The sequence below is a fragment of the Manis pentadactyla genome, chromosome 11 (assembly GCF_030020395.1).
Source record: "Manis pentadactyla isolate mManPen7 chromosome 11, mManPen7.hap1, whole genome shotgun sequence".
In the NCBI taxonomy this organism is placed as follows: Eukaryota; Metazoa; Chordata; class Mammalia; order Pholidota; family Manidae; genus Manis; species Manis pentadactyla.
This window is the reverse complement of record NC_080029.1, coordinates 28943199-29065611: the sequence shown is the minus strand read 5'-3', so window position 1 is coordinate 29065611 and position 122413 is coordinate 28943199. Positions and strand designations below refer to the sequence as shown.

General features: G+C 42.3%; 2 protein-coding genes across 6 annotated transcripts; one reads left to right on the top strand and one right to left on the bottom strand.

Moving 5' to 3' along the window:
* Positions 1–30349: 30349 nt before the first annotated feature.
* On the top strand, positions 30350–60338 carry DCAF4 (DDB1 and CUL4 associated factor 4). Of its 3 annotated transcripts, XM_036913296.2 has the most exons (14): positions 30350–30461; positions 37494–37587; positions 39742–39842; positions 40259–40413; positions 41154–41236; positions 42428–42530; positions 44422–44565; positions 45483–45532; positions 55135–55214; positions 56519–56617; positions 56744–56841; positions 57622–57795; positions 58134–58248; positions 59787–60338. In XM_036913296.2, the coding sequence occupies exons 2-14, from the start codon at positions 37502–37504 to the stop codon at positions 59978–59980; spliced, it is 1482 nt and encodes a 493-aa protein (XP_036769191.2). In that variant the 5' UTR covers positions 30350–30461; positions 37494–37501; the 3' UTR covers positions 59981–60338. The 3 variants fall into 3 exon arrangements, with proteins under 3 accessions (XP_036769191.2, XP_057344323.1, XP_036769194.2); XM_057488340.1 differs by lacking the exons at positions 30350–30461; positions 37494–37587; positions 39742–39842 and having other exon boundaries at positions 40193–40413; positions 56522–56617; XM_036913299.2 differs by lacking the exons at positions 30350–30461; positions 37494–37587; positions 39742–39842; positions 42428–42530 and adding an exon at positions 42122–42382 and having other exon boundaries at positions 40256–40413.
* A 6068-nt stretch (positions 60339–66406) lies between these two features.
* On the bottom strand, positions 66407–121922 carry ZFYVE1 (zinc finger FYVE-type containing 1). 3 transcript variants are annotated; one of them, XM_036913288.2, is made up of 12 exons: positions 121702–121919; positions 119428–120361; positions 103043–103547; positions 99111–99325; positions 76398–76504; positions 74002–74110; positions 73284–73381; positions 73077–73194; positions 71147–71317; positions 70260–70440; positions 69594–69739; positions 66407–68099 (listed from the first exon to the last, which is right to left on the bottom strand). In XM_036913288.2, the coding sequence occupies exons 2-12, from the start codon at positions 119938–119940 to the stop codon at positions 67830–67832; spliced, it is 2433 nt and encodes an 810-aa protein (XP_036769183.2). In that variant the 5' UTR covers positions 119941–120361; positions 121702–121919; the 3' UTR covers positions 66407–67829. The 3 variants fall into 3 exon arrangements, with proteins under 3 accessions (XP_036769183.2, XP_036769184.1, XP_057344321.1); XM_036913289.2 differs by having other exon boundaries at positions 69626–69739; positions 121702–121915; XM_057488338.1 differs by lacking the exons at positions 66407–68099; positions 69594–69739 and having other exon boundaries at positions 71068–71317; positions 121702–121922.
* Positions 121923–122413: the final 491 nt, after the last annotated feature.

The following is a 122413-nucleotide window of genomic DNA, read 5'->3' as shown; positions in this document are numbered from 1 at the left end:
GCCAAATAGCCAGTTCTTCAAAGCTGTGCCCTCTCACTTCCTTTCCCTGTGCTCCTCTCCAGGCAATGAATAAAATTTTTAAAAATAATAATAAAGGCCCAGAACTTTCAGAGTTCAAATCCATACACCATTACAGTTACACATAAACAAAACAAGGCTGAATCAGTATGTTTGTAAGACTTGAAATTTTTAACCCCTTCTTTCTGCCTAATTCATAGCAGAGTCAAGTTCTGGAGATCGCTTGGTAACTTCTTTGCACGGCATCTGAAAAAAATTATCCCCTTTTCTAAAATTAAAGTTTGAAAAAAATCCCTTCCTTATTAACATGTCAAGGATATGATTAAAAAGCTAGTACTTTGCCCTGGATGAGCTTGACAACATTAAAAAGCAAGTGCTGTACTGACATACAAGAAGTCTGATGAGTTTGCAGTGTCAGTCAGAACTTATCAGTCTATTCCACCAACCTCTTAGATATCAAAACCACAGCAGTCCAGATTGGAAGACAACAGCATATTTTAATTTGTGCATCTTGATAAAGGAAGCAGAAAATGTAGAGCGTGCCCTGAACAAGGCTTACAATTTAATAGGAGAGGGAACATAAATTTATAATACATATTAAAGGAAAAAAATATGTACTCTAAACATGTATATTCATTCATTGTGTTAAGAACCAGATGCAGAAACCAGCATAAATCTTAACTACCTGGCTTATTTGAAAACTGGCAGACTTGGTATGTCTTAATTTTGAGAAACTTTAATCTAGAATTTAAACATTAAGTCACATTTTACAATGACTAAATTGAAAAAAAATGAATTAAAGACAAGATTTTTTTTTTAAGTAGAGTAGGCTTGTTTTTTATAATCTAATGGACTGTTTTTTAAACTGTCAGTGCAGGTACAACTTTCATTTGAAAGAATTGTTGTGAATTCACCTTTATAAATTCTAAGACATATAAGACTTATTACTGTTTTAACTTTGGTTTTTATATCACAGATCAAGATTCTTTGTACAGTAAGGCCAATTTGCAGATGCCCTGATCCATCTGCAAGGAGGCCAGATTTTTCCAATAGGTCTTAAAATTTACTGATCCCACCCCACAAAAAGACACATATTTTTTGCCAGAATGCTCAAAAGCGACAAGTCAACATGCTTAAAGGAGACAGGAACCTTGAGCAGTTTCAGAGAATATTAAATTTTACATTGATTTTGCAAAGTGCTATATATGGTTAGAAGTGTGGGCTCTGGAATCCACCTGCCTGAGTTCACTTCTTACCTGCTTGGGTTATCTTGGGCAAGTTTAATTAACAACTTGAATGTCTAAGCTTCCTTATCTGAAAAATTGCAGTAATAATTGAACCTACTTCATGTGGCTTTTTCCAAGATTGAATGAGGTAACACATGTCTAGTGTCAACACGTAACAAGCTCTCAATACAAATTGACTATTATTTTTATGTAGATATGTAATTCTTTCCTAATGGCAAAAGGAATGTAGGAGATCTGAGTAAAAGGACACAACAAAAAGTGAAATTATCCATCAAGCTCAGTTTTTTTTTAACTCAACCCAAGACAAATGAGCAAAGAACAAGTTTGATGAGAACAAAATAATAAATAGGACTGTCTCAGTTAGGGAATCATATAGCCACTTAAACCCCCAAAATGTCCTCTTGCTGATAGTGATACCAAGATGCTTTTAAAATCCCATCTTTAAAGCTCTATACATATTTATGTATTTGAATATACTCCATCCCTCCCCATTTCTATCATCTTAATTTAGCTGGTTAGGTAGCTTAATTTGTAGGGCAGATTGATCCCAGAATAACCACTTCCCCACCCCACGTGGAGAATCTAGGGCTGTGATGTTCGACATAGGAACCATGAGTCACATGTGGCTGTCAAGCACTTAAATGTGGCTAGTCCAAATCAAGATGTGCTGGCTGTGTTAAGTACATGCCAGATTGCATAGAGTTAGTACAAAAAAAAGAACAAGAAATATTTCATTAATGATTTTCGTATCGATTACATGTCAAAATAACAATATTTTGAATTTGCTGGTTTAAATAAAAAATGCTATTAAAGCTAATTTCATTTGTTTCTTTTTACTTTTTTTAATGTGGCTACCAAGAAATTTAAAACTACTCATGTGGCTGGTGTTGGATTTCTATTGTATAGTGTTGCTCTAGACAGTGTGTGTGACCAGGAAAAGAAGGGTATAAAGCCTTTCTCAATCATGTTAATTCATCCTGTGTAGTCTTCTCAAATTCAACCTTGATATCTGTTAGCCAAACTCCCTGGCCCAGTCCAAGTATGTGTTCAATGCCACACATCTGAAGGAATATTTGGGGTACAACCAAGGACCCAAGGACTTGAATCATATGAAGCACCCAAATCTCTTTCCTCTTTAAAAGCTTGAAGGCTGTTTCAGCAGACAATGAGTCAAAGCTGTGAGGAGATGTCCATCCAGAAGCAGCAAAGAATGGGATTTCTATAGCAGGTGTTAACCTTTCCAGCTGCCTGTTTAAAGGCACATCAAAATAGGAGAAATAAGGAAGGAGAAGCAGGACTCACAAATAGCCAAAGAACTCATTTGAAAGAGGAAGTGTGGCACAAAAGCCATTCAAAATAAATGCAGTTGCTAGAGGGCTTGGGGAGGTAAATAAGTTTTAGGTCCTGCGGGTATTTAAAATACAAGAACAAGCTCACCCTTAATCCCTCTCTTCATCCATAGAATACTCAGTTACAGCCTTGGCAGCTGGTTGGCCGTGCTGGTTCCCTGAGATCCAGAACCAGCTCTGGAATGTTCTAGGCACTGAGTTGAAGAAGGGCCATTAAAACTGCAATCTGGTTTTCTTTCTTCTTGGATCTGTGGGTGGAGGGGTTCTTACTCTGTCCCCTTCACAATGCCTCAAAGCACAGAAGAAAAAAAATCAAGTTCCAGGTATGTGAGACGCTCTAGGGCCATCCCTCTGATACCTCTTATTTTAGGGTAAAGCCAAATGGAAACCAATGCTTGCTGCTTCCCACTAACTAGTTTATACATTCATTCAGCCATTAGAGGCTTTCCATGAGGTAGGCATTGTGCTAGGCACAGGTGGTAAAATAAAAATAAACCAAACATTGAAACAACCCTCAAAACACAATTCCCATCCATCTGGAGAGAGGATAAAGATAGCAGGCCCAACCCTACAAGTAGCATAATCATTTGATGTGACCTAAAAGGGAAAAATGGCCTGCCCAGCCAGTTTCTTCTCTTCCCAGCATGCCCATAATCCCAATAGATGCATCCTTCGGTATTTATTGAGTGCATTCACTTTTTTGGATTTTCAAGGATTATGGTATTGAAATTTTCACAAGTTAGTATAAAACAAGGGAGAAGTAATATATGTCAAAGGATCTTAGGGGAGGTATGGAAGCGAGTACCTCTACCGTTGGAGGAGGGAAAGGCTTCATAGAGAAGGTCACACTTAATTGGGATCCTAGTTGGGTAGATTTCTGAAATGAGCCAAGGGGTGAAAGGCCTTCCAGACTCAAAATATAACCTAAGAACAGCTAACTCATAGGACAAATATTTGTAGATTCCCCACTGTGTACCACCATACCTCCTCTCCACTGGGCCTTGAGGTACAGAGAGACCTAAGGCTGTCCTCACCTTTACAGGACTCCCATGTGAAAGGTGAGGCAGGGGGAAGTAGGCAGTGGCCATGCGGGGAGGACCAGGTGGTGCTGGGGGACTGGATGAGGTGTACCAACCAGACAGGAAGGTCAGGCTTGTCTTCTTAAAGGAGGTAACCAGGGTGAGTCACATTACGTGGAGGAGGAAAGATTCCCTGCAGAGGTGGCAGCATACACAAAAGCCTTTGGGGAAGTGAGAGGGGGCATCAAGACTTCAGAAAATTCCTTTGGTAGGAAGGTAGCTACAGGATGAGTGAGACAGAAAGGACTGGAGGGGCGAGGAGGAGGTGCCACGGCTGAGGTGTGGGGTCTAACCTGGAAGGCAATCAGGCAACCTGGGAAGAGTTCAAGCTAGGGGTGAAAATGAAGAGGCTGCTCTTTTAGATAGCTCATTTCACCATTTTGGAGGCCTGGGAACCTCCTGGGAGGCTGTGGCATGGGGTGAAGATAAGGGGCAGAATCAGCAATTTTTAAGGAAATAGGACCTGCTGGACTGGCAGACTTGCAGTGGGCTTGAGGGAGGTGGGGAGGCCCAGGATGATATCTGGTTTCTGGCTTCTGGGAATGCACATCAGTCAGCTCCACCTGACTGGAGAAACATGAAGTCAAGGCCAAGCCTGAAAGCTGGAGGCCAGTGAAGCAGGGGTATGTTCTGTCCTGGGGGAGGGGCTTGCCTTACTAGAATGCCCAACTCCCACCCTGATGTTGGTATAAACCCCTTCCCCTCGGGGAATAGTGACCTAGGCTGAGATTCTCCTAAGCCCACCTTCTCTGGCTTTGCTTTCTCTATGGGCTCCACCTTATGTCAAGGGCCTCTTCCAAATCCTTTCCCGCTAATCCCCACCCTTTCTCTCAGGGCATTCTCTGGATCGGCTTAAAGGAGTCTCCCTCCTGGGTAGGTGCATCTTAAGAGGAGATTCTAGGTCATCACAAAACCTTCACAAGGAAGGAATAAAGATTTCATGAGACACATGGACACATGGTACACACACACACACACACACACACACACACACACACACACACACACAGAACCATGCATGCAGAAGCAGTGGCTTGATTAGAATCTCAGGCCCCAAGGGAAGGCAGCCAATCAGTATTTTTATACAGGAGCTTTCTCCACTCAGATCACACGGAGTAATCACAGCCTGCTCTGAGGACTGGCCCAGGCACTCTTTTTCCCTCACTAATGTCTGACAGTCACAGGTGGGCTTCAGCAATTCGTCCTGAGACAGCCACTGGTTCTAGAGCTTTTGCCGCGTCTATTATTCTAGGCTCACCAACTCCTCTCTCTTATATCCTCCTCTAACTGCCAAGTTGGCATTTTCCAGTCCTCCATCAGCCCACCCACATGGACCCCATATCTGAAGTCCTGGCAGCTCTTGCATCCTAAATCAAAGCAAACGGCAAGGTCCTCCTGCAGAGAGGGACAGAACGGAGGGAGCAGGAGAAACACTTTTGCCCTGACCACCATGGGGAGTGATTAGATCCATGCTGGACCAAGACATGCATTGACCAGTTTCCCTCAAGACTGTGTCTATGCATGAAGAAAGAAATTCACCACCTCAGCCACTTCCTGGGTAAAGAAACTTCTCTTCATCAGCAAAAGAAGCACACAAAGAGGGCTTTCTGTGGGGTATTGCTTTAAGTATGGTGACGCTCTGAGGCACTTGTTTCCCTCACTCACATCATGTATATGACCTCAGGCTTCTACTCTGTCATTAGGCAGGACTCACCCAGGAAAAGTCTGAAAGCCAAACACAGGAGAGCATATTAAGTCTGGTTGTTCTGCAGATACTTACACCACTACATAAAAATAGGTGTCCACAAGCAAGAGAGATGGACAGAAGCCACAGGACCTAAAATGTCCCACAGTCTGGCAAAGAGGGGGACAGAGGCCTGCTGAGTTGTAGCACATGGTTCCTATTCCCTGACAGCTCTAGGTGATGAACTCCAGCATGCAGAACTGCAAAAGGACCTCATCTCCAGGTTTACTCCCTCAAGAGGAAAAAGTAAGGAGGTGAGGAAATGTAATGTTCCCAAAGTCCACCAAGGGCCTAGGGCATTTTAAATGCCCCTGAGCCAAGAGGGCCAGCCAGTCTGAGGGCAACTTCTCCAGTGCAACCTTGGCTTCTGGGACAGAGGCACCACCTGGGGGAGGCAAGAATCCCAAAGAAAATAATGATAGAGGAATTGGGCAAGATAATAAAAGTGGAAATACCAGGAGAAGAGACAAAATGGAAGCAACTGGTAAAGAGGAAAAGCAAAAATCCAGTGAAATGGGATTATTAAAGTCTAGGCAAGCAATGAAATTTATTTTGGTACCTGGATTCCAAAAGTCACCATATGTTCTCTGTTCTCACTAATCAATTTATTTTATCAATGCACAACAGACAAAAATTTGAATAGTTGCCATATTATAATAGTTGGGACTTAATGATGATTCTGAAAACTAGGCTATTTTCTAGTTATGAGTGGTCTCATTAACAACCACTCTACAAGCCATCATGTTTCTAGAAAGGCTTTTTATAAAGCTGATATTAAATACTGTAATCTTAACCATTTTGTAGCTTGAATGTAAACCTCTGTGGATCAAGTGGTTCTTAAATTAGTCACTTGCTACCTTTGGCTTTCACAGAGTTTTATCCACAGCTATTTGAAAATACTTGTATCTTAGTGTGTCTGATTTTCTGTGTCCCTACCCCACAAGATGTGGAAGGTAAGGGTGGCACCTTTAAACCTCCAGAGTCTGGCCCAAGGCCTAGCAGATGGCTACTAATTGGTAGTTGAATGAATAAAAGCATAAATATATCTAGTGATATAAATCCCACCCAATAAAAAAAAAATCTGTACTTCACATCCACTAGGATGGCTAGAACCAAAAAGTCAAATGACGAGGAAGTGGAGAAATCAAAACCCTCATACACTGTTGGTGGAATTGTGAAATTGTCTAGCTACTTTGGAAACAGTCCAACAGTTCCACAAACAATTACATGTAATTACCATATGACCAAGCAATTCTGCTCCTGGGTATATATCTAAGAGAAAAACATATGGCAACACAGACACTTGTACATGAATGTTCATAGCCACATTATTCGTAATAGCCAAAAAAGTGGAATCACTCAAATGTCCATGAACAGATGAATGGACAAACAAAAGGTGGTAATGCCATACAATAGAATATTATGCAGCCATTAAAAAGAATGAAATACTGATATGCACCACAACATAAATGAACCTTGAGAACATTGTGCTAAGTGAAAGAAGCCAGGCACAAAAGACCTTATACTCTATGATTCTGTTCAAATGACAGTCCAAAATAGGGAAATCCATAGAGCAGAAAAAAATATAGTGATTACCCAAGGCTGGGGGACAGGTGTAGGGGGAAAGGAGGGTGATAGCTAAAGGTACAGGATTTCTTCCTGAGATAGTGAAAATGTTCTAAAATTGATTGTGGTGATGGTTGCACATATTTATGAATATATGAAAACCCATTCAATTGTACACTTTAAATGGGTGAATTGTACAGTGTGTGAATTATATCTCAATAAAACTTAAAAAAATCTCTACTCATAAATAACAAACCCCCCTAACCCAGACATTTCTATGGCTATTTTCTCCCTTCAAATTGCATTAGACATGCAGAAAATGTAGACAATTGAAGGGAATTCAATTTCCAAGTTGGTAATTCTGTATTCATGTTAGCCTCTTGCTTCATACCAAGTAACACAGAGAGATTCCTTGCCCTGAAAAGCTTAAAATACAGAAGATGTAACTATGACCAAACAAATGAGCTCATTAAGAGAGAGATTCTAAAAGCCTTTAGGCTTCTAGGAAATCTTTCTATAAAGTCAAATATAAGTATTTTAATCTTGCATATTAGCCATCCTGGGTGACAGCTAAAGTGCAAACACAGAATGCGAGGGCAGAACCAAGAAAGAGTTTTAATTAATGACCAAAGCTATTCCTATCTCAAGGATGGCTTCTTTTTCATTGTGAACTATAATGGGGCTAGAAGAGGCAATTTTATCAGAATTGAGGTCCATTTTCTTTTTCATATTGTCTTTAGCTGGTTTTTATCATGGGTTGTGAATTTTTGGTTAAACCTTCATATGGTAAAACCAAGGAACATGGCAAAGAATGATACAACTGATGAAAATACTGAGGAGTAGGAAAGTCTGAGTAAGAAGGACAATACAGAAGAAAGCATAGTCAGAAAATCTTAGAACTAAATCCTGGCTAGACTATTTACAAGGTACACAACTCCTGGTGGGTGACCTAATCCTGAGCCACAGTTTATTCATCTGTGATATGGGAAGTTGATATCAGCTTCTAAGTGTTGTTTGATGGAATACCTGTGATAGAGTTAAGTGACATAAAGGAAAAGCAACTGACACATGCGAAGCACTTGAGAAATACTCCTCCCTTCTCCTTAGAAGATGAAAGACCGTGTGCTCGTCAGTGCTTATGAGGTAAAAAACAGGAAAAATACAGAAGGTGAGGAATGGGGTTGTCCGCGGTCAATAGAATGTGGGCTACCAAATAAGCGGAAGATGGGTAAAATGGAAGGCAAGACTTAACCTATGCTCGAGGGAAAAGGGCATTCAAGGAAACAGCAAAATGAAAGCCAAATTGGCCTGTTGGTAAATGCGCTGAGTTTATAAAGGAGTCCATCCTTTCAAGATTTTCCTTTTGAGATGTCATGGAATTAGATGTGGGGGTGGTGGATGACATTAGGAAGGATATCATGAAATGTAATATCCAAGATGCACAGTTGCTAGCAAGTTACGCTGTTAGCAGGGGTATTTCAAAAGCCTCGATTTTAAGGCGGAAGAGCCTTAATTGAAACCAACATCTAGTTATGTTACAATGTCTCCTCTTTTATTACCCCATTAGGAGGAGGAAGGAGTTGTGCGATTGTTCTTCATTGAAAGAGTAAAAAACCAAAGTTTTGAAACTGCACAAATTCCTAGTGCCCAAATTTGTTACTGGCAATTGAGCACCCTCTAGTGTTAGTTAGTGGGGAAGACACCCTTCGAAAGGTTGGGAAACCCAGCAGGGCTCCTAGAAGAAACTGCAAAACACATTTGTTTACATGGACATCTCCAAGGCAAAAACATTGAAAGAGCATCAATATAATACAAACGTGTCCTTTTTTCCAGAAGTTCTGGAACATAGTAGATATTCACAAGATATCTAATGAGTGAATAGCATTAGGGCCCTGCGAACAGTTACTGAATTCATGCCACATCAGGGGCATTGAAATACAATGAATATGTCACCTGTTAAATCGGTGCAGCAATAGAAAACTTGACTGTTCAAATTTTAGGACACTTTCTGAGTGAAACAGTTGAATAAGAACCATGGCTGGATCACCTGGTTGAAATTACGGAAACTGCTCCCCTTGTCAACCAAAATATGCATGTCATAGAAGCAAGTCATCCTTTCCTTTCTGAGCTGTGGCAAGTCCATCTGCAAAGGTGGGGGTGAGTACAGAACATGGCTCGCCTCTGAGAAAAGTTTATGTGTGATTCCACATACTGTTTTATTTATCACCCGTGCTAGGTCAGGTGGGAAAAAAACATATCAGTCCATAACCAAAGCTGTTTTGGCACAAGATCTGTTATTCATTGAGAGGGGAAGAAAAAATTAACCACAAAGACTTACCTTAAATTGCTTGCCAGTCCAGTTTATTTATTTCATTGCCAGAAACTCAGATTCAGTGGACTCAGCATAATATGGAACAAGCATCCCCTGGCTAGTACATTTTGCCCAGAAGGTTTGCAAGTCCTAAGAAGAAGAAAAAGAAAAAATAACACCAGCTCTGGCATGCAATGATCCACTTTGATTAAAGTGCCTGGATTGCTGTGAAAGCCAGCAATGCGTTTGGAACCTGCATCCTCCCCACTTTGAGACTTGGAAAGACATACCCTGTACAACTTCAGAGCAAATGTATAATGTGTACCATGCTACTTTCTTCACTTACAGAATCTATAACCATCTGCTTCTTCCCATGTAAATGTCCTGTTGTATCTGTGGCCTTTATTTATGCCCCCTGAATGGCCATTTACCTGAAATTAAACTTCCAAGCAAAATGGCCTGAGATGCCATTTTAAAGACCAGTTCTGCCCTGTCTTTTGGAAAAGCCCCAAAAGCCACACCTACTGATGGTTGATGCTTCCGATGAGTATTCATTTGGCCTAGAAGTCACAGATTTATGCCTCAGACACTCTGGAGAGAGGTGCACAAAGCACAGACTGAAAACTCAAATGATTGTTCCCAGTCTTCTTTCCAGGATCGACAGATAAAGGTAGACCAGATGCCTTAAATGGATCAAAGGCACATGATGTTGCTAGGAAAGGATTACAAATTCGTTACCCAGACAAAGTCCTTGAAGGCGAGATTGCCAAAACAGGCTGGAACTTATTCGACATTTCCATTAAGTGAGGCAGTTCAGGTGAACATTGGGAGTAAAAATCAGGCTACCACTGGCCACCACATTTAACTGGTTTCTATTTTAAGTAAGGACTATAAAGAATGAGGTCAGAGAGAGCCAGGGTCCTCTTGCATTTGCTCTGCATTCACACAATGCATTATGTGTCAAAGACCTGGTGTCATTTTGCACCAGGGTGCTTTTAAAATCTGGGAGCCCTGCAGGGGATTTCTTTTGCTGGCTCACAGCTAATGCAGAGGAATGAGGCCCTCTGCTCTCCTGCCTTCTGTTCAGGGCTCCTGACCTTCCAACACCAGGAGTGCTTTCCCAGCAAATGGGTCAAGAAGCTTATCCAGACCTCAAGGGAGGGTGAGGAGGTTCAGAGGTAGTAATGGCATTCAAAGACTGCTCTCAGAACTGCAGAGGTCGTATAGGTGGTCGGACATTATAATAGAATGAAACAAAACCAAAAGCAAAAATTTGTGAATTCATACTCATTGCATGATATTTTTAAAAGTCCCTTTTCTTAATTATTCTCTGTGTCCTATCCCAAACTCAGCATTGGTAACACCTGATTTTATGGAAAACCACATTTATTTAAAGAAATCAGAAGTATTTTTAATATCTTATTAAATCCCTAAGTCTCCTTATGAGGTGACTCGAAGTCACCATTTATTTAATTTTGCCATCAATAGAATTTAGTGCCCTCAAGTTCACCATGTTGGGTGAAGTATTATACACAAAGTAATTCAGACAGTATCTTAGAATCTTAAAACTACATCAGTACCTTTTAGTATAAGCCATTTAAAAAAAAAGTGCTTCCTTTGCAAGCAGTCAAGCCCAACCTATGAGAAGAGATTAATAACAATACTAGTAATACTACTACTATTTCTAATAGCAACACTTACATAGTGCTTCCCTGTTACAGGCACTGTCCTAAAGGATTTTATCCATATGAGCCCGTTTAAACCTCTCAACGACTCCTTAGACATACTCACAGGATCCCCATTTTACAGGCAGGAAAGATTTTCCTTGTTTCCTCAGTTTGTAAGGGATAATTAAGTAAAGGCAAACCCATTCTAACTAACAGCCTCAACATCAAAATAGTTCAATAAGCTTCCCAATCTCTGAGCCCCAGTCCAAGTAATTCTTCACTCAAGTCTAAAATACATAAGGGAATTTTACTCTCACATCTAAAATTTGCAGGGCTGGGTTTGCAATATCACATAAGGCTATTTTCATCAGCCGCCTGAAGAGCAGGAAGGGAAACTCTTTCTCAAAGGGATAAAACTGTACACCTTCAAAGCAGCGGGCAGCACGGAGCCAGTGCCCCCATCTCTGGGAGAGGCCTCCGCACCTTTTATTTACCCGTTCTTTCCCCTCTCACGGTCTTCTAACCCCCTCTAGAGGCTCCCATAAAGAAAAAACAAATACCAAAACATCAAACTTCTACTAAAAGTTTTTAAAGTTCACAAAAGGCAGCAGGTAAGTGAAAGCATTGAAAAGATGTGCTGTCACAGATACATGTGCGACTTAAACATTTTCCCAGCTGCCCCATAATGTGTGATGAAGGTGATATTTCAGAGCAATAGACATTCGCTTTGTTCATTCTTTCCCACCCCTTTCCAAGTGGAGTCCCCTTGAGCCAATTATGAATAACAATGTGTGTCTAACTGAATCATATTAGTATTTGGAGATTGGGGGTTATTTGTTTTTTGTTATTTTATTTTCAAAATGAAAATAACTTCATTTTTTTCCTGTATATAAAAATCATACATGTCCATTATGAAGAATTGGAACAATGTGTAAAGAAACAATCATGAAAATAAGTCTCAGGAATCTCAGCATCCTAACCAGGAACCCTGAGGAGAGCACCCTTCAATGCACTTATGTATACACATATGTACATTCACACGCACCTATACATAAATGGGATTATGTCATACCGGCCATTTTTATTGTGAGCAACTTTTCCCCTTTTCCTCTCTTCCCTCAACATTAATGTCCTAGAGTGTGTCCATATAGATTTCCCTTTGTTATCATACACACACATGTGTATACATCTTATATACACTCACATACGTAGGGAGGTATTTTTGTTCTGTTTTTTACAATAATGGAATCATATTATACTCATTTTGCATCTTGCCTTTCTCACTCACTGGTATCTCATGAAAATCTCTCTCAGACACCTGGTAAGGCTATAATTCATTCCATTTAATGGCCATGTAATATTCGATGGAGTAACATTTTAATTTTTCAGTCATTCCCTGATTAATGGCCATTCACCACGTTTCCAGTTCTTGGCAGCTACAAACAAAGCTGTAATAAACATTCCCCCACACATGTCCTTACAAATTAGCACTTTTATTTTTATGGAATAGATTCCTAGGAGGGGGATTCTAGGGTCAAGCGGAATATGTATTTTTAATTTTAATAGAGATTGTCAGATTGCCTTTCAAAAAGGCTAGAATGCTTTACACCTCCAATGTATAAGAGCACACTTCCCCCACATCCCTGCTGGCAACAGATATTATAGCTCTTTTTAAGTTTTTGCCAGTTTAATGGACATAAAACAATAGTTCATTATTACTTTGCATTTCTCCGAACCAGGACCACTGCATGCATTATGTGACTTATGCATAATTTGTTGGGGTTGAAATTCAGCCCACAAATGGCTTGCAAAATCAAGCATTCTGGCTATGTTCAGTGCAGGGGAAGGGCCCCCAAACTCTTCTAGTTTATAGGAAGGTGGTGCCAGTGACCCTGCCATGACCACAAGAAATTTGACCATCTTTTTATATGGCAGTAGGGTATTTGGACTTGCTCTTCTATGAATTTTCTCTTCACATCTGTTACCCATTTTTCTATTGCGTTATTTAGCATTTTCCTTGTCAATTTATGAAGGCTAAAATGTGTAAGGTTAACTTTTTAGAAGTTCACTCTTTGTCATCTGCATTACAGATATGTATCATTTGCCTATTAACTTTGTTTATGGTACCATTTATGATATACTTTTTTTTCATTTTCTAATCCGATACGTTTATCCTTTCTTTTATAACTTCTGAGCTTCCAGTCTAAATTAGAAAGATCCTTTTGAGCCTTAGAAAATACATGTAAAATATTTATGTTGTTTTTGACATTCATCTATTTTCCATCTGGAACTTAGTTGTGTATATAAAGTAAGCTAGGAGTCCAAATTTACTTCCTTCTGACAGGATAACCAGTTGAACCAACATCATTTAAAAAGTAGTTCATCTTTTATCTACTAAACTCAATTGACTCCAGTATATATTATATATCAATCTTTTATGTATACTAATGATGGATTCTCAGTTTTGTTCCACTGCCGTATCTAATGATTCCTATACAAATAACAATTCCTATACCAGTAAGTTCTGCTATTTGATATTCTTTTTTCCATGGTATCTCAGTTATACTTTGTGTAATGTGGAAGATTATTTTATTTAATTAAGGAAAACCCTATGAACCATAAGTGGAACTGCATTAAAACATATGTATTGTCCTGTGGATAACTGATATTTGAAATATTGTCTCTGTATTTCCAAGAACATGTCGTGCCTTTGCATTTACTCAGATCTTTGTGTTTTTATAATATTTTTGTAGTTTTCTTTATATATAGGTTCTATGTCTTGTTAGATTTGTATCTAAGTATTTCATTACTTTGGTTGCTATTTTAAATGCAATATTTATTCCCATTTCCACATTTAATAAAGCTTTCGATCATTATACTTATGTATAATCCATCCCCATTACCAGATTACGTTATTACTATTGTGTCTTTCTTCTGACACTAAGTCTCTCAGTTTTCCTAGGTGTGTAATCATATTACCAGGGGAAAAAAGGATAGCTTTTCTCTTGTTTTCCAATTTGCCAGTCAAATTGATAATTTTAACAGAAATTATTTTAATGTACCATGTAGGTAGGACAATATTTGCTGTTTGTTTTTGGTAAATAGCTTTCACATAAGTTATTTTAATCTATTACTACATTCTCATAGTTTTTATTAGAAGTAAGATAAATTTTATCAAATGCATTTTTAGCATCTATTGACATGAACATATGGTTATTCTCCATTATTTAAATCATGGATTTTATTGCACATTTTCCTGATATTGGATCACCTCAATAAAGGTATCCTGGTCCGGGTATGTCAGAGGGGTTTTATTGTTGTTGTTTGTTTGTTTGTTTGTTTTGTGTGTGTGTGTGTGTGTGTGTGTGTGTGTGTGTGTGTGTTTGATATACTTCTAGGCTCTTTTTGCTACACTCTATTTGCTAATATTTTACTTAGAACTTCTGTAAATATATATTCATTAGTGGGATTAGTCTTTAATTCTATTTTGGACTTCCTTTAACAGGTTCTGGTTGTAAAATGCCAGCTTTGTAAACCAAACTGGAGGACTTTCATTTTTTCCTGTAACTTAGAAAATTTTAAATAATTTTGGAATAATCCATTATTTTATTTATTTATTTTTACTATGGTATCATTGATACACACTCTTATGAAGGTTTCATGTGTAAAACAATGTGGTTACTATATTCACCCATATTATCAAGACCCCCATGCCCCATTGCAGTCACTGTCCATCAGCGTAGTAAGATGCCACAGAGTCACTACTTGTCTTTGTGCTACACTGTCTTCCCCATGACCCCCCCAACACCATGTGTGCTAATCATAATACCCCTCAATCTCCTTCTCCCTCTCTCCCCACCCACACTCACCCACCCCTCCCCTTTGGTAACCACTAGTCCCTTCTTGGAGTCCGTGAGTCTGCTATTTTGTTCCTTCAGTTTTCCTTCGTTGTTATAAACCACAAATGAGGGAAATCATTTGGTACTTGTCTTTTCAGCCTGGCTTATTTCACAGAGCATAATACCCTCTAGCTACATCCATGTTGTTGCAAATGGTAGGATTTGTTTTCTTCTCATGGCTGAATAGTATTCCATTGCATATATGTACCACATCTTCTTTGTCTATTCATCTGCTGATGGACACTTACGTTGCTTCCATATCTGGGCTATTGTAAATAGTACTGCAATAAACATAGTGTGCATATGTCTTTTTGAATCTGAGATCTTTCTTTCTTTGGGTAAATTCCTAGGAATGGAATGCCTGGGTCAAATAGGATTTCTACTTTTAGTTTTTTGAGGAATCTCCATACTGCTTTCCACAATGGTTGAACTAATTTACATTCCCACCAGCAGTGTAGGAGGGTTCCCCTTCCTCTGCATCCTTGCCAGCATTTGTTGTTCTTAGTCTTTTTGATGTTGGCCATCCTAACTGGTGTGAGGTGATATCTCATTGTGGTTTTGATTTGCATTTCCCTGATAACTAGCAACGTGGAGCATCTTTTCATGTGTCTGTTGGCCATCTGAATTTCTTCTTTGGAGAATTGTCTGTTCATATCCTCCACCCATTTTTTTTTAATAGGGTTATTTGCTTTTTGGGTGTTGAGGCATGTGAGTTCTTTACATATTTTGGGTGTTAACCCCTTGTTGGATATGTCATTTACAAATATATTCTCCCATACTGTAGGATGCCTTTTTGTTCTGCTGATGGTGTCCTTTGCTGTATAGAAGCTTTTTAGTTTGATGTAGTCGCATTTGTTCATTTCTGCTTTTCTTTCCCTTGCCCAAGGAGATGTGTTCAGGAAAAAGTTGCTAATGTTTATATTCAAGAGCTTTTTGCCTATGTTTTCTTCTAAGAGTTTTATGGTTTCATGACTTACATTCAGGTCTTTGATCCATTTTGAGTTTACTTTTGTGTATGGAGTTAGACAGTGATCCAGTTTCATTCTCTTATATGTAGCTGTCCAGTTTTGCCAACACCAGTTGTTGAAGAGGCTGTCATTTTCCCATTGTATATCCATGGCTCCTTTATCTTATATTAATTAACCATGTATGCTTGGGTTTATATCTGGTCTCTCTAGTCTGTTCCACTGGTCTGTGCGTCTGTTCTTGTGTCAGTAACAAATTGTCTTGATTATTATGGCTTGAAGTCGGGAGCATAATCCCCCCAGCTTTATTCTTCCTTCTCAGGATTACTTTGGCTATTTGGGGTCTTTTGTGGTTCCATATGAATTTTAGAACTATTTTCTCTAGTTCGTTGAAGAATGCTGTTGATATTTAGATAGGGATTGCATTGAATGTGTAGATTGCTTTAGGCAGGATGGCCATTTTAACAATATTAATTCTTCCTATCCATGAACATGGGATGTATTTCCATTTATTGGTGTCTTCTTTAATTTCTCTCATGAGTGTCTTGTAGTTTTCAGGGTATAGGTCTTTCACTTCCTTGGTTAGGTTTATTCCTAGGTATTTTATTCTTTTTGATGCAATTGTGAATGGAATTGTTTTCTTGATTTCTCTTTCTGCTAGTTCATCATTAGTATACAGGAATGCAACAGACTCCTGTGTATTAATTTTGTATCCTGCAACTTTGCTGAATCCAGTTATTAGTTCTAGTAGTGTTGGAATGGATTCTTCAGGGCTTTCTATGTACAGTACCATGTCATCTGCAAACAGTAACAGTTTAACTTCTTCCTTACCAATATTGATGCCTTTTATTTCTTTATGTTGTCTGATTGCCATGGCTAGAACCTCCAGAACAATGTTGAATAAAAGTGGGGAGAGTGGGCATCCTTGCCTTGTTCCCGATCTTAAAGAAAAAGCTTTCAGCTTCTCGCTGTTAAGTATGATGTTGGCTGTGGTTTTGTTATATATGGCCTTTTTTATGTTGAGATACTTGCCCTCTATATTCATTTTATTGAGAGTTATTATTATGAATGGATGTTGAATTTTGCTGAATGCTTTTTCTATGCATCTATGAGGTGATCATGTGGTTTTTGTCCTTTTTATTGATGTGGTGAATGATGTTGATGGATTTTTGAATATTGTACCATTCTTGCATCCCTGGAATAAATCATACTTGATCATGACAGATGATCTTTTTGATGTGTTTTTTAATTCGGTTTGCTAATATTTTGTTGAGTATTTTTGCATCTATGTTCATCGGGGATATTGGTCTGTAATTTTCTTTTTTTGTGGTGTCTTTGCCTGGTTTTGGTATTAGAGTGATGCTGGCCTCACAGAATGAGTTTGGAAGTATTTCTCCTCTTTTACTTTCTGGAAAATTTTAAGGGGGATGAGTATCAGGTCTTCACTAAATGTTTGATAAAATTCAGCAGTGAAGCCGTCTGATCCAAGGATGTGTTATTAGGTAGGTTTTTTGATTACCAATTTAATTTCATTGATGGTAATTGGTCTGTTCATATTTTCTGTTTCTTCCTGGGTCAACCTTGGAAGGTTGTATTTTTCTAGAAAGTTTTCCATTTCTTCTAGGTTATCCAGTTTGTTAGCATATAATTTTTCATAGTTTTCTCTAATAATTCTTTGTATTTCTGTGGTGTCCATAGTGATTTTTCCTTTCTCATTTCTGATTCTGTTTATGTGTGTAGACTCTCTTTTTTTTCTTGATCAGTATGGCTAGGGGTTTATCTATTTTGTTTATTTTCTTGAAGAACCAGCCCCTGCTTTCATTGGTTCTTTCTATTGTTTTATTCTTCTTGATTTTATTTATTTATTTCTAATCTTTATTATATCCCTCCTTCTACCGCTTTTGGGACTCAATTGTTCTTCTTTTTCTAGTTTCAGTAATTGTGAATTTAGACTGTTATATGGGATAGTTCTTCTTTCCTGAGGTAAACCTGTATTGCAATATACTTCCCCCTTAGCATGGCCTTCACTGTGTCCCACAGATTTTTATGGTGTTGAATTATTGTTGTCATTTTTCTCCATATATTGCTTGATCTCTGTTTTTATATTTGGTCATTGATCCATTGATTATTTAGGAGCATGTTGTTAAGCCTCCATGTGTTCATGGGCTCTTTCACTTTCTTTGCATAATTTATTTCTAGTTTCATATCTCTGTGGTCTGAGAAGGTGGTTGGTCCAATTTCAATCTTTTTGAATTTACTAAGGCTCTTTTTGTGGCCTAGTATCTGATCTATTCTTAAAAATGTTCCATGTGCACTTGAGAAGAATGTGTATCCTGCTGCTTTTGGGTGGAGTGTTCTGTAGATGTCTGTTAGGTCCATCTGTTCAAATGTGTTGTTCAGTGCCTCTGTCTCCTTACTTATTTTCTCTCTGGTTGATTTGTCCTTTGGAGTGAGTGGTGTGTTGAAGTCCCCTAAAATGAATGCATTGCATTCTATTTCCCCCTTTAATTCTGTTAATATTTATTTCACATATGTAGGTGCTCCTGTGTTGGGTGCATAGATATTTATACTGATTATATCCTCTTGTTCGACTGACCCATTCATCATTATGTAATGTCTTTCTTTGTCTCTTTTTACTCTCTTTGTTTTGAAGTCTATTTTGTCTGATACAAGTACTACAACTCCTGCTTTTTACTCCCTACTAGTTGCATGAAATATCTTTTCCCATCTCTTCACTTTTAGTCTGTGTATTTCTTTGGGTTTGAAGTGAGTCTTTTATAGGCAGCATATGGACAGGTCTTGTTTTTTTTACCCATTCAGTGACTCTATGTCTTTTGATTGGTGCATTCAGACCACTTACATTTAGGGTGATTATCAATAGGTATGTACTTATTGCCTTTGCAGACTTTAGAGAATCATCCATTCTTTAAAGGTTAGATTAAATTCAGCTTCAAATTTACCTGGCCCTCTTTTTTAATGGCAGATTTTGATTCATCTTTCTGGTTTCTTCTACAGCTAATCTATTCTGGTTTTTTCATTTCTTCTTGGGTCAAATTTGATAGTTTATATTTTGATGGGAAATATCCATTTTCTCTACAACTTCAAATATGCTGCCATAAACTTGTATGTTGCAGGCACTCAAAATTCTTTTACTCTTTTTCTGTTGTGACTAGGTTTATGTCTCCCTCCTCATTTCTAAAGTAGTCCTCATTCCTAAATTTGCTTTCTCTTTTTCCTTTCAAGTCCCTCAAGCCAAATGTATACAAGAAATGGATGTATTAATAGCCATATTCAATACTGCATTTTCCCAAAAATAAATGAGTACATATGACATGACACTTAAAGGGCAAAAAGGACATACAGTGAAAAATGATTCCTTCTACTCTTGTCCTCCAGTCACTCTACACCTGCCTAAGACACAATCACTACAGTGCCCTGTTTTTCTTGCTTCTTGAGATGAATGCTTACCTCATTAATTTTTTGATTTTCTTCATTTTTAACATATGGATTGAAACATAAATTTTTCCTCTAAAAACTTCTTTTGCTGCATTCTAGTATTTTAATATGTTGGGGTTTTAAACTATTAACTCAAATTTTTTTTTGGTATCATTAATCTACAATTACATGAAGAACATTATGTTTACTAAGCTCCCCCTTCAACAAGTCCCCCCCACATACCCGTTCACAGTCACTGTCCATCAGTGTAGTAAGATGCTGTAAAATCACTACTTGTCTTCCCTGTGTTGTACAGCCCGCCCTGTACCCCCCCTACATTATACATGATAATTATAATGCCCCCTTTCTTTTTCCCACCCGTATCCCTCCCTTCCCTTCCCACCCATCCTCCCCAGTCCCTTTTCCTTTGGTAACTGTTAGTCCATTCTTGGGTTCTCTGATTCTGCTGCTGTTTTGTTCCTCCAGTTTTTCCTTTGTTCTTATACTCCACAGATGAGTGAAATCATTTGGCATTTCTCTTTCTCCACTTGGCTTATTTCACTGAGCATAATACCCTCTAGCTCCATCCATGTTGTTGCAAATGGTAGGATTTATTTTCTTCTTCATTTTTTTTGTTTTTTTGTGGTCACCGTGACCACCCTGAAATTTTTTTTTTTTTTGAGAGGGCATCTCTCATATTTATTGATCGAATGGTTGTTAACAACAATAAAATTCTGTATAGGGGACTCAATGCACAATCATTAATCAACCCCAAGCCTAATTTTCAACAGTCTCCAATCTTCTGAAGCATAACGAACAAGTTCTTACATGGTGAACAAGTTCTTACATAGTGAATTAGTTCTTACATGGTGAACAGTTCAAGGGCAGTCATATCACAGAAACTTTCAGTTTTGATCACGCATCATGAACTATAAACAATCAAGTCAGATATGATTATTTGTTTGATTTTTATACTTGATTTGTATGTGAATCCCACATTTCTCCCTTATTATTATTATTATTTTAAATAAAAAGCTGAAGTGGTAGGTAGATGCAAGATAAAGGTAGAAAACATAATTTAGTGCTGTAAGAGGACAAATGTAGATGATCAGGTCTGTGCCTATAGACTAAGTATTAATCCAAGCTAGACAAAGGCAACAAAACATCCACGGATGCAGAAGATTTCTCTCAAAACAGGGGGGGTGAGGTTCTAAGCCTCACCTCTGTTGATCCCCAATTTCTCACCTGATGGCCCCCCTGCAACTGTGTCTGTCTTAGGTTGTTCCTCCCTTGAGGAATCTTACCCATCTCTGGCTAACCAGCCGTCTTCCGGGGCCATACAGGGAAATGTAAAGTTGGTAAGTGAGAGAGAAGCAATATTGTTTGAAAAGGTTAGCTTTTTACTTCTTTGCAGATTTATGCCCTGTGGCTTCTATGCCCAGCATTTGTCTTGAGGTATCTTTACCACTTGGAAGAATTATGATACTCGGTAATTTTCAATATGAGGCATGAATTCTACTAAAGGGTTGTAATTAGGAAGGAAGAAGAAAAGCTATGGAAGTAGCAGATGGAAGAAAACATGGGAAGATTGATTATTTCTTTGACATATCTTCTTGTAGAGTAACATAAGCATGTATAGGTTTTAAACTACTAATTAAATTGCATACACACATTAATGTAATAGGAATACAGCTACATAACAAAAGCAGACCTACAATTACCAGCCATATCCAGTGAAACCAAGAAAACCAGTTAGGTACCCTAGGCATTTGTGAAAACTTATCAATGATATGATGGATACTGTCTAACTGAATTTGAATAGTTTGAGAAAAATCAGACAAATTAAAACAACACATTCCTGGGAACTGTTCACATCCCATATGTTCTTTTAACAGTAGATAGTCTATTGTCGCATGATTTTGGAGCACTGCAACTTGCACTTCTCCTAATTCTTGGTTGAGTTCCGACAGTATAGATGCAGTCAAATTTGTTGTTTTACTGTATGCACAGGCCAGCTTAGATATCTCCTTCTTCATTCCAATGGCAAGTCCAGGAACCAGTGGGATGAATGCAGCTACAACTGCAACAGCACCAGGATCTTTGTTGAAGTTTTTTGATGATCATCTTCTAGAATGACTCTTCCAGAGGATGTTGATGTTGGAAGTTCTTCTTCATATCGTATCTTAATTCATTTTCTGGGTAGCCAAATTAGGCTTTGATTCTCTGTATAAACACAAACAAACCCTTTGCCCACACTTTGATATGACCTTTATACCATTGTGAAGAACCTATTGGAGATCACCACACAGGAACTGCTTTTTTTTTTTAAGAGAAAGGAATATTATCAGAAAAATGTACTTCCATAGCTGATCATCTGACACCCTTTAAAAGATCAAAATTAAGGATATGTAAAGCATGCATTAATCATTGATTTGCAGTTAGTTTTATCCTATCAGGGAGTAATCCCCCTTTTCTTTCTCTTTTTTTTTCATCACTTAATCTATAATTACATGAAGAATATTATGTTTACTAGGCTCTCCCCTATACCAAGTGCCCCCCACAAACCCCATTACAGTCACTGTCCATCAGCATAGCAAAATGTTGTAGAATCACTACTTGTCTTCTCTGTGTTGCACAGCCCACCCCTTTCTCCCACCCCCCACATTATGCATGCTAATCATAATACCCCCTTTCTTCTCCCCCCCCTTACCCCTCCCTACCCACCCATGCTCCCCAGTCCCTTTCCCTTTGGTACCTGTTAGTACATTCTTGGGTTCTGTGATTCTGCTGCTGTTTTGTTCCTTCAGTTTTTCCTTTGTTCTTATACTCCACAGATGAGTGAAGTCATTTGGTATTTCTTTTTCTCCGCTTGGCTTATTTCACTGAGCATAATACCCTCTAGCTCCATCCATGTTGTTGCAAATGGTAGGATTTGTTTTCTTCTTATGGCTGAATAATATTCCATTGTGTATATGTACCACATCTTCTTTATCCATTTCATCTACTGATGGACATTTAGGTTGCTTCCATTTCTTGGCTATTGTAAATAGTGCTGCAATAAACATAGGGGTGCATGTGTCTTTTTCAAACTGGGCTGCTGCATTCTTAGGGTAAATTCCTAGAAGTGGAATTCCTGGGTCAAATGGTATTTCTATTTTAAGCATTTTGAGGAACCTCCATACTGCTTTCTACAGTGGTTGAACTAATTTACATTCCCACCAATAGTGTAGGAGGGTTCCCCTTTCTCCACAATCTTGCCAGCATTTGTTGTTGTTTTTAACTCAATTTTTTAAAAAATCTAAAGTCCACTGTAATTTTTTTCCTTAACATCAGTTATTTATAAATGTATTTCTTCACTTAAGTCATAGATATATTATTTTTGTCAATTGTTTACTCCCTCCTTCCTGTAATAAGTTATTACATGCACATAGACTTTAGATTTGACCATGTGGCTTCCTTGGGCCAATTGACTATTGAGTAGATGTACAGATAGTTCCTGACTTAGAATGGTTCAACTCACAATTTTTTGACTTTATGATGGTGTAAAAGTGATGTACATTCAGTAGAAACCACACTTAGAATTTTGAATTTGGTTCTTTTTCTGGACTAACAATATGCCGCATGACACTCTTGGTGACACTGCTCCAAGACGGTGAGCCACATCTTCCAGTCAGACAACAAATACATTTACATACATGCATACATACAACAAATACATACATAAGGATCAACAATAAATACATTTACAACCATTCTGTACCCCTACAACCATCTGCTTTTCACTTTCAGTAGTGTTCAATATATTACATGAGATATTAATCACTTTATTATAAAATGGGCTTTGTGTTAGATGATCTTGCCTAACTGTAGTCCAATGTAAGTGTTCTGAGTACACTTAAGGTAGCCTGTGATGTTCAGGAGCTTAGATGTATTAAATATATTTTCAACTTACATTATTTTCAATTTACAGTAGGCTTATCAGGACCTAACCCCACTGCAAGTTGAGGAGGACAGGCATGCTATATTGGAGCAGAGCTTTAAATCTGATTGTGCGATTTGCCTAGGCCTTTTGCAAGTCAGGGCCTTTTGCACTGTTGCAAGAAAGGCATGCCCACAGAGGTTGGCAGAAGCCTCTTTTCCTTAGATTTTTTAAAGTTACATCTAATCATTTCTAAAACATTTTTAGGCTTTTTATATTTTATTCTACTACTCATCAGAGTGAGCATGAGGTCGCAGAGATTTGTGTCAAGAAGAACAATCAGATGTGCAGAGAGTAGCAGAGATCCCTTAGCTTTCAAGAGGCAGAGGAAAAACCACTGGGATTTTTGACTGGATTCCAATTCCTAATTCCAGTGCCTCTTCTTCATAGATACCATGACTTACCCCAGAATACTTCCACAAAATTCTACTTTGGCTTGTGCTAACCTGACTGGGTTTTCTGGGGCTTTTCACAAAAAGGTGTGTCTAGGACATTCACGTATCTGCAAATCTCAGTCCATCTAGCCAAACACGTTCTTACCTGAAACCAGCACCTAAAAATGGATGATCCAGCCTGCCTTAAACAAATTCTGACAAAACCCTATTTCTGTAGGAATCTTGTGTTCTTATAAATTCAGTATATTCTCTGCCAATCAACTGGCTGTGCACACAATCTCAGTGTGCTTGCAGCTGGTTTAAAGAACCAATGGATTTTGTCACAACATATATTCTGTACATATGTTGCACCACAATGGACCCTACTCATTCTAAAGATGTCCTCAATGGCTCAGCCAATCCAAAGCCCATACCAGGCATACTTACTGAGCATACTGGAGTACAGGCTTCCCCCAGGGAGTGCCTTCCCTGGCAAGGAAACCAATTTAATTGGGTATTGCTCAAATTGCTACCCCCTTAGGAAGTATGCATTCAATTGCATTACCGTGTTACCCTAACTTACTCAAAATTTTGGAAACCTGAAAAGTGATTCTAAATCATAGACCCCAAATTCTCTTCCTTACCCATTTTTACTCCTCTTGTAATTTATGTCCTGACTTCACAAGTCTAAGATTGATTGCTCTGGCTGCCTGCACTGCATGATCTGCCAGGGTCTGGGAGCCCCAGCTGTGCTTACTCTGCCCCTAACACCTCCCCTGGCAATAAACAGAACTCTATCAGGGCTTCCCTAATGGCTCCTGAAACAGTGGGCCATGCTATAGCTCATTAATAGTGGCACTATTTCACCATGGGAGTAGTAGGAACAAATGTTTATTTGGTTCCAGAAAATGAGTCAACCCCACCATTAGACACTGTCCACAGAGGTGCAGTGAAAAAAAGCCATTTATAGAAAGAGAAGCTTATTTTGTTGAAAGCCCCACTGGAAGATGAAATGATTAAAGCTTTGGCAGCAGAAGCCCACTATGGCTGACACTTGGCCTCTTTTGAAGGAGCTGCCTCTTCAGAAGAGAGGTAGGAAATCACATCTATGCCTTGGAATGGGAAGACACACACCTGGAAAACCTCCGTCCGCAGTTCTCCTTTACCTTCCCAGCTCTTCCTCAAGGGGGTGCAGCTAAGCTGCTAGGATTGTCACCACGTGGAAGAAGAAGAATGCAACATTTTGGGTTCAGGTTCACTGAGTTCTCAAGTGCTCACTGTGAGTCATCCACTATTCGAAGTGCCTTACATGATCCAAGTGCATTTAACCCTCACACTGAGGTGGATACCCCTAGTATCCTCATTTTTTTAGTTGGAGAAACTGAGGCTCAGAGAGGCCAAGTAACATGCCCAAGGTCTCACAGCTAAAGTGTGAAGGAACAGGAATCTGAACATAAGCCAACTGGCTCCATAGCACACAGTCTGAACCTCTAGTCTGTATTTCAAGTGATGGCTAACAATAATTGCAACATTTATAAAATAACTTCCTTTCAATATATGAAACACCCTAAAATATGTTGTCTTATTTATCCATAGTGTAATACTTTCCTAATCTAAAAAGGTGGGGTCACCACAGTTGCTCAAACTACCCTTTCTAATGCTTAACAGAGGACTAGGTAGTCAAATCTAGGACAACACAAGATAGAAATTAATTTTGTGAAAATAGGTAGCTTTCAGTGTGGATTCCTCTGAGAGATGGCAGGTTTTGGTGGGGGAACACAATTAGGGGCTGAGATGGTTCCTCCCTTTAGCCTTCTTGGGTTATCTGATTGTCTACATACATGATCTCAGAAATAACAGGAAGCTTAGTCTAGTCCGTTATGTCCTCTCCTGGTGTCAGGAACAACATGCCCACCAGGTTTTCAAAAAGCCTCCCCAGGCATAAGCACACACAGGTTTCTTGATGAAGTCAGTTCTGCTTCAAGTCCTGTAGCTTTCTAAGGCTAAAATGAAACCAAATTCTTCCCTACTCCCTTCCTCATGTCCCCGAAAGGCAATCTTCCTATCAGTGTTAAACAGAAATTCATATGCAGAAGAAACCAGGGATGCAGTAAGATTTGGAACAATTACATGCCTCAGTTTTTTCCCCCTGCTCTTATTCTGCAAGACTTCTTTTCCTTCTCTCAATCTACAGTTTCCTACGTCTATAAAGATGTTGACACTGATAAAGTCAGTCACGGAAAACACTGGACATCCTTTTAATGTTTTTCCATGTTGCCGAGGAAATAAATGGTGCTCATGGGAACTGTAACAAACTGCTCTTCCTGCAAGCCCCTTTCTCATTCTCCAATCTAGACCATCCTTGGAAGACCCCAGGCTTGCAAATGCTCAACAGTAGGCAGGGAGAGTTTAAAAAAATTATTTGAAAATACCTCCAAATGGAAACACAATTCTTGGCACCAAGTTGGCAAAGTTATAAAAGAATGTGGAAAAGTAGCCTCCTGCAATGGCCTATTTGTCCAAGAAGGGCTCCATTGACTCCACTGGTTCCTAGGGGGACAGGTTGTGGAGAAATGCATGGCTGAGGACAAAGCCTGATGAAGGAAATTTGGTCTGTATCGTAAAGAAACCAAAACTGGCATTACCTGGATAAGCTGGATGCCTTAGGGGATAGAGTCACAACAGCATGCAAACCACCCCCTTTACTGCACAACTCAAACTACTCAACCCTCAGGCCAGGGCCAGGACAAGAAGGGCATCCATTCTGAACTCAGTTCCAGAAAGACAAACCTGGCTAATGTTTTCTTTTTTTTCAACTGGTCATACTGACTTTTTGAAAACATATTGTATAAGAATAAGTATTGACATGAAAAAAATTGCTACCAATAGTTGTTGAAACAAGTTATTTCCTCAAAGAGCCTTAAAATATAATCCAACTCAGATGGTTCAAGAGATTCTAATGAAGAAATTATTAACAAAGGTGTAAGCAAGGTGAAGGGAAACAAGACCACTGGGGCATCCATATGCTAGCAACAGCAGGAAGCTATTGCCACCAGGGGACTTGAAACGGAATTTCTGGAGCCCAGTAAGAGCTGGAGCCCAAGGAAGGGCCAGTACCAGAAAGTACATCCCAAAGCAGGCAGGGATTTCTCTCTCCTCTCACCCACCTATCTCCTACTGGTAGAACTCAATTGGAAAGCAGGCAGCAGAGGAGTCAATATAATGCATTTTGTAGACATGCACATAGCGGGGCAAAGGAGGAGGAGGGCAGAGCATAAAGAGAATAATGCACACATCACCAACCCACAGGAACGGCCCAGTTGCTTCTTATTACATTGCCCTATTTTACTTTTTCATTGTACTTATCATTATCTGAAGTTTTTTACATCTTTGTTGTCCCTCCCTACCATTAGCGAATTAGCTCCTTGAAAGCAAGGATTTTGTCTGTCTAAAACTATATCCCCATCTGGAGTGTTAGAGCCCAAGAGGCGCGAGGAAGGCATTATCTTTGGTGAGGGGGTGGAGAATATGGCCCAGCACAGGTTCTCAGAGCCAGTAAGGGATTAGGAGGGTATCTGCATCGTAGAAGGGGTGGTGACAGAGACTCCTGTATGCATGGACACACAAAGGGATTGACCAAATAAGTAAATAAAGATAATGGGGACTTCTTTGTTGGAGAAGGGAGACCCAAATATGGAAAGGGAGAAAACCTGAATGAGCCCTGTGGTGACGGACTGCAATTAGATGTACTGGTGTGAACTCTTGATTTTCAAGGTAGATAGATAGATAGATATATGTACAAATTTTGAGGTAATTGTCTCTTTTTGTTTCTGTGTTGTATGTGGGAGTGTGTGGGTGTACTGTTCTTGCTTTTTTCACCTAGAATCTATCTTAGACCTAATTTTGTATCAGTACAAAGAGCCTCCTTGTTTTTTTTTTCAGCGCACAGTATTCCATTGAATGACTATACCATCATTTTTTTTTAACTAGTCTACTAATGGTCATTAAGACAGCTTCCAAACTTTCAGTTACACAGTGCTCCTTGTATCTAATTCTTTTGTACATAAACAAATATATTTTTAGGATTAATTCCTAGCAGTGTAATTGCTATGTCAAAGATATGTGCATTTTTTTTTTTTTGTAGATAATTATTTTTTATTGAAGGGTAGTTGACACACAGTATTACATTACATTAGTTTCAGGTGTACAACATAGTGATTCAATATTTATATACATGACAATTCTAGGTACCAGCTATCACCATACCAAGCTGTTACAATATCTTGACTATATTCATTACATCCTGGTTACTTATTATTTTACCATTGGAAGGGTGTACTTTTTTTTTTTTTTTCTGAGGGCATCTCTCATATGTATTGATCAAATGGTTAACAACAATAAAATTCTGTATAGGGGAGTCAATGCTCAATGCACAATCATTAATCCAGATATGTGCATTTTTAATTTTGATAAATATTGATATATTGCCAAATTGTCTCCCTTACAGATTGTATGAGAGCCTCACTTCTGGATTTGGCCTATCTGGTTATGAAAAAGGACATGTCAAAGGAATTTTAAATTAAATTTTCCTTATATTGAGTGAGATTGAACTTCCTTTCATTGTTTACATCCTTTTCTGCATGGTTGGTATAGCTACTGCTGATTTTTCTATTGAATTTCTTTGTAGGAATACTTTATATATTGGAACAATAAGCCTTTCTCTGTGATATGAGTTGTAGATATTTTGTACCAAATTGGAGTATGTTTTTCAACTTTCATTATGACAGTTTTTGCCATGAGGGCACAAACTCTGGATTGTAATTGCCTGGATTTGAATCCTGCATCTGCCACTCAGCAGCTATGTGACCTTTAGCAAGTTACTTAACCTCTCTGTGACTCAATTCATCAGTAAAGTGATGATAATACCTACCTCACAGGGTTGTTGTAATTAAAAGAATGAATATATGAAAACGGCTTAGAAAATATGTGACACATGGCAAGGGCTACAAAAAATATCGTTTATTTTTTGATGTGGTCAAATTAAATGCTGATGCCATTTCAAAGAAAACTTTTATTTGCCTTGGCTTTAAATTCTGGAAATGAAATGAAGAATGAATTACATTTTTGATGGTAAGACAAACTGAGACAGGGACCATGGGTGTAGCCAGAGTAGGGTGAGGGCCTCGGGGGAAAAGCAGGGCGGAATATTTACAGTCAGAGCAATATAACAATGGGCAAAGAAGTCCCCATTGAAACTCTGTTAAGCATTATGCAAAGTCAAAGTCACACTAATTCTCTAGGGAAAGATACCTAAGAATACAGACATCTTCAGTGAGATCAGTTAAAGGTCAAAAGGCCAGGAGCAACGTGGCCTGGACTGCAAGGGTATCAGCATAACCCGTGACCCCGCTGTCAGCCCTGGCAATCAGACTATGACCCAGCCCACCTTGAGGACAGGGCAGGTGATGCAAGTCCACACCCCTAAGTTTTTTTCATGTTCTCGAAAAATCCTCAACTGCCTATAAAACCCCCGAGACAACGCACCACTATGGACTCTCTTGTTCCCTCCTGGCGTGAGCTGGGAGCTCTGTCCTTTCACTTTATCTCTAAATATAAGCCTCTCCTTGCTCTCCTACCTTGACTGTTTGTGAAGCTCATTCTTTGGCTTTGTGAACAAGAACCCCGGCATCAAAACCACCTAGATACCAAGCCAGCCTCACAACAGAGGATGCTCAATCCCTGGTAGTACAGACCAAGCAGTGAAGTGCTTTACAGTCATCACACTTATCTCCGCACAACCTTCTTCAGTAGGTATCATGATCCTGATTTTACCTATGAGGAAACTGCCCTTCAGAGATGCCCAGATTTGTCCTAGGCCAAGCTTCCTTTGTGCAGTGATTAGCAAATATTCCTTAATCTTTTCTCTCTGTGCCTGTTGCAGGCCAACACGATGTATCCTGTACCTACCCCACTGTTCCCTCAGTGGATATTCAGTGGAGCCCACTGGCCGTTCGCCATTCATTCAGCAAGCCTCAAGCCAACTCCTTCCAACTTCCTGCAGTGCCATGTAGCCAAAAAACATTATGTAAATATTGGTTGTATGAACAAACTTTGTCCTGGAGAACATCAGCACATTAAATCAACCTTCCTTGTTCCAACATAAGTAAAAAGGCAGAGAAAAGATACAAACTCGCCCTAGGTCACACAGCCAACAACTAGACCTAGAACCAAGCGCTCCTGACTGCAGTTCAGCGCCCGCTCCTCTGCACCTTGGAGCCACGGGTCCTTAGCCTCAGCTACCCAAGGTCACTGCCAGAGACATCACCGCCTGTTCCCTTCTTTCGCTCATCTCAGTGTCTTCCTTTGCCAAACTTTCTTCCTCTTCAAGTCCGTTTTGTAGACAGTGGCCCCGAGCGGCGAAAGGACGTCTCGGGGCTGGGTCAGTACAGCAGGTACCCGGTGCTGTGGGGTACCTAGGCTGCGGAAGGAGTCGCCTGGGATATGCCGGGGACCCAACGCAGGCACTTCCCGGGCCCGGCCGGCCGCGACACTCTGCAGGCACCCGGCCTCTCCACCGGGACTGGGCGGAGCCCAACTCCCCAATCCCCACCCTCTCCCTAAGAGCCACCCTATTGGCTTAATCAATCCGAAGCCGCGTCCAATGAGAAGGGAGGGGCGGCCGCCGTGCCCTATCCGCTGCGTCAACACAAGAACGACGCAATTAAGTGGCGGACGCCGCGCCTCGGTGTGTCCGGGTGTTTCCGCGCTTCACTCCCTGTACTGCGGAACCTGGGCCCAACGGAGAGCCGGAGAGGACCCTCTAATCTAGTAAGGCTGTGCCAACTGGGTTGACCGTTGGCGTGGGGCCCGAGGCCGCTGCTGCTCCCGCAGGGCTCGAGCTGGGGGCGGGGCGGGGAAGAGCCGAGCACATGGAGCCCCGGCAGGCTGGTGGCCTGGGGGGCTGGGCCGGCGAGCCCCGGGTGTGCCGGATTCATGGGCGCGCGAGGCCCGGCTTATCTTGCCGGCCACGTTCTGCAGCCGTAAATGCGGGGATGGGCCCCCCCCCCGGGATTGGGCCCCCCCCCCCCACGTGTCGCCGATCAGTGTCAGACCCGGAGGAGCGTTTTTCTAAACCCTGATGCTGAAGGTGCCACGCAACACCTGCTAGTGGCTGGACTGCGGGCCTTTGGCTGCGGTTTTCCGAAAGTAAAGGTTGCGGTTTATTTTTTTCAAATAGGTCAGCATAACAGCTAACGCGTATTGAGTGCTTATTGACTTCCAGGCAGTATGCTAACTGCTCTACAACCATTAACTAATTTTTTCCGTGCCAGCCCTGTGAGCTAGGTAGACCCAAAAAGGCCTAGTGCGCTTGCCACTTGCCCAAGGTAACATCTGATGTAATAAGGAACCCTGGGATGAACCCAAGCTTACTGAGCTGTGTTAGCGGGAAAGCCACCACCACCGTTCCCACACTAGTGCTTTGCAAGGTCCTGGAAAACTCGTCGTCTGCCCCATCCCCCAATCACCTCAAACTGTGATATGCCTTTCCCCTTAGTAGGCAGTCTGCAGACATCGTCTTGTGAATCAAACATCAAGAAGGAAAGAAAACCAAAGCCACAACTTTGTGGAGGAAACAAAAATTCTAAAGCCTCAAACTTACAGTTTTAAGCAGCAATGTTGACGTTATGTCCTGTGGGTAACCACACCTGGGGCCAGACCAGCAGGAGTGGAATTCCTTTTCACCAGTCTTGTGTCTTTCTGGAAAAGATATTTATCCCTCTAAGTCTCAGTTTCCTCATTTGTAAAATAGAGTTAAAAAATACCAGCTCAGGGTGAGCCCACAAGTTCCTTGTAGAAGCCATCTTGTATTCGGCTATACAAATCGTTGGCATTTTTAGCATTTTCCATATTAGGGCCCCATAGGCTCTATAATCTTTGATTCCCTTGTTGGAGAGTCAGACTGTTTCTCACTTTTAAGTGTATCGTTTTAAGGAGTACAGTTCAGTGGCTTTTGTAGTGTGTTCAAAAGGTTATGCGACCATCACCACTTACTCCAGAATATTATCACCCCAAAAAGAAACTGTGACCCCAGTGCATCCAAATGCCTAATAGAGCAGCATTGTTGGGCTCCAGCCCAGGACCCCAGAATATGTGCTTAGGTAGAATGTTGAGTCCCACTTGCCCGGGCATCCCAAACTGGGGGCTGGGGACTGGCGAAGTGGAACCTGTGCCCCCAGCACAGACCTGCAGGACTCTGAGCCTGCCTCCCTAGGCTGGAGAAAGGAGAGCCCCGAGGTATACGGGGTGGAGGTGTGCAGGCTCCCACCCCTCCATCCCACTACCCACCCTGGCAGCACTACCCAGTGAGCAGGAGCCAGGAGGGAGGCTGTCCCCACCCTACCAGCCTCCAAGCCCCGAGCCAGGTCTTTACCCTACCTACACCAGCGGGATTTTGCGACCAGGCCCGGAATGGCATCTCTGGGAGGGGAAGGGCCAGTTTTCCGGAAACTGCGGAATGCTCAAACCACGAAATGCATTCTGGAGAGCTGTGCCGCTTCTGTGCGGAAAACCACCAGACTGGGAAGCGACCCAGGAGTAGGCCTCTACTGAGAACCCAGATTTGAAAGCGAGCCTGAAAAACTGCTCAGGAGTTTGCCAACCTTCAGTATTATCAACAACTGAAGTTGAAAGACTTGGAGGTGAAGGAGTTGAACCTTTGAAAATTTGTGGAACCATTGTAAAAATGAAATGGTATGGCCTCACAGAAACATTAACAGCAAGGAGTGGAGAAGCTGAGCCGGTTATCTGAATTAGAGAAGACAAGTCAGCAAACCCTCGTTGGACATGTTATTTTATAGGTCGAACCCAGAACTACAGTGGACACTACTGAGACAGCTCTCATCTGGAGGAACTGTTGGCAGTTTTGAATATAAAGACTATATGTTGGCATAAAGAATATAAAGCCTGTATTTTTAGAATTTATCCCTACTGAAATGCTATTTCATAGCAAAGCCTTACAGATGTAGCAAAATATACAAAAGATTGATGAGAAAGGAGATTTAAAGGTTTTCAGAAGCTCCAGGTGTCCACCAGCTTATTCATTTCATTTAGGTATTGTAAGAGCAAATTCACAGTTGCCTTTTTAGAGACTGTTGCCAACGAAATGTCTATCTGGAACAAGACAGATGTCCACTTGTCTGGCCAAGAAAGGATCAACAGGCGGATGATTTAGATGTTAGAGAAGAAAACTAATTTTCCTAAATACCCTTCCTATTTCCATTTTCATCTTAAAATGGCTCAGAATCCAGGATTACAGAATTGTAAAACCTTATATTGGCTTGCTGTGTTAAACCTCAAAGAGAAATGCTACTACTGCAAATGGGTAGGGAAGGAATTAGAGGAAATTTATGCTGATCCAAAGTGAAGGTTTTAAAATACATTACACACCCACTCATTTCAGCCTCCTTCCTAGTGATATGTGATTTTCTGTATGATTATCCCCCCCTTTTTTTTAAATGATTATGGATTTCAAAGTATCACATATTATTGCACCATACCTGGTTGGAAGTGCTGTAGTAAGTAGATAACAAAAACCAAAAGATCTGCCAATTCCACTTAGCTTCAGAAAAGGATTCTATCTAGTGTTTTTGACTAAATACAAATTCTTTTCCATTGAACTTTAAGAAGTCGTTTTTTTTAACTTCTACTGAATCGAATCATTTGATCTGTAAATTTACCTTTCAACAAACATGTAATCAATCAAACAGACTAAAGGAAATATGACAACAATATATCAGTGTTTTACAAATGCACAAAGCATAAACTTTAAGTAAAAGTCACATTCAACTTGATGGTTTTAAAACAAACTGCCGTCATACCAAGGTAGTATATATGGTACTGCAGCTATTGGAAAGCTAGTAATTTGGTGGAGTGTTCCCTAGAAAAGCATAGAGAGGTATGCATGGAACATCATAAATCATTTAAAAATTCTATGAAAAACCAGGCTACCAGCTAGATAATGAAAGGCTGTAACAGTCACTCATTCCTGAAAATATGAAGCAGTTTAATCAGAGCCTTTATCAACTCATTTGGGGTAATTGGAAAAAGCAGTTACTCATAACTGAAAAACAGACTTTAAAGAAGCTTTTATTTAAAAAACAAAAAGAACTTTTGTACCATTAGTCACTCCCTATTTTCTACTTACTCCTCCCCTATCCCCAGCCTTCTCCCCCAACCTCCCACCATTTGCCTGTTCTGGAGATTACATATACTTTATGTGACCGTTGTGTCTGGCTTCTTTCACTTAGCATAATGTTTTCAAGGTTCATCTGCTATGTGGCATGTATCAGTACTTTTTGTTTTAATGGCTAAATAACATTCTGTTGTATAGATGTGCCACATTTGTTTATCCATTCATCAGTTGGTGGAAATTTGGGTTGGTTCCACTTTTGGGAAATTAGGAATAATGCTGTGAACATTACTGTCTAAATTTTTGTATGGCCATGTTTTGATTTCTGCTGGGTGTTGCTAGGTCATGGTGACTCTATGTTGAACCTTTTGAGGTGCTGCCAAACTCTTTTCCAAAGTGGCTATAGCATTTTATGTTCCTACCAGCAGTGTATGAGAGTTCCAGTTTCTCCACATCTTCACCAATATGTACTCTGTTTTTTTTTTGTTTGTCTGTTTTTTTTATATAGCTATCCCAGAAGGTATGAAGTGGTAACTTACTGTGCTTTTGTTTTGCATCTGCTTAAGATGACTAATGATGTTGAGCATCTTTTCATGTTTTAAGTGGCCATTTGTACATCTTTGAAGATAAGTATTCAAGTTTCCCGCTTATTTTTTTATCAAGTTGTTTTTCTTGTTGAGTTGTTTTTCTTGTTGAGTTGTTTATATATCCTGGATATTAAATCCTTATTCTCAAATACATGATTTAAAAATATTTTCTCCCAAGAAGATGTGGCACATATACATAATAGAATATTATTCAGCCATTAAAAAAAATGAAACCTTGCAATCTGCAACAACATGGATGGACTTAGCGGGTGTTAAGCTCAGTGAAATACGCTAGGTAGAGAAAGACAAATACTATATGTTTTCACTTATTCATGGAATAGAAAAACAAAGCAAAATGAACAAAATATTAGTGGACTAACACACTGAGAAGTGACTGGTGGTTACCATGGGGGAGGGGTTGGGAGTGCATGGGTGGGGAGGGTGAGGGGGATAAAGGAGCAAAAATACTCTCAATCATAATAGAAGTTCGTCATGGGGATAGTAGCACAGCATGGAGAATACAGCCAATGATTCTGTAACATCTTCCTGTGTTGACAGATAGTAACTGCACTAGTGGGGGTGAGGAATTAATAGTATGGGTAACTGTTGAACCACTGTTGTATACTTGAAACCAATATAAGATTGTATATCAATGATACTTCAATAAGAAAATTTCTTCCATTCTGTGTTGTCTTTTCACTTTCTTAATTGTGTCCTTTGATACACAAAAGTTTTTAATTTTGATGAAGTCCAGTTTATTTTTTCTTGTGCTTTGGGAGCTATAACTAAGAAACAAGATTGTGATGATTTTCACCTTTGTTCTAAGAGTTTTATAGTTTCAAGTCTTGGATCCATTTGAGTTAACTTTTATATATGATGTGAAATAGGAATCCAAATTCATTCTTTTATAAGTGAATATCCAGTTGTCCCAGAAGTTGAAAAGACTGTTCTTTCCCCCATTGAATGGTCTTGGCACCTTTGTCAAAAATCAGTTGGCCATAGATACACGGGTTTATTTCTGGACTCTCAATTCCACTTCACTGATTTATATTTCTGTCCTTGTGTCAGTACCACAATGTCTTGAACACTGGGTCTTTGCAGTAAGTTTTGAAATTGGGACATGTGAGTCCTCCATCTTTGCTCTTTTCAAGATTGTTTTGACTATTCCGGGTCCCTTGGATACCCATATGAATTTAGGACCACCTTGTCCATCTCTCCAAAAATATTTGGAATTTTGATAGGGACTGTATTAAATCTCTGGATCAATTTGGACACCATCTTAAAGTTTTCCAGTCCATGATATGGGTGTGTTTGCATTTATTTATGTCCTCTAATTTCTTTAAGCAGTGTTTTATAGTTTCAGTGTATAAGTTACACAAGTATTTTAATTTATTCCTACATATTTTTTTGATGCTACTGTAAACAGAATTGTTTGATTTCATTCTCAGATTGTTCATTGCTAGTGTGTAGAAATACAACAGATCTTTATATGTTAATCTTGTGTCTTACAACCTTGTTTAACTCATTTATTAGTTCTAGTAGTTTTTTTGTGGATTCTTAAGGATTTTCTATAGATAGGATCATGTCTTTAGGATTTTCTATATATAGTATTTACCCCAGAAATATAAGATTGTTTCAGAATAAGCTACAATTCCTTTACTGTTTGAATTCCTTTTATTTCTTTTTCTTGCCTAATTGCCCTTGGCTAGAATTTCCAGTACAGTGTTGAATAGAAGTGAGAACAGACATCCTTGTTTTGTTTTTTTTCCTGATCTTTGGGGAAAAAAACTGACAGTCTTTCACCATTAAGTGTGATGTTAGCCGTGGATTTTTAGTAGATGCCCTTTATCAAGTTCAGGAAGTTACCTTTTATTTTTTTTATCATCAAAGGGTATTGGATTTTCTCCAATGCTTTTTCTGAATCTATTGAATAGATAACCATGTGTAGTTTTTCCTCCCATTTATTCTATTAATATGTGTATTACACCGATTTTTTGTATGTTGAACCAACCTTATATTTCTGGGGTAAATATCCTAGTTGGTCATGTTGTATAAGCCCTTTTTATGCTTCTGGATTTGGTTTTCCATCATTTTGCTGAGGCTTTGTGTCTATGTTCCTAAGGTATATTGATCTATGGTTTTTTTGTGATTGCCTGGTTTTGATAACGGTAATACTAGCCTCATGAAATGAGTTATACAGTTGTGGTAAATATCTTGCATATAATTTTTACAATCTTTTGGATTATTTTTTTTAGGACCAGTTCCCAGAGAAAGACATGTACATTTGTAAGTTACTTGATAAGTATTGCCCATTTTCCAAAAAGTCATCAAAATTCAGTCTTTTTGAGAACTCCTAATGTGATTCCCATGTTAAAACTAGTGTTGTTTTGATGATTAAGTGATAGAGTCAGGTTATTCAAGATAAGACTTTTTCAAGTCACTCAAAATATTATGGCAATATCAGTGTCACTAAGAAGTGTTTTTATGTCCTTATTTCAAAAATTGCATATGCACATCCATCCCTTTAAAACTAGTGTTTTCAGGAAACAAACACTTTATAAAGTACATTGAGAAGTCATACATACTGCCTGCCATTTAATTATGTCCACAATTTCCCTTACACAGTACCGACTTTGTAGGAAAAAGTGCTCACTGTCAACTATTCTCTATGAATAGGGATGTGTGTGGATTGAAAGAAAAATTACTATATGCTCTGGTGTTATCTGGTAAGGAAAAAAAAGAAACTAGAAGAATTCTCATGCAAGATGAAAACTGTCATCTTAAAGTAACTGAGAATGTCAGCCTCTCGCGTGGTGACCCAGGGAATGGGCCTTGTCAGGCCAGGTGTCAGCTGTGAGGTAAGAAGTCACTGTACCCCCCGAGAGGTAGCCACAGAAGCATTGCATTTTATCGCTGTCTCCACCTCAGGGCAGCCCCGTACAGGTGAGGCTTGGCGAGGTGGCTTGATGACAGCCCAGGCTGACTCATCCCTTTGCTAGTTCTGAGCATAAAGGAACTATGAAGAAGCAAGCAAGAGAAAAGCGCGTGCACACAAGTTTGCCTGTCATTTTTTTTCTCTTCTAGGAGCAGAAATGAATAAAAACAGCTGGCAGAATAGGAGACACAGGAGAAGGAGCCACCAGCAGAACCCTTGGTTCAGACAACACAGTTCTGAGAGGCAAGCGCTACTGCCCAAAGCCATCCTAGCATTTTTCCAGCACCCTCACGTGCGGATGAATCGCTGGGAATCTCGTCAAAATGCAGGGTCTGAGGTGGGGCCTGAGGAAAGTCTGCAGACCTAACAGGTTCCCAGGAGATGTCGCTGTTGCAGGTCAGCCTGCCTGCCACGCTTTGACTAGTGAGGAGATAGGGCCACACTATTCTTTCTTTTTAGAGTAGCAGTGACTTCTGGCCAGAACATTAGCTGTAAGCCCAGAAGTAGACATTACCTGATATAACTGCAGAGCTGTTTCTCCATTTTGTAGGCTTGTTCTGTCTTTTTTTTTTGTTTTTCAGTGAATGGAAATAGATTTCTGGGAACCTAATTGAAAGGCTAAATATGTAATGCAATATTTAATAAACACAGGAAAAGCATAAAGACAAATAAAGTGAACACTGTATACCCACAACCCAACTTAAAAAATAAAACTTAGTCAATACTTAGTTGAAGTCCCCAGAATAAACATTTTCCACACTCCACTGTTTTTCTGCATGAAGAAAATACAAACAATGTAGTCTCAGAACAACACCCTCTGGCACCCAAGGCCAGGAGAGGACACCTTTTCACAGTTCAGGGCTGACAGGACTTCTGGCCATAAGAAGTCTTTGCACAGCACTCTCCTCAGCAAAGGAGATCCATACACCAATTTTGCAACTCTCCCACACTTGAGACTTCCTTTTTAAATGAACAAATTTCAGTTATATAGTCAGAAGATGTCAAATACCAAGATGCTTCCCTAGAACAGCTTAAGCCAAACAGTAACAAAAATCATCAAAATGCAAAAAGAACAAGGGCTTTGGAATTAGGAGTTGAGGTTTCACACAGCATTTTCCTATGTGAAATTGAGCAAGTCACTTAATCACCCTGAGTCCCTCTTCTTGTACAAAGCAGAGCTATTGCTTCTCTTGTGAGGTTGGCAATAGTGTATGTAAAGCCCCTAATGGTTGCCTGGCTCTGAGTTGACCCCTCATATGTGGTGGGCCTCTTTAGGTGCTGAATAAAATCTCTTACTCTCAGCCAGTCCCAATTGTGACCCATATTGTGGAAAGATAAGACAGTGACCAGTGTTTGTATGTTATATAAGGAAAACCATGGATGCTTTTTGGGCCCTAGGACTTACCACAAGAGCACAATGTGTAGCAAAATGTGATCTGTGCAAGAGAGCCTCCAATCAGCTTTGGCAGAGTTGTGTGGAAACATGCTGGACAGCCACCTTCTGGGCTGTATGGAAAGAATGGGCAGCAGTCCTTGGGCTGGAAATGTAGACATTTGTCATGACACTGAATCCTTCTTCCTCTTGCTGCTAATGATCACAGATGACCTGCCTCAGGAAGCTGTAGGCCTTAAAAAGGAAGAATAAATAATTTTTTCTGAAACCATGCATAAGTTAGTATTTACAGACAAAAGAGAAAGTTCTTTCATTCCTTCAACCTAGTTTTGCAATTTGTATTCTTTCGTTAGGGGCAGTTATGGTTTTTAGAGCCTATTTTATCAGGATTCTAAAATAAAGTCTTTTGCTCTGTTACTATATCCTTCAGCCTGTGACTGCTACAGAAGCTGTGTAAAGCTTTGCACATCAAGCATTTAAACCATGGCTCTACCCCCATATTACTGATCATGTCCCTCCACTCCTCTCAGTATTCCTGGACCCCAGTTTGTCCAGGTGTAAGGGTAGGTAGCCAAGTAAAATTTAAACTCTTTGTCCTGCTGAATCTAATATAAAGAATGAAATTCACCTGGCCTTGTAACTGCTGTTGAGCTGACAAGTGAGTCCAGCTGGTAAAATTCTTATTGGCAAAGATTTGTGTTCTCCTTTTCATCTGGAAAATTCCAAAACACCTTACAAAATGCTTAAGTGAGCAAGTAAGAAAAGGGAATTATTGTGATACATAATCCTGTTCAGGATGAGAAACCAAAACCTTGCCCTAATGGTGTGTTCAAAGTAGGTAAATTGCTTTCAAAAGAAGGGTCAGTGCTCCCCAAGTAATCAGAAGGGTCGGAGGGTCAGGGTGAAGGCTGCAGAACTGCCTGAACTGCCCCCTGCAGGACCCCACAGTCAGAGAATGACTGGGACTCAAGCCCTTCACTGCATGTACCATGACTGTGTGTCAGCAGGTGTAACGCAGGGATACGGCAAAGCCTCCAGGATTCTGACCCTGACGGTGACGAGGCCCCATCGACCTCATCCAGTACAGATGGGAGTTCTGCGCCAGGTAAGGCAGTCTGCTGGGTACTAGGACTCCTCTGGCCCAACCCGCGGGGAAGATGAAACCTTGTCCTGCCTGGTCACCTGGTCATGTCTGTTCTGGCTGCCCTTCCTCCTCGGCCCCGTGTGCCATCACTTGCATGTGGGTCCACTCCATATGTGTCACCATGCCTGGCTTGGAGGAAAGTCTGGGAGATTGGAACATTGAAGGGAAGTGCCGGGTGTGTCAGGAGCAGCAGTGCTGACACAAACAGCCCCCCTGGCACCGAACTGGGCTCAGGGTGGAGATCAGCAATGCTGGCCCATCTGCCCCTCAGAAAAGAAGAATCTGCAAGGGGTTGGGGGACAGGCCGCTGGGTTCCTATAGGTGCATCAGTTCACAGTGTTGTAAGTTGAAGTGAATTTTGTTTCTTTTGACTCCAGATCTCCCAGGATATTACTTTGATCCTGAAAAGCAACGCTACTTCCGCTTGCTCCCTGGACATAACAACTGCAACCCCCTCACAAAGGAGAGCATCCGGCACAAGGAGATGGAGAGCAAAAGGCTACAGCTGCTGGAGGAAGACAGGCAGAAAAAGGTGGGCTCCACCCTCCTGGGGGCCACCATGTCCCCTCCACTCCTACCAGCATCCGTCCCCTACCCATGAGATGCCCCCATAACACAGGGCTTAGTGTCTTTGAGGGAGCGTGGTGCCCGATTTCCGGACAGGGACTGATGAAGAGAATAAGAATGGGCAAGAAATCTCCCACCCACCTACCCCCTTTTTTATTGGCTAAGTTTCATTAGTAGTTCACATATTTTGTCCTTCCCCAGGGCAGTCTTGGGAAGCAGCATGATACATTTTCAGTCTCCGCATATTTAAGTAAAAAACCAGAGTGTTTGGTTTGGATATAAGGTTTTCTTGTATGGGGATTAGATGCCAGGATATTTTGATGGTACTGGGGGCAGTGGAGTGAAACCCAGGTCACCAATGGAAAGTGTGAGGCAGACCTGAGGTTCAGTGCCATTCCTGCACGCACTGGTGCTGGGGATCCATCTCCCCGCTTACAGACTGATGTAGGGCCTAGGCAGAGGTGTTGAACAGACTTTCCAGCTCATACTCTCCTGTGATGGGCTTTTCCTCTTGCCAAGGAGAGGAGACTAGCACAGGAGACCATCAGATTGTTGTGTGCTAATCTCTTCCAACTTGGCACCTGTTTCTGTATTGTATCACATGCAACTAAAAACATTCTCCATTGTATTATAACATGAACTTCACTGACTCTCTTTTGTCTCTCATATTTTTTTATTTATTTACTTACTTGTTTATTTTTGTAGAAAACAGCCAGAGTGGGATTTAATACATCTTTCTTGCTACAAAAAAGCAAGCTGGGTTTTCTCAATGTCACCAGTTATTGCCGGTAAGACTGCCTCGTTGTAAGGCTTTCTTTGTAAGTGTTCTTCTCCTATTTTTTATTTCCTTGGTCCAAGAATCCAATTAAGATTATACTATTTAGCTACTCTGTGAGGAATCTTCATAGTAGGGGGCCCCAGCTCACAGCCTGCCTTTTGCTGCTAAAACCAGCCCTGAGAGAATCACTGTCCCTCTAGAGCAAGAGGAGCTATTCCTGCAGGAGGCCAAGGAGACAGGAGAGGAGATCTAGGCAGAGAAATAGAACAGAAATTTCTCAAGATGGTTCCTCTGTGTTACTCAAATCATTTTTCGTTTAATAGAAAGTCCTGAAAGTCCTGTAATGTCATTCCCATGAGATACCTGTATGGATGTATATGTACTAAACTTCATCTAAATACTTGTCGTGTCTGATATATACCAACTAAAACCCTGTGAGATACGTTGATAATTCCCCCAGTTTCCAGAAGAAGAGACTGAGGGTCATGGTGGAGTGATTGGTTTGAGGTAAAGAGGGTGGAGATCTGACTTCAACACCTGAGCCCTTAACCCTGCATTCTGCTGCCTCCTGCTGTGAGTGGGGAGGCAAAGAAACACCGTGATTTTGGCGTGGCTTATAGGGGCACAACTCTCTCATCTTGGAGCAGGGCTCCCCCTTCAGGGAAGGCCCAGCCATGCACGAGGTAGGTAGGGCATGCCTCTCCTGTATTTCCCTTCTTCTGAAAGGGAAAAGAGTTAAAGGTCTAGCTACACGGATGTGTTCTTTACCCTAAAACATGCTTTGTCCTTAGTGGGGAGGTAGCTGCGACAGGGAGAGGGAAAGGGCAGGAGGCTGGGCGGCTCCGTACTTGGTTTACTCACTGTGCAATCTTTGGCATGTTGTTTTATTCTTCAGTCTCTTCATCTCAAGAGAAAGAGTTGTACTAGAGGATCCAAAAAGAAATTCCTGTAGTTCTTACTTGCTTTTAACTTGTGAATGGGCCACCCATTTTTCTGCTTTAGTTTTCTTAAGAGTTCTAAGAAAACTTAATTATTTGGGATCTTGCTCAACTCCATTGATGAGAATTAACATGGAGAAGAGAGGACTGACTAGGAGAGATGGTCTTCAGGATGGGGGACAGGGTAGAACCCCTGAATCTTCTTCATGGATATCTAGGTATGGCGTCCATGTCCTCCCTGCCCCCCTCTTTCCCCTCTGCAGTTTAGCCCATGAGCTGCGAGTGAGCTGCATGCAAAGGAAAAAGGTCCAAATTCAGAGCTCGGATCCCTCTACTTTGGCAAGTGACCGATTTAACCTTATACTGGTGAGTGGGAGGGAGCTGTCCAGGCGTCTGGCTGCTGTCCCCTGACATGTCATGGCTTAGCATTGGCTTCTGTCCAGCCCAGCTGCAGAGAAGCTGGCTGCCATGAAAGTAGATGGCATCCTCTTGGTTTTACAGCCCTAACAAGCACCTGCTGGCTACCCATTGGCAGGCACTGAGCTGGCAAGGCAGGCCTTAGTGACTGTTGTCACCCCCACTACAGCTCTGTCATTTGACATGAGAGCCTAGGCCTACCACACATTGACTGAGAACCATCACAAAGTGACTTTCTCTGGGGTGTACTGTGTACAGCTTCCTATACTGGAGCGGGATCTGGTGCCGGAAGCTCCAAGGTCCTTCAGCAGCATCAGTGTATTACTCCCCTGTTTGTTGTCCCTGACCTGAGTGGCAGGGCCCTTCAGACCTATGTCCCCAGGCCTGCACATCCAGCGCCCTGTCCTCCTGTCATGTGCAGGGAGTGCAGAGTCTCAACTTTGGGTTAGACCTGGGTTGGAAGCGAACACCAGAAGCCAGTGCCAACTGCTTGAGCCCAGGGCCCAGGGAAATGTTGGCAGGGGAGCAGGGAATCCCCTGCAAACAGAAGGAGCCAGACCACCCAGCTAGACTGAGAACTGGAGGCCACAGAAAGACATGGCCTGCCCACAAGCCCTGTCCTTCCTGGAGGCTGAGGGAAGCCAAGGAGAGAGAAAAGGTGCTCTGGCCCATGATCTGCTGACAGCCTGGAGGCTGAGCTACAGAACTGGCCTCAGGAGACCTCCACAGGGGAGCCCTTCCATGTAAGGGGCATTGGGGGGCCAGGACCCATTCTCTCCTGTGGCTTCCCTGCTTATTTGGCTATGTGTTCAGGGGTACAGTCGACCTGAACCAGAAAGATTACTTCCTGTTGTGGGTTCCCCTCTGGAGCCCCTTACCTGGGGTTCTTAGTAAACGGAACAATACACGCACTGCTCACTATACCTGAGGCCCCCAGTCCTTGGACTTTGTCTCACATGACCCGTCTGCTGGCCCTTGGGAGGTCTTCCCCACCCCCCATAGCTACAGATGACTGGCTGGCTGCTATGACCAGAGGGTTGGGAAGGGCAGTTTGCCTCCCAGGGATCAGTTTTTTGGATCTGATGCTAGTCACTGCTAATGCCTTTCAGGAACATAACTGTGCTTCCTGAGAAGTTTGCAAAATGAGTGCAGTTTTACCACCATCCAAACGTGTGTGTATTAGTATTATAAATATATATAAAACACATAGAGTTTTTTGCTTTGAAATACTTATTAACCACAATTTTTTAATGACAAAGAACTTTAAAAGAATATCTCACATCCCAATGCAGTCTTTTCTATTAAAATTTTTTTTAATGCAATGGTTTATTTTTACTTGGTGGTAAAAGAAAAAAAATAGTGCCTGTCTAACAAGAATCCAGTTTGTATCCTCTTTTCACTCCTTGACAGATAAAACTAGCATTTTCCACATCACTGCTTGGCCTTCACGCTGGCCACATGCTCTTCCGCCATGTTGCTCATCTGAACAGTTAGTTCCTCTGGGTGGGCACTGGGGGTCATCCAGGTGCAGTTCTGAGTGGGTCACTGTGCAAACCTCAGACTTCTGGCCATGCCCTCTCACTGCCCTCCTCCTGCTCCTGATCTCTGAGACCAGACACCTGCTGGCCTTGCTCAGTGATGGCTAAGCTGAGCGGGGACAAGTAAGGCCATCCCCACCCTCCCTTACAGATAGGATGTGTCCCCCAGTGCGTCAGGATAAGGCATCATCTCTCCAGATGAAAATGCATAGAGCATGAGGCGGGGAGAGAGGGCAGATGGTCTGAGCCCACAGGCTTGGCCTGGAAGGTCATCTGCAGTCAGCTTCCCCCTCCCCCCTCAGGCGGATACCAACAGCGACCGGCTCTTCACAGTGAACGATGTCAAAGGCGGAGGTTCCAAGTATGGCATCATCAACTTGTGTGGTCTGAAGATGCCCTCGCTCAAAGTGTATATGCATGAAAACCTCTACTTTACCAACCAGAAGGTACCTTGCGCTTCCCTTCAGCCTTGCCAACCCCTCTTAACCTCTGCATCCAGGGCCCTGCAGTAGTTAGCCCAGTTCAGAGGAGAGGAGAGAAGTCCGTGAAGAAGGCAGGGCTTGGGTACTTCATCTTCCCAAGAGGAAATGGAGTTTGAGATCCTGAGAACCCATAGGGGAGGAGAAGGGCCTCGTTAGTTTGTCTTAGAAGAGAAATGAAATTGGGCAGTTGGAGAAAGGCTCGAAGCACAGTGCCTCTCCGGCTGGTTGTGAAGACCTTCCCTTCCAGGAGGACTGAGTGGGTCTGAAGGAGCCCCCACCAAGGCACCGAGTGCCCAGAGGTGGACTGCAGTAGCCTGAGGGGATCCCCCAGTGCGTCAGGGTAAGGCATCAGTCACTCAGCCAGTCTGTGGCTGACACTGAGGACTACATGAGCATTAGGAGCTTGCTATCTTAAGGAGCAACCTTTAAATTATAGTGGGTATTGGCTGCATCTGTAAGAAGCTGTGACTTCTCCTCAGCTGGGACATGAGCCACAGGATGGATGCAGGTTGAAAATGGTATCTGGGTGAAGTGAGATACAGTGTGCCTTCAAAGTCAGGCTTGTCCCAGAATTGTAGAGAGTTCGTCCCTGTCCCAGAGGGCATACCAGGTGGTCACTGTGAGGTCCATACTGATGATGAGGGATCAAGGCCTGAGGGTTTCTTCCTCCCCTTCCTGTCCTCTCAAGGCTCTACATGATAGGGCAGGGAGCTTCCCTGTTCTCAGGATGCTTGGGCTAGCCCCCTTGAAAGGAGTGAGGCTTGAAAAAAGAAGTCACATGTCAGTATCCCCTCAATTTATTCCACAAGAAAGTATCTATTTCTGTCCATGACTTGGCAGTCGAACCGATTTTTCTGTCTTGCTGTGTGCTTCCTCACCAGGTGAACTCTGTGTGCTGGGCCTCACTGAATCACCTGGATTCCCACATTCTGTATCTTTTGGCAGGTGAAGAGGTGGTGGGCAGGCTGTACCCTGATGTGGACCTGGGTGTCTGCAGGGTTCATGAGATGGCATGTTAGTGGCCAGAGTCTGGGCTATTTTGGCTGCACCTCTCACCCTGTAGGGAAGGGCAGGATGTGCAGAGGAAACGAGGATTCCCAGGGAGCATGGAGAAGTAGTCAGGGTCCTGGGATGCCATTGATAACTCCATGAGCCGGACACTCTTCTGGAACTTGCTTTAGCAGAGGAACAAAGCAGAAAGGAACAGTAAAGCCTTGGGAGGGAACCCCAAGCCCTCCTTAAGTGGAGGAGGAGCTCAGAGCTGCAGGGGCCCCGGGGTGCAGTAGGCCTTGTGGGGAGAGTGAGGGCAGGTACCAGAGAAGGGGACTCCTTTGGCACCCTGGACATGGGTGTGGGGACTGCGGGCCTAGTGTCCCTGCCAGTGACTGCCTTCTCTAGCATACTCTTCATTCTAGTCTCTGCCTCCTCAGCAGTCGGGCTTTTCGCTAGGAGCACAGTAATACAGTGCCGCGGTGCTGGGATCACTGGGGACTCTTGATGCACGGGACACCTGCCCATCACACACTTCAGGGAATAATACTGTCTGGCCCAAAGCCACATGTTAGTGAGTCATTTCTATAACAAGTTCTTGAATCTGTGTGACCACTCTCTATACACCTACTTCATGAGTTGTCATGGGACTAATGTTAGTTAACACCTGTGGTGTTAGTTTAGCACAGTGCATGGCACATCGTGGGTCTTCAGCAAGGATGAATCTGAATCTGTTGTTTTAAATTTGTCCCACAGCACTCTTTCCAAGGGTTTTCAAACCTCAAGTGCATTAGAGATCTGATTATACATTGCATGTGAGACAAACACGTAACTGTGTGTGTTCTATGAACTGAAAATTTTATGTGGCTTTTGTTTGGGTGGGTTTTGTTGGGTGGTGGGACCATCTATCACTGTGATGATCTTAGCAGAGGACAGAAGAAATGAAGGAAAGAGAAGGGAACCTTGTGCTCATTCCTGATCTTAAAAGTATTGCATTTTCTTGTGTTTCTCTCTGTGGGCTACAGAGAGGATAAAAATCATATAATTGAGTTTAAAGAGTATGGTCTATCATAGCTTCATCAACCACTTGCCCTCTGGTGGTCATCAGTGGTCTTCAGGCATTTATGCACCTGCTACTTATGCTGAAGGTCATGGAATTTTCTCTTTACAGAAATGGCACCTCGTTCAGACCTGCCCTCTACCTTTTCCCCCAAAGAATGGTACAAGGTTAGACCAAATTCTTTGTATACTTACTGGGCTCTTAGTTAACCTCTGGCCTGTTAAAGGATTAAATCTATGATATTAGCCCTGTAAGTACCCCAGAAGATTGAATGTAACCTGGATTCCAGCCACAGTCACTAAAACTGCACATGTGTAAAGACTCTCCCCACATCCTTACCCTCTAAAGTCAGAAGCAAAAAAGGTTTCTTTAGGAACTAATTGAACTGCCCAGCTATGGTGTTCTGTTATAGTTTCAGTAGCCCCTAAGCTAGAGATATTTAGTATGGAGCTTACCACCCAAGGAAACATGATGTGCGCACATTACTTCCAGGTGGCCAAAAATGTTGCCTAATCAATTTGCACATACTAATATTTTCTGATGAGGTGTGTATGTGTGCATTCCACCAGCATCTACTGAGCATATACAATCCATGGGCAGCTCAGTGGGCACTCAGTCCATGCAATCATGTCCCTGGGGCAGTTGGGTGCAAGACAGATGCAGGCACTGGGGCACCTTCCCCGGGTGGGTCCTGCACGAGCTTCCACCAGAGGGAAAGGTTGGGTATCTGTGGTGTCCCCAGCTAGACAAGACTAGCCTTGCAAGACTGAATCATTGGGGCTCTGGGCTGTTTCTGAAGGATGGTGGCCCTGGCGTCTTTCCTTGTATAGCAGTGGGGATGCTAGGCTGGCAAGGATGAGGCTTCAGACAGAAGGCCCTGGCAAGACTGAGAGGGCAGTGGAGAGCATGTGGCCTGATAAGTGGGAATGGAGGAGAGGCACAAGTCTAAGAGGCTTGGCATCTAGGTCAGGGAGTCTGGCTGACAGGAGAAAGGCCAAGGGTGGAACTCCAGGAGAGGGATTGCAGAGGCCAAGGAGTTGTAGTGAGAAATTGTGCTGTGTGGCCACGGGGCAGGATAGGAAAGTGTTCCTCACATCCAGAAATGGGGAGCTCACTGGAGACCTTGGGGAGAACATTTCACTGGGAAGGTGAGTGTCAGACCTGGATTTCAGTGCATTGAAGAATGAAAGAAAAGCGAGGAAGTGGGAATAAACATAGCCTCTTAAGAAAAGTTTGGCTATGAAGGGGAAGGGAGAGGGACCAAATCAGTCAAGACTCAGTCCAACAGAAAAGTAAAGTGAGGCGTATCAAGAGCAGTTCAAAGACAAGGAGACCTGAATGGCTATAGTCAGATGAATCAGTACACTCAGTTGTAGTCTGGGAAAAGCAAATTAATAATGAGATGTCATTTTATACCTATTCAGACAAGCACAAATTTCTAAAGTCTGGTAGTGCCAAGTTTCGCAAATGGGGAAAACTGCTGGTATGAGTAAATTGATAACAACCACTTTCAGTTGAAGATATATGTACCTTATAACCCCCCAATTGCAGTCTAAGCAGTGCTTTCAAACTGCAAGTCATGACCTACTTCAGTGGGTCATTAAACCAATTTGTGAGCATTTTAAAATAAACTAGATGATACCAGAATTTCATATTTAGTGAGGGTGTTTTATGAAAATTTTGTTTAAAATATTTGTGTGTATGTAATGCATTGTAATAGAAAAAGGAACTCTTACCATGGGTTTAAGAAACACTGCCTAAAGCCTCCCACACATGGAGTGGGAGACAGGAAGACAGAAAGAGATGTTTATTCCGGTGGCAGCACACAGAAAACGTGAGAACAGCCTAGGTGCCCATCATCAGGAGGCTGTATAAGTAAATGGTGTATTCATACAAAGGTGTGCTCCACGGTGAAAGGACTGGGGCTGCTAGCATCAACAGGTGAAACAGGAGACAGGGAAGATGGAAAAGTTGTAGAAGATACTCTGTGTGGAGGGTGATGCCACTTGCATATGTTTTTTTTTAAATATATATATTTTTATTTTCATATCATTAATCTACAATTACATGAGGAACAGTATGTTTACTAGACTCCCCCTTCACCAAGTCCCCCCCATATACCCCATTACAGTCACTGTCCATCAGCATAGTAAGATGCTGTAAAATCACTACTTGTCTTCTCTGTGTTGTACAGCCCTCCCCGTGCCCCACACACACTATACATGCTGATTGTAAGGCCCCCTTTCTTCTTCCTCCACTTCTCCCTCCCTTCCCACCCATCCTCCCCAGTCCCTTTCCCTTTGGTAACTGTTAGTCCTTTCATGGATTCTGTGAGTCTGCTGCTGTTTTGTTCCTTCACTTTTTTCTTTGTTCTTAGACTCCACAGATGAGTGAAATCATTTGGTACTTGTCTTTCCCCGCCTGGCTTATTTCACTGAGCGTAATACCCTCTAGCTCCATCCATGCTGTTGCAAATGGTAGGATTTGTTTTCTTCTTATGGCTGAATAATATTCCATGGTGTATATGTACCACATCTTCTTTATCCATTCATCTACTGATGGACATTTAGGTTGCTTCCATTTCTTGGCTATTGTAAATAGTGCTGCGATAAACATAGGGGTGCATCTGTCTTTTTCAAATTGGGCTACTACATTTTTAGGATAAATTTCTAGAAGTGGGATTACTGGGTCAAATGGTATTTTTATTTTGAGCTTGTTGAGGAACCTCCATACAGCTTTCCACAATGATTGAACTAATTTACATTCCCACCAGCAGTGTAGGAGGGTTCCCCTTTCTCCAAAACCTGGCCAACATTTGTCGTCGTCTTTTGGATGGTGGCGATCCTTACTGCTGTGAGGTGATATCTCATTGTGGTTTTAGTTTGCATTTCTCTGATGACTAGTGATGTGGAGCATCTTTTCATGTGCCTGTTGGCCATCTGAATTTCTTCTTTGGAGACCTGTCTGTTCAGCTCCTCTGCCCATTTTTTAATTGGATTGTTTGCTTTTTGTTTGTTGAGGTGCGTGAGTTCTTTATATATTTTGGATGTCAACCCTTTATCAAATCTGTCATTTATGAATATATTCTTCCATACTGTAGGATGCCTTTTTGTTCTATTGATGGTATCCTTTGCTGTACAGAAGCTTTTCAGCTTGACATAGTCCCACTTGTTCATTTTTGCTTTTGTTTCCCTTGCCTGGGGAGATACATTGATGAAGAAGTCACTCATCTTTATGTCCAAGAGATTTTTGCCTATGTTTTTCTCTAAGAGTTTTATGGTTTCATGGCTTACATTCAGGTCTTTGATCCATTTCGAATTTACTTTTGTGTATGGGGTTAGACAGTGATCCAGTTTCATTCTCTTACATGTAGCTGTCCAGTTTTGCCAGCACCATCTGTTGAAGAGACTGTCATTTCCCCATTGTAGTCCATGGCTCCTTTATTGTATATTAATTGATCATATATGTTTCAGTTAATGTCTGGAGTCTCTATTCTATTCCACTGGTCTGTGGCTCTGTTCTTGTGCCAGGACCAAATTGTCTTGATTACTGTGGCTTTGTAGTAGAGCTTGAAGTTGGGGAGCGAGATCCCTCCCACTTTATTCTTCCTTCTCAAGATTGCTTTGGCTATTCAGGGTCTTTGGTGTTTCCATATGAATTTTAGAACTATTTGTCCCAGTTCATTGAATGTTTTTGGTAATTTGATAGGGATTGCATCAAATCTGTACATTGCTTTGGGCAGGATGGACATTTTGACGATATTAATTCTTCCTAGCCAAGAGCATGAGATGAGTTTACATTTGCTCATGTCCTCTTTAATTTCTCTTAAGAGTGTCTCGTAGTTTTCAGGGTATAGGTCTTTCACTTCCTTGGTTAGGTTTATTCCTAGGTATTTTATTCTTTTTGATGCATTTGTGAATGGAATTGTTTTCCTTATTTCTTTTTCTATTAGTTCATTGTTAGTGTATAGGAAAGCAACAGATTTCTGTGTGTTAATTTTGTATCCTGCAACTTTGCTGTATTTCGATATCAGTTCTAGTAGTTTTGGAGTGGAATCTTTAGGGTTTTTTATGTACAGTATCATGTCATTTGCAAATAGTGACAGTTTAACATCTTCTTTACCAATTTGGATTTGTTGTATTTCTTTGTTTTGTCTAATTGCTGTGGCTAGGACCTCCAGTACTCTGTTGAATAACAGTGAGAAGAGTGGGCATCCGTGTCTTGTTCCCAGTCTTAGAGGAAAAGCTTTCAGCATCTTGCTGTTTAGTATAATGCTGCCTGTGGGCTTATCATATATGGCCTTTATTATGTTGAGGTACTTGCACTGTATACCCATTTTGCTGAGAGTTTTTATCATGAATGGATGTTGAATTTTGTTGAATGCTTTTTCAGCATCTACGGAAATGATCATGTGGTTTTTGTCTTTCTTTTTGTTTATGTGGTGGGTGATGTTGGTGGATTTTCAAATGTTGTACCATCCTTGCATCCCTGAGATGAATCCCACTTGGTCATGGTGTATGATCCTTTTGATGTATTTTTGAATTCGGTTTGCTGATATTTTGTTGAGTATTTTTGCATCTATGTTCATCAGGGATATTGATCTGTAATTTTCTTTTTTGGTGGGGTCTTTGCCTGGTCAAGGTATTAGGTAACGTTGGCTTCATAGAATGAGTTTGGGAGTATTCCCTCCTCTTCTATTTTTTGGAAACCTTTAAGGAGAATTGGTATTATGTCTTCTCTGTATGTCTGATAAAATTCTGAGTTAAATCCATCTGGCCCAGGGGTTTTGTTCTTGGGTAGTTTTTTGATTACCGCTTCAATTTTATTGCTGGTATTTGATCTGTTTATATTTTCTGTTTCTTCCTTGGTCAGTCTTGGTAGGTTGTATTTTTCTAGGAAGTTGTCCATTTCTTCTAGGTTTTCCAGCTTGTTAGCATATACCTTTTTGTAGTATTCTCTAATAATTCTTTGTATTTCTATGGGGTCCATCGTGATTTTTCCTTCCTCACTTCTGATTCTGTTGATCTGTGTAGATTCTCTTTTTCTCTTAATAAGGCTGGCTAGAGGCTTATCTATTGTGTTCATTTTCTCAAAGAACCAGCTCTTGGTTTCATTGATTTTTTTTCTATTGTTTTATTCTTCTCAATTTTATTTATTTCTTCTCTTATCTTTATTATGTCCCTCTTTCTGCTGATTTTAGGCCTCATTTGTTCTTCTTTTTCCAATTTCGATAATTGTGACGTTAGACTATTCATTTGGGATTGTTCTTCCTTCTTTAAATATGCCTGGATTGCTATATACTTTCCTCTTAAGACTGCCTTCACTGTGTCCCACAGAAGTTGGGGCTTTGTGTTGTTGTTGTCATTTGTTTCCATATATCGCTTGATCTTTATTTTGATTTGGTCATTGATACATTGATTATTTAGGAGCATGTTGTTAAGCCTCCATGTGTTTGTGAGCCTCTTTGCTTTCTTTGTACAGTTTATTTCTAGTTTTATGCCTTTGTGGTCTGAGAAATTGGTTGGAAGAATTTCAATCTTTTGAAATTTACTGTGGCTCTTTTTGTGGCCTAGTATGTGGTCTCTTCTGGAGAATGTTCAATGTGCACTTGAGAAGAATGTGTATCCTGTTGCTTTTGGATGTAGAGTTCTATAGATGTCTATTAGGTCCATCTGTTCTCATGTGTTGTTCAGTACTTCCGTGTCCTTACTTATTTTCTGTCTGGTGGATCTGTCCTTTGGAGTGAGTGGTGTGTTGAAGTCTTCTAGAATGAATGCATTGCATTCCATTTCCTCCTTTAATTCTGTTAGTATTTGTTTCACATATGTTGGTGTTCCTGTGTTGGGTGCATATACATTTATAATGGTTATATCTTCTTGTTGGATTGACCCCTTTATCATTATATAATGTCCTTCTTTATCTCTTGTGACTTTCTTTATTTTGAAGTCTATTTTATCTGATACTAGTACTGTAACACCTGCTTTTTTCTCATTTTTGTTTGTGTGAAATGTCTTTTTCCATCCTTTGACTTAGTCTGTGCATGTCTTTGGGTTTGAGGTGAGTCTCTTGTAAGCAGCATATAGATGAGTCTTGCGTTTTTATCCATTCTATTACTCTGTGTCTTTTGATTGGTGCATTCAGTCCATTTACATTTAGGGTGATTATTGAAAGATATCTACTTATTGCCATTGCAGGCTTTACGTTTGTGTTTACCAAAGGTTCAAGGTTAGCTTCTTTACTATCTTACCGTCTAACTTGGCTCGCTTATTGAGCTATTATGAACACAGTCTGATGATTCTTTATTTGTCTCCCTTATTCCTCCTCCTCCATGCTTTATTTGTTGGGTGTTTTTTTGTTTGTGTGTGCTCTTTAGCGTTTCCTTTAACTGCTTTTGTGGGTTGTTGATTTTATTTTGCCTTTAGTTAACATTTGGTTGATCTGCTTTCTTTGCTGTGATTTTATTTTCTTTGGTGACATCTGTTTAGCCTTAGGAGTACTCCTGTCTAGAGCAGTCCCTCTAAAATACCCTGTAGAGGTGGTTTGTGTAAGGCAAATTCCCTCAACTTTTGCTCGTCTGGGAATTGTTCAATCCCTCCTTCGTATTTAAATGATAATCATGCTAGACACAGTATTCTTGGTTCAAGGCCCTTCTGTTTCATTGCATTAAATATATCATCCCATTCTCTTCTGGCCTGTAAGGTTTCTGTTGAGAATTCTGATGATAACCTGATGGGTTTCCTTTGTAGGTGACCTTTTTTCTCTCTCGGCCTGCCTTCAATACTCTTTGTCCTTGATCTTTGCTATTTTCATTATTATGTGTCTTGGTGTTGTCCTCCTTGGGTCTCTTCTGTTGGGAGTTCTGTGTGCTTCTGTGGTCTGAGAGGCTATTTCCTCCCCCAGTTTGGGGAAGTTTTCAGCAACTATTTCTTCAAAGATACTTTCTATCCCTTTTTCTCTCTCTTCTTCTTCTGCTACCCCTATAATGCGGATATTGTTCCATTTCGATTGGTCAAACAGTTCTCTTAATATTGTTTCATTCCTGGAGATCCTTTTATCTCTCTCTGCGTCAGCTTCTCTGTGTTCCTGTTCTCTGATTTCTATTCCATTAATGGCCTCTTGCATCTTATCCATTCTTCTTTTAAGTCCTTCCAGAGATTGTTTTATTTCTGTATTCTTCCTCCTTAGGTCTTGTGTAGTTCTCTGTAAGTCCATTAGCATGGTTATGACCTTTATTTTGAGTTCTTTTTCAGGAAGATTGGTTAGGTCTATCTTCTGGTTCCCTCTGAGGCGAAGATGTCTGTGTGATTCTGGTCTGAATCAAATTCTTCTGCCTTTTCATGGCGATGGGCAGATGGTGCGTGTGTCAGCTGGCAGAACAAAATCCCTTCCTGGTTGCTCCTCGCATTCCTCTCCTGGGAGTACAGTGACCCCTAGTGGCTTGTGTTGGGCCGTTGTGCACAGACGGGGTCTCTGATTCTTGCCCGGCCGCTGTGGAGCCCCGCGCAGTTGCTGTGGGTGTGGCTGGCCTCAGGCTGCTGCTCCGCTATGGCAGAGGCATCCCGGAGGGGGAACAGGCGGGAGGCTGTTTATTGCCATGAGGGGCCTCTGAGCTGCACCTCCGCCCAGGGGGTTAGGGTGCCCGGAGTTCCCTGGGACTCCCAGCTGCTGGGCTGAGTGTGCTGGGACACTTCCGTCCAGTTGTGAGGCCCCTGTCCCCTTAAGACTTTCAAAAAGCACTTGCTTTTCTTTGTCCCAGGGGCGCCAGCTGTGGGATCCGCTCGCAGATTTTACTGCCCCATTTCCCTAGTATTCAGCACCCCACGCACTGTGTGTCTGTGCTCCTGGTGCGGATGTCTAGGGCTGGGTATTTAGCAGTTCTGGGCTCCTTCTCCCTCCCCGCTCCGACTCCTCTCCTGCCGGGGAGCTGCAGTAGGGGTGGCGCTCGGGTCCCGCCGGGCCGCGGCTTGTATCTTACCTCCTTTGCAAGGCACTGGGTTCTCGCAGGTGTGGATGTAGTGTGGCTGTTGTCCTATATCTTCTGGTCTCTCTTTTAGGAATAGTTGTATTTGTTGTATTTTCAAAAATATATGTTTTTGGGAGGAGATTTCCGCTGTCCTACTCACACTGCCATCTTGGCTCCTCTCCACTTGCATATGTTTTTAAAACAGTTCTTAAATTGCTCGGGGACAAACACCATGTTGTGTAAATACATTATGGCTTAGAAGACAGACCAGTTTTAGCATAGAGAGTCTCTCTGGGTTGGGGAGAAGGGAGAATTGGACTGGGGAGGGGTCAAAGAGGGCTTTTAACTATATCTGTGACAATTTTTTTCCTTTAAAAATATCTGAAACTAAATATGGAAAAATGTAAACATGCTCAATTGACTTATGGCTGTTGTTATTATAATTTTTTGAAGAGTGCTAATGCCCATTTTCCTCCGTGAGGAGAACCGTGTACTTGACTGTCCTTAACAGCTTTTTCAGGCTGTGCCTCATGGGAATTGCAGAAACTCTAGGCTGTGCCACCCTCCTCCCAGCATCGCTGTTCATCAGTAGCCACCCAGGTATCAAGCCTGTTCCCTTTGGATAAGGCGGTGCTCTGAGGGGTTCTCTGTACTGTGTGTCCCAGGAGCTGTAGCCCACGTGTGTGTAAGCTCCGTTTCGAAGGCCGGGATAGGAATCACAGGCTGGGGGAGCCTGAGTCAGAGCTCACAGTGTGGGGACAGTCTGCAGAAGCACCTGTGGGAGGGTTCCTTAAGCCTGACCCAGGGTTTGTACTAGAAGCATGTTCATCTTTACATAACCCTCCCCTTCTTTTGGGTCACTTCAACAGCCAGAACGGCTAAAAGTGTGTGTATCCAGTGCAAGGGATCAAAATACTTGGGCTGCCTGTATAGATCATTCATGAAAGAATGACAGGTACTGTCAGAGGCCCTTACAGTGGCTGAAGGCAGTTGGACTTCTTCTTAGCAGCATCTGGGTATTAAGCTTTCAGTCTTTGGAGAATTAGGATCCCTTAGACTGGGATCAGGCCTCTTAAGTAAGAGTGTGGGCTTTAGGCAATGTGGTATGAATCCCAGGTCTGTGCCTTACCACCTTGAACAGGTTGCTTAGTCTCTGTAAAGTGAAGATTAATAGCAAAAAAAAAAGTGAAGATAATAGCTACTCCATCAGGTAACATGGAGGATTAAATGAGGTAATGCGCACCTAGCCTAGTGCCTGGCATTTCATCATACAGCAAGCTTCTGACATGGAGTATTTGCTCTATTTTACAGATGAGGAAACTGAGGCAAAGAGGTTGAGAATTTGCCTTATAAAACGAATCTATGGTTCCCTTTGGGGAGGAGTAAGGAGGCAGTAATTTGTGGGGCACATGCAGGGTGCTGAGGTATTGGAATGTCCTATTTCTTAACCTGGGTGGTGGTTACATGGCTACATTTACTTTGTGATAACTCATTAAACTATACTTAGAATTTGTGCCTTTTATGTATGTTTTATCAATAAAAAAATTTATTTAAAAAAATGTTTTGCTTGAGAGCATACATCTAATAGTGTGATCTGGGGTTGAAGCACCCTTATCTGTAACATCATACTGCCTCTCAGCTTATTAGTATTTTTAACACTACTACTGGGCAGTCAGGAAAGATTGATTTATTCACTGTCAGAATAACCACTTTCAAGCCAAGAACCACAACTGAGTGTCTCTGTTTTGCTACCACAAAACTCACCATGGAGCCAAGGTCTAGATAACCTCAGAGCCACTCTTCCTGGGGGTTTCCCAGATCGGGGGTTCAGCAGTCTGGCGGCATGGAGGGGAGAGCTCTGCCCCTGGAGTGCAGTCATGGCTTACCTTCACTGTTCCTCTCAGCAGGAGACCAGCCTGGCATGCTGTGCAGTTTCCGGATCCCTGGGGCCTGGTCCTGTGCTTGGTCCCTGAACATCCAAGCGAGTAATTGTTTTAGTACAGGTGAGCCATGGCTGCCTTCCAGGCCTCCTGAGTAAAGAATTTAACAGACTTTAAACCCCTCCCCAGAAGTCCCTCTCCCCACACTGCAAGTGGCACTTGTCTCTCCACCCTATCTCTCTCTGTCAGGCTTGTCTCGGCGGGTTCTGGTGACCAACGTGGTGACGGGACACCGGCAGTCATTTGGGACCGGCAGTGATGTCCTGGCCCAGAAGTTTGCTGTCCTGGTTGGTTGGACTGGGAAGGGTGTAGTTTGCTGGGAATGTTGCTGGGAATTTTGCTGGACTGAAATTGGATTTCCCATGTGGCATCTAGTCCTCTTCTCTTTTTGGTGGGAAAGGGCATCAGAAAGGATTAATGGGTTACTTGTGGAATATGTCTGCACTGAACAAAAGTTAGCTGATCCTGGCTAAGCTGGCTTTAAATGACCTCCTATTTAATTGAACTGTTAGCAGTACTTATGTCCCAATTCATAGATAGCACTGAATAGTTTCATACACAGCTTCCAAATCACACATTTTATAAATTTAAAAATCAAAATTCTAGTCATTACTACACTTCAAAAACTTGCCCCATAGAAAATGCCATCATTCTTTTAAAGTATGGAGGAGGGAGTGTGCCGATTGGCTTTCCACAGTGAGCGGACTTCATTATTCAGATTTTTTCAGCCATCTCCACACTCTCTGGGACCCCAGGTCTTACCTGTACCTCCTCTCTTCCACTGCATACTCAGCACCCCAGCTTTCCTGAACAGCCTTGGTGGAGTTGGTGCTGTTCCCTGGGCTTCAGAGTGAGGCTTTAGGGGCCAGTGCCGCCAGTGGGGAGCACACTGGACACATGTGGTCCAGTGCTTTTACCTTCTACCCATAAAGCACCCCTCCAACTTCACTGAGGCCCAAACCCCAACCAGTCCATCTCTCTGCACACCTTTAGGCCAGGGTCTGGTGTAGGGGAGGTGAGGCACACACCACCTTGCTGGGGGGTACCAAGCTGTCCCCTTTCCACAGTCTCCTTTGCTGTTTAACGGCTGTCGTTCCGGGGAAATCTTTGCCATTGATCTGCGCTGTCGAAATCAGGGCAAGGGCTGGAAGGCCACCCACCTGTTCCATGACTCAGCAGTGACCTCTGTGCAGATCCTCCGAGAAGAGCAGAACCTGATGGCGTCCGACATGGCGGGGACGGTAGGAGTAGCACGGACTTCCTCAGGCTGCTGGAGCTGCTGGCCCAGGGCCCTGCGGGGGAAAGGCTCTGCGTGAGCCAGTAGCAGGGGCAACGCAGCTGGGGCCCAGGCGAGGTGCACGCAGTGTGGCACAGCTGTTGCGTTGCTCACCGGAAGCCCAGTCTGCTCTGGACAGACAGAACTGCTCTTGTGCTTCTGCTGGACTCCAGGGCTCAGGACTTAGATTCAGATTTTCCTAACCTAAAGAGGTCTTTGGGGAGCACCTCACCCCTCCCTGGCCGGGATTCACCAGCATACCTGCTGGACCCTCTCTGACGGCACTTGTGTTCCCTCCCACAGATCAAGCTGTGGGACCTGCGGACCAGTAAGTGTATAAGGCAATATGAAGGTCACGTGAACGAGTATGCCCACCTGCCCCTACACGTGCACGAGGAAGAAGGAATCATGGTGGCAGGTATCAGAGGAAGGAGAGGGAAATTCCATCCCATCAAATACTCTTGGTTAGAGCTCCCAGCAACTTGAGCAGCAGAGAGAGAAATCACTCTAAAACAAAACTGAATAAAGGATTGTTGGAGTCAGGAAGGCTAGATGGGATGCAGAGTTGGACATTAATAAGCAACAGTTGAAGCATTCACCAGTCAGACAGCCCTTTGTCCCCACATTATTGGGCAAACATCTTTCAGTAACAGGCAAGTTAGGTGCAGGAAACAGCAGCCTGGAACACCTGCATGTGGGGTCTAAGTCCATTCAGTGAGACCCTTATTCCATCATCCAGCTGTCGTGTTGACAAGCTTGGGCTCCCTGTTCTTTGTGCTCACACTTCCGCCAGAGGATTCTAAGAAAATAAATTAAGGTCATGGTAAAGGAACTGATTCCTGGTCCCTTTAACACCATCCCTGTGGGTCCACAGTCCGTAGAATAGGAGCAGAGCTGTCCACACAGCCCCTTTGTAAAGGGTTACAAGTTGATCACAGATTACACTGTTCCTGGGCTGTAAAATACTCCAAAATAATGAAACTCGAGTGGTTTGACAAATGAAATAGTGAGCCCTTGACATTAAGGAATATGTTCTCAACTTCACAAGTCCCCAAATATGCTAATACTCCTACAGAAAGTACTTATTCCCCATGAAACTTTTCTGTGCCTAAGAAGCACTTTGTTAGAATTTTGTTTGCCTTATGTTATACCAGCAATTAACTCCCTAAATTTTAAGTCCATTTTCCACAAGTTTTCATCTCAGAAGAGTTTCTGTTATGTTCTGGATAGTAGAAAGATAAGCCTTGTGGAGAGACAGATGTCAGCGGGCTAGCTGCAGTAATTTGTGAACTGTACAACCTGAATTAATCCAGAGTCAAGGTAGCACCTGTGGTCAAGAGTCCCTCCGGTGGCCAAAAACACAAATGTGAAATCCATAAATGTCTAGGGCCCACCCTACTCTATCCTCTGAAGATCTCCAGGAGCATATATCTTGCATCCAGGCTACCCCAGCCAGCGGCTGTAGGTGTCACATTCCTCACAACAGTATGCCCCAAAGACTATCTGGTCTTACGACCTAAACCTTGAAACTAGAAGGCTCTGGGGAGAGTTGTCACCTGGTTGTCCCCAGGATGTAATGAAGTCAAGAGATCTTCCTGGTTACCCTTTCATAAAAAAATAATTCAGTCGCATGTCCTTTAGACCAGGTGGGCTGGGCTGCCTCTTTAACAGCCCTTGACACCAAGAGAAGAATGCCCACCCATCTGGGATGCCTGATGAGCCATCCACGGTGTCACACAGCCAGCCAGTGTGTCCTGTCACTTGTGTACCTGCAACTAGTTACGGTTCTAGAGCACCAGGGTGACCCATAATTTGATTTTCAAAAAGTACTTATTAGCAGAAATAACTTCTGTTTATGAGTTTGTGTTTTGGCTCACATGGGATCAGGAGAAGCCATGTCTACATATATACAAGTTCTCTGCGTTCTCTAACTGGCCACTTGTCTCTTGCTCCTAGTGGGCCAGGACTGCTACACGAGAATCTGGAGCCTCCGTGATGCCCAGCTGCTGAGAACCATCCCCTCCCCGCACCCCACCTCCAAGGCCGACATTCCCAGCGTGGCCTTCTCTTCTCAGCTCGGAGGCTTCCGGGGAGCGCCAGGGCTGCTCATGGCTGTTCAGCAGGACCTTTATTGTTTCTCGTACAGTTAATTCAGGGTGCAGCCTGGATGGATGTGGATTTGACTTAAGAGAGTAAAGAGTAGCCATACTTCTACCACAATGGCTATTGCCAGTGAGGGCATTTTAAATGGATGCTTGGTGTATACGGGGTCCCTTTTAGCCAGGTGCTGGGGAGATAGTGCTGTTTTATGTGGAGACGCTTCAGTAAAGTTATTTCGGTTAAGTTGTGGGCTCAGAGAGCTTAAAAGTCCTTTTCATAAAAGGTACCTATTTCCTTTTCTTGTTGAATTCCTTCGAATAATCCCTTCCCCCTAACCTTTCTTTTTTAAACAAAAAACTTTGTATAAGGGCTAAAGTTTGGCAATAAGTAAAGTTGCTTTCAGCAAAAGCCCTTTTTTGAGAAGCCTAATGATTTGACTGGATGAGCATGTTGATAGCCAGTGCCTGGGTCCCAGAAAGACAGGTGTTTATTCTTGAGGAAGCCAGCGGGAGAAGAGCAAAGGGGCAGTCCTTTCTGAGTCTACAGAGAAAGACTTAAGGCTGGAGTTTGGAATCATTAAATCAGCCTTCTCAAACTATCAGAAGCAGATCTCTAGAGCTCTCCTTTTATTATCACTTATAGGCATTGGAAGACGTACCTTTGTAGATGCTAGAGGTTTTAAACAGGACCTCGCATGCCTTTGTTGAGACACCTTCCTGAATGTTAGGTACAGCAGCTCCTGTTTCCATCATGGTGACTTAAACGTCAGATTCAAGGGCCCCATCGCAAAGAAAACTGGCTTTGAGTTTTTGTAATCTAGGAGAAGCAATTTGTGAGATGTTCATGCAAAGTGTTAAAGAGCCTGTCTTCCTACTAAACAATAAGCCAGAAGGAAGCATGGCATGGTGTGTTGCTTTTCAGTGACTTAGAAGGTCATGCTGCTTGGCTACTGAAGCAACCAGCTGCAGTAATGTCTATTCAGAGCTGCGTCTGCACCTGCAGGTCTGCTGTGGGCCCTCCTCTACCTGTTGTGCAGGACCCGAGATGCTGACCTCCAGACTGTGTCATTGGGCTCAGCCAATGGGAAGTACCAGCAGGAAAGCAGATGGCAGGGCAGTAACATGGGATTGTTGGTTCTCTGGCTCCCTTCCTGCTGGGTGTGGGGGGTTTTGGCTGTGTCTTTCCCCCACCCAAGGCCACAGCTTCTTTTGGGTTCCAATAATTTCTCTCCCTTTGTTCCTTCAGACCTACAGTTGGGAAATGCCACCTCACCGTTGCTAACCCAGGATGCTTCACCAGTTAAACGCTCTTCAGTTACCACCTTGCACATCACATGTTTCTTGCCAGAACCCTAACACAACTTAATGTGTAGAGAACCAAATCCAAAAAGAGAATGTCAGAATAACAAATACGGTATTTAAGCTTCATATTTTATGAAGAACTTCCCCCATCTTATCTGATTTTATAACAACCCACAAAGGACAGTAGTAATAATATAAAAGTTATTAGCATGATTTTACAGGTAGAGAAGCCTAGGCACAAAGACATTGACTGACTTGCCTCAGATCACAGACCTTAACCTAAGTGGAGAGCTGGGACTTGGAACCAGAAGACTTGAGATCACATTCTCTACTTGTTCATGCCCCTCCAAGCCACTGACAACCTTAACATGTATCACACCCAGGAAGGACTATGGAGAAATCAGGAAGTGACTCCATGCAAGTGTAAACACGCGGTACTAACATTTCATATTTAATCACCAGGTAAATGGATTTCTCTGGCATTCACTGGTGGATAGGGAGCTTGCTTATTACCAAAATTCTTGTGTTTAATCATTTAGATTTTGTCCCCGTCTCTGCCACCACAGCATACTGATTGCACATAGGTCCCAGAAAGTATCTGTATTATTGAAGGGTCCAAGTAGCCACTGTCACTACAGGGTCATTAGGATTAACTTTGAGGACGTGCTCCTGCCCATGCGCACACAGGCATGCCTGCTGAGGCGTGTGACCTAACATCTACCCGTACTTCCATCTCCTTGGGTTCTGAGTTACCACCGTATACAAGTTCGTTCCTTATAGGAGCTGCAATTTAGAATCACTTGTATTGCACACTGAATGCAGAGCTTTCCCACAGTTCTGTACTGACCATTTCAGTGGAGCTGAGCGCCCATGGGTGACTATTCAGTCCAACTCTCTAGTCTCTCCCCAAACAGTGGAGACAGTCTGACTACTTAAGAGAATACCAGGTGAGTGCTGACATGGTGTGGGCCCTATCCCCACATACCTTTTTAACTCCTCATTTGAAGTGTGCCATAGCACAAGTTCCTTGTTATGCAAATAATACCAAAAAAAATCATTTAAATCTCCCTTAGGCTTTTAAGGGGGGAGGAGGGGAGTCTTCAAACACTAAATTAAACTTAGCAATTTGTTCTTGGTCTGTGGTTAGCAGTCACCGTACCTACATTTGGTCTAGTTTGTATGAAAAGTGGTTAAACTTTGCTGAGAAGTTGATTAAGCATTTTGGTCTGTTTGCTTATTAACACAGTATCCCAAACATCAGTGTGTCACACAGTCTCAAAGAAAGCCTTTTTCACTTACAGGCCTATCAGCACTTGACCCTGCACCCCAGGTGACAGTAGAAGGTAGAGAATGAGCAGGCAATGGTGGCAGCAGCCCTGAGCCATGATAAATACTTTGCAAAGTGGCCCAGTGTTTGCTTGCTTATTGCCTTCTAAACAGAGAGGAAAGAATAGCACACACTGGTTACCAAAAATGCCAACAGATAAATGCCTGCCTCACATTCCATCTTGCTGTGCAGCCACCCTAGAATTCAGCTGGCCCAGTGTACTCTGGAGGGCAGTGACGGCCTCCTCTGATGCTCCAGGAGGTGTCCTTTGAGCCCAGATTAGCCCCACTTGCTGTCAGCCCAAGATCTGTCCCAGTCTAAATCTTTCCCATAACCATCTCTGAAAAGAGCTGCAGGTTAAACTCAGTCTCTTCTTCCATTTCTTTGTGTATGTTGCTGAAAACCTGTGGGCCTACTGGCAGAGTGGTCGGCCACTTCAAACCACCCACTAGGTGGCCACAGCCACAGAATGATCTTCCTAGAAGATTCTTGCACTCACTGGCTTTTTGTGCCTCAAAATAAAACGTGGCCTTTTGATATTTGATCACATGTGTCCCATCTCCACCCCCATCTGGTGCTCTCAGGACAAATGTTTCAAGTTCCTCCCCATCTGGGCTGCCTCTGCTCAAGCCATCCTCCACTCCTTTTCATCTATAAAAGTCTAAGTGTTAAGTCTCAGCTTCAGAGAAACCTCCAGGAAGCCTCAACACTCATCAACAGCAGACACTGTTAAATGAACAATTTTTGCCTGCATTATTCCCTTCAAATTCTTAGAACCCTCTGAAGTAGTTGATAGTCACTCCAATATACTAAAAAAACTGAAAAGAAAATGATTTGCCCGAGGTCTTCTGCTAAGTGGTTGGGCCAGCAGGGTCTCTTGCTCCAAGAATATTTTAGGCCCCTTGTGTTTGAAGGAACGGGATTTAATTTTCCTCTGTCAGTTTAAGATCTCATTGTCGTCTTGACAGTTTTCCCTCTTTCCTCAGGACTCCTACAGATGCCTTGTGGGCTGGTTGTCCTATCTTTGCTAGAATGTCCCTACGTGCTCCTACCACCCACCCTCTTGTACTCAAGCTTCACTTGAATAAAAGCAGCTGTTAGGAGAGGAAAAAGTACTTTCTCTGCAGAGGCCAGAATCAGCAAAAGCACGTAAATAGAAATGCTGCCAATAGCCCAGAGCAGCGAGAACTGCCAGGTAACATGGCAACCCATTTAGGCTGTTGGAGTTGCACTATCTTCCACAGTGACGGTAACTGTCTAGGAACAGAGCCAGAGCCTTAGAGAAATTCAGGCTAGAGTTAAGGATTTCAGTTTCATCAGTGTAAAGAGGCAGTTGAAATCATGGCAGCAGATGAAATCACACAGTATTAGGATCATATATGGGTGGATTCCACTGAAGACCACCAGACACAGAAGGACAGGCTGTGGTCTACAAATGGCCTTTTCAAAGATGGCTCTGTTCATGTGAGCATATCCCTGAATTACAGATCCTCCAGCCCCTAAACTCCCGTATTATATGGATGTTAGTGCTCACAGTCTGAGAGTTTCCTAGTTACAAAGGAAGAAAAAATTACACTGGTGTAATTTAAACAGAAGGTAGAACACAGATTTTATACAGTAGCATGAACTCCATTAGTGCTGTGTTATGGGCTACCATTGTAGGTTCAATTGTCTCTTCCTGATGGATGGTAGTTATGAAATTGAAAATGGAAGCGTGGTTGCAAAATTACCATTTTTTCAACAACTGGAAGCTTAGTTCCAGTGTTACAGGCTAGACCGATCCACAGTCTCTAAACCAGTTTCTGTTTTCAGTGAAAGAAGCATTACTGTCCTTTACCATGAGATCCTCTGAGGACAGTGGAAATGATCAATATATAGCTAAACCCTCCTGATACAACAGTAGCAGGTATCTTGATTTTTTTTTTTAAGTTTTAAGGAAAAGATACCTCATCTGACAACGCAAAAGAACCCTCACTGTAAGAAGGGGAAAGTAAATTTAAGGGAAGCTCTACATAGCAATGCCAATGGCAGGTGGTACAGGGCAGAATGCAGACTGATCACTGGCATCATCAGACCTGCCTGACTCAAACCCTAGCTTTGAGTCTTGTTTAACAGGCAACCTGGGCTTCTGAGCCTCTCTAAGCCAGTGTCTTCAGCTATAAAACATGAACACTACTATCTACCTTCCAGTGCAGTTATGAGAATTGTCAACCATATAAAGCTCCTAGCACAATGCCTGGTATATATCAGGTGCCTAAATATTAATTTTTTTCTAATTCCCAAATAAATCAAACCAGCAAAGTAAAACCCAAGGGATGTGTAAGGATCCCACTGGGCCCCATTGCCTAGGAGACTGCTAAATTCTCAGCCACAGCTGCAATCTTTAGTCATAGCTCTCAGAGCAATGATTAACAACCATCTCCTCCACCTATAAGCAAGTCTTTAAAGCAGAAAGTTATTAAGCCTTTATGTAGCACCCCTCTGAAGGGAGTTGGGAGGACTGACCTAAGCTATTAGATGTTGGGACAATGGGAACTCATGGCAAGAGAGACCAGGAGATCCTGGGGTAGTTTATGTTCTGTTTCTTCAGCTGCAGGGCAGGTGATTATGTGTTCAGTTTGAGAAAATTAATCAAGCTGAATTGTGTACATATGATAGCTCAGTAAGTTTTTTTAAGCCTTTGTTTTTACCTCATATTTACCTGGTTGTCACTGTCAGTCCATATTTAGTTGGGGCTGGGATTGGGTATAGAACTCCTCGTCTGTTACTTTGACACAGGTTCTGTTCCTCTGCTGTGTTGGTCTGACTAGTGTAAGGAGGGAAATTAAGCAGCATTTTCTCCATCACTCCCATGTGGTCTGGCGGACGCACATGCTCAGGGGTGCCCTCGCACAGCTGAGCCAAACATCCAGGTCTAGCGAGAGCCACCACCACACACATCCCTCCCCCACAGGCCCTCCCCACTCACCCAAAAGGTAGAGAAGGTAAGGATGAAAGGAACAGGAGCAGGGAAGAGAAAGTCGAGAAAAGCAGATGGGGCAAGGAAGGTGGTAAGGGACAGACAGGAGTGTCAGTGGCCAGGAGAGTGAGGAGACAGCGGAGGATGGCCACAGGAGCTGAACAGACGAGGCAGGGCAGGGAAGGAAGAGGGGAATGATGGATGAAAAGGTAGAAAACAAACTTCTCTCAGGGTTGCCACAGGTCACTGGTAACACCTAATCTCATCTACCGTGAGGAAGGATTCCCCGTGGACTGTGATCCCACAGCTACCAGAGTGAAACCCTGAGAACACAAGTTGGGAAGCAATCGTTACCCGTGCGCCACACAGCACCCCGCGCGTCTGCCTGCCATGGAGCCAGGCCATCCAAGCGCAGCCCATACTGGGGCTCACCCACCCCGACCAACGCCCCACCTGCAAGTCTGGTCTCACCCCCACTGTGGAAGTTTCTGAGGAGCCGAAGCAGGACAACGCGTGGGCGATGAGCTCATGTGGAGCTCCCCCACCAGTAGTAAGGGCTCTGTGACCATCAGTCATCACACCCTGAAGGATGTCCACGGTTGCTGGTCCCAGGTAGCCAACAGAGCTGGGGCATGCCATTGAACACCTGGGGCAAACAGCCAGGCATCAGGAGGTTAAAACCCACGTGATAGAGGTTTTATGGTATTTGGCTATGCTTTTTCAAGTTCACGTTAGAGTAATAAACTGAGGCACTTAAAGGAACAGTATTACCACCCTAGAAATAATCCCTTTCGCTTGGCTGCTCCTCTAAAACTCACTGCTGCTTTCCCATCACCAGAAAGAGGGAGCAGGGGTACTGATGGAGTTAAAGGAAAGAGCGCAGTCCACACAGCAGGAAGATTCTTTTATAACGGCGAATTTGATCATATGCAGTACTAGGGTGGGGCGTCAGTCCCTGGGCCACAGGAGACAAGTGAGGGAGCAGTTCTGAGGAGGACCGGTGCGTTCCAGGGCTCACGTCACACTGACCAGCCAGGAATGACTGCCACGTACCTCCCTGAAGCTCAGCCCACCGATCAGTCAAGAACTATGCCACTTCTAATTCTTCATTTTTGGCCATCAAAGATAAAATCCACCAGGATGACAAGATTTCAGCACAACAGTCTCTCTCCAGTCACGACAGATATGGGCGTCCCAGCTCTTGATGAGAAACAGTAGTTCATTTGACTTCTCTTGCAAGAACCAGAGCGATAGAATTTTTTCTTATCTATTGAAATATTTATATATGCTTAAAGAAAAGCTAACAGTCCATTCTGTGCTGCTTCCCTGGAAGATTTCTCATGATCACCCCTCCAATAGCTAGAGGGGCCATGTGTCAGGGAACAAAGAATTAAGACACTTCAAAATAAGCAGTAAGAATCCTAGTGCAACACTCTGAAACAGGTAATGGGCTTGAGGGGGCTAGAGAGAGAAGGAAGCAAGTGCTCTGTTTAGGAGTGGGACGTGGCCTTTGGGCGAGCATAGTAGGTACACAGAAGCGTCAACAAGCAGGGAACTCTGCTGGGGAAGGCCCATTTCCCTCCACACACCCCCTAGGTATGAGCCAGGGACTTCTCGTCACCTGCACTTTGACTTGTCAGGGCCGAGGACCCCACCCCTCAGCCCCACCCACTCTGGTGACCTGCATGCTGTTGGGGGGTCTCTGACTGAAACAGGCTTAGGCCCAGAGTTGGGCTCCAACTTCAGAGGGCCCAAGCAGATTCCCTTCAAACTGTCCTGAGCAGGAAGTGACTGGGCAGCTCACTCCCCCAGGCAGCTGGGAGGCATGGGAAAAGGCAAGGAAAGGAGATGCTCTGAAAGCTCAAGAGAGCAGCAGCAAAAGGTAATTAGCAACACAGTGGCTTTGGACCTGGCTTGGTTTTGTGGGGAAGACCTGCTGCCACTGTCACCATATCCCTGTACCAGGGACAGACTGTGTAAGTCTTCACAGCCAGCAGCAGCCTGAATAGACTGCACATTCCTTTCATATATATATATATATATGTATGTATGTGTGCATATATATGTATGTATTATTTTTAACTGAAATAAATGTAATGGATTCAGGTTTATTCCCCTTTGCTATAATAACTGCTCAGTCCCCTGCCCTGAGGGGTTCACGCTTTCAGGCCTGCAGCCAGGCTCACGCCAGCTGCCAGCTGCCCCACCCGCGCCACGGGAAAGTGGCCCGGGATGAGTAGAGAGGACACACACCACAATAGGTGACTGGGAGGAGAGCCTACCTCGAGACTTCTGTTTCTAACCCTGAGAACCTAAGGAACTGTGAAGGACTCGGAGAGGGAGCTGGGGTTAAAGGTCACCAGGCTTTTTATTGCAGTTAAAGCAGACTCTGACAGGATGGTCCCAGCCTCGAGAGGGGACAGCCCGGCGGTCATGGGAGCACTCGTCACAGAAGCCCTGTCCGCAGGCCCGGCAGTGGTGCTTGGAAAGCTTGATGCTGAACTCCTTCCGGCAGTTGTGGCAGTGCAGTATCTCGTGGTCAGGCACCCAGTATGCCGGCCTGGCTGCATCCTTAACCAGACCTACAGCAGGGAAGGAAGCACAGTGGGTGGGACACATGGAACTCAATACCCGAGTCCCACGGGGCAAGAAGGCATTCACTGGTTTGCAACCCAAAATTTGTCGATGCCCAGCCTCCACCTCATACCACCCAAGTTGGAATCTCGGGGGCTGGGGCCTAGGCATTGATATTTGTGTTTCTACTATTAAGCTCTCCAGGTGATCCTAAATTGCAGTGCAGCTGCATTAAGAACCAGTGGAGTAACCATAAAGAAGTCAGACTCTGGAGTCAGGACATACCTTCATTCAAGCCCCAGTCCAACTGAGCGCGAGTTAATTAGCTATAGGATTAAGAGAGGTTACTTTACTTTTCAGGGCCTTGGTTTATTTATCTTTACAAACCCACCTTCAAGAGCAGCCATGGGGATTACAAGAATAATGTGTCTAACACACTGGACTGGGCCCCAACAGCCAGGGAGTGCTCAGCAGGCGAGCAGAGTCAGCAGGCTCTCTGTGCCAAGCAAGGGCAGCCCCTGCCTCTCCCAGTTACCCCCGAGGCACATGCAACTTGAGCTTCAAGTCTGGGCAAATGCATCTCTTCCTGCATAAGTCAAAAGCTCATCATCTGCTGGTTTTGTGACCCACAATGGTTAAATCTGCTCTAATTCTCGTCGCTGCCTACCCAGTAGTCCTTGGTCTCTTCCCTGCAATGGGCTGAAATACCCCACTCCCAGCCGACCCTGCTAAGCCCTCCACACACTGGTGGGTTTCCCTTCCTCTCCCTCTTCCCACCCTGGCTATAAGTACCCCTCACATCCAGAGAGGAGTAGCTATCTTAAATCCTAAATGAGTAATAGCTTGGCTGGTATGGCAAATTAAAGACAGCCACAAAGTCTATGATACTCTGTCCCCTCCTCTTTCATCTAGGCAGGCTCTGTGACTACAGGAGACTACAGTACGAGTGCCGGCTTCCAGCCCAGGCCTTAAGAGACTGGCAGCTTTTACTTCCTATCTTTTGGAACATTCACTCTTAGAGCCCTGAGCCACCATATAAAGAGTCCAACTGCTACTGCAGAAACCACATGGAAAGGCCTGGGAAATACATAGAAAGAGAGGGGTTCGCTGAGCCCGGCCTTCCAGGTATCCCTACGAAGGCACCCAGCGTGTAGCTGAGGTTGGCGTGGCCCCTGGGGATGAGTCCAGCTGCCACAGTAGAGTATCAGGTAGTAACTCCAGGCAATGTCACTTAGAGCAGACTAATTACCCTTCCTGACTCAAAGTTGTCAGACATGAGAAAATGGTGGTGGGTTAAGCCTTTACATTTTCAGATAGTTGGTTATGCAGCAAAAGATGGTATAAGAGGATGGCCACCAGGAATTAACCCCAAACCACTAAGGTATTCTGTAGAAGCAAGCAAATCTACATTTTTAGTCAACTCCTTGCTGCCCAACTCTAGGTCAGCAAGCCTTTGACAAAATGACAGCCCAGGGTACTCCAAACCCTCTCATCCCACATACCCTACACCCAAGAGAAGCACTGCCAGGCCCACCTAGTGGTATGTCAATGGCTGTCACCACAGCTCCCAAAGTGTTCTGCACGGCCTCGCCCACCTTCCGAGCAATCAGCGTCCCAGCTTCGTCGTCTGCCTGCGCCTCAGTAACATCTACAGACAGTGAGAACGGAAAAGCCGTCACCTCTTAGTCATTTCCCAAATAGAAAACTCAGAGCAATGGCAGAGCACTTCCAGATTCTTCTCTCAGGGTGCCACTCTGCTGACCTGCAATGATCTCATCCGGGCTGTGGGTCAGGTCAACCCAGACTCTGAAACTGCACCAGTGACATCTGTTAGTCCTTTACCTCAGCTCTCTGGTGCTTTTTATAACCCTCCTTTAATGTAAGCCAGAAGGGTTCTTGTAGCATGACCAAGAACCTTGTCCAGGGAGAAGACTCAGTATAGGCTATGTCTGGTAAGCACAGAACAGGTTTAACCACTCCGCCAAGTAACTGCACCCCCACCACTCTGATAAGGAAGAGCCCAGAGGATGGCTGAATGAGACCAAGGGAGCAATTGGTTTCAGGGGAGTCATGTGATTAGGGTCAGGCTTGGAGCAATGGGTGTCTGGTCCCAGTGCCAAAGAGAAAGGTTCCCCCTCCTCCCTTGCAGCTCATGGGCCCCGCGTTACCTAAGTGGACATTGCTGGCTTCATAGCAGTTGTCACACACCCGCACAGGTGCAGGGCCCCAGCCCCGCTCGGGCACAGGCCGGGTCTTAGATGAGCAGCCATCACAGAAGCCCTCCCCGCAGGCCCGGCAGTGATGCTTGGTGTCGTTATCTTTAAAGGACGTAGCACATTTGCTGCAGCTCTGTTCCAGGCCCAAAACAGAGAGGCAGGTATCGTTAGTATGCTCAGCTAAGAGCACCAGCTAGACCCAAGGGAAAGGCCACAGAACCATCTTGGAATGACAGGACCCTGACAGTCCTAACAGACCTTCAGCCATGATGCTCAGCTGTGATTATCATTTTCTCCCAAGAAGGGCCTAGAAAGGCACCTCAAATCTATGTGGCTGATTTACAGGACTATGCTAATGCTAACCAGAAAAGCAATGAGAACTTTTTTTTTCATGGCTTCTCAGAAGAGCCTCTGGGAAGTTGTTGAGGATGGAGTCCTCTGTCACAAAGTGCTGGGGCCACAGCTGGGTGTTCCCTTGCTGTGGGTGCTGTAGATTTATATATAAAGCCAAGGATGACCCTAGATGACTTCCAAAGGCTCCTTTACTCCAGATTCTGTATCTATGACCTCAGGCACCTGTTTAATAATAATTGGCCCTTGCAGGTAAGGAAACTAAAATCCACCATGAAGAAAATACTGGCAAAATAACACAAAGGAAAACCAGAGGGCAAGGAGGACACTGGTGCCTCAGTGTATCCCACCCTCTCCAAATACTCTGAGGGCTAACCTGACTGGGAGAGAAACTCCACATCTCCCTCACCGAGCAAGCTGGGACGGGGCGAAGCGGCACAGGCAGAGTGGGCTATGCCAGGGAGGCAGGGGGTCCGGCCGCAGCATACCAGGATCTGCGAGTTGGGCCTCCAGTAGGCAGGGGCGATCTGATCCGTCAGCCAGGACGTGACCGCCTTGGTGGGCCCAAGGCTGAGCTCTGAGACCGACTGAGCCATGAAGTTCATCCCATCCAGGAGGCGCTGGGCAGCATTGTTGTTGTCCTTCAGAAATCCATCGGCCTGAAATGAAAATGCAGGCGCCCACGACACTCTGAGTGAAGGAGGTCAAACGGGAGGAGGGAGAGGGTCTCAGGTAGGCTGTTCCACTCAGAATCACAAACCCCCAGCAGAGAAGAATGAGGACACACCAAGCATCCCTCTGGCATCTGGGCAGCCACACACCCAGCCTAGCCGTTGCTGATGTGCTCTATTCAGAGTGGCCTTAAGACCCGACGCACCACTAACTGCACAATCCAGTACGTACTCTGCCCCTAAGCAGGATATCCATGATATCATTTTAAGATGACACCTCCTCCAGGAAGCCCCCCACCCAGGTTGCATTCGGAGCCCTTCCCCTCAGTCCTTTTAACGCCTGTACACCTCTAGGAATCCTACTTCCATGTATAGTGCAATACCTGCTTGTGTTTTGACTTCTTATTAGCCTGAACTCATGAAAATCAATAACCTGTCTTTTTTATCTAAGTATCTAGTTCAATTCTGGACATATAGTATTCAACAACATGTGTCGATATTAATAATGAGTAAGTGAAAAACAGATGGAGAGGAGCCTGTGTATTCCATAATCCCAAGGACTATGAGGAATGCAGCCAAAAAATTAACTACAATATTACTCTTATCTTAGAATATAAACTATATTACCATAGAAATAGCAGCTTTTATAAGAATTTTTTTTAGCAGATCTAAAACAAAAGACATTATTTATAAAGGTCTAGTGAGAAAAGTTACACTAGTTCAAGGCTACATTAACTGCTTGGGACAGGACAGTCTGAACCATCATGCCAGGGGGGTGGGCTCCGGAAATGAGACCCTACCACGGTAACAAATTTCAGTGGGGCTGGAAACTGGGAAGAAGACCAGAACAACAGGGAAACCTTTATCCTTATGGCATCAGTAGGCTCCAGGAAGGCTCAAAGGTGGAGCTGTAGGCGGGCCTGTTAGGCTGACTGGTGCCTTTAGGGATCATCAGTCCAGGGACCACCACCAAGTACAAGTCTCTTAGAGAAAATCACTTAACCATTTTCCCATAAAAGGAAGAGGTTTTCGACATGTTGTGATTTATGGGTAATCCCAAGTATAAATTGTGGTTTAATGCAGAATGAAAAAACCAAAAACCACATCACTGACTCATAAACATTTTTTCCCTAATGTACTGAATTTAAAAGTCAAATTAAAAAACAGTAAGGGTCAATAGTAATCTCACTTCTTAGAATATACTTCAAGTAAATTTCCCAAAACAAAGAAAGTCCTTTCTTACATAAAGATAGTCACTATAGCATTTTCTTTGATAATAAAAAAAATCATAAACAGCATGAATTTTCTAAAAGGGAATGGGAAAATCAAGCTGTAACATGAGAGAATACTGCACAGTGGCCACAAATGAAAATTATGAAAACTGGAAGCAATGTGGAAATAAAAAACAAAATCGTGGGATGAGGTAAAAGGTAAATGGCACATCATTTATAATTACATTTATACAAACATATATGTATATGGAAAATGAGAATATGAAAAATGAAGTTTTATTTCCTAAGGCCATATAATTATAGATCAATTATTAAAGCTGTGTTTCTAATATTTATGCAAGAAGAAATGAAAATAATTAAGAGTCTAAAACAGAAAAGGCATTCCAGATGAGACCTTCTGAAACCACCAGTATATTGAAATTCACGGTTAACCATAACTCTAAACAAGTTCCACTTTTCCACACACATGAGTAACTGAACGATACAAAAAGAAAAATAAATACAACAGCTCTTACTCCAGGCCACACATGTACAATCTCTGTCCGCACCACCGTATCCACAGGATCTTGGTTCCCAAACCAGTACTGCCGGCTCCGATAGACCACGCCACAGTTCGGACATTCGATCACATACCTACAGGGAGACAAATAGGTACTGTTACCCAGCCAGGTGCCTGGGGAGACAAACACCAAATAACCCTCAGCTACATCATTTAAACTCACCCAGACCAGGCATATTTTGCAAGACCCATCCAGGGGGAGTCAGTAGAAGCAGATGTCTTGGGCACTACGCTGACCTCCTTGCCTCTCTCGTAGCAGGCCTGCAACACGGAACACTGCCAACTCCTCTGTACACCAGACCCCATGGTCTCTTCACGTCCCTGTCCAGCCCCACTCCCCTGCAAACCCTACCAGCTGAGGGTTTACAGACCCTGGAGTTAGTACATCGGAAGTTCTTCCTCTAAACAAGCCAGTTTGTTGAATGATGGTGGACTGAGTATGTACCCATCCCAGGCCCAAAAACAGAGCTGTAAATTATACCCGTCACAAGACGGGAAATCAATCAAAACTGGACTGCTGAAGAGCACTTCTGCTCCCAGAAAGAATGAAAGCCAATGTACATGACTTTTGCATAAAGTTCAGCACAGGGGGAAATGGAAGGCAGCACAATAAGGGGTGAGGGAGGGATAGCGAGGGGAAAAAAGGAGAAAGGAAAAGAAGAAAGAAAAAAAAAAAGGAGAAAGAAAGATACAAACAAACCAAGGCATCCCAGCAACACAGACTCATGAGTTCTTCTGGTCAGAACCAGGGAGAAGGTCCAGAGACAGTCTGTTTGAGTATCTCTGGGATGCAGTGAAGGATAGCCATAGCCAGTCTTTCTAAAAGAAGCGTGGGGCCAGCACGCCAGCTGCTGGAGCAGGGAGAAGCTCAGAGGACTCACCTTGCAGGTATAAACTCGGTTGTCATACTGGTGGGAGTATCTGCAGCGGCTCTTGGCTTCATGAGGGACTCCTTCTTTCCCATGATTCATGCTGTTCTTACACCCAGCCCTGAGGGAAGCCCAAAGCTGACAGTGAGGCAGCTAAAGAGCCAATGCCACATACACAGAGAAGTCTGACCCTGAGCCAGACACAGGGTCAAAACCAGACCTTGGTTATTTACTGGGTGGGACCTAAATACTGGGCACAGAGAGGGCTGTTTGTCTCAGAAACTCACATGCCTCTCATACAGCAACCAACAGCACTGCAAAGGCACAGCAACCATCACCCTTGTATGAGGAGAAAGGGGGAAGGGGAAATCTTTCTGGAAAAACCACCTGGCCCCTCACTAGGGCTGGAGGAGCCAAAAGGCACCACCCTGACAAGACATGAAAGCTGAATGGCTCTGGGGAAGCTCAAAAACCCAAACAGCATGAAATGGAAAGTTTAACCAGTACAGGCTGCCAAGATGAAAAACAAAAATCAACCCCCAAAATTAGGCAATGCATTAAGAGGGGGTTGTACTTCAACAAGAAAACCTTTCAAATGAACAGCGAGCTTTGCCACCCCAGCAATGCAAGAACAGAGATCAGGACTTCAGAATGATAGAGGGAAAGTTCTGGAAACCTTGTTGAGGCTCAGGATGCAAAAGCAATGGTCCAACAGAGCCTAAACCCCAGGAAGGTTAAGTCACACTGGCAACTAACATCTGTCTTTCCTCTCCAAAATAATCCTTAGTCTCCCTAGCCCAGACTGTATCATCCAAGAGCCAATTACTTTTTACAAACTCAGAGCCAAGGTGTTCAGTGCCCAGCAAATGGCCTACAGGGTTTAATGCAAAAAGGCCATTTTTAACAGAAAAGGGTCAGGTGTCCTCTATGTGGGCAAATGTGGAGGACACAGGCAGTGGTCCTGATGTGAGCAAAGACAATTCAGTGGTGAAGGGGGGGAGGGGGGAGGGGTGTTTATGGGACATGGAGACTGCAATATGACCCTGGCCTCTACCAGACAAGGCACCAGACTGATTTGATAGCCATTAACTCAAATTAATCCAGTGATCCTCAAAGTGTGGTCCCCAACCAGCAACATCACCATCATCTGAGCACTTACCAGAAATACAAATTCTCAGGCCCTACATCAGACCTACTAAATCAGGGATAAGGCCCAACAATCTGTTCTAATGTGTCCTTCAGGTTTTTCTGATGCTTGCTAAAACCTGAGAATCACTGCTCTGATCCCCCTTGTCTTCTCTGAGGGTTTCAGCCCCAGATAAGTTCACGGTGGATCGGATCAGACTGAGAAATGACAACAGAACATTCTTGGGGTAAAAAGGGTTTATACCCAGCTTTATTCTCATGGCAGTAGGTTGAGCGCTAGAACCATGTCTGCATCCAGCAGTGTGCGGGTCTGTAATCCACCTCCACCTCTGCCTCCAGCCAGAGAACCGGGCAGAGCTCTTTTATAGTGACTCAGTCAATAATAGCTCATTGCCAATGGGTGTGGGAACATTAGCCTAGCAGTGGGCCAGTTAGATCATCAAATAGTTTAGGGTCAGGTGAGGATGCTGGCCATAGGAACTTCCATTTTCCCCACACCCCTGTAATGAAGTGTACACTTCATGGGCCAGCAGCACCCAGGAGCTTGTTAGAAATACAGCATCTCACCAAGATCTGTTGATTCAGAATCTACATTTTAACAAAACCCCAAGGTACTGCATAGACAGATTGAAGTTGAGCAGCACTGCCCTTACCTCAGCTCAAGCTATGCATTCAAATCATCTGAGGAGCTTTGAAATACACCAATGCCGAGGCCCCACCCCAGATCTGGTAAGTGAGAATCGTTGGACAGAGGTGAGGCCCAGGCCTCCATAATTGTGAAAGCTCCCTCGGTAATTCTAATGTGCTCTAAGCATTTGCCCTCTGAGTGAAAGGAATCGTCTAGGACTGACACTCACCACTGTGCTCTGCACACACTGGGCTGCCAAATATTGATTGAATAAGTGGGGTCACTACTATTGAAAGCTCTGGTAGAGGGATATAGGAAAATAGGCAATGGAAAGATTTCTGCAGTAAAAACTGCCCAAACCAGAAGCCAAATTCACATTTAAACAACATTGAAACCTTCAGGAGACTTCTTCAAAACCATGTGTCTTAGAGTCCCCTGCAATCTCAAAGTGTGGTCCCCCAATCACCAGGATTACCTGGGAACTTGTCAGAAATACCATCTCGGGCCCCACCCCATCCTTAAATCAGAATCTGTAATTTAGCCAGACCCCAGGTGATTTTCATGCATGCTGAAGTCTGAGAAGCACCATGCAAGTCTCTTTACCCAAGCTGGGGAGATGGCTGGCCTCACTTACCCACAGCTGAGGCACAAGGAGGAGCAGGTGAAGTACTCATCTGGAAAAAAGGAGCTGTGTGCCATCTGGTCGTCGGGGATCTCTCCACTGAAGCGGTCGCTCAGTGCCTGCCGAGAAAGGAAGGCGGCACGTGAGGGCACTTGGCAGCTGCCTTATAAGCTCCACAGCTGGAAGAGGGAACCCAAAGACTTCTGCTCCCACCCTTGACCTTCTTGGCCCCACCTGCACCGGTCCTCACCACAGGAAACCTCAGAAAGAACCAGCCCTTTTCCCAAAAGGTCAGAAATAAGCCAAGCTACTGTTCTCTCCTAATTACCTTGGAGGTTATAAACTCCTCACACATTCAGTCATTCATTCAAAACCACCACACATATTGACTAGTGCCCACTTCATCTTTGTGAAGCTGGGAACAAGAAGCTAAGACTCAAGAAGGTGGCTCGTCTTTAAGGCAAAAAGAGGCAGAGTTGAGAAGTGTGCTGGGAGCTTCATGGGCTTCTTTGCTCATTTGGAGTTTAAGAAGCCACAGAACTACCTCAATGTAAAGGAAAAGACATCAGCCAAAAAACGAAGTATTTGGCAGCCTTTCATCAACTACAGTAACCTAAAAGATGGCAAATGGCCAAAATAAATGTCAAGAGAAAAGATAAAGTATTTGCAGAAATAAACAAAATTTCATGTTGAAAGACAGCTTCTATTTCTAATCCTGTTTTCACTCACTACTTTATATTGAAAGTATTCTTCAGGCCGATTTTTTCCCTGCCAGGCCCTTAGTCATATGCAGTGGAAAAAGTTATATACAAAATGGGCTCTCCAGTCTTTAAAAACCAAATGCATGCAGTTCCAAGCTTTTAATTTTCATCTCCCATTCTGAGGCAGCCAGGCACTATTCAGGGGAAAAGAGGGAAAAGTAGCCTCAACAAAAGACAAGATGTTACTTCCTTCAGTAAAAAGACAAAAGGAATTTTAGGATGACATTGGAAAAAAGGGCAGATTAGGTTCTAAGGTTGGCAAGCTCTGAAGGGAATTTCACTCAATGAGAACTTATTTGTTAAAGTTCCTTTTCCTTTTCCAATAAAGTATTAATTCCATAAGCTGCAAACTCAAGTGTTTATCAAGGCACCTGATAGCAATGGAGTCAGGTCAGGTTGTAAGATAAAAGCAGTGGTAAGGAACATGTAAACAGAGGGTGCATGACTCCAGAGGCACATTCAGACTCAGCATGTGCAAGGATAAAGCATGCAGGTCCAATAAAACACCATCTGCCAGCGATGGCCAACCTCATGGCAACCTTTGTCTTAGACCAAAAAGAAAAGGTCTGACAAATAATGAGTAGAAGTTTGGTCCTCTTTTCATATTTTGTAAAGAGTAACTTAGGGGAAACACTGATTTTGAGAAAGAATATAAATGAATATACCTATAAATACTAATGAGAATAGGCGAGGAGAATCACTCACTAGCCTACAACATCCTGGTGAGAGGATATAAGAACCTCTCACCTCTCCAACTTCTAAATGAGACTGACCCTTCAGAGACTTTTTTGGTTTCACGTTTTCCACAAAACCCTCCCACCATGCTCTGCCTTCTCTTAATACCTATTGTACTCAACCCCTGAACGATGATGCAAAGCTGTGAGCTCGTTGTATGTATCTTACCTCCCAGACTTTATAAATCATAAAACACTGTGAAAGAAGCTTCCTACCTTTGTGTGCTTCTCTAACTCACAGGAAAGGTCCTAACAAGTACTCAGCTAGAGCCTCTGGAACGGAGCGCCCGAACACCAGCTCCCTGGCACAGACCAACCCCTGCCCTCCCCTCCTCACCTTGGCCCTGCCTCTGCACCAGGCTTCATTCCAGGCCCACAGGCCCTCTCAAATTTAAGGTTAACTGCTCCCTGATTGGCCAAGCTACTGACAACTCTTTAAGACTGTATTTCTCCAAAAAATATATGCATAACCCTCTGGGGCTAGCTGGTGAGAAAAGAGAGCATTATCTTCCTAATGCATCAATTTACTGAAAGATTAGAGGAGGAAGTTATTTCTACATAAAAAAACAAACATGGACATAGTATGAAACTAAATGGAAAATTTGCACACATAAAGCAAGAGACACTCCCCACCCCCGCAAAGCTATTTCAGCTTGTGGTTGGCAGCTTTGCACTGTGCCTCCATTTCCTAGTCTATAAAATGGGGGTGCTAGCAGTATCTTCCTCAGTAGAGGTTTTCATGGATTACACTGTGAAAAGCAAATGAAATTACCCATATAGAGCACTTGGCATATGCAGAAGGTATAGAAAACATAAGCTTCCATTATCAATATCATTTCCATTGTTTTTTTATACTGACAATTCTTTTTTCTTCCTTTGATACCCTTACTACCTAATCCAGGAAATGCAAGGGATATAAGAACCTCTCACCCTGCCATGATAGCTCACTGGTCTCCATGGCTGCTTGCATTTGTTGATGAATATTTAGCTGCAAAAAGATGCTTATGTAGCTAACGAGGTAAAAGAGGTATTTAAAAAAGAGGAGATAACGGGGAGAACAGTATAGCACAGAGAAGGCACATAGTGGATCTGTGGCATCTTGCTGCACTGATGGACAGTGACTGCATTGGGGTATGGGTGGGGACTTGATAATATGGGTAAATGTAGTAACCACATTGTTTTTTCATGTGAAACCTTCATAAGAGTGTATATTAATCATACCTTAATAAAAAATTAAAAAAAAAAAAAAGAGGAGATAACTAAGGAATGTAGAAGACACTAAAGAGGTAAATGGAAAACCAAAGAAGAGCATTTTTAGGCCCAGAGCTTTTCTTTTGAACAGGTAATTGAAAGGATAACCTGAGTACTGCTTTTCTATAGGAAAAATAGTATCAAATTTAATGAGAGTTCGACATCCAGGGCCTGCCTCCTACCTCCCTACCTTTGCGAGCTCCCTGCCAGCACCATGCTCAGGAAGGCCCGCCTCCTCTCCACCTGGGTGCACCCTAGCTGTGACTTTCCACACCCTACACCAGGAATTCACTGCTTACTCAGAGTCGACCACCAATTCAGATTTCATCATTGTCCTAGAATCAACCAACAACCCAGAGTCAGCTACTGACCTAGAGTCAGCCAATAACCTAGTCAACCACTGCCCTACATTTGGCCACTGAGGTAGTGCTGGCAGAGAACCTAGAGTCAGCCATTGCTCTAGAGCCAGCCACTGACCTAGACTTAACCAGTAACCTAGAGTCAATCACTACTCTAGCCTTGGCCACTAGCCTAGAGTCAGCCCCTGGCCGAGAGCTGTCCAATAACCTAAAGTCACCCAGTGCTCTAGAGTCAGTCATTGACCTAGAGTTGGCCAATGATGTCGAGTTGGCCACTGCCCTAGAACTCATTCGTGATGTGGAATCGACCACTGACATGTATTTGGAGAACACACAGCCTTTCAAGTTGTCTACTCATGTGGAATCAAACACTGGCAGCTTTGAGAAACAAGCTACACAAGCAATGTCACTGTTGCTTATACCAAAGAGCTCATGACTGGAGCACCAGATAAGCCCAGCCCACCCCACCCCCCACCACCAATGGGATGCAATGAGTTTGTCCCAGTGTTTGTTTAAAGTGAAGCAGACTTTCCATTAGCTGTGACCATCACTGTGCTATCTACAACTTTCTAAGAAGATTCTGTGCTCCTGAACAAGGTTGCCATTCTATTTTAGGAGACTGAATAGTTGTAAAAGGCTACTGAACATGGACATATGATGTCCCCAGCTGATTAGAGTGGCAGGAATGTACCCAGACAGAGGAGGGGACTTTCTTAACCATGACCCATTTAATATGAATTCAATAAATGTTCACTTGAATTGAAAAAAAAAATTAGACTTCAACAACTGGGTTGAATATCAAATGCCTCTCCCCAGTAAATATAAAAAATGGAGCCCAGTAATAATGACAGTATAAGGTTCTTTCTGTTCCAAACCCAAGGGCTCTCATTCACTTCTCCAAAAATTCTTCAGAAAAATGGGGGTCCTTCTAAGATCTTGAGGCTTGTCATTATAAACACTCTGAAGCCTGATTCCCATAATACATATGCCCACAGAACCTCCATTGTTGCTGTGCTAGACAAATTAACTGTTGGCTTATGTTGGACAAGGCAACAGTAAGCTCTTATGACATCAGAAAGAGAACTCATGGACAGCCTAGCCTCATCATTTCAGACTGGCCCCCATCCTCTCAAATGCTATTAACACAAGCAGCAGCTCACTGCTCTCACAAGTCACTGAAGAGCTGGCACTTAGTAATGAATCAGACCTTGACAAGCTTCAGAAGGATTTATATGATTCAGGAATATGGGAATATAACAGCAACTGTTAAAAAAATTGACATTAATGTGTTTTAGATACAAGAGTAAGGAAAATCTGTCCTCCTTCCTCTACAGCCTGATTGTTCCTTTCCAGTGTAGACACTACCACCTACTCTATATACTTTATCTTTCAAAAATTCCAAACCTCACATCATTCCAGGGTTTCTTGGGCTCTCCTCCTCGCTGAGCTCACAAAGCTGTGAGAGACAGGCAGGGAGGAACCACTCCTGAGAAAGCCTGGGAAAGCATTTGAGGCAAGTCTGGAAGGTTGCCTGGAGACCAAATGATCTTGAACTTTAGTTGCCTTGGCAACAGTATGGCTTTTTCTGTTGAACCTGTATGGTTAGCCCCAGTCATCAAGCACCAGGGGTGAATATTCTGATTCAAAATGGAGATGCTTATGTAATCATTGATGCCACCCCCAACAAAATATAATAACTTTGTAAACACTTAATAGATGCTTCTTGTTGGGATAGAATTGCAAAGTCAGAGTTCTATATTTAGAGCTCAGAGGCTAAAAAAGGTTTTATATGAACTCAACTCTAAAACAGTTCTCTCCATTATTCAGAAGAGACAATAATTAATTTAATTAATAATTAATGTAAACACAGACAATAATTCAATATTCAATTCCCTTACTTGGTAGGGATGCACATGACATAGGTAGGTGAGTATCTCTTTAAACAGATTTACCTGTTCAATAAAGGTATGCCCTGCTGGTAGATATCTGAGCTGTTGCTATCATGGAACCTGAACAGGGAAGCACTGGTCAAGAAGTGGGAAATAATCAAGCTAGAAAAAAGGAACTAGGCCCTGGACCACGAAGAATGGCAGGCAGAGTGCTCAGGTCACAGGATAAACAGGGAACATATGGACAAGCCCCTAGACACAGAGTGACTGCAGATCTCTTACACACAAACACACACACACATACACTTTCTACAGACTCTTCCACATTTCTCATTATTCATATTTCCTGTTCAATAATGAACATGAAAAGCAGCACTTGGCTCCCTTTGGGTCCAACAGTGCTACATCAATAAAAAGAACCTCATAAATAAGATGCAGCAAATAACTTTTTAAAAGTATGTAATGGTATTTTAAAAATAAGGTATGTATTATATACTAATATAGAAAGATAACCAAGATGCATAATTACATGAAAAAAGCCAAGCTGTAAAGTATAGCGAATGCTATGATCCCATTTATGATAGAAAAAAGATGTGTGTGTGTGTGTGTGTGTGTACATATGCTTAGACAGCACTGAAAATAAATTTCTAGACACATACACAAGAAACTTACTAAAAATGTTTATCTAAAGAATATGAAGAAATTATGGTGAAGGAGAAAAGGATTTCATTCTCTATGCTCCTATTTAGGAGAAAAAATATATACATTATACACATATACTTATATATGCACTTATGTAGCACTGAAAGTTTCTAGAAGCACATATAGAAAGTATTAACTATTATCATGGAGTGAGGGGAAGAGGAAAAAAGGGGACTTGACTCATGCCTTACAGGGTTCTGTACTATTTGGCTTACCAAGAACACACTGCTTTTATAATTTTTAAAATGATTTTTTTCTAACTAAAATAACCAAACACTCAAATTCAGCTTAAGGGAATGCCTGTTCACAAGGCAACTGGCAATATGTATCAGGAACCTTTAAAGATGGACACACCCTCTGACCTTCTTAGAAGTGGAGTAACTGTTGACAAGGAATATAGTATAGGGTTAAAAGTACAGACTTGGGAGGCAGATTATCTGGTTCAATTTCTCCATCACTTACTAGATGTGTTATCTCAGGCAAATTAATTAATCTCTCTGTTCCTCTGTATTGAGTTGGTATCACCTTTAAATAAAATACTTCATGTGCAATGCAGAGCAAAGTACATGGCATATATAAAGTAAGCACTCCATAAAGGCTGGCCAGTAGTAGGAGTGGAAGTTGTAATGCATCCAAAGGAAATAGGCCAAATGTGGACAACAGTTTTAAATACACAGAAAACATAATAAGGAAAATTGGAAACCACTATTAAAATAAGAGCAGAATTCCTAAATGTAAAAAATGACCCATCCACATAAATGAAAAGCATGCAGCTATTTAAAAAACATGCTTTCATAGAGTATTTCATAGAGTATTTCATGGCATGGAAAAAATGCGAGGCTTCAGTGTTCCATGAAAAGAGCAAAATATATATAACTGCATGTGCATACATCATGACCCAATTCTCTTTAAAACAAGTAGCAAAGAATCATATAATACTGCAGTTTATTTATCTGTTTTTTTGCTCTTATAAAAAATGTTGCTATTAACATCCTCACATGGGTCTCTTGTGTTCCTATGGAAGTTTCTTTTAAGGCAAATTCCTAGAAATATTATGGCTAAAATATGTATTATGCATATCTTCACCTATACTAGGTATTTCCAAACTGCCTTTCAAAGTGGTTATACTAATTTTGACTTTAACTGGCAGTTTCTAAGAGTTTACATTGCTTCATATCCTTTTGACATTTCATTGCCAGGCTTTTCAATGTTTGTCCTTGAGTGGTTGTGGTTTTCATTTTCATTTCTTTAATTACTAGTGAGTTGAGGTTTCTTTATTTGTGCATCACAGTTTTGATGGCCTCTTACGTGATTTGTTTCCACTTTCTCAAAAGGTTTATGTATTTTTTTCTGACAATATTATTCCTGTATAGTTTATCTAAAATAAAGAGGAAATCAAGTAGAAAAAAAAAGTCAGATAAATCATATTAGAACATATCCCTAGCCTTCTCAAAGTGTTTGCTTAGTGAGGCAGTAAGAAACTGGACAAGGTAAAGAATACTAGAAAGAGAAAAACTGAAAACCAGGAGGGCAAGTGAGGTATTTTGGCACTGATAACTTAATCTATTTATGCCCATCCTCACTCTTTTGTTCCCAAAAAGATTCAAGACTACTTGTAAAAATAAAGAACATAAAACAAAATAAAGAGAAGTATAGACAGCCATTATATTATACACTGCTATGAATTATAAAGACTTCCCTCTATTGGGTCAATTTGCCTAATTCAGACCTTAAAGGTGGCTTTCTAGAATTACAATGATAATCAGAGAATTAACTTTAAAGAAATCAGGTAAAGACAAAACAACTCAAAAAGACAAAAACTCTTCTTTCAAAGATCTGAGTAAGTTACAAGAACACAAGTGTCTTGGTAGAGCCCCAAACACATCCTATCAGTTAACTCCTTGCCTGGGACAGAAGCAGCAGGTCCCACAGCTCAGCTCAGCACAAACCTGACTTCAGAGTAGAAAATACAGGGTGGGTCCAGGCAAAACTCTGAGGACTCCAGTTAGCAAGAATCATCAGAACTCCAGCAGACCACGCTCATCTGAATCACAGAAACCTCAAGAATCATATCACCTCAGAAGAACACAGTGTGACTATTTTTCTCAAAAGTGCCTAATAAACTGGCTTCAAGTAGGACACCCAAGACTCCTGGGGGCAAAGTCCCTGAGCACTAATTACTGCTAGCAGCACTCAGTGTCCATGATGGCTTATTTAATAGTAAGCTGGGTTAGCTTTGAGGAAAACCTAGGGAACTCTATAACCCAGCCAATGGTTTAGTTGTCAAAATTCATGTCAATCAGATTTACAGCTCTTTGTGTAACGCTGTATGAACCCAGCCTCTTTGGAGAACGCTTGCTTACTTGGGTGTAAACTTCCACGGTGACTACCCTTGAACCATTACAAAGACATTAGCCAGCACATCTAAGCACACTTTAGCCTCACATTCTAATTAGAAGTAATGTATTTCATGAAGTATTCAAACATAATCATTTTTCTTCTTGCTATTATCCACAATGGTTAACACTTGCTGAACATTTACTATATACTTTGTCTCTTAAAATATGTTGTTCTCATTTAATCCACTTCAATTTCTTTTTTTATTTTTTATTTTTGCTATCATTAATCTACAATTACATGAAGAACACTATGTTTACCAGGCTCCCCCTCCTCACCAAGTCCGCCCCCGACACCCCACTACAGTCACCGTCCATCAGCGTAGCAAGATGCTGTATAATCACCACCTGTCAGTCTTCTCTGTGTTGTACAGCCCTCACCGTACACCCCCACAACACTATACATGCTAATCGTGCCCCCTTTCTTTTTCCCCGCCCTTATCCCTCCCTTCCCACCCATCATCCCCAGTCCCTTTCCCTTCAGTAACCATTAGTCCATTCTTGGGTTCTGTGATTCTGCTGCTGTTTTGTTCCTTCAGTTTTCTTTGTTCTTATATTCCACATATGAGTGAAATCATTTGGTACTTGTCTTTCTCCACCTGGCTTATTTCACTGAGCATAATACCCTCTAGCTCCATCCATGTTGTTGCAAATGGTAGGATTTGTTTTCTTCTTATGGCTGAATAATATTCCATTGTGTATATGTACCACATCTTCTTTATCCATTCATCTACTGATGGACACTTAGGTTGCTTCCATTTCTTGGCTATTGTAAATAGTGCTGCGATAAACATAGGGGTGCATCTGTCTTTTTCAAACTGGGCTGCTGCATTCTTAGGGTAAATTCCTAGAAGTGGAATTCCTGGGACAAATGGTATTTCTATTTTGAGCATTTTGAGGAACCTCCATACTGCTTTCCACAATGGTTGAACTAATTTGCATTTCCACCAGCAGTGTAGGAGGGTTTGCCTTTCTCCACAACCTCGCCAACATTTGTTGTTGTTTGTCTTTTGGATGGTAGCCATCCTTACTGGTGTGAGGTGATATCTCATTGTGGTTTTAATTTGCATTTCTCTGCTGACAAGTGATGTTTTCAAGGAGCATCTTTTCATGTGTCTGTTGGCCATCTGAATTTCTTCTTTAGAGAACTGTCTATTCAGCTACTCTGCCCATTTTTAAATTGGATTATTTGCTTTTTGTTTGTTGAGGTGTGTGAGCTCTTTATATATCTTGGATGTCAACCCTTTATCAGATCTGTCATTTATGAATATATTCTCCCATACTGTGGGATACCTTTTTGTTCTATTGACGGTGTCCTTTGCTGTACAGAAGCTTTTCAGCTTGATATAGTCCCACTTGTTCATTTTTGCTTTTGTTTCCCTTGCCTGGGGAGATATGTTCAAGAAGAGGTCACTCATGTTTATGTCTAAGAGATATTTGCCTATGTTTTTTTCTAAGAGTTTTATGGTTTCATGACTTACGTTCAAGACTTTGATCCATTTCGAATTTACTTTTGTGTATGGGGTTAGACAGTGACCCAGTTTCATTCTCTTCCATCCACTTCAATTTCATTAGGAACATTCTACTTTTACCCTTATTTTACAGATGAGGAAAAGTTTGAAGACGTACTCTAAGGGCAAAGAGTGTTGTCTGTCCTGTTCTCCACTGAATTTCCAGCCCCCCAAACTCTACCCAGCACACAGATGTGCTCATTTATTTGTTGACTGAACAAACAAATAAACTAATTTCCCAAGACCAAGCAGCTGGTGAGTGGCAGAACTGGGATTCCAACATAATTCTGTCTGACTTGACTGGGCCAAAGAAGTGCTTTCTTTGCCCAGTGCATGACAGGACATCAAAATTTCACTGAGACTATCTCACCAATTATAAAATAGCAAGTTTCAATCATCAGTAATACTTTAAGTCAATTTTCAAATATCCCATTCTGTTCCCTCCACTGAACTTTCCAGTGATTTCTTGCCTGTTCATGGCTATAATAACTAGGAATGGGAAAGCAGTGTAGGAGTGAGGTGCTATTATTTGAAAGAGTGATGTCTCCACCAACCCAGATACTTAAGAGGCCTAAGATGGTAATAATACAGAAGGGACAACAGACTAATCCTCAAGGTCCCCAGCACCTGTCACAGCTAAAGGACTAAGTAGCCCACTGAGGGGGTGGATCTGTTCCAAGGAAGCAAGCTTCATCCATGAGGACAGGGAAAACAATATGGAGAAGAGAAAGGTGCTTCATAACAGGATTATTATTATTACTGTATCATTGGAACAATACATTGATACTGCTGCTGGGAGACATAAGAAAAACAATTCACCTGATTTTAAGGGAGAAAGATACAATGCTCAGAGATGTTTCCCAAAGTTTGGCCTTACTCCACTGGTTATACAAGATGAACTTCAGGGGGCACAGGACATTACTACAGAAAATACACTGAGTAACACAGAATTCCACAGTAACAATTACTCCAGTTTCAACTCTTTTTCAAAATTTCTACTTCAATGGAAGAATATATTCATAAACACCTCATCTGATAAGGGGTTAACATCCAAAATATATAAATAACTCATATGCCTCAACACCCAAAAAAAAAAGAACCTGGATGAATAGGAAGATGGCGGCGTAAGTAGAGCAGCGGAAATCTCCTCCCAAAACCACATATATCAATGAAAATATAACAAAGACAACTCTTCCTAGAATAGAGACCAGAGGACACAGGACAATATCCAGACCACATCCACACCTGCGAGAACCCAGCGCCTCGCGAAGGGGGTAAGATACAAGCTTCAGCCCGGCAGGAACCGAGCACCCCTCCCCCCAGCTCCTGGTGGGAGGAGAGGAGTCAGAGCGGGAGGGAGACGGAGCCCAGGGCTGCCGAACACCCAGCCCCAGCCATCCAGGCCAGAGCACAGACACAGTGCGTACGTGGGGTCCTGGATACTAGGGAAACAGGCCAGCAAGACCAGTGAGCGGGGGCGTGAGGCCGGTGCTGGAGAACAAACAAAAGTGAGCGGCCATTTTTTGTTGTTGTTGTTGTTGTTGTTGTTTTGTTGAGGTGAGTGCTTTTTGGAAGTCGTAAAGGGACAGGGACCCCAATACTAGGGAAAGAGGGCAGGAAGACCGGCGAGCAGGTATCGGAGCCAACACTGGAGAACAAAAGAAAAGCGAGCGGCCATTTTTGTTGTTGTTGTTCTTGTTGTTTTGTTCTGGCGAGCGCTTTTTGGAAGTCTTAAAGGGATAGGGACCCCAATACTAGGGAAACAGGGCAGCAAGACCGGTGAGCAGGTGACTGAGGCTGGCGCCGGAGAATAAAGAAAAACGAGCGGCCATTTTTTATTTATTTACTTTTTTTATTTTTTAAATTTTTTTTTTTTTGTGGTCATTGTTTTGTTTTGCCGGTTGCTTTTTGGAAGTCTTAAAGGGGCAGGGCAGGACACTTAATCCAGAGGTAGGGAATCGGGGGATCTCTGGGCACCCTAATACCCTGGGCTGCAGGGAGCATGGAGGCCTTTACGGAGATAAATAGCCTCCCGGCCACACCCCCTCCAACGCGACTCCAACATTTTGGAGTAGCTGCCCGAGCCAGGCCACGCCCACAGCAACAGCGGAGATTAACTCCATAGCAGCCGGGCAGGAAGCAGAAACCCTGTCTGCGCGCAGCTGCGCAGCACAAGCCACTAGAGGTCGCTGTTCTCCCAGGAGAGGAGGGCCACAAACCAACAAGAAGGGAAGTCCTTCCAGCCGTCACTCATCCCAGCTCTGCAGACTATTCCTATCACCATGAAAAGGCAAAATTACAGGCAAACCAAGATCACAGAGACACCAGAGAAGGAGACAGACCTAACCAGTCTTCCTGACAAAGAATTCAAAATAAAAATCATAAACATGCTGACAGAGATGCAGAGAAATACACAAGAGAAATGGGATGAAGTCCGGAGGGAGAACACAGATGCCAGAAAGGAGATTACAGAAATGAAACAAACTCTGGAAGGATTTATAAGCAGAATGGATAAGATGCAAGAGGCCATTGATGGAATTGAAACCAGAGAACAGGAACGCATAGAAGCTGACATAGAGAGAGATAAAAGGATCTCCAGGAATGAAACAATATTAAGAGCACTGTGTGACCAATCCAAAAGGAACAATATTTGTATTATAGGGGTACCAGAAGAAGAGAGAGGAAAAGGGATGGAAAGTATCTTGGAAGAAATAATTGCTGAAAACTTCCCCAAACTGGGGGAGGAAATAATCGAACAGACCACAGAAATACACAGAACCCCCAACAGAAACGATCCAAGGAGGACAACACCAAGACACATAATAATTAAAATGGCAAAGATCAAGGACAAGGAAAGAGTTTTAAAGGCAGCTAGAGAGAAAAAGGTCACCTATAAAGGAAAACCCATCAGGCTAACATCAGACTTCTCGACAGAAACGTTACAGGCCAGAAGAGAATGGCATGATATATTTAATGCAATGAAACAGAAGGGCCTTGAACCAAGGATACTGTATCCAGCACAACTATCATTTAAATATGATGGCGGGATTAAACAATTCCCAGACAAGCAAAAGCTGAGGGAATTTGCTTCCCACAAACCACCTCTACATGACATCTTACAGGGACTGCTCTAGATGGAAGCACTCCTAGAAAGAGCACAGAACAAAACACCCAACATATGAAGAATGGAGGAGGAGGAATAAGAAGGGAGAGAAGAAAAGAATCTCCAGACAGTGTACGTAACAGCTCAATAAGCGAGCTAAGTTAGGCAGTAAGATACTAAAGAGGCTAACCTTGAACCTTTGGTAACCACGAATCTAAAGCCTGCAATGGCAATAACTACATATCTTTCAATAGTCACCCTAAATGTAAATGGACTGAATGCACCAATCAAAAGACACAGAGTAATAGAATGGATAAAAAACCAAGACCCATCTATATGCTGCTTACAAGAAACTCACCTCAAACCCAAAGACATGTACAGACTAAAAGTCAAGGGATGGAAAAACATATTTCAGGCAAACAACAGAGAGAAGAAAGCAGGGGTTGCATTACTAATATCAGACAAGATAGACTTCAAAACAAAGAAAGTAACAAGAGATAAAGAAGGACACTACATAATGATAAAGGGCTCAGTCCAACAAGAGGATATAACCATTCTAAATATATATGCACCCAACACAGGAGCACCAGCATATGTGAAACAAATACTAAAAGAACTAAAGGGGGAAATAGACTGCAATGCATTCATTCTAGGAGACTTCAACACACCACTCACCCCAAAGGATAGATCCACTGGGCAGAAAATAAGTAAGGACACGGAAGCACTGAACAACACAGTAGAGCAGATGGACCTAATAGACATCTATAGAACTCTACATCCAAAAGCAACAGGATATACATTCTTCTCAAGTGCACATGGAACATTCTCCAGAATAGACCACATACTAGCCCACAAAAAGAGCCTCAGCAAAATCCAAAATACTGAAATTCTACCAACCAACTTTTCAGACCACAAAGGTATAAAACTAGAAATAAATTCTACAAAGAAAACAAAAAGGCTCACAAACACATGGAGGCTTAACAACATGCTCCTAAATAATCAATGGATCAACGGACAAATTAAAATAGAGATCAAGGAATACATAGAAACAAATAACAACAACAACACAAAGCCCCAACTTCTGTGGGACGCAGCGAAAGCAGTCTTAAGAGGAAAGTATATAGCGATCCAGGCACACTTGAAGAAGCAAGAACAATCCCAAATGAATAGTATAACATCACAATTACTGAAATTGGAAAAAGAAGAACAAATGAGGCCTAAAGTCAGCAGAAGGAGGGACATAATAAAGATCAGAGAAGAAATAAACAAAACTGAGAATAATAAAACAATAGCAAAAATCAATGAAACCAAGAGCTGGTTCTTCAAGAAAATAAACAAAATAGATAAGCCTCTAGCCAAACTTACTAAGCGAAAAAAGAGAATCAACACAAATCAACAGAATCACAAATGAGAACGGAAAAATCACGACAGACTCCACAGAAATACAAAGAATTATTAAAGGCTACTATGAAAACCTATATGCCAACAAGCTGGAAAATCTAGAAGAAATGGACAACTTCCTAGAAAAATACAACCGTCCAAGACTGACCAAGGAAGAAACACAAAAGTTAAACAAACCAATTACGAGCAAAGAAATTGAAACGGTAATCAAAAAACTACCCAAGAACAAAACACCCGGGCCGGACGGATTTACCTCAGAATTTTATCAGACACACAGAGAAGACATAATACCCATTCTCCTTAAAGTTTTCCAAAAACTAGAAGAGGAGGGAATACTCCCAAACTCTTTCTATGAAGCCAACATCTCCCTAATACCAAAACCAGGCAAAGACCCCGCCAAAAAAGAAAATTACAGACCAATATCCCTGATGAATGTAGATGCAAAAATACTTAATAAAATATTAGCAAACTGAATACAAAAGTATGACAAAAGGATCATACACCATGACCAAGTGGGATTCATCCCAGGGATGCAAGGATGGTACAACATTCAAAAATCCATCAACATCATTCACCACATCAACAAAAAGAAAAACAAAAACCGCATGATTATCTCCATAGATGCTGAAAAAGCATTTGACAAAATTCAAAATCCATTCATGATAAAAACTCTCAGGAAAATGGGAATAGAGGGCAAGTACCTCAACATAATAAAGGCCATATATCATAAACCCACAGCCAACATAATACTGAACAGCAAGAAGCTGAAAGCTTTTCCTCTGAGATCGGGAACTAGACAGGGATGCCAACTCTCCCCACTGCTATTTAACACAGTACTGGAGGTCCTAGCCATGGCAATCAGACAAAACAAAGAAATACAAGGAATCCAGATTGGTAAAGAAGAAGTTAAACTGTCACTATTTGCAGATGACATGATATTGTACATAAAAAACCCTAAAGACTCCACCCCAAAACTACTAGAACTGATATCGGAATACAGCAAAGTTGCAGGATACAAAATTAACACACAGAAATCTGTAGCTTTCCTATACACTAACAATGAACCAATAGAAAGAGAAATTAGGAAAACAATTCCATTCACAATTGCATCAAAAAGAATAAAATACTTAGGAATAAATCTAACCAAAGAAGTGAATGACCTATACTCTGAAAACTACAAGTCACTCTTAAGAGAAATTAAAGGGGACACTAACAGATGGAAACTCATCCCATGCTCGTGGCTAGGAAGAATTAATATCGTCAAAAATGGCCATCCTGCCCAAAGCAATATACAGATTTGATGCAATCCCTATCAAATTACCAGCAACATTCTTCAATGAACTGGAACAAATAATTCAAAAATTCATATGGAAACACCAAAGACCCCAAATAGCCAAAGCAATCCTGAGGAAGAATAAAGTAGGGGGGATCTCACTCCCCAATTTCAAGCTCTACTATAAAGCCATAGTAATCAAGACAATTTGGTACTGGCACAAGAACAGACCCACAGACCAGTGGAACAGACTAGAGACTCCAGACATTAACCCAAACATATATGGTCAATTAATATTTGATAAAGAAACCATGGACATACAATGGCGAAATGACAGTCTCTTCAACAGACGGTGCTGGCAAAACTGGACAGCTACATGTAGGAGAATGAAACTGGACCATTGTCTAACCCCATATACAAAAGTAAATACAAAATGGATCAAAGACCTGAATGTAAGCCATGAAACCATTAAACTCGTGGAAAAAAACATAGGCAAAAACCTCTTAGACATAAACATGAGTGACCTCTTCTTGAACATATCTCCCTGGGCAAGGAAAACAACAGCAAAAATGAACAAGTGGGACTATATTAAGCTGAAAAGCTTCTGTACAGCAAAAGACACCATCAACAGAACAAAAAGGAACCCTACAGTATGGGAGAATATATTTGTAAATGACAGATCCGATAAAGGCTTGACGTCCAAAATATATAAAGAGCTCACACGCCTCAACAAACAAAAATCAAATAATCCAATTAAAAAATGGGCAGAGGAACTGAACAGACAGTTCTCCAAAAAAGAAATACAGATGGCCAACAGACACATGAAAAGATGCTCCACATCAGTAATTATCAGAGAAATGCAAATTAAAACTACAATGAGGTATCACCTCACACCAGTAAGGATGGCTGCCATCCAAAAGACAAACAACAACAAATGTTGGCGAGGCTGTGGAGAAAGGGGAACCCTCCTACACTGCTGGTGGGAATGTAAACTAATTCAACCATTGTGGAAAGCAGTATGGAGGTTCATCAAAATGCTCAAAACAGACTTACCATTGACCCAGGAATTGCACTCCTAGGAATTTACCCTAAGAACACAGCAATCAAGTTTGAGAAAGACCAATGCACCCCTATGTTTATCGCAGCACTATTTACAATAGCCAAGAATTGGAAACAACCTAAATGTCCATTGGCAGATGAATGGATAAAGAAGATGTGGTACATATACACAATGGAATACTACTCAGCCATAAGAAGAGGGCAAATCCTACCATTTGCAGCAACATGGATGGAGCTGGAGGGTATTATGCTCAGTGAAATAAGCCAAGCGGAGAAAGAGAAATACCAAATGATTTCACTCATCTGTGGAATATAAGAACAAAGGAAAAACTGAAGGAACAAAACAGCACCAGAATCACAGAACTCAAGAATGGACTAACAGGTACCAAAGGGAGAGGGACTGGGGAGGATGGGTGGGTAGGGAGGGATAAGGGGGGGGAGAAGTAGGGGGGTATTAAGATTAGCATGCATGGGGGGGTAGGAGAAAAGGGAGGGCTGTACAACACAGAGAAGGCAAGTAGTGATTCTACAACATTTTGCTATGCTGATGGACAGTAACTGTAAAGGGGTTTATAGGGGAGACCTGGTATAGGGGAGAGCCTAGTAAACATAATATTCATCATGTAAGTGTAGATTAGTGATAGCAAAAAAAAAAAAAAAAAAAAGGCAGTTCCTGTGTGGTAACCTCCAACGAGTTCTACCCAAGGGTATAAAGGGCATATAAAAGTGTAGGCAAAGGGTCTGTTTGTGTTTATACAGAGGATCAAAGCCTAATTGGGCTACCCCGAAAATGAACTAAGATACGATATGAAAAAGAACTTCCAACATCTGCACTCTCTGGAAGACTCATGCCAGAAGATGATCATCAAAAAACCCCAACAAAGATCCACGCACTGCTACAGCTGTAGATGCACTCATCCCACCAGTTCCTGGACTTGCCATAGGAATGAGGAAGGAGACATCTAAGCTGGCCTGTGCATACAGTAAAACAACAAAATTGGACTGGATCTATACTGTTGGAACTCAACCAAGAATTTGGAGAAGTGCAAATTGTAGCGCTCCAAAGTCTTACAACTACAAACTATTTACTGTTAAAAGAACATATGGCATGTAAACAGTCCCCAGGAATGGGTTGTTTTAATTTGTCTGATTTCTCTCAGACTGTTCAAGTTCAGTTGGACAATATCCACCATATCATAGATAAGTTTTCACAAATGCCTAAGGTGCCTAACTGGTTTTCTTGGTTTCACTGGAGATGGCTGGTAATTACAGATATGCTTTGGTTATGTAACTATACTCCTATTATGTTAATGTGTGTGTGCAATTTAAGTAGTAGCTTAAAACCTATACATGCTGAAGTTACTCTACAAGAAGATATGTCAAAGAAATAATCAATCTTCCCATGTTTTCTTCCGCCTGCTACTTCTATAGCTTTTCTTCTTCCTTCCTAATTACAACCCTTAAATAGAATTCGTGCCTCATATCAAATTTACCGAGTATCATAATTCTTCCAAGTGGTAAAGATACCTCAAGACAAATGCTGGGCATAGAAGCCACAGGGCATAAATATGCAAAGAAGTAAAAAGCTAACTTTTTCAAACAATAAGGCTTCTCTCTCACTTACCAACTTCACATTTCCCTGTATGGCCCCGGAAGATGACTGGTTAGCCAGAGACGGGTAAGATTCCTCAAGGGAGGAACAACCTAAGACAGGCACAGTCGCAGGGGGGCCATCAGGTGAGAAATTGGGGATCAACAGAGGTGAGGCTTAGAACCTCACCCCCCCGTTCTGAGAGAAATCTTCTGCATACGTGGATGTTTTATTGCCCTGGTCTAGCTTGGATTAACACATAGTCTACAGGCACACAGCTGATCATCTACATGTGCTCTCTTACAACACTAAACTATGTTTTCTACCTTTATCTTGTATCTACCTACCACTTCAGCATTTTATTAAAAATAATAATAATAAAGAGAGAAATGTGGTATCCACATATAAATCAAGTATAAAAACCAAATGAGTATTCATATTTGAACTGACTGTTTAGAGTTCATAATGCATGAGCAAAACCGAAAGTTTCTGTGATGACTGCCCTTGTACTGTTCACCATGTAACTTATTCATTATGTAAGAATTTGTTCTACATGTAAAAACTTGTTTGTTATGCCTCAGAAGATTGGAGACTGACAAAAATTAGGCTTGGGGTGGAATAATGATTGTGCATGATTGTGCATTGAGCATTGACTCCCCTATACAGAATTTTATTGTCGTTAACAACCATTTGATCAATAAATATGAGAGATGCTCTCACAAAAAAAAAAAAAAAAAAAAGAAGGACAGACTTCCAATGGTAAAATAAATTAGTAACCGGGATGTAATGTATAGCATAAGGAATATAGTCAAGATATTGTAACAGCCTGGTAGGGTGATAGCTGGAACCTAGAATTATGTATATAAATGTTCTACCACTGTGTTGTACACTTGAAACTCATGTAATGTAATACTGTGTGTCAACTACCCTTCAATAAAAAATAATTATTTAAAAAAAAAAAAAAAAAAAAAAAACCCCAACAAAGATCCACGCACTGCTACAGCTGTAGATGCACTTATCCCACCAGTTCCTGGACTTGTCATGGGAATGAGGAAGGAGATATCTAAGCTGGCCTGTGCATACAGTAAAACAACAAATTTGACTGGATCTATACTGTTGGAACTCAACCAAGAAGTAGGAGAAGTGCAAATTGTAGCGCTCCAAAATCTTACAACTACAGACTATTTACTGTTAAAAGAACATAAGGGATGTGAACATTCCCCAGGAATGGGTTGTTTTAATTTGTCGGATTTTTCTCAGACTGTTCAAGTTCAGTTGGACAATATCCACCATATCATAGATAAGTTTTCACAAATGCCTAAGGTGCCTAACTGGTTTTCTTGGTTTCACTGGAGATGGCTGGTAATTACAGATATGCTTTGGTTATGTAACTATACTCCTATTATGTTAATGTGTGTGCGCAATTTAAGTAGTAGCTTAAAACCTATACATGCTGAAGTACTCTACAAGAAGATATGTCAAAGAAATAATCAATCTTCCCATGTTTTCTTCCGCCTGCTACTTCTATAGCTTTTCTTCTTCCTTCCTAATTACAACCCTTAAATAGAACTCGTGCCTCATATCAAATTTACCGAGTATCATAATTCTTCCAAGTGGTAAAGATACCTCAAGACAAATGCTGGGCATAGAAGCCACAGGGCATAAATATGCAAAGAAATAAAAAGTTAACCATTTCAAACAATAAGGCTTCTCTCTCACTTACCAACTTTACATTTCCCTGTATGGCCCCGGAAGATGACTGGTTAGCCAGAGACGGGTAAGATTCCTCAAGGGAGGAACAACCTAAGACAGGCACAGTCGCAGGGGGGTCATCAGGTGAGAAACTGGGGATCAACAGAGGTGAGGCTTAGAACCTCACCCCCCCATTCTGAGAGAAATCTTCTGCATACATAGATGTTTTATTGCCCTTGTCTAGCTTGGATTAACACATAGTCTACAGACACACACCTGATCATCTACATTTGCTCTCTTACAACACTAAACTATGTTTTCTACCTTTATCTTGTATCTACCTACCACTTCAGCATTTTATTAAAAATAATAATAATAAAGAGAGAAATGTGGTATCTACATATAAATCAAGTATAAAAACCAAATGAGTATTCATATTTGAACTGACTGTTTATAGTTCATAATGCATGAGCAAAACCGAAAGTTTCTGTGATGACTGCCCTTGTACTACTGTTCACTATGTAACTTATTCATTATGTAAGAATTCGTTCTCCATGTAAGAACTTGTTTGTTATGCCTCAGAAGATTGGAGACTGACAAAAATTAGGCTTGGGGTGGATTAATGATTGTGCATTGAGCATTGACTCCCCTATACAGAATTTTATTGTTGTTAACAACCATTTGATCAATAAATATGAGAGATGCCCTCACAAAAAAAAAAAAAAAAAAAAGGACAGACTTCCAATGGTAAAATAAGTAACCGGGATGTAATGTATAGCATAAGGAATATAGTCAAGATATTGTAACAGCTTGGTAGGGTGATAGCTGTAACCTAGAATTATGTATATAAATGATTTATCACTGTGTTGTACACTTGAAACTAATGTAATGTAATACTGTGCGTCAACTACTCTTCAATAAAAATTATCTAAAAAAAAATAAAAATAAAGAAAGAAAGAAAGAACAAAGGAAAAACTGAAGGAACAAAACAGCAGCGGAATCACAGAACCCAAGAATGGACTAACAGGTACCAAAGGGAAAGGGACTGGGGAGGATGGGTGGGTAGGGAGGGATAAGGGGGGGAAGAAGAAGGGGGTATTAAGATCAGCATGCATGGGGGGTGTGGGAGAAAGGGGAGGGCTGTACAACACAGAGAAGACAAGTAGTGATTCTACAACATTTAGCTATGCTGATGGACAGTGACTGTAAAGGGGTTTATAGGGGAGACCTGGTATAGGGGAGAGCCTAGTAAACATAATATTCTTCATGTAAGTGTAGATTAAAGATAACAAAAAAAAGAAAAGAAGAAAGAAATAAAAGGGGGATTACTCCATGAAAGGATACAACAAATGATAGGATAACAAATGGCCAACAGGCACATGAAAAGATGCTCATTGCTAATCATCAGGGAAATGCAAATTAAAGCCACAATGAGATACCACCTCGTGCCACTTAGAATGGCCACTACCCAAAAGACAAGAAATAACAAATGCTGGCAGGGGTGCAGAGGTATAGGAAACTCTCCTACACTATTGGTGGGACTGCAAATTGATGCAACTACCATGGAAAGCAGTATGGAGGTTCCTCAAAAAACTAAAAATAGAAATCCTATTTGACCCAGTAATACTGAAGAAAATAAAATCCCTGAGTCGAAAAGAATATGCACTGTTTGCAACAGCCAAGATATGGAAGCAACCTAGGTGTCCATGAATAGATGAATAAATAACGATGTAGTACATATATACAATGGAATATTATTCAGCCATAAAAAGATGCTCCACATCACTAATTATCAGAGAAATGCAAATTAAAACTACAATGAGAAATGCAAATTAAAACTACAAACTGCCATTTGCAACAACATGGATGGATCTAGGGGGTATTACGCTCAGTGAACTAAGCCAGGTGGAGAACGACAAATATATGATTTCACTTATTTGTGGAATACAAAAACAAAGCAAAACAGAAGGAACAAAATAGCATTAGACTCATAGACACTGAGAAGTGACTAGTGGTTACCAAGAGGGAGGGGAGTGGGTGCCAGTAGGGGAAGGGGAGGGGGACTGTTGAGCCACTGTGATGTACATTTGATAAAAGAAAAAAAGAAAAGAAAAAAAATTTCTATCTCAAAACAGACTCTTTTAAGGCAAAAGTCTCACTTAGGAAAGAGTTTATCATCTCCTGAACCTCTTCAGAACAATAATAAAAATAATAGAGAAAAATTAAGGCCCCATCTCAGAACCTTCCATGAGTAACCGTCTCTAGCAAGGAAATATGTTACTTGTTGAGTGGCAGGAGAGTCTTCCTGGTCATGAGAAGGAGCTCTAGAGTAAACCAGCCAGGTTTTATGCCTGCTACCACTTGGTAAACTGTGTGTAACCAATTGCTTCATCTTTCTGTGCCTCAGTTTCTTCATCTGCAAAATGAGGATGGTAGTACTTACGAAGGTGACATAAGGATTAAATGAACAACTCCATATATAGTCCTCTGAACTTGAGTACATAATAAACAGCAATTATTGTTACCATGTGCCTGCTTTTGTTTGTCTTAGCAAATGCCTACCTGTGATTATAGTTTTCCATTTACAGTGATAAAAAGTTGCCTTCTTGAATAAGTTAATTGGTTTAAAAAAAAAATAGGTGAGTCTTTATAAAGGAAAGCACAAAGGCTGTCCAGGTAAATGAGCCTCAACATAGGGTTAACTCACCAAGGTTGGGTCATACCACCCAAAAATGACTGCTTTCCTATTCCCTAAAAGCCTAGTTTTTCTCCAAGATGAGAACCTGTCACTTTTTAACTATCATCCAAGAGTCCTCTGTACTCATGCTCTTAGCAAGATGCAGTCACTAGACAGGTGCAAACTCCACGAGTGTACTTCCTTCTCTTAGACCCTCTCTTTGCAGCCCAGGTTTCCAATCACAGGCACCAATAAAAGCTGGAGAACTGAGTGTTCTCGCCACCTGCTGGTACCCCATTGAGGACTCAAGGCAGGAGCCAACTGACCTTCAGGGCTTTGAAGATGACGCCCGGGTGCCGGGGAGAACGTGTAGTGTTGTTCTCTAGCTGCTGCTCCAAAGCGCGCCGGAGCCCAGAGAAGTCTGTGGGGGGATTGTAAGTCCTCGTTCCCTTGTAGTGAATGGAACTGAAGGCTTCGGGGAAGCGGCCCAGTTTTCGGAACCGGTCCTGTATGAGCTTCTCTGGCACCTCTGAGGGATGATCTGGACAAGCAGAAACAGGTACATGATCCTTTCTTTTAAAAGTAACATGTAGCCTTACTCCGTATACATATAAAGTACATAGACAGGCAGAACTAACCTATGCTGTTGGAATTCAGGTTACCCTTGCCCAAAAGGGAGCATGAGCCAGGCTTCCAGGAAGTGGGTGCTGGTGTCTCATGACCTGGTCCTGAATGCACCGGTACATCCAGGCTATAAACACCCATCACGTTACTACACTTTTGATATGAGGTGTGCTTTTCTGTAGGTACATTATACTTCAAGGAAGTCTTTTCTTAAAAATCTGCTTATAAAAAAATCTAAACATATCAAAGTATAAAAGGACAGAAATCCTATGCCCTCTATTTCCTCCTATTCCCCAAAGGTAACTGCAGTTCAGTGTTTACCCTTTCAGACTTGGTCTACACACTTAGCAACAGATACATGCAACCTGTTTTTATCACTTAATAACATACTCTAAGTATTTGTCCCTGTCATAATACACTTGGAGAAGTTCCTTATTCTTTTTAACAGTCACACAGTCTTCCATCCTATGGGCAGAATTAACCATTTAAATAAATAGCTACTTTGAAAATGCTGGACTTATGCTGGTGAAGCTATAAACAAACGAGGGTATTTACCTCCCCACGGTTTCACCAACATTTATCCAAAAATCTGGGGAGTGGTAGTACAAATCGACCCAATAAATATTTTGGAGCTAAGAGTTGGAAGGACTTTAAAAATTTTTCTTTAATACTTAACAACAATAAAATCACTCCAATTAACAATGGAGATACAGCTTATACAAGCTCAACTTTAAAGGTACAGTCATCAAAAAGAAGAAGCCAGAATTCTGCAGTTAAGCCCTAAACCATCTCCTCCTGAACTTTTCCTGCACAATCATTTCTGAAGGAAGGATCCAGGCCCATGAGTGAGTGATTCTCGCAGAGCCACATGGAGCCAGCTGCACCACCTTCACTTCCTCCCAACATCATCTCATGGCTTGTCCCGGATGATTATGGGAGCTTGGTCCTACTCAGCTCATTTGTAAAACAGAGACAAGTCGTTTGCCAACTAACTCCCACCTAGAGATCCTCTATCCAGAAAAGGAACAGGATTTGAGACAGAGAAAACTCTAATTTGCCCACAATGCAGGGACTTCTCCTTCTACCCTGCACAAACTCTGGCTCCCTTGGTTCCATCTCAGGACTTCAAGAAGCAGCAATGGTATTCCAGAAATAGCTCTGGATTTAGGAGCTAGAAGATCTTGTTCTGAACCCCAATTGTGCAACTCACTAGCTGGGACCTCCTTGGTGGCACAACTTAAGCTCTCCAAGTTCAGTTTATTCATCTGTAAAATGGGGCTGCTATTGACTGGGCTGAATAGCAATGATACAGTAATTAGCATTTATTTTTTTAAAAATCAAGACAGAAAAGACCACCTAGTATGGTACATGGCACAAGGCAAAAAAAGTTATTTTTGAAAGGCTGGTTACTTCAAAATCCTGAACTGAAAATTAAACCTTCTACCCACCAAAGTTGTAAAGATCTAGAGTGGCATTAAAAAGATGATCACAGGAGGCACCCTCAAGTCAGCACTTTGCAGTTAAGAGTCACTTGCTAATGAATCTCTTCTTCCATTCTGGAAGTTAGATTTCTCATTTTCCCACTAGACCCGGGCCCTTCAGATTCTAACTCCTTAATATGGCCCCAGTCTGTCCTTCTCTCCTACTGCCACTACTCTGTTTCAGGCCCTGTCACTTCTCACCTGGTATGGTGATAACCTCCTGGCTGGTCTCCCTGCCTCCAGCATGCTTCTCTAGTTCACCCTGCAACAGGCTCCCTTTTGCAAATATAAATCTAAAGATGTAACTCCCTGCTTAAAAGCCTTCAGGGGCTCCTGTCATATCTGAGAACTGATCAAGGGCTTCCATCATCTGATTCCCTAAGTATCTCAACCATACAATCTATGCTTCAGACATTTTATTCATTTATGCATTCAGCAAACATCGATGAGAGCCTACATTGTTTCAAGCACTTATCCAGGCTCTTTGGACACAGTGAGTAAGATAAGCAAGGCTCCTGCATTCATGGAGTTCCCGTTTGAGTGGGAAAAGACCAAAAAAAGTAAACATATAGGGTGATTTCCAAGAGCTACAGGTGCTCTGATGCAAACGAACTGACTAATGTAACAAGAGTGTGACCACTTGTGTACAGGAGAGGCCCCTTTAGGGGGACAGTCAGGAAAGGCTCCAAGGGAGTGGGAGTTGAGTTGAATCTGAAAAAAATATGGCTAGTTGGGGAAGAGTGTTCTAGCCAGGCAGAGTAGCATATGCAAAGGTGGGAACTGAGAAAAGGCTGGCATGGCTAGTGGAGGGAGTGTACACTTGTCGTGTGAGCACACACATGGAACGGGGAAGGGAGGAGGGGGTAACTGGAGAAGGAGTTCAGAGACATGGGCAGGAGTGAACACCACAATTAGGAGTTCAGGTTTTATTCCGACATACTGGAAAGCCATTGACAGGTTGTAAGCAGGAGTATGACATCATCTAAGTTATAAATTAAGCTTGTAAAAAGATCACTCTGGATGCTCTGTGAGGATGCATTGAAAGAGGCTAGAACGGAAATGAGGAAATTGTTGCAGGACCACCTGCAGTTCCTGGTCACAAATTGCTCCTTCAAACCACCAGAGGTCTGCTCTTCCTAAAGTACCCTTGCTCCCCCTGCCACCCCATTACCAAGTCTTCGGAGTTCAAATTTCGGCCTCCTCAGGTGGTACAAAGTGTCCCTCTTCTGCACTCCTACATCCACTACAGAACAGAACACACGTGGTCTCCCTAAATAGTCTGTGAGCTATTCGAGGGTGGGAAGTGTTTTTCTCCAGCTCGGTGCCCCAGTGCTCAGTACATGACACTGTGCATGTAATTAATGTGGTTGCTGAATGAACAGGTAAATGGTGAAACTGTTTTAGGGGCCAACACTACTCTACCCACTTGCATCCAATTACTGTTGTGGCAGCAGCTCCCTCCTCCTCCCACTTAGGTGTTGACCCCACTTCCTATTTCTCTAGGAAAACAGAAACAGTGAGACAATTTCCACACACACCCATCACATCTACCTCCTTCCCTCGCCCATGCCCCTACTCTAGCTTCTCGCCTGTTGTTATGGATGACTGTCCATGCTCCCAAACAGGCCAGCCCTTCCATTTGTGTATCATCCCCCCAACTGTTCCTGCTCCATCTCTTACATCTGCATCATTTCTCTTCTTATGAATCATTCCCATCAGTACACAGACATTTGCAATACCTCATCTTACATTCTGAAAAGGGAAAATTCCTTAAATTTGCACATCAGACTCTACCTTTCATTCCATTTGTCTGCTTCCCTTTATTGAACTCTTTGAAGGAGTTGAATATACTCACTGCTTTAACTCTTCTCCCCCTATTCTCTCTTGATCCCACTCTGATCAGGCTTTCATGCCCACTATCCTTGGGAAACAGGTCTTATCCAGATCACCAAGGACCTCTAGACTGTCAAAGCCACTCAGCTGACTTTGACATGGCTGACCCCTCCACCCTTCCTGCACCACTTCCTTAGGTCTTGCCCAGGCAGAAATTTTTCTGGGCAATCCACCACCACCAGGTTGCTGCTGCAGCCTAGTGGCTGCCTCCCTAAAGGTACCCAAGAAGGTCCATCTGACACAGCACCCTGTCTACTCACCAGAGCCCAGCAGCTGAGTGTGCACAGTCTCATGGAAAATGATAACAGCAGGGCCCAGGGTGGACAAGGGGACATCCAGGCCACAGCGGGCAGTGGTAGCCTTGAGCTCCTTGGTGAAGTGCTTGAGATAAGCTTCTGAGGCATCCCCAAGGAACTTGAAGAGGTCATTGTGCAGCCGGTCTGCATGAGTTCGATAGATGACGAGGTCTGAGATGGCCAGAACCTTAAGCAGCAGCCGTGTTCTCTGGCTTAGATTCACCGTAGCCCCCAGTAGCCCTTCTGTGTCTATCACTGCTACTTTGTGGACTGGGTCGTAGGCGGCCCACACTCCCACAGTGCAGGACTCCTGGGCAGGGGAGGTTTTGAAGACTTCACGGCCATAAAAGAAAGTATGATTGAGAGTATGAGACTTTCCATCACCAGTATTTCCGAAAATGGAAACCACCTTCAGATGCTGATCAGGTTTGCAGTCCAATTTCTTAATAAAGTCCTCTTCATTTTTTACCTTCAAAAAAAGAGATAATGAAATATAGAAACCGCAAAACAGCTAAAACACCTCCAAGAAGAGCATGTGCTTCCCAGGGTCAAGGTGCTTAACTGATTTATCAAGGTGGCAAGGAAAAGAAGTTCCAGGATAACAGCCTCCCACCCAGCCCCTACCACCAGAGCAAACATCTAACAGGAACTTTTAAAGCCTCAGTCAATGTAAGAACTTTGTGGTCATGGAAGAGCTAAAACTACAAAACTCTTAGAAAAAGAGATGAGCAAATCTTTGTGACCTTGGACTAGGCAATGGTTTCTTAGATATGACACCAAAAGTAATATAACAAAAGAAAAAGTAGATAAACTAGACTTCATCAAAATTAAAAACTTTTATTCTGCAAAGGATGCCATGAAGACAGTGAAAAGACATCCTAAAGAATAGGAGAAAGTATTTACAAATAATATATGATAAGGGACTAGTAGTCCAGAATATATAAAAACTCTTATAACTCAAAAAGGAAAAAAAAAAACACTAAATTAACCCCCAAATTCGAACAGACATTTCTCCAAAGAAAATATGCAAATAACCAATAAGCACATAAAAAAATGCTTAACACCACAGTCATCATGGAAATGCAAATCAAAACCACAATGAGGTATCACTTCACACCCACAAGGATGACTACAATCAAAAAGATAGTAAGTGCTGGTGAGGATATGGAAAGGCTGGAACACTCACTGCTGGTAAGAGTGTAAAATGGCACAACCACTCTGGAAAACAGAATGGCAACTTCTCAACAAGTTAAACGTACAGTTACCATGTGTCTCATTATCCCATTCTTAGGTATATACCCAAGAGGACTGAAAACATATGTCCATACAAAACCTGAACATATTCATAGCAGCATTATCCATAATAGCCAAAAGCTGAGGACAACCCACATGGTCTATTGACTAATGAATAAACAAAACATGGTATATCCAAACAATAGAATATTTTTCAACCATAAAAAGGAATAAAATACTCATGTATGCTACAACATGGATGAACCTTGAAACCATTAAGCTAAAAGATGCCAGTCACAAAATGCTAAGTATTCTATGATTCCATTTATATAAAATGTCTACAACAGGCAAATTCACAGAGACAGAAAGTATATCAGTGGTTCAAGAGGTTGGTGGAATAAGGGAGTAGGGAATGACTGTTAAAGAGACAGGGTTTCTGTTTGGGGTGATGAAAATATTTTGAATTAGTTGTTAAGTGTTGCCCAACTTTGTGAATACACTTAAAATACAGAATTGTACACTTTAAGAGAATGAAACATATGGTATGTGAATTACATCACAATAAAGCTGTTGTGGAAAAAAAACAAAAACTTATTGATCAACTTCACCCATCCATAATTCCTCTCTTTACAATTTATAGAACAATTTAAGGAACAATTTAAAGTCCTTATAAAATGTCAGTCCAGGAAGGAAGAGACCTGGTACCAGTGAGATCCCAGACTGGAGCTCCAGAAAGATGCTCGGGGCCCTTATTCCCAGAATACAGAACCCTATGGTCAAAGCTCCTAATCCAAACAGGCAATGCTCTACTCCAGCTAAGAGTGATGAACCACTACACTAGAATCTTCCAGCCATAACAGAAAACACACCATCCTGATTCTTAAGAGTCTGCTGGTCTGATAAAGAGCAGTTAAAAGACATGTAGACAGAGCACTGGATGTGATAATACAACAAGCGCTCATTTCCCATAACCTCATCAAGACAGTAAATCACTCATTACTAATAACTTCATTAGTATTATATTAATAGCCTTAATGTTAATGATAATACTAATAATTTACTGAATGCCTACTGCAGCGACAGGGTCCTACACTAGACCAATGAGGGCAGAACCACACCCATCTTATCTTTACATCCCTAGCACTTGGAACACAACTTGGCATGTAGGAGCTCAATATCTAGTTATCAAATGAGTGAATGAATTAATGAATGCCAGGTACCTTGTTAGGTACTTTAATCACTTTTCTCCACCCTGGACATCTTCCTAGGGTCTAACATATGCAACATTTGATAAACTTAGTAAGGGCTCACTGATCTCCCAGACACAGAGAGGAACAAGAAGTTACACAAAACAGCCCATTTTTGGACCAGTGTCACTCAGCCAGCCTGGTTCCAAGCTGTTAAGTTGGCTTCAAGAGAAACAAAACAAAAGCTCCATAAACCCCAACCAGCAAGGAGTCAGCTAAGGTCAGGGTGCTAGCTGCAAGAGCCATCTACCTTCTCAAATGATCTCTGGGAAGACCACCAGGCCTAGGGACTTTCCGTGGAGATCTACTTTGTCATCAATCTGCTAGCCCACAAAATGGCCACTGATTTCCAGGATACGCAAGAGAGGGCACCAGAAAAGGGACACAGGGGAACCAGAGGATCAAATGTCTCAAGATTCACATTACGTACCCACCAAATGCTGCACATATAATATATAAATAAACCTGTTTGGGATGAGAATAAAACACTCCCTGTCAGCATTTGGGGATCTTATTTTGGCACATGGTGTCCTGGGGTACGTTAAAACATATATGTTCATGTGTTGGGCATATCCATCTGAGTGCAGTGCAAAAAATTCTGTGCAGGGGAGTTCAAAGTCTTAGGCTGGTTTCCCTGACAAGCCCTGGATAATCATTTAACATGCAACAACTGCATTTTTTTCACACATAAAATGAAGATACTACTATCTTTGTCTCCCTTGACTGGGTAGTGGTTGCCAATCAAACAAACAGATAAATGAGAAAATGCCTGGCAACTGACACCATGCTTTGTGTTTCCTTTTGCCTTTCACACTATTTTACTCCCTGTTGAACAACTCAATTCATCCTTAACCTGTAGGCATTTTCCCCTGAACCAGAGAGGAGAGAACAGCCTAGGCCTAGGTGGCAGCAAGACTGGTTTTCAGTAAGGAGAAGAAAAGGTAAAGAAAAAGATAGGTAGAGCTGCTCTGATGAGTGAAGGCAGGCGCCAGAAGGGAACAAGGCTCCTGTTCTACTTGTTCTGCCTGTTTGCAATCAAAGATCCCACTTTCCTCCATTCCTGGAATGAAAGAAGCTATATGACTCTGAGCCCTACCAGTTGGCCACCCAACCCAGCTCTACATGTCTGAAGTGATCCCTGGCCCTTAAATGCAATAGCAAAAGCAGGGCAACACCAAAGCCACCGTTCCCCAACTTGTGCCTTTGGTCCTCCCCCAGCTTGCCAGACCATCTCTTGGACCTCACACAAATCAGAAACACCCAAATTCCACTCCACACTTTGCCACTGGGTGGCCCTGGAAAAGTTACTCAACTGTTGAAGCTTCAGGGAAATGAGGTAATAACAGATGCCACAACTCGTAGGGATACTGAGGGCTAAATGAGAGAAAGCACGTAAAGAGCTTAGCACACAACCTGGCACACAGTAAGCATGTGATAAATATTACCCATTATCATTTAAAGAGCAGCCCACTGGGAGAAGGTCCAGGTGCAGAGCAGCAGCAGATGGGCTTGCCCTGCTTGTTGCCCAGAAACTGCTCATTCAGGGACTAAGTCAGTGATGTGATGAAATCTAAACTGACTGCCTAAAAATGAGAGCCCTCACTGCCTGCTTCTGATAACTCCTATCCTATATATCAAAACAACATATAATTATTAATACAGGCTTTAGAGCCAATTCTTAGTTAAGTGGCCATCTAATGTCTATCAATCTTTAAAAAACCAAACAGTACACCTCTCTCTCTCTACCTCTATCCCACCCATAAAGTTTTTCACTTTGAATAGAGTTCCAAATGGAGTTCCTAAAATCAAGTAACAGTACTCAGTGAATTCTAGGTGCTCCAATTTAGAATTCAGAGCAGTTTAGGGCAGGGAAACGTGTCCAGCAGTCAATCTCTGACCCAGCAGGCAATGGGAATGATGACAGTCTCCCTTAAGAAATTCCTTCTTACACAGTCGCAGGGGGGCCATCAGGTGAGAAATTGGGGATCAAAAGAGGTGAGGCTTAGAACCTCACCCCTGTTTTGAGATAAATCTTCTGCATCCGTGGATGTTTTGTTGCCCTTTTCTAGCTTGGATTAATACTTAGTCTATAGGCACAGACCTGATCATCTACATTTTCCCTCTTACAGCACTAAATTATGTTTTCTACCTTTATCTTGCATCTACCTACCACTTCAGCATTTTATTTTAAAAAATAATAATAATAAGGGAGAAATGTGGGATTCACATATAAATCAAGTATAAAAATCAAATGAATAATCATATCTGACTTGATTGTTTATAGTTCATGATGCGTGATCAAAACCGAAAGTTTCTGTGATATGACTGCCCTTGCACTGTTCACCATTTAAGAACTTATTCACTATGTAAGACCTTGTTCACCATATAAGAACTTGTTTGTTACACTTCAGAAGATTGGAGACTGTTGAGAATTAGGCTTGGGGTTGATGAATGATTGTGCATTGAGTCCCCTATACAGAATTTTATTGTTGTTAACAACCATTCGATCAATAAATATGAGAGATGCCCTCTCAAAAAAAAAGAAATTCCTTCTTAGCCTTCAGAAAACCATTCCAGGAAAACTGACCACAGGGGCTTTGTTCTGAGGAGGCCTGGGAAGGGAAAAGCAAGAGATGGGGAAGGAACTGCAGTGAACAGCCTTGGAAGGAGAAACCAACACACAAACTCCTGATGTGAAACCCCAGAGACACTCAGAAAACATTCCAAAGGAAAGTGGCTCAGCACTGAGGTTCTTTCAGTTCTGTTCTCTCCGGATGAAAAGGATCTAATTTGTACCAACTGTAATCAAACAGTCCTCTAAAATTTTATGAAGGTATTCCCTGTGGCGGAGAGCAAAAATCAGCTCCTTCCCCAAGGCAGTGGCAAGAGCTAAGGGGAAAAGCTTGGATGCTCCGAATCACAGTCTAACACTTATGATAAACCTCACCTCCAGGACAAAAAAGATTATTTTCTACCTGTCTACTGAGATGCCAAAACTAGCCTAAGTCAATAGCTATTCCCCAAATGAAGTTCCTACTAATTACTTTTACATGTTGATCTCTGGTTTATTTTGCTTTCGCTCGTTTTTGGTTGCAGTCAGAGAAAAAGAGAGAGCCCAAAGAAACCAAACCAGATTCTCACTCTTAACAGAACTGGGACCACTATCCCAAAAGGAAATTAGAGTTTGGTTGCTTACTTTAGTCAACAGACATGTATTGAGCTTCATCTAGTGTCTGGCACTGACCTGATAACATTACACCAGCACAGGTATAAAACTGAGGTAACATATTCTTTCTGCCCAGGGAGGGAAAGAAGTGGAAGGTGAGGAAACTCTTCCTTGAAAAACCCAGTGCCACTTTTATCATGTTGAAAAGAACTCCAGGCAATGATTTGAGTCTGTGGCCTGATATTCAGACAGGATTTTACTGAAACAATGTCAAATAGATCAGTAGCCAGTCTATTTTTAAAGTCCAAATGATAAGGGGGTTCCATTCCAATTGCAAGCTCCTACTGCCAGATAGTTCTAGTAAGCCTGTTTCCCCAACCCAGCAAGTTCAGAAAATTTCCTTTCATTCTATCCTACAAGGAGTGTGTACCTTTGTGTTTATCCGTGTATGTGCCAATATAGTTTCATGTAAAAACACAATTGTTTCTCAATCAAATGTTTTCTTAAGACCACTGAAGTCATGAGACTGGCCTCACAAACACAGAGAACATTTGGTAAGGACAAAGATCACTTTCTTCCAGTCCAGTGTCCCCAAAGTGTTCCATTACAGGAGAGGTCAGGAATTCTCCTCCCATGTATTTTAACTACCCATGGTGCTTCTGACACACGGCCTCACAGGCTCCCCTCCTACTCTGTCAGGAAAGAGAACATTTCTATGTACAGATAATCCACAAAATGAATTATTTTAAAAGAGTCATTTTTAGCTCCACACTCAGTTTCTTTGACCTCATCCAACTTACCCAGTTCAACTCTGCATTTAAATCTGAGTAAAAAGTTTTCCAAACCAAAGCTAAATTCTAAGGACAGACCAAAAATACTGCCTCACCCTCAAGACCACATCATATTCAATGGACTCTTCCAAGGAGCTTCCAGATGGGAGACGTAGCCCTACTTTTAAGTGGCAGCGCATACCTGCATTTGGCCAGCTATAAAAACAGACATAAGCTCTGGTAAAGACTATGGGACTTAGCAGTAAAAGCACAAGGCTAAGAAGAAGACGAGAGACCTAGGTTCAGGTACACCTCTACCCAGAACACACCATGGACAATTTATACTCAACCCTTCTCTTGCTGAAAGCCTCATTCTCCACCTACCATCTCTGTTAACGTTTTCCCATTCTTCCTGGTTCAGAGCTTCCCAACTATAATGTCCTCCATACTGGCAAGGATCTGGTCTGTATTGTTCACCTGTAGCCCTAGCACAGGGCCTGACACATAATAGGAGATCAATACATAGCTGTCAAATAAATGAATGAACACAGCACAGAATGTCTAGATGCTATATTCTCTCTGGAGAAAAAAACAGTGTAGTATTACCTTTAAGAGTTAAACTAACCTGCCTCTACCATCCACCGTCTTTAGAATAACCTTAAGCTATTTAACATCCCCAGGTCTCAGTTTCTCACCTGTAAAATGAGGCTAACAACACAATCTACTTTATAGGGTTGCTCTGAAGATTAAATGAGATAATGCACGTCAAGTACTTTGCACAGCATATCCAGTAAGTGCTACAGAAGTGCTGACTGCCATTACTGCTGTAGTTACCCTGGTTTGCCTCAAGGCCAGAGTCACCACTACCAACACAGAATTTCATGCCATTATCCTAAGCAAAATGTGTCCTGAGGGAAGGTTTCCAATAAACACCTCATTAAAGAATTAGGGATAATGGAATTAAGATACTCACTCAATAGTTACCACTCCCTCTTTCAAAATAATCTATCTTTTCAATAAAAAAAAAGGTATTGTAAGATTGCATAATTCATATATTATGCAAAAGAAGCACTCAGTCTTCAAAAGAATGATGTGACATGATTCCAAGAATTATGATTACACCAGAGATTCACCCAAGTGCTTTTCTCACACTTTATGCCAAAGATCCCTGGTGTCTGAGGTGGAGACCAAAAGGGCCCTGTTTCTGTTCTACATGGAATAAGAGATTGGAGCCCCGGGAGTGGAGCCCCGGGAGGCAGCAATATAGCAGAGAACTATTTAAGTCAATAAAAAAGTAACCCCCTCCAGCAATATAACCCTCCTCCGAATTTCTGTAATATCCTCTCTATACTGCTCTGACATCATTCACTTTATTTCTACTTATTTGTCTTCTATTGCCACTAGACTGTCCTCTCCCCAAGGGCAAGTTCAGTATAGTGCCACTTCTACCTCCCTCAGCTGTCAGCACATAATAGGTACTCATTAAATGTTCGTTGAATAATTAAATTGATTTATTCTCATTAGTGCATTTCGTTCATTCAACAAATATTATCTGAGTACCTACTATGTGCCAAACACTGTTCTAGATGCTGGCGAACAGAAAAGGCAAAAAATCAGTGCCCAATGAAAATGTTCTAAAAGTGACTGTGTGATGGTTGCACTTATCTTCAAATATACCAAAAGCCACTGAATTGTATGCTTGAAATGGGTAAATTGCATGGTATGTGCATCATATCTCAATAAAATGTTTAAAAAGTAAATGCAACATTTAAAAGGGTTGAGATACTTCCTTTTATTGTAAAATTAATATCAAATTTTATACTTCTCTATAGTTCCTTTACTATATTTTAACATTCTGAGTCTGTTATTTTTATAATTGGAAAATAAAAGTTGTACAAAAAAAGACAAAAAAATCACTGCGCTCTGGGGTGAACTGCTTAATAGTAGGAAACATGATGAAAATGTTTCAGAACTAGGTAGAGACGGTGGTTGCACATCGTGAATGTACTGCCACTCAATTGTTCCCTTTAAAATGGTTAACCTTTTTATGTGAATTACACCTCAAATTAAGAAAATCACTACCCTCATGGAGCTTACATTCTAAGGAGAAGGCAGACAATATCCAAACCATTAAAATATATGGTATATGGTATACAAAATGTCCATCAACAGTGAATGGATGAACAAACTGTTGTATATCCATACAATGGAATACTTCTCAGCAATAAAAAGAAATGAACTGAAACATGCAACTGCATGGATGACCATCAAAAACATATGGGGAGTAAAAGAAACCAGATACAAAGAACACTACATGATTCTACTTACATGGAAGTCCAGGGAAGTCAAATCTATAGCAACAGAGAACAGATCAGTGTTGCTGGGAACCAACTTCCTAGAGGCATAAAAGAACCTTAGTAGGGGGACAGAAATGTTCTCTATCTAGATTGTGATGGTGGAACTGTACACTTTTAAAAATGTGCATGTTATGTGTGAATCCTACCACACTGAGATAATTTTTTAAAGTACATATTATATCAAATGGTAGTAAGTGATATGAAGGAAAGAAAATCAGAAGAGGGTTAGTTTAGGACCACTGGTGGAGGCAGGGGCTGCTCTTTTAAATATGGTGATCAAGGAAGGCTGCCCTTGGAAGCCAAAAACCTTTTTAATAAGTCAATCCTTTGAAAAAAAAGATGTAGCAAACTCAGTTTTCTGTGGTAATGAAAGGGAGAGAAATGTCATGAACAATCCAAAGGAGTGCATAAGCCTAAAAAAAATTTATGTTTAGTTCTAGAAACATTTTTTCTCCTGGCAGTGGCAAATTTACCTGGTTAATTTCAGAAAAGGGGAGCAGGGAGAGGGAAGAAGAAAAAAGGGAGAAATGAAAGAGGGAGGGTGAGGTGAAGGGAAGGAGAGAACAGAAGAGGATGGGAGAGAGAAAGAGGAAGGGGAGAGAGAAAAAAGGAAGGAAGAGAAAGTGGGAAGGGAGGCAAAGAAAGAATAGACAGAAAGCTAAGCAGGCTGCCTGCCTGCCTGCCTTTCAGATGATCCAGCTCTAAACAACAGAGCTGACTGAGACGTAGGGCATAAACAGTAGTGTATCCTAGTGATCTGCTAACCACAAACTAAACTGGTTCATGGTCACTAGGACCAGAAGGGTATGCAAAAACAGTCATGTGATCCTCAGACTCAGAGCCTCTACTTAGAGATAAGCAGAAAAGAGAGCTGGGCTTTCCTGAGAATGAAGGCCTCTGCCATCCCTCCCCAGTCTCACTTAACCTCTTGATTTTCATTTTAAAACATTTTTCATAGAGATTACTCAAACTAGTAAGGCACATAATTGACACTAAATGTTTATGACTGTTGTTGAATAATAAATGTAAACTGAACTGACCTCTTAGAAAGAAAAGGTTATGAGACATGATGGAAAACAGTTAAGCTATGCAGACAACATATTCACCAGGCAGAAGGGACTGGGCTGGAAAGTTGAGGAATTTCTAGATACTCTATGATTGCTGAATTGCTTGGGATTTATGTGTCTCTTAACTTAAACCTGGGGTTCCACGACTACAGGCCACAACCAGGCTCTGTCAGTTCTTTTCAAGCATTCTAACATCTAGAGTCAAACTCCCTGGGGAAGACAGCACTTATCCAATTTCTAGAAGGAAATGACAAAGGAGGTAAAAATTCCAGAAGCTACCAGAAAGTAGAATCCTCCTCCAGCAAAGTCAAGTCAGAGGTCAGGTGCTTATGTATGGCTGGTATTCATACTTTTCTGCCTAAAAGAACTCCAGCCCCACAAAGCTGACCACACAAACTGGTCAGAGAGCCTCTTAACTGGGGGCCAAAAGCCACTGGAAAAAGGGACAAATTGAACAGAACATTCTCCAAGGAAGCATCCACCCTTTCCTGTCTCCAAAAGGACCTCTGCATCCCTTTCCATATGTCTTTCTCATTTTTTATACCTGGAACTTTCTATATCCTTCCTTTCTTTCCCTTCTTCAGGTCTTACCCCTTAGACTTCCTCTGGCTTCCCATCACCAATCAAATGTGCTCAATGCATACAGCAGTTCTAACCTCAGAAATGATCTCATGGGAGCTCCTCCCAAAGCAGGCAAGACTCTCCAGAAAAGCTCAGCCAGCCAACAGAAGCGCTTCTGGGCTACACAATCTCCAGGATAAACTCAAGGGTGGCACAGCCAGCAGATGCACCCACAGGAAGAATTAAAAGGTCAACTTAATAAGAAATATGCCTCTTACATTAACTCTGGTGAAAAAAAAACAAATGTTTGCTCAATTCCAGAAACACTGATCACTTACAGTGACAGACCAGAAAAAATACAATTACACAAAGTGAAAGTAACTTGAAATAGTTAAAGGTAGGCTGCCTGAAAAGCTGACTCACAGTGGTTTTGACTTATACGGGTCAAATTTTAAACAGCCCTGAACTAAACTAAATAGCCTCCCAGATTAAATGCCAAGAGCCTGTTATAACTGAATGAGCCCAGGTTGAGAAAGCTCACAAGATGCTGTGCAGAAACCAAAGGCACATAACAGAGGCTCTTTCCTGTTCCCGCTTGTCTGAGTCATGCTCAACCCTGCATTTCCCAGTAATGCTCTACAGTACCTTGCCCTCTACTACTATTCCGAAGCAAAAGGGGCCTTTACATGGTTTTCTTCGAGTGAAAGGCAGTGGTGGGGGAGGGAGCCTCTGCTACTCATCCAATTATTGCAGACACCTCCTAAACAGATCTATGTTTCTTTGCTACATTTTCTTATATGATACCTAAGAACCAAAATATATTCAGGTTAGCCCTTGCCAAAGTCCCCAAATTAGTCTTTACATTATAATAGTTTGGCCATTTGAAGAGAGAAGTGAGGAGGTTCCACAATTTGGGAGATTACGATTCCCCCAACTCATGACCTGTTGACCAGAATCAAGTCCAGTGGCATTTCTGCAGCCTGTCTGAAACAGAGGGCCTGGGAAGACCAAGCCCTGGCAAGGTACCTGGACCAAGAAGCAGAAGGCAGGGCCCAGGAGTCACCAGCAGATGAGTCTAAGACAGAAGGGGCACAGAAATGGGGCAGATCAACACAGCCGATCCATGGTCAAGATTCCTATACAGTAGGAAAACATCCTCTGCTATTTTCCATTCCTGAATCCCAGTAGAGTGATGTCTCTTTCAGCCATTTAAAAAAAGAAAAGAAAAGCCAAGTCCCAGTGTTCTGAGCCACACTATTCTGGGACTGTAAACAAGTGAAGCAGCCAAACAACGTGATGGGTCTTCTTAAAGGAACGGCCTCAGTGCAATGAAGTCCTCATTGACTTGGCTGGAGGAAGGGCAGAGAAGACTCACCGTGACCTCCCATTTCAGAGAGGGCCATGGCTGTCTATTTTGGAGTCCAGGAGGGCCCGCCCCAGTGGACACTGTCTTAGCTTCTCACTGCCCACTCCTGGGTCCCTGGGCTTCCTTATCACCTTGCAGGTTCAATATGAGGGGACTAACCTTCAGGAATCTTTTGGCATGAAGCTCCGTGGTTCTCCTAATGTCCCAGTCAGGGCTCAGTCAGCGTAAAGATGAAACATGAAATTTTTTTTGTCAGTTTGCTGCTCTACCTTCTTGGGAAGAGGACATCACAGAAATTTATAGGAAAAGGACAAAGACAATGGGTTGGCTATGAAAAAAACAAAAACTTGTATGGGATTTAAATACATATATATCTATGTGAATGAAGACAAAAATGACTTAGTATTTCACCTTTTTTCTCTCTTAACTAGTCAACATTCTGATAAGACAAGATGTCTGAATCCCTCACAAGATTCAACAGCTAGGAAAATAGTATCCTCTTCCTCCACTAAGAACTCTGTTAGAACTTTGTTCTTCTAACCTTTGCGCTATTTGCTAAGGGTGTTGTCACTAACTTCGAGAGGTTGTAGATGACTTGTCAGTGTGGATCACTATCTTAGCACGGGACTCTAAATAATGGGTCTGCAAGTCCTCTGGTTTTCCTAGTGCAGTTCCACTGAGGTGTAGAAAAATCAGTGTATACAATGCAGAAATCTAACCATTTTACTAGAGAGGGTACAAAACAGGCCAAAAGAGAATCTGATTTCAGCTAGATTATTTCTGACAAGATAACAGAACCAAGAGGAGGAGGGAAAACTGGTGTTAGATTTTTTTAGCCATGATATATTTTCCACTTCACTGGAATCCAGATCCCCTGTTAGACCAAACCTTCATCTGTTAGATGAGTTTCTCAATCTCAGCACTACTGACATTTTGTACCAGATCATTCTTTCTGCAGGGGCTGCTCTATGTATTATGAGATATTTAGCAGCACCCTGGCCTCTACCCTAGCACATCACCTCCATCCCCAAGCTGTGAAACCAAATGACCCCTGGGGAGCAAAACCAATCCTGGTGAAATCACTGTGTTAGATATTACCAAAAGAGACTAATTTAACTCTATTATATGAATCGAGTTCTTAAAGACTTGCAGGTTTTTTTTATCCATTCAAGTCAATAAAGTCTGGAGCATTAGGCAGACGTGATCTGCACAAACCAAATGCCAAGGCATCACCACTGAGTTCTCTTGTTCCTCACCTCTCTAGCCTGGAACAGCATTCCTGTTTTACATCCAAACTTTACCTCAAATTCACCAACGTCTTTCTATCTCTCCATACCAATGGTAATACCAAATCTAAGCCACCTCTCACCTCATCTTCTGCAACTCTATTTTGCCTTTTGACCCCTACAATCTAGTCTTCACACTAAAGACAGGAGCCGTTTCTTAAACATTTCTATCAGACCATGAGACTTCCCAGCATAAAGCAGCCCAGTGCTTCCCATTACACTTAAAACCCATAGTTATTTCTATAGTCTGCAAGGCCTCACATGATCTGGCACATATTTATTTCTGCACCTCTTTCCTCACCACTCTCTGCCAGCTCACTCCTGCCAAAATGGCATTTTCTATACCTCCAACTCGCCATCCACTTTCTTTTTGTTCCCACCCCCCTCTGTCTGGAGGTCAGGTCTTTGCTTAAGTCACCTCTATAATAAAATCTTTCCTGACCATCCTGCAAAAGTGGCTTCCAAACCCCTCCTCCTTAATAATACTTACTACAGCTGAAACATCTTCTGTGTTTCACACGTGTGTACTCTGCTTTCCCTCCTTGAATGGTGAGCTCTATGATGGCCTAGACCAAGTCTCAGTAACCATGTACCTCTGGAATCTAGAAAGTGCCTTGCACATAATATAGGCTCAATAAACGTGATGGATTAATGAATGTCTTTGGCTAGCAGGCCAAATGTGTCCATCGAGGAGTCACAAATTGAGTTCTTGCTTCCGAGACCAAAAGCCAATCTCTCCTCAAATTCACCTCTACAGCACACACTGAATCACAAGGTAATGATAAAATTTTCACTTCTAAAAGGAAGCTTTTGTCCTTCTAGGTTTTCCAAAAGAAAACTGAATAATACTCAAATAACAACCAACAAATCTTAGGGGATTCTAGGCCACAGAATCTGAGGAAACCACAGCCTAGAGGCTGCTAAAATAATTCCTATGAACAAAACAGCAGTAACTTACAGACACTGAGAAGTGGTTACCATGGGGGAGGGGCTGGAGAGGGTGGTAAATAATGATGTAGACCTCAATGTACTGATAAGGAGAGCTGTACAAGATGTATCTTTCAGTGAAAAAAGCCAAGGACAAAGCAGCAAGTATACTTTTTCATTTTCAATTAAAAAGGTACTTACATATATTCTTAAGTATACACAAAAATCCTAAAATGGCATGCAGTTAACAGCTAACGGTAACTGTTCTAAGAAAAGAGATTATGTGTGTGGAGGGGGTGGGAAACTTGTCACTGTATGCCCTTTTATATCATTTCAGTTTTTTACTAGGTATGTGCATGATACCTGTTTTTTAAAAATTGAAGTTGAGATGTAACATTGCCCATCTATCAGCAAGTATTTACGCACTGACAATGTGCCTACTGTTGTACATGATACAGGGCATAGGACCTGATCCTGCCACCCAACAGTTTACATGCTGGCTAAATTTATAATCTAGATTTGCATTCAACAAGCACCTCTCAAATTGTTTTGGACAGTCACCTTAGAAAACTGAACTGGATGTTTTCTTATTTTTCTACTATGACTCAGAAAACAAATCACCACCTAAAAGAATGAATTATATGCCCAATCCATTACTCCCAACCAATGTTGCCTGGATTAATAAACTGCTATTTCTTGGGAAGTAGCCAATGTTGATGAAGGGAGGAATCTTTACAACGACCCAAACTGTACACATACTAGATACTATAAGAAAAAGATGGACAAGTAACATATCTGGGTAGTTGGAGGTGCCTTCTCCATTAAGCTTCCTTTTATTTTCCTAACTCTATTAAGGAATGTGAGACACTGTTACAGAAAGAGAAAACATACGCATCCTCCTTCCCTTAAAAAAATATTATTTGTGGTGCCAACACAATACCCATGCAAGTTAAATACTGGTTCTTCCCAAATTGTATGTCCTCTTATTTTACAAAGTGACAGCAATCCAAAGTGTGTCTTTCCAAAGGCTGACATGAAAGAGAATGGGTGGCAAAACCAACAACAATCATCCGAGTCCAAGTGTTGCACTTATAAAATCCTGAGTCCACACCATCTCCCAATTAGACCATAATCCATAATGAAGACATTATTGCTAACAAGGGAGGCAGAATAGAATCTGGGTCATTCTTCCGTAACTCTTATGAGTTCCTCTTGACCCATAAAGAATGTGCTAGAAAAGTATTTAGCTGACAATAGCAATACATAGGAAATCACAATGTAATTCACTACCATTATCTTATCCAAGGAGGAAAAAGACAGAGATGGAAGATACTTGGTGGGTAATTAGGGCATTTTCAAATGGTAACTTAACACAGGTACTCCTCCAATCTAGAACCTTGAGGAGTCATCACCGCTGAAATAACTGAGTCAATGCACCACAAATATTCCAAGATACTGACAAAAAAACAACAAACTGGTACTGGACACTACGTGCCAGACCCTGTGATAGGGCCTTTCATTTCCATCCCCAATCTCGGAATCTTCTCATCTACTACAATGAAGTAGAAGTGAAACGGAGGCCTGGAGCTTAAATAACTCACCCATGGTTATATAGTATACAGCCAAGAGTGCCTAAGCCAGGATGTGAATTCAAGCAGTCTTCACTCATAAGCAGAGACATTACACTAACTTCCATGGAAAGAAAAAACATTACACACCTTTTTCCCAATCATCCCTGTCATACATTACCATCTCCCCAACTCAGATTCAAATTAAACACCCTTGTGGTTTTTACTGATCAGAAGGCTATATATGAAAATAAGAACAGGCATCTGGAGAGAACACTATCCCTATCAAAAGCCACTAAAAGTTAAAGACCAGCCTCTCTACACCAAGATAGCAGACTTATGACTTATTACCTAGCACTCCCAGGGGACCCGCTGTTAGTGTTTCTTTCCCTGCACATGCACAGTCCCTCACCATTCACAATGATTCACAATTTGTCACAGTGCTCTCATTCAGAAAACTGTTCTCTATCAGTTCTTCCTAATAGCAGCAGCTACCATATAGTGAACATTTGTTAAGCAACAGGCTTTATGGTGTCATTTTACCTCACAGCAATGCAACGAAGCAGGCACTATACCTAATTTATAGATGAGAAAAATAAGGTTCAGAGAGGGAAAGTAATTCAGTCCAAAGTCACACAGCCAGTAAGTAACTAGATCTGACTCCATGCAGTTTAAGCTTTTAGGGGTCTTGCCTTTTATGATTCAAATGTGAGCTCCTCCTGGACTTTCCTTTTGAAAGCCACCATGCCACAGCAGATCTGCTCCACTACCCTGTGAATGCCATTGTGCCCACATACTTACCTGAATCTCTTCATTTTCATCTACTAGGAGGAAACTGACAACCTTCTCAGTCATCTTCCTCCTCTTAGTCTCCTCATCCATCTCGCCTTCCTCCAGCCACTCCCGGACCTTAGTAACATGGTACATAGTAACGGGGTGTCTCCTTTTGTTCCCCCCAGAATGAGTCCTCTTCTGGCAGTCCAGGCACAAGTTGATTTTACAGGCCTGGCACCTCACAGCTGCTCTCTGCCTCACACCCGGGGAATGCCCATTGGGGCCCTTGCAGGGGTCACAGTAAGGGATGTGGCCGGGTTTGAGTCTGATCCGCTCATGGTTCTTCAGGCGCTCTTGCCGGTGCAGCTCCTCCTCGCAGCGGAGACACTGCAGGCTGCAGCACTCGTCACACTCAAAGACTGCCTCGTCAGTCCCGCCGCAAGCGTAACTTTCCTGACACATCAGCCCTGGATTCAGCCCCTTCTCTGCTGAGGGAATCTGCGTACTCATACTCAGATTGGTAAAGAAATCACCCACCATATAACAGTCACTAAATATTTCCCAGGAGTGAAGACAAAGCCTTGGAGTCTGAAGAGACTTCCACAGGTACTGAAGACCTCAAACAAAACAAAACAAAACAAAAACAACAATAACCCCTTCAGTGTCCTATTAGAATTCTTTGCACACTCACAAGTGCTCGAATTTTTTAATTTTCTGCCTGTGAGACTCCTGTATCAGCAGCAACGTTGATTTAATTTGATGGTTTCGCCCCCCATAAAGTGCAGGCAAACGATTGGTCAAAATTAACTTGAAAGGGTCTTTTATGGCTATCTGAGAGAAAGCTGATGGGTTCACTGAGGTGGGTACATCGGCTGGGCCTCAACCAGGTTTTCGTAATGAAAGAGAGTGGTCAGGAGCTTTTCAATTTAATCCAACTTCAAGTCTGGATTTCAGAGGATATCTGGAATAAAGGAGGGAAAAGGATTCCACTCATTAAAAAGCAGAAGTGCACCTTTTAAAAAACATTATGGTTAAATACAAGGCCAAAACTCCTGAGAAAAATTCTTGCTTGTAAAACACTAGCTCATTCTGATCCTAGAAATGTCTTCTCAAAATCATGGTCTAGGCTTCTCCTTGTGAAAACAACCACTACCTCTAGGCCCAAGGTATTTAAGAGACTTCACTGTTTTATTTCCCAGACTAAAATTCTCTGTTCATTCAGATTAAATTCCAAATCAAAATTACTATGTAGCTAGTTTTTGGAGGGACAACTCACTGCACCCCCACGTGCACCCCACAACTGAGAGAGGTAAAGAAAAAGGCCTTGTAAAAAGTTAAAGAAATGATAATAATAATAATACACTTTAGCTCCATGGAAATACTGGGCAGGTTCAGTTACCCTTGTAACTGGATCATTTCAACTCTAAACAGATGTCTATTAACGACTTTAAACCTGGAAACAGGAGTCACCATTTCAAGTTTGAAAACAGTAAAACAACTATTGTACTTCATTTTGTCCCTTCTAACTGCAAAAAAAGGGGACAACAGGAGAGAGATTTCCTCCACTATGGCCCACCGCAAAGGCAGGCCAACAGTGAGTTTAAAAAAATAATTTTTCTCCTTGTCACTCAAAGACTAACTTAAAAATAAAACTTAAGAAGAAAAATTACTGGGGCGGGAAAGGGGCTTTTGTCACTTCTACGTTATATTCCTGACTGCTCCTAGCCTTGACCCCTATTCTAACGCCCCAACGAAATGTAAAGCCCTCCTTTCAGATACTCGCTCCTCCCCTACAGTAATCAATCTATCAATCTTATTTTTAGATAAACAAGGCCAAGGGAGTGACTAGAAACCTTATTTACACCCTAACTTCAGCCTTGCCCAACCAGCTCCCACAACAGAAACAAAAATAGAAATTTGTCACAATTGAGAAAAATATAAATTCAACCTTCAAAAGAACACCTCACCGCCCTACCAGGCCAAGCAAACATCTGCCCACTGGGGCCCCCGCCTCGACGCCTCTCTCCAGCCGGGGATTCCTCACCCTTCCTTCCTCCCGGGCAACTACAACCACAACCCGAGGGGCAGAAGCAGAGTCTAAGAACAAAGAAGGTCCCCCCAAAGACCCCCGACGCTGGCAGAGGCCACAGCCGAATCCATTGTTTATGCCACCCCACCCCCATCCCAGCCGCACCCGCCCCCCCCCTTCCTCCTGGGGACAGCCGGAGCTCCAGGACTGTCGCTCGCCCGGCGCAGGGCCGTGCCCTTCCCTCCCAGCCCCCGGCGGTCCGGGATTCCCACCACGGAGCAGCTCGGCCGCAGCTAGGCAGAGTCGGGGGACCACGGGGCGCCGGTGGAGACGGAAACTGTTCCTCAAGGTACCGGCGGATCTATCCTCATCTCCATCTCCGACCCCCTCCTCCTTCGCTGTCTCCCGTGCTTCCTCCTCTCCTGTTGTCAGTGGGGATCAGCTGATCCGAGTGAACTTCTCCCAGACTAACAGGAAGGCATGAGCTTTGCAGCCCCGGGAGGGAGGAGCTGGAAGGGGTGGAGCGCGACGCAGCGGGGGGGTGGGAAAGACGCGCACAGCCTCCAGGGAGATGTAGTTCCCCGTAGGTGCGAAGTCCCCACATCCCGGAAATGAAGGCTCTTTAGGACTACAACTCCCAGAAGATGCACATGGAGGGAGGTGACTGGGACTGGCCCCCGAGCATTTCGGAACTTGGAGTTGTTGACCTGTGGTTTCCGCAGGTTTCAGCGCGTTGTTTTGGGTTGTGGCCGGAGAACAAATGGAACGTGAAGTATAGGCTACGCAAATAATTCTATTTCATTAACCTTTTTTGCACACCATACCTTCAGCAATGTATAATAGGCCAGTCTCCACTTCCCAAGTTTCACCTTGAACTAAGACCAGAAAGAACTGATAAAGAGAATGTAAGTACTGGGGGGAATTTTGTTGTCCCTTTACAGGTGTTCTCTCCAAGCCAACCATTAATTTTTTTCTCCCTACTTT

Bases quoted from the DNA above. Each gene is read 5' to 3' on its own strand.
- DCAF4 (XM_036913296.2), top strand. From the start codon at position 37,502: ATGAATAAAAACAGCTGGCAGAATAGGAGACACAGGAGAAGGAGCCAC. The intron at 42,531-44,421 runs GTGAGTGGGAGG...CTCCCCCCTCAG, and splicing joins ACCGATTTAACCTTATACTG to GCGGATACCAACAGCGACCG. The intron at 55,215-56,518 runs GTATCAAGCCTG...TGTTCCTCTCAG, and splicing joins GTTCATCAGTAGCCACCCAG to CAGGAGACCAGCCTGGCATG.
- ZFYVE1 (XM_036913288.2), bottom strand. From the start codon at position 119,940: ATGGTGGGTGATTTCTTTACCAATCTGAGTATGAGTACGCAGATTCCC. The intron at 103,548-119,427 runs GTAAGTATGTGG...CTTTTTTTGAAG, and splicing joins ATGAAAATGAAGAGATTCAG to GTAAAAAATGAAGAGGACTT. The intron at 99,326-103,042 runs GTGAGTAGACAG...CTGCTTGTCCAG, and splicing joins CACTCAGCTGCTGGGCTCTG to ATCATCCCTCAGAGGTGCCA.